Consider the following 121,896-nt stretch of genomic DNA (forward strand, 5'->3'; position numbering starts at 1 on the left):
TTGGAGTGTTTTTGTGTAAATAAATAAATTAAAGTGGAACGGCAAGAGCTCTTTTCTACTACATGTGGCAACACATTCTAAGAACCTGAGTCAGTCAGGCAAGCTGCATGTTGTCGCAGACAAGTCATGTGATCCACTTATGAACCAGAGGAGCACAGCCCTTTGCATTTTTGTCTTTCTGCTCATGTGCACATTTTTATGTCTTCTGCAAAAGATGAAACATGTTTACTCACCATGTTGAGGCACAAGTTTACTTTTACATTTGAGTTAGTGCTGTTTTGTGAAACCTTTGCACGATATTCTTAAGGCATCTTGAAAGAAGTGTTTCCCCAAACTTTCCCTTGGCCCAGTAAAACAGGGCCCTTTGTACTGCCAAGCACTTGTAACTGATTATATGTACACTCACCGACTGTGACTCGGGTGGTAGAGCGGGTCATCTACCAATTGGAAGGTCGGTGGTTCTGCCTTTGAAACAATTCATTTTTCATGGCACAGATTCAACAATGTGCTGGAAAGATTCCACAGAGGTTTGATCCATATTGAGACAATACTCTCACACATCTGCTGCAGGCTTATTAGCTGTACATTCACGATGCTAATCTTTCGTTCCACCACATTCCAAGGGTGCTCTATCAGATTGAGATCTGGCATATATGGAGGCCATTGGACTACAGTGAACTCATTTTAAAGAAAGCGGTTTAGATGATCTGAGCTTTGTGACACCGTGCATTATCCAGCTGTGAGCAGCCATTAAGAAGATGCCTAGTTTGTGGTCATTAAGCAAGGGAAATGGTCAGCATTTAAACGATGCTCAGTTGATACTATTGGGCCCAAAGTGTGCCAAGAAAATATCCCCCACACCATCCATGTTTCATATTTCCGAAACTGAGACTCATCAGACCAGGAAACCTTTTTACAGTCTTCCATGTCCAGTTTTGGTGAGCTTATATGAATTGTAGCCTCAGTTTCCTATTCTTAGCTAACAGCAGCTAGGGGGGTTGGATCCTATCCTAGCTGTCTTAGGATGAGAGGCAGGGCACACCCTAAACAGGTCGCCAGTCTGTCACAGGGAAACACATAGAGACAAACATCTCACTTTCACACAATCACCAGTTAACCTAACCCCACTAACTGCATATCTTTGGACTGTAGGAAGAGGTCAGCATACCTGGATAGAAACCACGCAAACACGGGGAGAACATGCAAACTCTTTACAGAAAGACCTTGGCCTTGGTCTGATGGTGAAATTGACCTTCTTCTTGCTGTGAAGCAACCGTGCTAACCACTGCTCTTACCAAAATTTTTCTGTCTGAAATAAGCAAGACATTTTCACCCAGAGAGCCGTCACTCACTGAAAACAGCAAACAGTAGAGAGTGAACTCAACATCAAAGGTTTGAAGGATCACGCAATATGACTAAAGCTGATGATCACAGAATTGTTTCCATTGCAAGGAAAAAGCACTTCACAACATCTAGCAAAGTCAGGAACAAAGCCTACAAACAAAAGACTTAATTTAAACACACAGGGTGGTCCTAAAGTTGAGAGCAAAGTTGAAACTTGAGAACACCAGGTTCAGATCAGACGTCATATTTAGAACGATGAAGAGTGTTAAGATGTAAAAGAGGAGATGACTATCTAAAGCACACCACATCCTTTGCCAAACACGGTTGAAGTTGCGTAATAGCTTGATGGCTGATGGATGGTAGAACTGAGTCTGCAGTGGTTACTAACGATGTGGTTGCAGATAGAAGCAGCAGCATGAATTCAGAAGGTTGTATAGCTTCGATTCAGTCCAGTGCTGCAAAACAGATTCATTTCATTGACCTGACCTCAGTCCAGCTAACCGTGCTTTCACATGAAGAAGAAAATGTAAAAGCAGAGACCCACAAACAAATGTCTACTGAAGGCAGCCACAGTAAAGGCCTTGCAAGACATCTCGAGGGAGACTTCTGGTGAAGTTTGGGGTTTCCAAACTTGCAGATTTTCCCATTTTTAGTGACTTCAGTTTATCCAATTAGTTTGGGGCCTGTAATTCATAAACAATTAACGTAATACTTGTGTCAAAGCTGTTGATTGTTCAAAGCTGTTCAAAGTCTGTACTTTAATCGCAAAGTTTTCACAAAACACTTGTCATGTTTTTAGAGGAAATATGCTCCGTTTGCATGTAAGGGGCATGTGTGTCCTAGCGTGGGGGTGGGGATTTACAAATATTCAGCACACAACTTCTACCCTACATGTACGGTTTCCTCCCCCACACCCATATTGAGTAAGAACTGCCTCGGTCTTCCCGTTAATGACATTAAAAGAGCTCAGGCTTGGAAATCAATTACAAGGGAAGTCATTGGGACATCAAGGTTCTACCAAAATTGATGCCAGATGACAATAAACAAGTCCATATGAGATTTACGGACACGCAAACACCCAGCCACGATCCAGACCTGAACACATTGCACAAGACCCCACATGGTTCTGTCAAAAACACACAGACACACTCGCTAATGCATTCTCCTGCTTACACGCAACTAGCTCTCGTGCTCTGCTTTGTGTTGCACATGGTTTGCTTGTGGGAGGTGATCTGCTGTTTCAGCACATACACACACACACACACACGCCACACTGGCTGAAAAGGTCTACACCCTCCTCGATAAATCTCTCTCAAGCATGTCTGCTGTCTTTGCCAGGTTGTTGTCTTGGGATCGACACAACCTTTCCTTTTTCCGCCTCTTCCTCCATCCTGTTCTAAATAGAGCTCCTCTTTTCTTTCTGTTTTTCCTGCTTGGACATTTTTAGCAACACAGGGCTCGTTTTCAAGTAACCTTTTGGCCTTGCTTTTGCATTACCTGATGATACCTAAACGGCACTGGCACATAGCATGTAGCCCAGAAAAGCCAAACCAAAGTTCATATTTCATATTTCTCTAGCCTTGTCTTTGAAAAAGTAATTACAGCTTGGCGTTTTCCATACAAAAAAGGACACAACAGTGAGGTAACACTAAACATCTGCACAAAAGATTTAGGATCATTAATTTTTCAAATATCACCAATCAAAACCACACGATGATACCCTGAAGACCAGTGCCAGGGCTAGAAAACCAACAAAAAATGTTTAAAGGAGGGGAAACAAAGCAGTTACGAGCAAAAAACAGTAGTTGGAACTTTTTGGATGTATGTAAATTCCAATGGAAATGTACACACTCTCAAATATAGCAAAGTTTTTGATAGAAATGTTTGAATTTCTTCCTTCATTACACAGAAACAGAAAGCCTATTTTTCAGGAGGAGACTCTAAATGTTGGAGGCAATGTGGGGATCAGGAGGCTAACCGCTGGAATATGGAATATTTTGGGGATGTCCGGTGATGAGGTCCGTTTGGACGTACTAAAGAAACAGTCTTAATACTGCTCTGCCCTCAGTTTCCACTTCATTCTTAGGAAATGTAGATTTTCAGACAAGATGACCACATTAATATATATTTAGTATTCTGATGTATCTGTTGTGCAGGGTTCCTTCCTGAGCCCCGCACAACTGAAGAGTGGATTTAAACAGTAAGTGATATTTATACTTAGGAAAGGATTTCTTTCTAACCTACTGGAGCGATGGGTGAATGACTTCATTTATTGATGTGTTCTCCTTTTTTAGCTTTTGTTTGATAGATTGAATGAATAAATTACAGGTGGGGGCAGAGAAAGAGAAGGGGGAAGACATGCGGCAAAGGGCCGCGGGTCGGATTTGAACCCGGGCCGGCCGCTCTCAGCCATGTGGGCGCCCACTCAACACGCTGACCTAAACCAGTGCCCCGATGTGTTCATGTTATCGCTCTCAAATTGTATAAAGTTCCCATAATCTAGTAAAAATCTATCAGTGGTGGAAGGTAAAACATTGTACTAGTTCTGCTACTTGCCTTGTAAACATAAACAAGGGTTGATCTCATGTCTCAAACAACTTTATTCACATGTAGCCCACTGAGATTAAAAATGTCCCCTTTCTGTAAAGTGCACATGACCAGCTTGTGACAAGAGCATGAGTGACGGTGATTTCAATGCACTAAATCAAAAGTTAAACAGCTGACAACCACTGATGATTTCACATGAAGTCCTCTTTCGTGCTGTCCTGTTGAAAGTTTTAGGAATATTTGGTGAATTAATTCAGTGCTACGTTACCACCAGACACATGGTTATGCATATCGTTTCTAATGGATACCAGGATATCTATATTGATATGGTAATGTGTTAGGCACAAAAGAATGTTGGGTTGTTTGATAGAAATGAAAATCATCAAGTTACAGAAGGCTGAACCACATCAGCACATGTTCCTAATTAGACAACGGATGGTGTCCTGGGGGAGCTCCGCCCAGATCTGGATAAGAGCGCCAATAAGCTCCAGGACAGTCTGAGGTGCCTCGGAAGAAACAAAGCATAATGTCCCAGAGATGCTCTGGGACCAAGGGTCCAAGGGTTTCATCCCAATACGTAATGGCAGGAGTGCTGTTACTTAGCCTATAGAAGTCTGCATGTCCCTCAATAGATATGTTTCCCCAGACAATCAATTACAAACTGGTCAAACTGGTCAAACTGGTCGTCCTGAACGATGTTAGGCAATAAAATGTTCTCCATGGTGTCTCCAGACTCTTTCACACCTGTCACAGGGGTGAAAAGCACAGGATGCCAATGGTGAACCTCCAGATAAAGACTTCCACCATGAGCATTTATCCTACATTAAAGCAATTTCTAAGTACAGAAGTTCTATTTTTCACTATCCTCTACAGAAAGTTCTCCTTTTTCCCCAATGTGTCCACAGTATGAAATTTCCACAGGAAATTTTCTGTGAATTCACAAAAGCTTCCTGTTTTAAGTCCAAAAAGTCACACTGACAGATTTCTTTCATTAACTCCAGCAGCGTTTTTACTGTTGTCATGTATAAAAACATACTGTTGAAACCTCTTTTTCTTATGTTAAGATATTGCAGGGGTTAAATGCATGGTTACATTTCTTTACACTGTGTGAAAGGGGAGTTTCACTGTTACGGCCCCAAAATACAAAATTAGTTAAACAGCCCCGGTTTAGACTATAATAAACACAATACTGTGGCTGAAATCCACACTTTATCTGCAAAACAGTTTATACCTCATCAAAAACTGTATGAAAAGCACAAAACATCCAATCAGCTCGCCCTCCCTCTGGATTCCCAGCTCTCCATATCCTAAAAGATTACCACTCTGAGATTGGTTGCTTTTTATTGGTTACCGGCACAGAATTGCTATTATCACTGCAGAGCCAAGAGATCTTACAGGATATGTGCGATAATCACATTTTCCCACAATTTCAATCAGCTGTGAATGAATCTTATTGCTGAATTTGTGAGACAAGCCCTGTTTTCTTGCCACTGTTTAATGTCCACTTACCAGGAAATTTGCTGTAAAACATAACTCATAGTGCAATAACACAAAATTTCAACCATTAAATTTAATATCATACTGCTCTGGCCTGCTGGTAACCTTGGCCTGCTCTGTGTTACACCCTAATATTAGAGATTTGTTAGAGTTTGCACACTGTCAAACAGGTGCGGAAGAAACAGACGGCAATCGGCATCCTTTTCTCTACGACTACGGCATACCCAGCCTCCGGCCAGCTGCCTCTGACACTGGGAGGAAATAAGGAAATGGAGGAGCCCAATACAGCTAACTGGAAACTGTGAGTGCTGGAACAACCACACACTGGACAAACATTGTGAAATGCAACCCGGCTAATAAGGAAAGCAGATTGAACATGCTGAAGAAACATGTCTGTACCATTTCTCCCATCCTAACCAACCACAAAGTGGGTCACTGGTGTAAACAGGAAGGGGTAGTCAATTTCCTTGCCATGTGTCTTCTGTCTCTGTCTTTGTGCAGTCTTTCTTTTAGTTCCTTTTTATCTTTTCCCTTCTTTATTCTCATCTTATTTTCATTATAAGATTGTTTGTACTTTTGATAGTCCCTCTGGAGCACCAAAAAACTTAATGCAGTGATCCTAAGTGCAAACAATTGATCTTCAGCTATACGTTCGCCTAGTCTACTCCTAAACAGCAGAAGACATTCTGACACTCTTTAGTCAGTTTCGGACATTAAGCCAGAAACATACACTTAACCTGTTAGCCCACTAGTGTACGTGGAGGTTTCTGTGCTCATTATAACTGTACAAAACAGAGGCTTGAGGTAATGGTAAAGGTACCATTTTTTTACTTGAATACTTTTTTATTAGATGAAGTGAGAGGTCAAAGGAAATAAGGTGAAAGGGAGCATGATCTGTGCCTAACGTGCTCATGCAAAGTTCAAGGCGGGATGCTAATCCAAAGACTGTATAAAAAAGCGCTACTAAAAGCCTCATTTTGAGGCCTCAAGGTTTTGCAGATATGAAACATGAACGTAGACCTGTGACATCATCCAGTGGTTTTGTACTCCATATTTTGAAGGGTTTCAAAAACCAGAAATTTAAACACTTCTACTTTCAAAGAGCTCGAGTGCTATGTTTTTAGCTAACCCTAGCATGTAACACTAGCAATATATGGATGTAGCGGTCGACATCCATATATTGTATGGGTGCGACACACACACTGCAACACACACCTGCTAATTAGTGTTAACTAACAGCAATTCCTGGAATTTCACTCACCAAAACTAAAGCACCAACTTCCTGGACCAATATCACAAACACAAGCGAGAGTTCCAGCTCAATTATAAAGGTGAGGCCTAGCAGACACTGCAAGTCAAAGTAGTCAATCAAAGTGGCCAGCACACAAATGTTAAGCCTTGGTAAGCATTAAAAAGGTGAGCTCTTAAAAAAATCCCATCCTGTATGGTTTTTAAGAAGTAGAAATTAGCACCAAATACTTTGGGGGCCTTTTTAGGGTGTTCTTTTGGAGCCAGCCTCAAGTGGTCATCAGAGGAACTGCAGTTTTTTTGTCACTTCCACTTTGGCCTAATTTGCAATTATAGATTTGAGACTGAGTAAATATACAACAACATGCATATGACTTCCCATACGGTAAAAAAAATGTATTTTGAAATATATTTTGAAATACATTTCAAAATATATTTCAAAATACAATTGAACATTAATTAACATTAATTAATATATTTTACCCTTCATATACACTCGCAGGCCCAGGCTGCTAGAGGCTCGATCCCATGATCCCATTTCTTCTTCTTCACTCACCTCTATTCACTCTCTATGTGTTTATACACCACTCTGCGTGTAATCATTAGTTATTATTAATCTCTGGCTCTCTTTCACAGTGTGCATTTTGTCCTGTTGGAACAAATGAAAAAAAAACTGAATTGAAACTGATCAACAAAGTAATTGAGAAAGATCAAAAATAATAAACTAATTCACAAAGGAAGAAAAAAAATCAGAGGAACTCAGCTGTCTTGGTTGCAAAGATTGACTGAGGTTTACACAGCTTTAATATTTTGAGCCTTTGCTACTACAATACATCAGATGTGACAGACACATCCACCCTTAAAGCTCACTACACTCCACGTGATCTTTTACAGTTCACCTGCTACTTTAGTTTATATCAGGGGTGTCAAACATAAGGCCCAGGTGCCAAAATCAGCTCAGCAGAGACTACAATGTGGCCCACTGAAAAGCTTTGCTTTTATTATTATTATTATTATTATTATTATTATTAATGTGAAAGAGGGCATAGAATTTAAACTTTTAACTGTTTCTGTCGTACGTTTCATAGGTTTTTCTATTGATAAATTATGCCAGAAACGTTTCTGCAAATGTTCTACTATAGAAAAAACATTATGAACAAGCTACCTGAACTTGTGTAATTTTACACATTGCAGTTGTTTTTCTTATATGAAGATATCTCGGGTATTATGATGTAAAATTAGCTTCACATCCCTGGTTTTTATCTGCCGCCTGAGTAGTGTCCTTGCCCACTCTGTCAATCACTCTGACGCTCCGCTCTCATTGGCTGACATGCCCCACCGCCAGCCAAACAGGGTGGATACCAAAAACGCGCAGGTTGGCGGAAGGAACGACCAAAAAGCTCCAAGCTGCTCGTTTAGTAGAACGAGTTGGAACAAACGAGGGAGCGGCTGCCGCGCCCTGTGTACGCCTCCTGGGACTGAGAGTTACTGCGCACAGGTAACAAGTGCTAAGCCCACCGGAAGCGAAACAAAAGTTCGAGTAAAGGTGACGCAGAAGACCGAGCGTATTTAACTTTGTGGGACTCAAAAGTAAAAAGTGGACTTGAGCCTCGATAGAAACAGAAAAAAAACATATCATAGTAGTTTTTTCGGCCGTCTGTTTTTGTGGGGTTTTTCCTTTTTTTCACTTTTGCTTTGTGAGCTGGGGAGGAGTTCTCAGGTGCGAAAACAAGCAAAGATCTAACCTGGATAACTATACCTGCTGGAGGCGTTCACAGACGACTAAAGGTGAGTTCAAACTCGTCTCCCGCTCCACATTCACACTTCTTCTGTATTTAAAAAAAAAAAAAAAAAAAAATCAGCGGAGGGCGACGAGTTTGAAATGCGCGCCCGGGGAGAAGAGAAATGTTTGTACGGTGCTTCATTGTTTCCTCCCTGAGGTCGCGACTCCCGTGAGCGTGCGGAGGTATCTGCGCGGAAGTCTGGAGCTCATTACCTTACGGAGAAGCAACCGTTCCCTTTTTTCTTTTTAATGCAGCTAAGCAGTTTTGCCACGCTTACTACGAGGGCAGTGTTAACTTTCTTCCAAAGTAAAACAACCATTTTCTTCCCTCTGCCTTTATTTTCCCGGATGTCTACACAGCACACTGTACATGCAAATAGAAAAGGAAAAAAAACGCCAGTTATCCTGAACGCATATTTACAGCACAGGTGTCGCCTACAGAAAAACAGCCCTGCAATAAAGTTAAACTGTTCCGTCTGTGGACACAGTGTTACAGCGTGTTCACTTCACAGAGTTAGTGTCGAGTTTACAGTAAGTCCCAAAAAGCGAAAGCAGCAAATCTGCATATGAAAAGCTTGAACATGCAGATTTTTATACGGGGGAAAAAATAATAAGACTAATGCCACTTGTGACAAATCATATTGTTGCTTCCACGCATTTTCTTTAGCTCAGTGTAGTTCACTTTAGGACCAGAGTATTGAGACAAAGTAAAACTGTGTCTGTGCCTCTTCTTCATAAACCACCATAAAGTTAACATCTCTGGTCTGCTTATTTTCTGATCCATCGCTCATTTGTACACTCTAACAAGATGTCAGAAAGTATTAAACCTTTGTTTTTTTTTCGTGTTTAGTTTGATTAAGTTATTTTGGAGGGAGGGCTGTTCACATTATTCAATTCAGAGGTATAGAAAAAGCACTGATTTGCTTTTGTACTGAGTTTGAACGGCTGTGTCAGTGTTCATATGAAAGACGTGACAGGACAAACCTTAATTTGTGAATGTTAAATGGACTGGTTCTTGTGTAGTGCTTTTCTACTCTACTCAAGCACTCTAAGCGCTTTATTACGCCTGGACTGTCAGCTGAGGTGAAATGCTAATGATCACTGCATCGAAAGCATGTTTTTCACAAGTAAAAAAAAAAAACACCAAAAGAAACAAACCTATTGAATCCCAGTCTTAAACATGCAGTAAACACACACCACCTCAAACTTATATATACATTTTAAATGACATTCCTGACCCAGTCTCCAGGGTTACTCATTTCACTATTTATGCATATCAGCAGCAGTGCATGTCCTCCGTCTTTATTACAAGATAAGATAAAAATAAGATTACAGGAAAATGCTAATTATGGGAATGAAGATTCAAAGAAAAACAAGGGTTAAAGGGGAGGGGGAGGGGGGGGGGGGGTAAAAAAAACCAACTTAAGTTTTAAAAGTGAAACAAAGACCGGATCAGTCATATGAGGAGAAACGAGCAGTTGTGTGCGTGTGTCTGGGTGATTAAAGGGCTAAAGGTAATCTCCATACAGGTGACACATGGTGAGTGGTGTCAATACTTCACAGTAGAAGAGAGGGGGTCCTGTGGAGAGAAGTACAATCTCAGTTTTACCTGGAATCAGAGGTCACAAACACAATCAATTGTGTCTGCCTACACCGTCGTATTGGTTTCAGCTATTGTGGGAGGTGCATGCATTTCCTAGTACTGTTTCCTATTCTAAAGAAAGGCTGGCTGAAGTCAATAAGCTAAGACTCTTTCTTTAGGGAGAAAGAGAGCAACACTGAGGGGAGGAGGGAGAAAAGGCCTTGGGTGTGGCTCCCCTGGTAATGACCAGTTTCCATTCAAACCGGTGTTTACTGATCCCGTCGAGTCCTTTCACGCACAAACACAGACACACGATGCATGAAAACGCACAGGCTGCATACATGCATGCAGTCTGGTAGAACACACACACACATACACACACACACACACACACACACACACACACACAGTGGTCAAGTTTAGAGGAATGCGCAAAAGTCTTAATTAGGCGTGCAGGAAATGCTATAATTGAATGTTAGCTGGTGGTGACAGACGGTTGGTCTTTGTTCTGATGCAAGCTGGTTTGTTGTCGTGAACTTGTGTGTTCAGGTCACAAGTATCAGTTGTAAACCCACTAAGACAACAGAAAATGTGGGAAGGGGAAACTGCTAAATGTATGTGTGAATGGAGGGGGAGGGTATGAGACTGTAACCCACAACTTCCTTACATCAGCTTCTTTCTTCTTTTCACATGTCAAGTATTTGTTTAGCATACGTACTTGTATGCCTAACGATTTTTGTGTTCAGAACTGTAGCTGCTGTTACAGCTTAAGCTCGACTTAAGCTGACCAAGTTTCACTTTTGGTCTTTAGATTGAGCCTGTAATAATACTTTATTTTTGTAGTGTTTATCATTTTTATAATGGTATTATCTTTATGTAGTAGTAATAATAATAATAATAATAAAAATTTCAACATAAAGTGCATTTTTATTTTCTTAAAAAATAAGGCAGAAACATAAAAGGTTATTTGACCAGCTTCACCTTTAAACTCTGAGTAACCTTAGCCAGCATTCTTTTGTAAATTAAGTAAAACAGTGTGATCATCAAACACTTTAGTGCAAAAAATAACAAACTCATTGAACTCACAATACCTCCATGCTTATTTATTGTCTGTCTCTTTCAGCCAGTTATTTAGACAAACTAGCCTGTTCACATTTTCAGAGCTCAAGGCAGATCTCTTTTTTGTTACTATGTATTTTGCAAGTGAGAACAGTCTCTCACATGGGACAGAAGTGGCAGGACTAACCAAATACTTGTACAGGACAGACATCTGTGGGTAGGTCCCTGCTCGACTGGACCACCACTACAGCGGGCAGTCTGTCTCGCTGATGGTGGATTCTGCTCTGTACAAACTCAGAGCCCTCTTACACAGGGCTCATCTAAATCAGTAGCACACTTTCTAACCACCTGTCTTTTACCCCTGATACTAGTCTACAGTCCAGAGAATTTGTAAGTTTGTCTGATGTTGACTTAATAATTTTGGTCCTGAAGCCAGTCATTTCATCAAGTTTGGCCTGCCAACAACTTTTGTTGGTACTCAAACTCTAACAGCTCCCACAGTTTCTGTGCTCGCTGCAACATGTGTTGCATTTAGATGGTACCATAAAGTTAAAGTGCTTCAGTGGCATGCAAACTCTGTTTGCACAAAACCACGCTTTTATCAAGGCTTCTGTCAGATAGACTGTAGAAATGAAATTTGCCTTCGTTCAGTCCTAGCAACACGCTTTCTTCTGATTCTTCTGTTTTTTTTGTAGCTGTATCACTGTATCACTGTAATCAGTATACCAGGAAATCATGCATCAACAAAAGTTCCCCTTTGCTTGAAATGCAAAGTGAGATTAAATATGTTAATTTTTTCACACAATGTTTTTTTTCAAATTAATCACAATTAATGCATTAAATTCCCACCCCTAATTTTTACATTCTTGAACATTCATCCAGAAGTTTGACATAAAAGGACAAAAGTAGTCATGTGTGAATAAGTACCATTACTGAGTATATATTTTAAAATGTTTTTTTAAAAAAAAGCCTTAATGACCACATGGGACAATATGTATTCCCTGACCGGTTGCCAAGTAGTTGCTGGAGGTTGCTGGCTAACAGTAGGAACAAGAACCTTCTTGTTATTGCTTTGATCATTAGCCGACTGCAGTGTTCACCTTTACACCACGTTCCAAATTATTATGCAAATTGTGTTTAAGTGTCATAAAGATTAAATACGTTGTTGTTCAAATAAACCCATGGATGGAATTATGTCTCAGAGCTCTTTGGATGATTGAAATCAATCTCGGACAACTATGATAATTAGTTTGCCAGGTGAGCCCAATTAAAGGAAAAACTACTAAAGAAGGATGTTCCACATTATTAAGCAGACCACCATTTTCAAGCAATATAGGAAAGAAAAAGGATCTCTCTGCTGCTGAAAAAGGTGAAATAGTTGAATGCCTTGGACACGTAATGAAAACCTTAGATATTTCACAAAAACTTAAGTGTGATCACTATAATGTTCAGAGATTTGTGGCTGAGTCAGAGCACACATGGGTTCGTGCAGATAAAGGGACAATGATGAAGGTTTCTGCCAGACAAATACGTCAGATTAAGTAACTAAAAGGCCATTACAAAGCAGCAAACACATATTTGAAGCTGCTGGTGCCTCTGGAGCCCTGCAAACATCAAGGTGTAGGATCCTCCAGAGACTTGCAGTTGTGCATAAACCTTATATTTGGCCACCCCTAACCAATGCTCACAAGCTGAAACAGCTGCAGTGGGCCCCGAACTACAAGAAGACTAATTTTCAAACAGTCTTCTACACTGATGAGTGCAGTGCAACCCTGGATGGTCCAGATGGATGCAGTGGTGGATGGTTGGTGGACGGCCACCATGTCTCAACAAGGCTGCAACGTCAGCAAGGAGGTGGTGGAGTCATGTTTTGAGCCGGAATCACGGGGAGAGAGCTGGTCGGCCCCTTTAGGGTCCCTGAAGGTGTGAAAATGACCTCTGCAAAGTATGTGTAGTTTCTGACTGACCACCTTCTTCCATGGTAGAAAGAGAAGAACTGTGCCTTCTGCAACAAAACCATCTTCATGCAAGACAATGCACCATCTTATGCTACAAGGAATACCTCTGCATCATTGGCTGCTATTGGCATAAAAAGAGAGAAGCTCATGGTGTGGCCCCCAGTCTTCCCTGAACTCAACCCTATTGAGAACCTTTGGAGCATCCTCAAAAACAATTTGAGTGTGGGAGGCAGTTCACATCCAAACAGCAGAGGCTATTCTGACATCCTGCAAAGACATTCAAGTAGAAACTTTCCAAAAACTTACAAGTTCCATGGATGCAAGAATTGTAAAACTGCTATCAAATAAGGGGTCCTATGTTAATATGTAACTTGACCTGTTAAGATGTTTTTGATTGAAATAGTTTTTGATTTCAGTAAAATTGATCTACTAATGCTGCAAATTCAACAAATGACCATTTTTAATTCTCTACAACCTATAAAATGTTTCAAAACTCTGTGTGCGTAATAATTTGGAACAGTACATTTTAAGTTTTTTATTTTTGAAAAACGTACTGTTTTCATTGGCAGGTTTGTTGAGTAACATTTGAATTGTACTCTAATGGTTGATGACTCAAAAATTATGCCGACTGTCATTTGAATCAACATTTAGGAGAAACCGAGAAAAATACAAAGCGAGTTTGAGTTAGTGAGCTATGTTGAACTTAAAGTCAGTTTTGTGTCATGAACGTGACTCTCTCTTTATCTGCCTAAATCGCCATGGTAACGCATACTTCCCAACAGGTTATGTCCAGAGTTTCAGTTGAAATTGTCTGGAAGCACCACGCTTTCACTCCTTATTTTATAGTGGAATATAGATCCTTTGCTCGGAGAATACGTTTTATATCTGTATGGTGTTAAGCTGTTACCGTCACAAATAAAGCCCAGCTGTAAAGTTTAAAAAGGGGAAACTGCATCCTGTCGTCAATGGGATTTGCATGTATTCAGCTGGTGATGCAAAAAGTGTCTAAAAGCTAAAGCCTTTGTCACATGTCCGTTATTGGACTGCGGGATAGTAACACTTACTGTTTAAATGTATTCTGTTTGATGTTTCAGCGCTCTAATGTGCAGTCAGCAGCTTATGAAACAACCAGCACTGAGCATGCATGCTACAGTAAAAGTACCAGTTTTAAAAAGTTTATATTTTTAACAAATCTAAGTAATATTTTGCAGCATTAACTTCCTGTCTTACAAGATATGACAGTGTTGCAGTTTCCAGTAAATTTCACCATTTCTATTATCACCATTTTCCCCATCATCATCTGATAACTTTTTTTAAAAATTTGAACACGCAGACTGTCTGAAGAGGAAATCCCAGCTTATAAGATGAAGTTGATGTTGATATCCGCCGTTGCATGTTATCTCCAACCAGGGTTTTAGACTTTGCTGAGCCAGCTAACGTTGTGTTGAGCTAACCTTTATGTACCCGTCTACAACCTAGACCAGAGTTGCTGCAACAGATTTAGTATTATTTCTCAATTTGTGTGAGTAGCAAGCTCTTATTAGTGCATCAGTTTGATATTTTGGGAAATGACACAAAAAGTCTGGCCATTAAATTGTCCTACATACAAAAGTGTTAAATCTTATTTTTACACTTTACATCAGATGAGACAACAAGATTTGTTGGTGAGCATTAGCAGTGTGCCTTTAGCTTCACTTTTACAGTACAGAAGTTATATCAACTTAGTGGTATTTTTTTTTTAACAGTTACCTAATTCTGAAAATGCTGTCAGTTTCCTTTTAGGCAGCAAGTCTTTATTTTTATTATTTGTCTACCAGATATTCACTCTCGCCAACTTGAGGCAGACTATTCAGTAACTTCTTACTGACTAGTCACTTACTTTGTGTGTGCTCTGTATAACCTTGGTCACATAGCAGCATGTCTGTTGTGCCTAAAACGGTGCAGAAAATGCGATGAGCACTTCAGTTGTGGCACATCCTGTGACAGCAGCTGCTTAGTGCAGCTCAAGATGCACTTTGCACTGAAGCTTTGTGGTTTTGTGCCTTTTTGAAATAGGAAAATACAAATTCGCAGAACTGTCAGCCGTAGTGGTTGAAGGTGCCTTCTGAAATCAATGTATGTTTGCAGGTCAAACTTAAATGGCAGTTGGACATCTAATTATGACTTAAGAGCTCATCTTTTTATTCATATCTTTGGCTCAATGCACATGTAAACATTTCGTTATCATTTGCAGACTAATGTTGGGCTTTTTACAAACAGAGTTGGCCAGTGTGATTATGCATTTAGAATAAGGAGTGGACTTGTCCACTTAGTACAATGGGTAAAATTAAAGTATGACTTTAAAACACAAATCCAACAACGAGAACTTTTTTTTAAAGCTGCAGCTGCTGGCCTTATGTAGTCGAGGTAGTATTGCATTCATAAGGGGAATAGCATCCTTCTCACCTTCCTGTTGCTCGCCACAAATTTGTGATGTTGTTCGGTGAGTTTCAGACACATTCCCATGCACATCACTGTCACTACTTTTAACCATTTGGATCCTTCCACATTCTGTCACCACGGGGATAGAATGTGGAAGGGCTTTTTTTTCTTTTTCTTTTTTAATTTCCTCACTTGTTTTAATTTGTTGCCTCGATCAAAAATCGAACCCTCTTTCCTGCAGTGGTCTCATCCATCACTTCATTTCCAACCTGTGGAAGTTTGCACTCCCGCTGCATTTCTCACATTTTTAATTTGGCATTTCTTTCCACACATCCTTGGTAGGAGAGCGGGTCACTAAGGGTGTGTGTGTGTGTGTGTGGTGCGTGTTTGGATTAAGATTGAGTTACATAGCTGGATTGTGTAATTGTGAGGTGTGTCTCTTCTGCAGGGAGCAGCTCTGCTGTTTCCATTGTTGGGAGAGTTGAACTTGGAACTGACGGCACTGCAGTGTTGTCGTGCAGTGCTGCGTTTCACAGGAGAGTGGAGACTGCGAGGTTGTGCTGCTGACTCAACAATAAGAGCACACTGTGCAGCATGTGCAAGTTTACCATAAATAGGGGATTAAAGTCAGTCAGATTAAAGCTGTGTTTTGATCTGGGCTGTGTTTGGTTTCAGTTACAATCATTTAAAGCCTTGCCTGTTCTTGTTGTGACATGTCAGATAGGAGTTACTCAGTCGTAGTATATGAACGTAGTGTATAACGTTGCTTTTCTTACAAATCAAGGTTTTCTGGCTTGTACAGGGCAAAGTTACTTACGATGTGATTCTGTGGTAAATGTATAGATCCTTATTTCTATTTTTTGCCAAAAAAAGCTAATAACCTTTCGTTGGGGCTTCAAACCTTAACCTTAAAGCTTACCTGCTGGAGACAGCTCAGTAGCTAAGGATGCGTTAGATAAGTTGATTAATCAGATAGTTGATGCAAGAAATGTCACTCACGTATTTCAACGATGCTGATTAAACGTGCACGTAGTCTGAGATGTTCTGAACAACAACAAAAAAATGATGTGACTCGCTTCCAGCAATTCTCTGATAATGTAAATTGATTTCAGTTTAATTGAACAGGCAAATAGTTGCTGTGCACTCAAACATATTTTCTGCAGCGCGACACTGAAGCATCAGAGGACTGAAAGGGGAGGTGACCTGTTTATCCACAGCTTGCGTGGGGGCAAATCTTGCATACTGCTTTATCTTTGTTGGCTGGGTCAACTTTATTATCGCAGCTTAGCCCTGTTTGGGAACGGCGTTATCATTCTAGGATTATAAAATAAGTGTGTGTTCGGAAACTGCCCTCTGAGTGCATGCTTTGTAGTGCATTGTAATAAGTCATGTCAGCATGTCTGCATTAGTTTAACAGGAAGAAGAGCCTCTGTATTTTTGATAATATTGGAAAGTCACATGTCAGGACAATCTATTTAGATGCTGCCTTCAGTACATAGGTTTGATGAAGGTTAGTGGCGTTAATAAAGGGCTCATTTATATTGGTGCAAAGTCAGTTTGAACTTGCTGCCCTACCTTTTCACTGTGAAAGAATATAACGGTAAAAAGCAGGATGTTTTCTTTTCTTTAAACGCTCAGTAGGGGTGTTTAGTTTATTTAGGTGATTTTAATGAATTAGTTATTGATACCTTTCCATTCCATATTAGGTATCACGTTTTGTTTGGCCACTAGATACAAAAAGCTTTTCTGGAGATTTAACCCCAACCTGGGGGGGGGGGGAATCCAGTGCTTTTACCGCTATAGTGCTGTATATCTATGTACAAGGGTGACTAGAAATGGTTTGTTCGCACTTGTGTTTGACTCTGTTAAGACAGCGCACATGCATAGATGTTCTGACTGTAATTTGAGCTTGACCCGTGATGGACAGCAGCACCGGGATAAGCTACAAGAGACAAAAGCCACAGCTATTTTGCATGATAAACATTATATTTGTCACTGTTTTCCAGTAATAGTCTGATTTATAGCTATAGTAAAATGCCCCTGTTAAAATCGATGATGCAGTACATCTATAATTATGTCCTTTGGGCAGAGCAGACCAAGGTAAAGTAGTTTGGCCATAATGCACAGCACCACATTTGGATAAAAACCAAACATGTATTTGCTCAAACGTGGTGGTGGTGGAGTTGTGTTGATTTTTTTTTTTTTTTGGCACCTTGCAGTTCCTGAGTTGACCACGTACTCATCAGTATACCAAAGTATTCTAGAGCCAAATGTGAGGTCATATGACAGCCAACACTGAGTGATGCAATAGCACAATGATCCCAAGCACAGCCGGTTACTTTTGTTGGAAAAGGAAAAAAGAATCAAGGTGTCGCAATGGTTCAGTCAAAGTCCAGAACTCAACCTGACCGGGAGAGATCGGAAATGACTGCCTGCAAGCTGCAATGAACTGAAACAACCATGTAAAGAAATTCCTACACTGTGATGTGAGAAACTAATAAAGTAAAATGGCAAATCATGACTTTAAGTTATAAGGTCTACTTAGTATTTACCTCATCTTTAGACCTGGTAAAGACTTGGTTATTTTGTCATCCGAATATTGCTTTACTTCCTTTTTACCTTAATCTTGTCAAACTATATTATTTTAAATGTTTATTCTCTAAATGCTAAAAATTGTAAGTTAAATATTTGCTATGTCTTTGTTGTATATCATTAGTGGCTTTCACTATCACCAGTTTCTGTAGTTTGTTAATAAATGCTTATCACTGATTTTGAAGTGTTATGCATAATTTAATGTTTGCTCAAACTTACTACTTTTTCTCCAGAATGTAGATGTGCATCCAGCATCCAGAGAAGTCCCCAGGCTCTCAGACGTCTGGATAACTCCCGTCCTCACCTGCACAGCTAATGGCATGCCGATCTCCAAACCTCCAAATGTGGCGAGTGTCAGTGGTGCCCTAATCCTCCTCCTTCTACTCTGCGTCTGCAACACCACCCTACTCTTTCTACTCATCAACGTTTTTCTCATCCCACACCCCGCTCACGCCTCAGGATGGGTAACATAACCGGTACCTGCCATGACAATGAGACCATTGACTTTTTCTACAACAACAGTGGAAAAGCCATTAATACTAAATGGAAAAAGCGTGACGTTCTTATTGTCACGCTGGGCTTGATTGTTTGCTTCATTGTCATTTTTTCCAACTTTCTGGTAGTAGCGGCCATTTTCAAAAACAGACGGTTTCACTTTCCCATCTACTACTTGTTGGGTAATATGGCTTTGGCAGACCTTTTTGCAGGTAAATGTTTTTCCATTTATTTTTGTAAAACCATTTGTGAAATAACTTAAGTTCACAGAAAACCCTTCACAAAGAGAAAGTAGAGCAAAATAGAAACACATTCTCACAGTTGTTTCCATTGAAAAGCAACAGTGATCTCTTAAACAGTCAGGCAACCTTTTGAGTTTGATTTAATAGTACTCCTGACTATTTCTAAGTTTGTACTGATCACAGCGATAGCGTGTTACTGCGATGAGTCTCTGACATCCTCATATTTCATGTAAAGACATTCCAAAGGTTGTCCTGCTCTGGTAACAACAATAGACTCGACTCAGAATGTAACAGTGTAAATAGTTTACCTCTGTTTAAAAGATCTCCTCACTTTCCTCCTCCTAGGTTTTGCATATCTCCACATGATGTTTCATACTGGTCCCTGGACTATAAAGCTATCACCGAACCAGTGGTTTACTCGTCAGGGGTTGATAAATACCAGCCTGACAGCCTCGGTCCTCAACCTCCTATTCGTGGCTGTGGAGCGCCACCAGACTATCTTCAATGTCCAGCTACACAGCAGCATGAGCACTCGGCGTGTTTTCATAATCATGCTGTTAATTTGGCTGGTGGCAGTAATCATGGGCCTCGTTCCCCAAATGGGTTGGAACTGCACGTGCCATCTAAGTGAATGCTCCACCATGGCACCGCTGTACCACCGCAGCTTCCTGATATTCTGGGCCGTTCTTAACTTGATGACCTTCTCCATCATGGTGGCCGTATATACCCGGATCTTTCTCTATGTGAGGCACAAGGGCAGGCAGATGTCACAGCACACTTCGACGACAAGACAGAGAGAAACCATGATGAACCTGATGAAGACAGTCTCCTTGATCCTGGGTAAGGGAGTGCACACAATACATATAGTTATACAATACATAGTTATGTTTGGGAGATAACTTTGCATTTTTAGCTTCATTTAAAAACATCACGCTAACAGAAAAGCTTTTGAAGAACCCAAAGTGATGATAAAGCGTGTGCCGACCTCAGCACGGCAGCCAGGCCGGTTCCTGTTACCTGTTCACTGCTTTTGAACAGGTAAAAAAAGCAGCGATGAGCAGTCGGGCTGCATCCTCCATTTCTACCTGTTCATGTTTCTACAGTAGAATCACCATGGAGATCACTTTAAAATATCTTTGAACTGGTTTTCAGATTTTCTTTGTGTTGCTTATTTTGTGAAAACACTAAAAGAAAGCTCTTACATGTGTGCTCATTAGGACAGGGATTTGTGTCAGTGCATTGCACTGTAGCCTAAGGTTTGTATTGTTAACTGGTAATTATGAGATAATGCATTATGGACTAACATGAAAATAATAATAACAAGTATTAGACTGCTCTCTGGCAAGTAATTACCGTAATATATATTGTAGAGTGTCTACCTTACAATATGAAATGAAACGCCTTGAAGGTGACTGTTGTTGAGATTTGGCGCTATATAAATACATTGAATTACTTTTGAGAAAAGTGTGTGTGTGTGTGTGTGTGTGTTGAACATTTGTTGTGAAGGACTCACAACCAACCAAAACATTCCAAACGATGTGATGCTAATTCACTCCCGATATAAAAAATCTCTGTGTGCAACGGACGAGGCTGAAAATCACTGACCTTAACTCAGTCACAGTGTAGACACCAGTCTGTCCTCTGCTTCACTCAACACACTGACATACTTGAAGCAGCAACTTGGAGTGAGCATTCAAACTATTTCCGGATGAGAACCACGGCTTCAGATTTGGAGGTGTAGATTCTCATCCTGATCACTTTGCAATCAACTGCAAACTATCACAGTGCAAGCTGAAGGTCACCACCTGATGGCCAACAGAACAGCATCTGTGAAAGGCAGAGATGAGATCCTGAGACAACCCTCTAACCATGGCTGTGCCTGGAAATTCTATTGATGATAAAAAATTATGAAGTGTACATAATTATAAGTGACTAAGTGATCGCAGTGCAAACCATTGCCATCTACTGAATTCTACTGAAAGTTTAGTTGCAGAAAGTTGCAGAGGATAAAGTTTCCCGGGAAACGTTTATCTTGATCAAACACAGCCAGCCTTCTCGGCCCGTGCAGGCTCGTCTCTTTTCTTGTCTGTTCCTGTAAAAGTGGGCTTTACACACACATTACCTCCTCTCTTCCTGGTACTGATTTCTTCTTATTTTCTAATCTAGTCTTTCTCCTTTGCTGCTCTACTCTCACTGTCTCATTCTGATTTATTTTGGTTTCAATTAAATTCCTCCAAATTTACCCCTCCCCCCCCTCCCCCAAAAAAACAAAACGAAAAAAAACCCCACAAGTGTTTGTCCCGTCACTCAGCAGCCAGGATTCAGTTTCTCTGGCATGTAAGGAAGTTGAGGAAAAGCCAGAGCATGTCCTGACAGGGAGCTGCATAGTTTTGTTAGCAGAAAACTGCTTGTTTCTGCCTACATGACACTGCTGACAATTTGTACCTGCGAGCAACATCATCAAGACAGTGAGGACATTTCCTCATTTTATCATTCTGAGACACACATAAAGCCACTATGCACCTGAGTGTGTGGTCTCACATCCTTTAACTGTTTTTGCAGCTGGTAGTTTTGCATATATTAGTGCTGAGCATGCTACCAAAGTCTGCAGATATTATACAGAACAGACTACTGAACTGGCTAATCTGTGTGTGTGTGTTCCCTCATATGCTTCCCCCTACCCTTAGAAATTAACAGAGTTGTAAAGAATTTCTTTCTCCCCCCTGACTCTAGGCTGCTTTGTGGTCTGCTGGACACCCGCACTGGTTGTGCTGCTGCTCGATGGTCTGAACTGTGACAAGAATTTGGTGCTAGTCCCCGAGAAATACTGTCTGGTGCTGGCAGAGTGCAACTCCTTCGTCAACCCCATCATCTACTGCTTCAGGGACCAAGACATGAGGAGGACCTTCAAGGAGATCCTGTGCTGCAACTGGTCTCAGAGGCACAAGAACAAAGGCTTCTCTGAAGTTAAATTTCACACCGTGGAGCAAGAGGTACTGTCCGAGAGCAATGGAATCGATGACAGCAATCACAATCAAAACAAGCACATGCTCTAAGGACTGTCTATGATTTTTAGACCACTTGGTATCATGCTGACTGTAGTCAGATGATCTGTCCATCTAAATATTTTGAGAGAGATGTGCGACAGCAGCATAGCTGAATGTGGCTCGTTGTTGTTTTTTTGTTTTATCTATCTATCTATATATCCATTAGGGGTGCAACGATACACAAAATTTTTCGCTTCGATACTTTGGTGTCACGGTTAGATATTTTTTCGATACAAAAAAATGTTCATGCCTTTTTAATTTGTCATTTATTAAAATTATAAATATCAAACGTACAGTTTTTAAATTTAATGTTGCTGAAACAAAGTAATAAAAAAATAAATCTCTCTGATCGAGAAATCACTCATCTTTGGAAAAGAGAGTTTATTACAGAGAAATGTCTCTTTCCAAAATAAAAGCTATACTATACGCTTCTTCTCGGCTATATTCTCAGCAGCATATTAAACATATCAGGTCCCCATGAGGAGAATCATGTGCTAACGGCTGTCTAAATGACTCGGGTAAAGTTTGTAGCATGCTTGTTGTTTTTATCTGCTTCCACTTGTCTTTGCACTAGGATGATGTCGGCGTAAATGTGCAGTCATATTCGTTGTGTTCCCACTAGTGCTGTCAGCGTTAATCTCGTTGAAATGACGTTAACACCACAACACGGCAAATCTCCGTTAACGAGCTACCGCGGATCGTCCCGTGCGTGGGGCTGGACAGCGTCAACACGTTAACGAGCAAACTGCGCTAACGCAGTAGTTCCCACTCATGTAATTGAGCATTGCGTGGCACATCCAACATACTGTTTTACTTTTGTCCATGACGGGCTTACCTTCAGGGTCATACATCACATGAAAACCAAGATAGTTCCAAACGCCAGATCTGAATGAGGGTGGGGGAGGCTCAGTTTGCCATGTTGCAACGAGCTTAGCTTCTGTCTTGCTAGCTTGCGCTGCGCTCAGTGGATCTGCGCTCGACAGTGCAGCCTAGGCGGAGTAGTCGAACGCAGATCCACTGAGCTCTCAACACAGACAGCATCGTCAGAAGAAAAGTTGTTAAAATAAATTTAAAATTTTGTATTGTTCAATACATATGTGTACCGAACCGAAAGCACTGTATCGAACGGTTCAATATTGATACGAGTATCGTTGCACCCCTAATATCCATATATATAGATAGATAGATATTTGTTGTTTAATTTCCTGAATGTCATGCCTGCAAAACGTCCAGTTTGTGCCAGGTATTCAGTCTATATACACACAGTTTACACACTGCATCCAGTAGTTTCATCCATCTGTCAGTGAGACCTGGCAAATCTGCAACATGCGACACAAATCAGGGAAGAGCAGACACGGCTAGTCTTTGCACAGGCAGGCTGATCAGTTAGGTGTCCGATGTTTTTGTTTGTTTTTATTTTTATTGTCACTTCAGTGCTTCTTACTGCAAAGAGCTGAAAAGACTCGTTAATTAATTACTTATAAGTAAAATGTTGCAGAACCTCTCAACATCTCCCTCCAGTTAAAATTGAACAACAGGTTAGAAGCAGTTTGATCAGAGCCAGCTGCATAAAACTGTAAATGCAGCGTGCAGGGACAGTCTGTAAAGTGCTTCACATTACTGTCTCCACTCAGTTATACTGAGAACTTGGGTTGCGGAAAGATAACTTTTTAATTATTATTAGTATTATTGTTGTTGTGGCTTACTTTTCCTTTTTTTTTGGTGCATATTTTGGGGAAGTTTCTATTAGGAAAAACCACGTATCTTCACTGTAGTGCTCACTTCCCCAGTCAAAGCCTTTGTGCTGGGTTTTTTTTTCTCTTCATATATTCAGCTGAGAGCTTGTCTATGGTTGTATTATGTGAAAATTGTATTAGTCTTTAGATGTGCACCAGAAGTCGCAAGCACGGCGTTAATGTGCACCTTGCATACTTGTGAGTTATTGTGTTCTTCTTGTCTGTCTGAGCGATTGTAAACAAATGTGCTTTTTGCTTTTTTGTTGCGCTGCAGTATCAGAGTGTTGACTGGTCCAAGAGATGGTTTAGTTCATGGTGATTGGTCGCATCACAGCATTTATTGAGGCGTAAACAAACACTGCACTTGTAGAATTTCTTTTAGTAAGGTTTTAGTGTGAAAAAAGTTTTAGTGTGAAAAAACACATGCAGAGAAAACCTCCAACAGAGGTCCAAAACACAGAACTCATTCAACACAGTGACTTTGTGTCAAATGTTCCATAACTTAAACTTTGATATTCTACAATGTTTTTTTTTTTTTTTTTTTTTAAATCTAGGATCTGTTGGTTGTGTGCTTCCTTCTTTCAGTTCTTGTTTCTCACACTTTAATCCTGCCACTAAATTCCCTGTGCGGATTTGTGGCAGACAGTGTCAGAGTCAGTAATGTGGAAACTGGTAAAGCAAATGGCCTTCTGTTTAACATTTAGTTTCTGTTCAGCTCACAGCTGCAGACTCGTCACCATCATTCAGAAATCTCCCACTTCTTTTGTGTGTCCGCTTTGCACCTGGCCAAATCAGACTAAACTATGATTTATGTGGGGTCTTGTTTGCGACTGCTTTGCATTAACCTTTAGTTTCACTGTGTCAAATGTAAGCCGACTTTGGTATTAAATCTGAAAACATGCGACATCTAAACCCATGCTCGAACGTGTACCGCACGTGTTGAGAGAGTACACACTGCTGTGTGATGCTGTGGATGGAGGAGGTCAAGAGCTGAAGAGTTGACAAGTGGGTAAAAAGAAAGAGGCACACAGCCAAAGAGCGATGAAAGTGTTGGAATGCGAGCTAAAGACAGAAACAACAGGGCTGCAAAAATGTTGAGTTTGTTCATTGTTCAGTTGACTCCACGAAATGTTGGAAAAACTAAAGATTTACCTAAATAGCTACACAGTGCTGTAGGCAGTTTTTCTGTGTAAAAACAAAATTCAAAAATTAAGACGCAAACATAATTCGCAAATTGACACTTAAAGTATTTTGTGAAGGGGAAAAAAGGAAAAAACAACTCTGTCACTGTAAATGAGATACATACTTTGTTGCCTGATTTGAGATATGAGTTGACCCTTTTTTTTTATTCAAAACATTTCATTTGTTCTACAGACAGGCACAATTAAACCCAACATTTAGCTTCATCATTATTAGGATTTTTATGCGTGATATCTGTTTGTAGACTTATATAATTGTATGTAATTATACATGTATATTGTATATTGAGGTAGGATCAAATGAGTTTACCTTTAAGTCTGTTTGTACCAACCCTTTCTTTGTCTCATTATTGTTTAAAGTGTATTTTGTTGTTATATTAGTCATGTTCAAAATAATCATTCAGTGAAAAAAAAATACAATAAAATAAAGTATTTTGTAAATAGCCACTTTATTAGCCACTTAGCATGCTAATTAACTGCCACCAGTAGGGACATTACTGTATATGCTTTCCTGTGTGTCAGTAGTGAAATAAGCGTCTTTGACTGGATGTCTTATAGGAGCGCCTAAAATTATTTTAATAATTGTTGATCATGCTGAAATTCTGTCTCAACATCTGTTAAACATGGACACTAAAAGAAAATTGAAAAATAAAACAGGCAAACATGTAATCTGATAGATTTTAAGTTGCTACGATGCTTTTAGACAGACTTTCAGGCTATTGGTTCAATTAACTGCACAGCAGGTCATGCTAGTTGTTAGATTATTCCATTCAAAAGTCCACCAACACAGCTTTTTTTTTTTTTTCCAATCTTTGCGGACTTACTGTCTTGGAATTGGCGTCAAGTGTCCATTTGAAGAACTGCAGTTTTTGGCACTTCGGCACTGACTTTATTTTTGCGTCGCAAAGTTTGTTGCTTAGTAAGAAACTCCTCTCATTTAGGTTTCTGATTTGCCGTCGTTAATATTTAAATGGTAAATGGTAAATATTTAAGCTCGATATCTCAAACTTAAAAGCTTAGAATTACGGTTTGAACCTTCAGTTCTGTCTTAACCTGTTCAAAATTTGGTTGCTAGTAGCGCGAGGTGTTGCAGCAACAAAATGTGTATGCGCAAAACATCTGTGTTCACACTGTGTCCCATCATTCATGCAGAATAAAGGCCACAAATATAATTCCATGCATATGCACTTTTATCCAGCCACCAAATTTCCCAGGCCAACTTTTTAACCTAAGGTCAAGGAGTGACCTTCACATAGCTCCTCAAAATCCCAATCAATAAGGTTAAATCACCTCTCTGCCCTGTGCTATAAGCAGATTTGGGAATTACCCAAATGCCTGGAATTATCCTGTTGCCTGAAGCAACTATTACTCTAGTTTATGCTGACCGTAACATTTGTGTCCTGTGTGCACTTCATTAATCCATGTGTTTTGTAGCTTGTGTACGCTCATGTTGTGGTAGTGTTTAAACCAGTCCAGATGTGTGTTGGTGGTTAGCGGGTCATGCTTCTTGCCACATTTCCTCTGACTCGTTACTCTGGCATGTGTGTTCAAAGAATACATTCTCGGTAGAGAGGAAGTGCTGCAAGGAGTGTGTTATCTTGTTAGTGTGCACATGCATACTTGAGTGAGAAATAATTCACAGAAACATTGTCTTTGGTTTTTTTGGGGGGGGGGGACATAAAGATCAAAGAGAGGCATTTGGGCCACTGAAAGGAAGCTGCATCTTTAATAGAGCGTGTTAACTGTAACCGCTCTCAAAGAGCATAGCATTGTGTGTGTTTATACATATATATCCTAATTATACCTCTTGTCATTTAGATTTCAATTAAATCAAAGTTTTAACCGATTGTTATATTATAGGCGTACTTTTTTTTTTTTTTGTCCCTTGGTGTTGTTCCAGCGATTCAGGAAGTTTTTTTACGTGACTTTTGGGCTTTTTTGTTTTGTTTTAAATTTTGTACGACTAATAAGAATAAATGCACCATCTGTGTACATCTGCAATTTGTTTGGTCGTGTGTGTCTGTTGCTTTGCGGTAACTGCTGAAATTTGCAATTTAGAAACATGGCAGGTCGCGTGGAAACGCTCCTTTGGGTATGAACATGAAATTCATCTCTTTCTAACTGCTTGTTTGTTTGTGGGTTTTATTTTTTATTTTTTGCTAGTTTTCATATGACTAACCCACCTACCTCCCCCCTCTCTATTTTTCACATTCTCCCTGTTGCATCTAATCCCTATTTCTTATCATTGTCATGATTTTTTTTGTTAATAATTTTTAAACCTTTCACCCTCCTGGTCCTTTGACCTCATTTTCAGCTTTTGTCTCACACTCTTATCTGTTTCTCCACCTTTGTCTCTAGAATGGTAAGTCTCGTATCCCCAAGGCGAAAGAGAGGAGCAACGGGGCGCCTCTCATCCGTGCCAGCTCAGAGGACATCCCTGCAAGTCCGGTTAACTGAGACCAGCTGAGAAATTTCGAGGCATGCACACATACATATCTAAGTGAACTTATCTGTGTATGTACACAAAAATGAGCCTTGAGCTGGTTCTTCAAGGATTATGTAGATTTTTTTTTCTTTCTTTTTTTTTTTATATATATATATATAAAGGGTTTTACCTCTGCTGTGGGTTTACTGTTTCTGCAGCTACTGGTAGAAGAGATACACTCTTTGGCTGGAAGCTGCATAACAGCAGCTTGATCTTCTCATTTAAACACAAGCCCGCCATCAACACCTCCCCTGCACAGACCCGTACACATTGTTGGGATCACTTGGACAACACGGGAGACACACGTGAGAGTTTCCTGTTGAGACATGAGTGACTCGGCAGTTTTTTGTTTTGTTTTTTTGTTGTTGTTTTTTTCCCTCAGGGACAACAGTGATGGAAGAGCAACACCTGGAAAGCTACACAGCAGACCGTGGAGTAAATGTGTGAAAATGTGCAATCATAAAGAATGCGCTCTGTGCTTTAGTTTGTTGGCTACTCTTAGCTTAAGTTAATGTGATCCAAGTTGTTACCACTAGTGCACTAAGTCCTCCTTAATAAATTTCGGGGTGTTTATTTAATTGCATGAACAGAAAGGTTTTTGTGATATAGAGCCTAGGTGTGTGTGTGTGAATAAAATACTAGAAACACGACTTTTATAATGTGGATTGATTTAAAAAGTAAACAGTAAAGTCCTGGAGGATGGATTTTATTGGCCTGTTATTTTGAGTAAACAGTCAGCTGTTGTGTATGCAGATATAGTTTCAGACAGGGGCCCGATGGCCACTCTAAGGGCATTAATAAGTAGTTTAGTAACATTAAAGTTATAGATTAATCAGATTTGATATTTTTAAACTAGTTCAAAGATTTAAATCGATTTTAGGGGGTTTCTTACACTTTTTGTCCAATCAGCAGCACCTTTTTTTTTTTTTTTTTCTTGCCAACATTTGTAGATGGTGTTCCTGTCATAAATGTTATATGGATTGTTTTTTCAAGTAACTTAAAGAAGTCCAGACGCTTTTCTTTGCAAGCTCCTTTACTATATGGATTGTTGTTGTTGTTGTTTTTAAATCCCTGTTATTGCCTGTTATGACGCACAATTTTCATTTTCTTTTATTCGTCAAAATGAGCGCCGTGCCTTGTAAATCTACAGCCAGTGAAAAATGTGGTTACAAATGTTGCGTTTCTTTTTAATATACAGCCAAGGTGATATAAGAATGAGATGCAAGTTGTTGTTTTTATTTTGTTTTTTTTCCCACTCGCTGCTTGTGTTTGCATAATGTAAATTGTCTCTGCTCAGTGGAAACAATGTTTGTCATAGAAATATACAACTTAAATTTGCAATGACATTGTAATGGTTAAAATTGTAACAGTATTCAGTAGTAATTTATGGGGGGGATGAAGCCCATCATTTGTCAGCAGAATGATAATCCACAAATGTTTTTATTGCTGAGTAAAGTGAGTAAAGCTTTCAAGTAAAATATTGCAGCTGATTAATATTGATTTTGGGAGAAACTGACATGTTTAAAAGAAGAACCGTTGATGGCTGTAACACGTTTTCTGCCATTATAATCTGCTCTCTGAGTGATGCCATTAAAAACGTGTATCTTCCTGACTGTCCTGTGGCCTGTTTACAGAGTTGTCACGTCTTCCTGCCAGATTGGAGGCGGTTGTTATCTGTTTGCAGCTGGACGAATGGATCGTATGATCTCATTGAGTTTCTTTTTAGGCACCTTTGCCTCACGTGTTGGATCATTTGCCTTATTTTTCTCAGATAGAGGAACAGTGTCTGTCTGACTGGTAATGTCTTTCTTCTCATCCTTGGAAAGTTTCTTTTTTATTTTCTCTCCAACTCTTTCCAGCCCCCCTTTGTCCTTCTCCTTCCTTCCCGGTGAACCAGTTTGACTCGTCTCTTTCTTTGTGTAATCCATCGAGAGTCTTTTCAGCAATGTCGGCACTTTCTTGTTTGCTGTCGGTGACGATTTCTTCTTGGAATGCTTGTCCTTCCTCGACTTTTTCACACTCAGTTTGTCCAGCGACAGAGCGTTCTTCTTGCGTTTCTTATGAGGCAGCACCCTCTTCAGTTGACTCCAGGTCTTTTTCAGAGGTGATTTCTTCTTCTTCTTCGGCCAAAAGATGGTTGATTTTGAGGAGGAGCCACCCATTGCTGACTTGCAGGAAGAAGTAAAATGTGATCAGCAAACACACAAGTTGTTCAGGCAGCTTTTTACAACAGTTTAACACAGCTATAAGTATACCTCGTATATAATACCTAATCAATTTGAAAGCTAGATTTTAAGATAGTTTAAATAAAAACTCCTAACGTGTAACTGTGTCTTGATGCATGCGCAGTCATCCAGGTAAGAATGTGTAACTATATTTGGAGTTTTGGGATAAGCAAAATTTGAAAACTGAAAATGTCAGCAGGGTCATTCCAAGCTGATGGTGGTTAAATGTATTTCAGTGTTAGGTCTTAGAAAAAGGCTGTATTTGATTATTACCTACTCATCTAGTTAATTTGATTATTTTATAGAGTTTAGTTCTCAGTCAAGGAGAAAGTTAATTAATGATGGTGATCTAAGGTAAAGACGCCCAACAAGGCTCAACATCCTAGTGGGCTCTGTGCTCACTGCCCAGCACTGTGACAGCTGATTGGCAGTTACCATAAAATACCAGAAGTGGCAGCTCCACCATTGGAGCCAGGTGGAACCTCAGACTGTCCAGGAGCTAAGTGATGCCCTGATCCAGCTGGGCGGAGCATCTGTTGTCTCATTGGGTGCATGCTACAATGTTATAAGGCACGTGTACAAGCATGTGAGGGCAAGACAAATTTCTGAGTTACTGCAAGTAAATTTCAGTAGAGTGGACTAGCCTGCATAGTTTTTCCACTTTGATTTTCACTATCTTTAAATTCAGCCCTCTGTAGTTTCCTTTCCTTCATAACACATGATCCAGTCTGTATCAGTATAGATATCCAGAAGAGTTTTTTATTTATTTATTTTTTACAATTGAGATCTGATGTCTTTAAGTGTTCCTTTAATTTGTTGACCAGTGTAAATATAGATTGGTATTTATATAGGTGTAGATATACAGAAATATAGTGTGCTTTTAAATTTCTAGTTTGGTGATTTATATGAATAGTATGGTCATTTCACAAGCCATATATGGAAATTACCATACTATTCACACCAACTCTCTGGACAAAAATAGATCTTTAGTGTAACGGCCACACCAGAAACCACACATTGAAGATGTGTTGATTACACTTTCCTGTCACATTTACTTAAGGTTAGGTTTAAGGTTTCACTCAAAATGCACATATAAATAGTATCACTGTTCAAACTAATATTACTCCACTCTGGACTATCACTTCAGTCTCTGCTATTTGCAACAATAACTGTCACATATAATAAGTAGCTTTGGTAGTATAAGTACAACACAAAGAGTTATCAAACCTGACAACTTTTATATTTCAAAAGGTAAAAGAAGTATAACAAAGATCAGTTCCTCTTCATACTATATTATCTGATACTAAAACCTCCAGGCAGAAAGCCAGGGTAATGAAGTCTACGTACCGCGAGAGCTCTCCACAGTCAGACCGAACAAATGTTTTGGATGACTTTCCGTGTCGTCTGTGCCGAGTTTAAACCTGAGACTTGCTTATAACGAACATTTACACAACACTTACCCTTATGGAAAGTCTCTTAAGAATCCTCCTGACTGTGACAAAGACTGGGCCTTTTTTCATGTGATCATGCACCAAACACAGACAGAAAAACCTGGAAGAACCAACCTGTTCTGTGACATTCTCCAGAGCTGACTCTGCTTGTGTTTCTGCTATGTCAAAGAGGCATGTCTCCCTCTTAAAAATCTATTATGGACACTTATGAATATGACATGTATGTTTGCTGATTACAGTTTTGCACTTACACAGCTGTCCATTTACATTTAACCGGAGTGCCCTGTGGATCAATGTTGAACTTTGTGCTTTTCTGTTTGGGTTTTTTTTATTTTTGGATGAACTTCAACAACAACTGAGCACAATGTCAGGCACCGCCTCACCCTGGGTCCTGTGTCACAGAAGGTTTGAACTGAAACGAAACTGAAGCTCGCTGATCCAGAAGATAAATCATTCACATTCTCACTCTCTCTTGTTCGGCTCCGTCTTTATCCTCTCTGCTCAGAAATCTCAGAGTCACTTTTAACCTGATTCCTGATGCAGTTTGCAGGTTTCTGAGCATGATGTTTGCTCACACGAGATCCAGCTCCTGCAGTTTCTTACACAGTGCAAAAGCTTTCTAAAACATTCAAGCTTAAACGGTTTTCTTGTGTTTCCTGGATGCCGCAAGAGAAATGCTTCCATAAAACGAAGATTCTTTGAGATTTTGTGTGTTAAGACTTAAGATGTGCTGCAGCATGGCTTTTTTTTAGCAGCACATTGCTGATGTTTTGATTGTCAGGGTGGTTTCCTGTTTCCTGAGTTTGTAACACCTAACACTGGTTATATTCACTAAAATGTTTTGGTTGTCTAAATTCATTTAGTGCCGAGCTGGCAGTTTCAGCACTGCATGTATTTCAGCATTTTCTTCTGTCTGCAGGCAGCTGTTTCATAATTTGTGGTCATGCAAATCTTCAACCTCCAAGGGCCCAACCAGATAAGAGCACCAGACTGTGGTTTTTAGGTTAACTATCACATGGGGGGGAAACATATCAATAACAAGACCATGTAAGGGTCTTAGGGTGACAAATCTATGTAAGGTTACAGGTTCATGGGGGGTGTCAGAGTGCTTCAGTTTGCTTTTATCATAAAATCTTTTGTTTGTTTCTGTAGTTTGTTTCGGTAGGCTATAGTAAAGCTACCCATTTGTGTGACGCTTGGGTAAAATTTGCAAGAATTGCACGCAAACTTTTCACTTTCTCTTTGAGGTTACTGCGTTAGAATACGGTGTGAAAATGAACGTGAATAAGGCTGTAACAGGACACAATGTGGAACAAACGAAGCGCTGTGAGTACTTTCCAGATGCAGTGAGTGATCGTGTTGATGCCTTGCTCAAGGGCGCCGCCGTGTGGAGGAAGGAGGCTGTTACTCGCGTTTATGCCGAGTCTACAGGTTGAAAAGTGGCGTCGGGTAATTCCGTCAATGTGCTCTTGTGAACCGGAGCGGAGGTTTGTTAGTGCTGTTTGTGCTGCTGCGGAGAGCATCGCCGATCTGAGGAACATCCTCATTGGCTGATTTGTGACGTTTAGGGGGGCGTGGAGCCGGCTTGGTGGCACCAGTGTGACATTTATTTTTTAAAAGAAACAAATCTGTCAGCAGACCACGTTTCTATTATCAACCCTCTGTTTGGGATAACCGATTTATCATCATTCATTTGTTTGTCTTCAGTCTAAATCGCAGAGCCCTCCTCCGTTTCCCCTCCTCCCCCGCCTCCTTCTCCATCCCTCCTCCTCACATTTCCCCGGTGCTGCTGCTGCTGCTGCTGCTGCTGCCTCCGTGTCTTCGGTGCGGTACACCGCAGCCATGGTGGACTCTCCCAGCGCGATGAAGAAGACCTTCTCGGTGCCGGAGATCAAACCGCTGGACCAGTACGACTTCAATCGAGCCAAGATCTGCGCCAGCGTTCGGTGGCTGCTGTCGAAATCCTACGGCTCTGCAGGTACCCTCCAGCCTCTACCCACAGCTGAGGCGCATCTTGGGTGGGGCGCTTAATAATTTATCCCGCTGTATCCCGCTCCATATGCAGCTCCGAGTCCGTCTAACCCCGCTATCTGCCTTCAAGGGAAAGCCCTTCTCCGCGTCATCCATCATTATCATCCTCTGCCCCGACGATGCTCGTGGTTAACCTGCGCCAGCGTCTCCCCCCCTCTATCGGGTGTGCAGTTTCCACAGCGCGTGCAGGTTATCATATTAGCTAATTATTTGACGTGAGCACGAGGCTTGTCAGAAGGAATCTCCTCAGTGGTGCGTGATGCGTGGAGGAACCGGACAACAAAGCCTTTGTCGGAGCCGGGCTCAGTCAGGCCTGTGGAGAGATTTGTAACGACAAGCAAATTTATTTTTTTTATTTATTTATTTTGTGGATTTGGAAAATGTGTATGTATAGCTCATGCTCTAAATGGGTCAAGACCGCATAATATTTGTGTCAGTGTTACGCACGCACGGTGTGGTGAAGGTGACACAGTGGGGCTGCTAAGACAATGGATGGCTTTCTTGCACCACACGCATTCATTCCCTGAAGAAGTTCTGAATAAACCCGGCACAAGTGCCACCTCCTCCCTGCATTAACAGGCCAAAGAATGCAGAGGGTTTCTGAATGCTGTAAGCAGGTGTAGGTGCAGCATCCTGCTGCGTTAAACCACCTCTCATGAAGTCCACGTTGTTTAGATTTTGGTCACACTGTGGAAGAAATGTTAGGTCAGCTTTGGTCTTTGTGCACTTTATGCCTGCTCTGTATCGGGTGACATCATGCTGCGTTGCTGGGTCTGCAATCAGCGGTTTTGTCATTTGATCAGACCGACCGACCAAAACACAACCTTATTTGATTCTGAAGCAGTACAGCATCCTGCCAGCTGCTATTGCTCTGGTTAGTGCTGTGGCTACCTCCGGCCTCCTTTTAGCATGACAAATGTGACATGACCCAATCTCACATAATGTGCATGTGGGAAGGTTCAGACTGTGCTGGCTAAGGCAGTGATGTCACACAGCAGGCTAACTAAGCAGTAGTAAACCTGCGCATGTAATAGTCCAGGTTATCTGCTGCAGTAATGGCTTTAGACAGAATTTCATATCACATTTGTGTCTGGCCTCCCCGTCAGTGCAGGACAGCAGAGAGGAGGAGAGATGAGCTGCAAGCCTCTCAGCAGGGAGGCTTCATTGTTATCCGTCAACTGGAAAATGTCCACTGGGGTGTCTTGTCGAATTTTTAATGGAAGCCCCGAAGAAAATGGCACTAATAAAGCCCCACATGAGATTCATGCACCGGTCACAGTCCTCACACTGATGAGGTTTATTATTCCACCCAAACAGTGGACAGGAACGCAGAGAGCTGTTATCTAATGATTGTGTCACTTTAAAACAAACAGAGACATTATGAAACCAGTTGTTTTTTCTTGGTATCATGTGGTTTCCAAGTCAAGTTAGGTAATAGTCTTCTAGTAAAGACTCCGTGACCTTTAACCTTTATTTAACCAGGAAATGGCCTCACTGAGAGTTAAGATCTCTTTGGCAGGATTGTCCTGTCTGAGCAGGAGTCACGCATCATCAATAAAATATTTCTAACTCACGAGAAGTGACAAACTGAGAGTCACCACATGCGTATGTGTTCACATCAGTTTTAGCTCTGTTTTTGGTCTACACCAACTAGAACTGAACCACCTTCTGATTTAGCAACCATTCAACTTTTTCAGATCCAAAATAATGTTGACTTAAATTTATGTCCTGAAAGAGCTGGCATTCATTGGTTTCCCTGGTAGTAAGGAAATCATCGATTTCAGCACATGTAACCCTGAAATGATGAGTGGACTTTAACTCAACATGAATTTAAGGAACCATTTGAATTCAAGCACATTAGTACCTTCTCTCAGTTTTCAAGCTTATATGTTACAAATTCCCATTTTAACTGGTGGAATATTCTGCTTTTCTTTGACAGAACAGGATGTTTTTCATGTTCTGGGATAATGGTTGCACAAGGAGACAATCTGAAGAGTCTGAGATTGGCTCTGGAAATCTATCCTGGACATTGTTCATTGTTTTTAGAATGATTAGCAGGTCAATCCATGGAGAAAATAATCCATATCTGCTTCCCTAAACATGTGTTTGCACTGTGGTAGAAAGATTTAAATGGATAGCTCCACAGTCCTGTTTGTTATGTTCCCAGATACACTTTGTGTAACGTTAAATGCTTTAGCCGATTCCTACTCTGCAGTCCAGTCTCATTGCCTCAGCTGTGATTGGGACAAATGGCCACTTTCCATTTTCATCGTTCCCATAGTGACCGCAGTCCTGTTTCCTCCCAGCTCTCTTTACAGAGTCTGAAAGGCAAAGGGGTCCAACCCCAAAAACAGTGCGCCTGTGTCAGACTGCACTGCAGTGTGTGCTCAGTGTAATCGATGTGCTCGTCAAATCTTTTGTCTCCTCTCCTCAGAGAAATGGGCCACAGCATAGGAAGGAGGAGTTTCAGTTACATAAGTAAGACTTACGACAGTGGAGAGTAGTTGTGGTGCTCATTGTGGGTCACTCTGAAAATGTGTGTGGACGGATCAAGAAGTGAGGGGGTAGAAAATAATGGCAGAGACTTAAAGAGATCAGGGACTGACTGCAGAGTGAACGGAAGGCACGCGAGCTCTGAGAGTTCCTTCAAATCTACTCCAGTCTTCCAGATCATGCCAAGTTGGAATATGGGTCAGTCAGGGAATTGTGTGTTTTTGTGGTCACAGTGTGTATGTGTCTATGAACTGACCAACTCCTAGCCAACAGTACATGTTCACAAACACACACTCTCTTGTCTGGGTAACCTAGCTGAGCTGTACATGAAGATGATGACATTATTGCCTCCTGCAGTCAGATTCTGTAGCTTTCAGTCACAGATTTCCATTGTGGGAATACGTCTTCAGTGTGTTCCATAAGTTATTTATATTTTTCCACAGTTTATGTGACAAGGCTGGCTGTAAACAGTCTGGGTGACTGCTGCAGCCTCTTTTTTCTTTTCTTTTTTTTTTTACATTGGGCAGTGTTTTCATAAAGCCTTTCTCTGCATCAGAATTCCAGCTGGCAGTTTTTACCGTTCCCAGAGCACAGCACAGGAAAGCTCAGTGTTTTCTCCTCATATATATCGGCTCACATGCACCCAAGAGATGTAGCTCTTGTATAAAGTGGACAAGTTCTTATTCTCAATGATCTCGGCTTGGAGATAATAGATGAGTGTACAGCTTGCACCTTTTAGTGAGCGTCCTTTGAATATCTAAACACAGTTGTATCTTTTGCATCTAGCATCGTTTCTTTAAGCATAAGCATTGTTGCAGATCAGGTACACCCTTTCATGGAAACGGTATTCCCTGTTGGCTGTGGCCTCTTTCAGCAGGATAAAGGATCTGTTGACAACAACATGGTGCCAGATACCACAGCACACCTTTAGTGGTCCATGCCTCAAAAGGCCGGGGCTGTTTTTCCAGCAAAAGGGGAACAACACCCTATTGGACACGTGGTCATGATGTAATGCCTGATCGGTGTGTAAAGAAGAGCTAGAAGTTGGTGCTTTAATCTCAAACCTCTTTTTCAAAAGCTGCTACTGGTCAAACTGACAGTTAAAAATATTTCATAAAGAATTTTTCTCTTTACCTTTGCATGCTAGCAACATCCATTGAGCTAATATGCTAATTGTAAGAAGATTTAAGGTCAGATTTACTGAACAGGTCAAAATAGCGTGGAAGTCAAATCTCAAATAAGTTTTTTTCTATGCTTTTTAACTACCTTTCATACTCCAGTGGATGTATCAGCAAAGAACTTCGGGTTAGTATCTTGCCCAAGGATATTTGGCATGCAGACTGAAGGGAGCCAGGGATCGAACTACTAACCTTCCAATGAGCAGATGACCTGCTCTACCTCCTTAGCTACAGCTACCCTGTAATAGGTGTGATTCAGTGTTAAATATCTGTACAATTAAGAATAATCTGCTTGATTTAAATATTCCCCTCTCTATATTTTGTGCCTTGAAAGAGTAACTTCCAGAATCACAAATGCGACAGGGTCAGTTGCAAAAAGCTCTACGTTCCCACCTCATGTATTCTTGTCACTGTGCTCTCTTAGTAAATTCCAACAAAAACCAAGTGTGTTAGTAAATCTGGCCTGTGAAGTGAGCTCTGACCACCATGTGAATGAGAGCGAGGCAAGTGATCCACTATGGTGACCCCTAAAGAGAGCAGCCAACAGGAGAAGACCTGTTGGCTGCTAATATTTGCTAATATGGACTCTTCTTCCAAAAACCAAAGTGAGAATGTCCTTTTCTTTTCAGAGAACGTTCCGGTGGAGTTGCGTGATCCGCTCTATAAGGACCAGTATGAACAAGAGCACCTCAAGCCGGCTGTCTCCAAGCTGCTTCTCTCCCCGGAGATCTATTGCAGAGCTCAGGCACTGCTTGCCCAGGCACATGGGGTCTCTCAGCCAGCATCGCAGGGGTCTCCAGCTGATAACTCTGCCCTCCTGCAGTTCCTCATTAAGAAAGGTTTCGCTCCGAAGGTCCAGGATGCCGATGTCACAGAGGAGGACCTTAGCAGTAGCCCTATTAAAACGGTGTGTGTATTTGTATGATGGCGTATTTTCTACTTTAAATTCAACCTGCAAGTGGTCGAATGCTTTCAGCATCTCAGGTAGCATTTGAATAGTCACTTAAATGCAATTTAAAAATATTTTTATAGGAGGTTTCCAATGTAAGATTGGATCATTTACAGGAAGGAAAAGAGGAAGGCCAGACAATAGCCAGGGAGGGCGGTAGGAAACAACAGAAGGAAGGATAGGAGGAGAGAAGCAAATCTAAAGAAAAGAAGGAAACAATAAAGAAACCATCGAAACCAATACATTACAGAAATGCCGAAAATAGAAGTGCTTTACCACGATCTTCAGACTGGCCTTTCCAACTGTGCCAACATTTCAGTCTCAGTCATACCAGCTACTCAGGTGCTTAAATGGTCCTTCTTCTCCCTGATTGGTGCAGAAAGCCCACCTCGCCCTTATTGACTCGCTGATGTCACTGGCTACCAAAGAGACGGTGGGCCAGGTGAAAATGGCGGTGGAGGCGGAGCAGATGGGTGTTGGAGCGCCGTGGGAGAATGGACTGCTCTTCTGGGTCAACAGGGTGAGAACACAACATCGGTGATTTCTGCTGGTCTCAGCAGATTCAACTTCTGTCCCAGTTCATGGTTTTTATTGATTTAAAGCCTTAGATTAAGTTATCACACATAACACAACATCACTGACAGGACTAGTCATGAGAATCTGAAAGCTGAAATACCACAGACTCTGCATTGTCTCCAGTGGCAACCTGAGGTTAGCTCCAAAAGCGAATCAGTCCACACCGACTGTTAAAATGTCCAGCTTTACAACAAAAATAAACACGTTTACAACCTGATACAAAGAAGTGTTGGTCTTTGTAGCAGAGAAGACATAAAAAAACCTCACTAGATGAAATTGTTTTGAGATTCAAAGTTATGCAGTTATGCTGTCAAGAGACGGACATAACTACTATGATGACAACCACTGGTTTCTACTGGTTTAAAGCATCAGTATTTCCACAATCACAGAATGGTGTTTTGATTCTGGGCGTTACAAGAGAGGGGAGGATCTGACTGTGAAACCACATATTTATTGGATTACAACGTGTCAATCACATGTTGTTAGGCAGTGAAAGTATCTTGGATAATTGTTGTTTCTGAATCGTGGAATGAACGAATCTTGTAAAATGGGCAGACTTGTTCACAGTCCATGATGTACCCCATCTCTCACGCCATGACAGCTGGGATAGTGAAACTTGCTAATTAAGCCAAAGAAATTATCATTATAATTTCATTATCAGCTAATGCAGGAGTGTCAAACTCAAATACACAATGGGCCAAAATTCAAAACTGGATCAAAGTCGCGGGCTAACATTAATATTCATTGAAAAAAAATCTTCCTCCAAATATAACAAGGAATCTTTTCTTATGGACTCAAACAAGCTTTGCTGAAAAACTGAATATGGAACAAGCAAAGCTTAATACTAAACAATATATATAACTTATATAAACGTGTATATATAACTTAATATTGCACACATGCAAAATCAAAATTCCAATTAAATAACACATCAGTGGAATTCATTTCTTAAATAAATAATGTATTTGCAGCCTTCTGAATTAAATTTTATCATTTTATCATTTATCAAATTTTCATCATATTCTCCCACCTGTCCAGAAAGCTCCTGTTTTCTGCCTTTCTTTTTTTCCATTTTGGGATAGGTAGCATGGCAGTATTTGCATGGTTGCTATGACTATGGCCAACAGAGGAGAGGATGCTAATGGGTCCTGTCATGACTGTCGTGCCAAAACACCAACAGAGCATTCTGGGAATTGTAGTATTAGCAGTACATGCACTGTATAATACTGGCAGGCCAGCTCTAATAGTAATTTTGTATGGCCTCGCGGGCCAAATGTAATTAGGCTGCAGGCCAAATTTGGCCCGCGGGCCAGAGTTTGACACCTATGAGCTAATGCTAGCATGTTAGCTAGCATTGGGTAAGAAACATTTTATTTCTTGTGATAAAACATTGTAACTTTGAAATCGTGTGAGTTCTACTGTAATAGTGTTTGTCTTACATTTGCAGTTGAACCAGAAGCTAAGAGAAAGCACAGAAGAAGAAGAGCCGCCCAAGTCACAGAATTGCACAGACTTGCAGCCTGTTCAGGACTCGGTAAAATACCGCCAACAAACACATAAATACTCACATGCTTGATGACTTGTAATAAAGCATGTATGTGCCTCATTGCTATGTTGCTGCAGCTTCAAACATTGACCTTGCCCTGCTTCTGTTTTCTCCCCTCGGTTTGTCTCTGTCACTCCTTGATCTCTGGCAGTGTCAGTCCACCCGGTGGTACTGGAAACTAGTCCCCGTAAGTGTACTCTACTCTTCTCTGTTGTCCTCTTTGTCTGTCCATCTGCTACGGCTGACATTATTGTGCCTGCTGGAAATGCCCACACATACCTTTTACCTGTCTCCTCATAAAAAGTGTCCAGTAGACTTATCTTAATACCAGCTGACCGATCTGTTGCCCCATTATGTTCCGAAACTCCTTATTATTGTCAACTGATGCTGTTTTGGACCCTGGGTGTTTCTGACGTTGTTACATTCAGTCATCAGTTTCATCTCAAAATGAGCCAGATTTTTAATGGCGAGGTGGAGGAGGAGTTGTTGAAGAAGGAGGCGACAGAGGTGAAGTGACCTTTATTAAGTGGTTATTAAAAGACATCTGTGCTCCCTTTGTTTGTCCCCTTCCTCTCCTCCTCCTCCATCGCTCTGTCCTCTCCCCCCTGAGCAGACGTTTTTTGGTGTGGTGGTTCCCATGATGAGCGGCCCCCTTGTCATTTATGCTTGTTTCCCTCTCTCTGCCATCCCCCATCCAGCATGCTATCGCTTTTTGTTTGAAGGAGTCGGGGAATAAGCCGCCAGTGGTAACGTATAACACCTCGCTCTTCTCTCACCCTCTCCCCCCACCCCCGCTTCCCGTACCATTGCACTCGACTGACCGACAAACCGACCAATCACCACACCTCACCTACCACGCTGTCGACCAGTGACTGACCGTACAGCTGACTGCGAGCTAACCACCACTCCAACCTCGAGGCTGGATGGATCACTTTAAAACTCATTAGCCTTTAACACAACTTCTCCATAGTTATCGTTGTGTGTTACAGAGCCTTGTTATAGGAGGCACGGCGCCACTGTGTGCTACCCTTTGAAGCTGAACGCGCCTTCTTTGTCCTGCTCCAACAAGGCTGTGGAACAGTCAGCTTACGTTACAGATGCCTTGTTTTTGGGTTTGTTTATCTCATGTGGACGTCAAAGACTGATGCGGCGTCTGAGCTGCGAGACTCACCTTTTCTTTTTCTTTTTTTACTTTTTTCATTTAATCAATGCCAATTAGAAGCAAAGGCTCACAGTGTCATCAGTGCCCATTACCACTGCATGGACACCGAAAAACAAACATCCTCCTTTTCACGTCTTTCTTTCAGTCTTTTTTGTTTGCAATGTCCCTTTTTAACTGTTGCACTGCACCTTCTGGTTGCTGTGTCTATATGTGTACAAACATGAGGCATCCTTGGTCTTGTGCTTTGTTTCTATGGGCTTTTCTTCTCTTTGCAGTTTTTCCTGGCGTTTGGCTGGCTTCACACTTTAAGTCAATGCTTTTGTTTCTTGTCTGACGGAAACACAACGCTGGCTGATTTTATATTTCCTTTGCTACTTCTGAGTCTCTCTCTGAATCCCTTTAAAAACAACCCGTTTCCCTGCCTTTATGCTCTTAGTCTCACTTATTTTTTCTTCTTGCAAAACTTTCTTTTTCCCCCCTATGTCAATTTTCTTCTCCTTCCCTCTCTTTTTTTATCCAGATCCGCTATAGGAAGGACAAAGTGCAGTCTAAGTTGACTCCCACTTTCCCTCTGGTTTCTGCGGTCAAAGATCTGTCTAATGGCTGCGCAATAGCTGCTGTGCTGCACTATTACTGCCCCAGCTTGCTGCCTCTAGAGGGTACACGTTAACTCCGACACTAACACACATGCATAGATGTGCATAGACGTACAGATAGGATGATGAAATATTTATGTTTAGTCAATGTGCGCTTCAAAATACTCGACAGCTTAAGTGATAGGGCTGTAATTTAAAATACAATTTCCTGTAAATGTTGCTTGTTAATGCATTTCGTCTAACTTTTAGTACATCAGTATAGTCACAAAACGTAATAGTGCCTCTCATGTTCTCTATTTAGATTTTGCTTTTAAAAAAGGGTTTAAAAAGCATCTTTTATCTTGATTTGAAGCAAATATATTTAATGTTCTCTTTGACAAACATCTGGAAGCAGCATTGTTCCATTGTTTTTCATTGTTTACTCCTTCCAGATGTGTGTCTGAAGGATACCATGTCAGTAGCTGACTCTCTCTACAACCTGCAGCTGATCAAAGAGTTCTGTGAGAGCAGCTTGCAGAGCTGCTGCCCCCTTGCTGTGGAGGATATGCTCTACGCGCCACTGACTCTGCATGTAAGCGTCACAGTCTCTGACATTAAACTGTTGTTAGTTAACAGAGAAACTTTGTATGGGTGTTTACTCCTAACTTAATCCTTTCTATAGGCTGAAAAATGTTTGTGGTCTGAATGTAAACCAGTTGGTTTCAATTTAAACCACTAGAGGGCAACAGAAGCCAGCTTTTAGAGCGAAAAGGTATAACATTATGACCACTGACAGGTGAAGTGAATTAAACCGATCGTCTCTTCATCATGGCGTGAGTTGGTGGGATATACTAGAGAGGAAGTAAAGACTTTGGCTTCAAAGTTAATGGGTTAGCAAGAGAAAAATGGGCAAGGGTACAGATTTGAGCGAAGGGCTAAATTGTGATGGCTGCATGATTGGGCCATAGCGTCTGCTAAACTTTAAAAAGGGTTTAAAAAGCATCTAAACTCGTGTTGGGTGTTTCTAGTCTGCAGTGATCAGTATCTGTCAAAATGTAGTCCGAGGGAGGAAAAGTGGTGAACCAGCAACAGGGTCATGGGCGGCCAAGGCCACCTGATGCATGTGAAGAGTGAAGGCTGGTCTGTGTGGTCTGATCCAACAGACGAACTATTGTAGGTCAGGTGGTAGAGTGGATCACCTACTAACCGGAAGGTTGTTGGTTCGATCTGCTACAGTCTGCATGCCAAATATCAGATAGAGTAGAAAAGCACTATATTAGAACCAGTCCATTACGAAATTGCCAAATAAGTTTCTGCTGGTTCTGATAGAAAGGTGTCAGAGTACAGAGTACAGAGTTCATCACAGTTTGTTGTGTATGCGGCTGCATAGCTGCAGACCAGTCAGGGTTGCTGTCCACCACTGAGAGCACCAACAATGAACACATGAACATCAGAACTGGACCAACGGTAGAATATGGCTTGGTCTGATGAATCATGTTTTCTTTTATATCAAGTGGATGACGGTGTGTGAGGGAAGAAGCCAAGCCGGCAGAGGCAATGTGATGCTTTGAGCAACGTTCTGCTGGGAAACCTTTGGTCCTGACATCCATGTGGATGTTACTTTGACTCGTACCAGGTACCTAAGCATTGTAGCATGACATTACCTGATGGCTATTGCCACTTAATATGCCCTGCCACAAAAATGATTCAGGAATGGCTGGAGGCACACAGCAGTGAGTTTGAGGTGTTGACTTGGCCTCCAAATTCCCCAGATCTCAGTCCAAACAAGCTCCTGTGGGATGTGCTGGACAAACAAGTCTGATCCATGGAGGCACATTGCAACTTACATGACTTAAAGGATCTGTTGCTAACATCTTGGTGCAGATACCACAGCTTCAGGGGCCTAGTAGAGTCCATGCCTCAACAGGTCAGGGCTGTTTTGGCAGCAAAGCGGAACAACACCATACTGGCCAGGTGGTCATAATGTTATGTCTGAAAGGTCTATCTTATAGTTATAGTAATATAGTTATCTTGAATCTGAGGCGTGACATTAAAGTAATGTATTCAGTGCTGATGCTGTCTTCATAATGTCCATATGTAACGCTAACACACTCTTTTCCTCAGCTTAACATCATGAGCTTCATAGCAGAGCTGCTGGAGTGGTTTGAGATCAAGAAACCTGATTTTGTCCAGCCCGTACAGCCCATTGACCTCACAGGTTTGTGACTTCACCACGTTAATAAGAACTTCTTTGCTTTACTGGCTTTGTGCACATTTGTTCACTGACTATAACACTGCATTCTGTACCTTTCAGATGTCTCAGGGTTAACTGACTGTATTAGTCCTGTCACTGGTAACAGCAACAGGTACCAGCATGCCACACATACAAGTACATATACAAAAAGTGGTTAGAAATATTATACAAAAAAAGACCAGTCACTAAACCCAAATTACTACAGGGTAACATAACTGAAATAAATCTGAATACAGTCAAACAGGACCTAATCAAGCCAAGGGGAAGAGTTTTAGAGAACTAAAAATCAACATGCGTACAGCAGTTGAGTCAAACAGATGGGCCACAGACAAAAATTGGCTGTGTTGTGTAACACTGTTGTCCCTTTTCAGCGGTTCTCCTTCTTTCATCTTTAAACAACCATTTGTACCCATCTCCTCTCCAGTTTCACCAGGTAACAGTTACTGGGCACGCATCTTTTATGCCTATTGCTATTTTGCATTTGCGTGCAATTAGCCGTTGTGTGAGACTTATGAGTTATTTTCTTTGCAGAAAACAAAAGCTGGACAAAGAAACAAATCAGGTAGATATCCTTAAACCCTTTATGTGGTTTCTATCGTAAGTGTTGTGTTGCTCTCATATTTTATCTTAATTTTTTTAATCTTCTTACTTTGGCTTCCGTGGACCCTGCTTTTCCATACTTGTTGGTGCAACTCATCCATTTATCCATCATTCCGTTGTCACCCACCTCTCTGCAGTCGTCCTCTGTCAGCAGTGACTTTCAGCATCCCATTTGGCCTGGACAGTGATGTTGACATTGTCATGGGAAACCCAATAGATTCTGTCTTTCGCTCCGTCAGCACTGACAGCCTCGCCACCGCCATCCCGGCAATGACGTCCCCGATGACATCAGCAGGGATGACTCGTGTCCCGTACAGCCCTCCGGAGGATCTCAGCCACCTGGTCAGCGCTTCAGCCCCATCGCAGCGCTCTTCCTGGGGTCCATATGCACACACTGCACAAATGGGAGAGCTGCCGACCATTGAGGAGGCGATGCAGGTCGTCCATAGACCGGGCAGCAAAGACCAGAAGAAGGGAAGGGTACCTGAGAAAGGTGGGAAAGGAGCTTTGGCAGACAGGCCAGAGCCCAGGTTACGTCCTGAAGGAGCTCCAGCAGGTTTCTTTCTGCACTCGCCTGAAGAGGATAATCCCCAGCTCAGCAGCTCTGCTCCGTGTCGCTCCGGAATCCTCTACCGGCCAGTTGGAGGAGAAGTGGGCGGCAATGAAAGGCAAGGAAGGAGAGAAAGCCGGGAGAGGTCAGGACGTTCTGATATGTCACGTGATGACGACTCTGTACTGCGAGATGGCAGCGTTGACTCCTCGGAAGCATCGGACGATATGCCCAGAAACGCCCCGGGTAACATACGACCCAGTAGCGGTCGTCAGGGAAACCACAGCACCAGCAACAGTCCACGCATGACGAGCTTTGCTGAGCGACGAGACAACCGAAGAAGACACCCTTCTGCTCCTGGGGAAGAGTCGGCTTCTGCTCAGACCCCAACAACCCCAGCAACTCCAAACACACCCTCCACCCCAGCAGGTGCAGTAGGGCGCCAGGACAGCCCAGGTCCCAGAGGTCCGGAACCTGGCTCGGAGGCCTGGGAACTGGGAGTTCGTCTTGAGGAAAAACGCAAAAGCATCGAAGCTCAAAAAAGACGTATCGAAGCTATTTTTGCCAAGCACAGGCAGCGGCTTGGAAAAACCGCTTTCCTTCAACTGAAAAGAGAGCAAGGAGAAGGAGGGGGTGAGGCAGCGGATGATAGTCTGACCCTTGATGAGCGTCTCACTCGCATGGAGGAACAACTGAAACAGGAGGAGGAGAAAGAAAAGAAAGATGGCGAGAAGGAGAAAGAAAAGCCATCTGTTTCCAATCCTCCGCGGTTAGAGAAACAGGTCACATTCTCTATTGAAAGTAAGAAAGGATCAGAGAAAGAAAAAGGATCAGAGAAAGAAAAAGGAACAGAGAAAGTGGGGGAAGCCGTTTTAGTGGAATACAACGAGGTGGTGCAGAAACTCAGTGAGGCTCTGCAGTCGCTACAGAAGGACATGCAGAAACTTACCGAGCAGCAACAGCAACTTATGAGCAACCAAAGACCCAAAAATATGCTCAGAACAACTCCAAAATCAACAACTAGAAATAATACCAAAACACCACCCAAAACCCCTCCTCACACTCCAACAAAAACACCACCAAGAACTCCGACAAAAACCCCAACCAGGACTACCAGTAAAGCTTGGGTGATTCCTGCTGGTCCCAATGCTCCATCTGCTTCTTCCCCATCACGCCGGTCTCATCTTCTTTCCTCTTCCACATCACCAAAAACTATTATATCTTCCTCCTGCCCAGCTTCTCGCACTAAGAGTCAGTCCACTCCCCGCAGCCCCAAACACCATCCACGTATCCAACACCAGCCTCACCCACGGCCTTCCGAACTTAAATTCCCTCCGCTCAATCGCGTCTTGACACCGACCCAAACTGTGGACACACTCCCACACCTGCGGCGCGTGTCGCCCAGCAAGTGTCAGGTACAGACCTCTTCTTCCTTCCGTATCGGTGGACCCCGGACTCCCCAGGAGTCTCCCCAGGCTACCCAGCAGCCACAGGCCGCTGAGAGCACCTCGGACACAGGCTCAAGTGAAACACCCACCCAATTTAGCCTGGAGTTGGAGCAGGAAGACACAGGGGTCATTGGAGGGTTGCCGCAACCCAGGCAAGATCGTCTAAGAGCTGCTGGAGGGAGCAGCTCTGGTGCTCCTTCTGAGTGCTCATTTGAAAGTGAGACTTTGTCCATGTCTGCTGCATACAGCACAGGAGGTGAAGGAGGAAGAGCCGCAGGTGCGGGAAAGCAATGCAGCCTGATTGAAGTATCATTATCATCTCTTGGGGGACCAGAGGGGGGAAGCGATGAACCAACTGATGAGGGGCAGGAGTTCTCCTCCGATTCCATGAGCGACCACACAGAATCCGCTGTGGAACCTGCAGAACTACTCCCTGCCGAACCTTTGGATCCAATAGAGCGACTAAATTTGGCAATAGAAGACAGTGATGCGCCAAAAGAACAAATTGGATCGAAAGGCGGACATGCAAGAGAGGCGGAGATGTTAGAACCAGGTGAAGAGCAGAACGAAGTGGGAGCCAAAGGAGGAATTGGATTTTTTTTCAAGGTGAGTTCTTGCAAAAGATAATGGAGAAGGAAAAGTGTATTTTGGATGCACATGAATTACATGCTTCGTTGTTTGTAGGAGGAGGTTCACAGTGAAGGGGAGATGGCTCAGCGTAGAGCGGTACTGTTAGAACGACAGCAGAAGAGAACAGAGGAACTAAAGAAGAGGAGACAGTGGAATGAGCAAGAAAGGGAAATCAGGTAGTGCTTCTATAAATTTGTGAAAGCAACTATACAAAGTAAATCCCCACAGATTTGCTTTTCTTGAATTTGTTGATTAACAAGTCCAAATTCGAGCTGCACGTGTGTACAATTAACTTAATTTGTTTGGTTGGGTTTAGACTAGCATCCTCAGAAAAAAAAGCAGCATCACCTTCCAGCACACCACCTGCAGCTACAACCTCACCTTCTCCTACACCTCCGGCTACTCCAGCTCGCCGTGGAGATTTTACACGGGGGGAGTACGCATGGCGGCAACAACTCAGACTCATGGAGGACCTGGACAAAGTTCTTAAGCAAAAATCGACTAACCAAGGACGAACTCCCACTAAGAAAAGCCGCTCCCGGCCTCGCAGCATGACCAGAGAGGAAACGCAGCTATCTCTGAGTCCCGCCAAGGGAGCGACTGGTAAAGCCAAAATAGTTTCGAAAAAAGTATTTCTACATTATTTGAATGACTGCACTATTTTTATGTTCTACCATTTGCTTCCCCAGGTACTAAGTTGACCAGAGTCTATTCTCACTCCTCACTCAACCTGGCAGCCACAGACGAACGAGGAAACAATGGTGGTGACCCCACGAAGAGACTCCGCAGGTACACTGCTGCATTGTCAGGTCGCAGCAGCACAAGCATAGCTTAAGAAATTGCAGCATTGGTTAGTTGTCCAGGTGTTTGCATCCGAGTGAAATATCAGAAATTCCAGTGGTAAAGTTAGAAAGTCAGAAAAAATAGGATTTGTTTTGGTTCTTATTAATTAAATATTGATACCTACCTTTGAGTTATTTTCCCAAAAATTTAACTTACTAACTCAAAATTTTGAAAAAAGAAAATTCTGGTTATGGATTGCAGATTTATTTATAGTTTTTCAATAATTTAGTTTGTTTCTATCCTCTATGTTCAATACATTGCTCCAATTCATCATAAAGTAGCCGGCATGCTAGAAAATATACTACCTGTACTTCCTGATGTTGGCAAATCTGTTGACATCAATAATGCAACAATTTGTTGTTTCTTCACAAGCGTCTTATAGGGTAGTTTGTCAACACAGTGAGATTTTAAATACAGTACCAACATTCATATTGATACTAACGATATTTGGATCAATCTGCCTACCTCACTATTATGATGTCATAATGCGACCAGGGCACTCTTGGTTTCTCTGCAGCACCCGCCCTGATTCACCTTCAGGTTGTGTAACACCAAGCAGACTGACAAATGGAGAGAAGGACTCGGAGAGTGGTTCAAATGGAACTTCACCTGCCCCAGAATACTCAGGTACAACGTTAAGCAGGTCCAACGCGATCACTCGGTTCCTTTGTACTTGTAAGCAATAGCCAAGTGCTTTCAGCTGTCGTTGGTCTGCAAAAACCAGCGTGTCTGTTTTTTTTTTTACATTTCAGGTCCAAAACTCTTCAAGGAACCAAGTTTCAAGTCCAATAAATTCATCATTCACAACGCGCTCTCTCGCTGCTGCCTCGCAGGGAAGGTCAACGAGTCTCAAAAAAACAAGATTGTTGAGGTAGAGGACTCATTTCACTTCACTTTTAATCAACCTCATTGTGAATTCTGCTATTTCTGTAACTGTAGGCACCATATTTATTGCCATATTTATTAAAATCACCCAGGGACCAATAATCCTTCACGTCCTTTTTTGAAGCATAAACATTGTGCTGTTTTTTACATTTTACTTTACTAACACAAACATTTTCATTATGGTGATCTGGTTTTGAAGCCTTAACAAAATAAATCTGCTTTTCATTCACATATAGAGAGTAGAATAACATAATTATCTCCTGAAGCTGAATATCAGTAGCTCAGTGACTTACTGGTGTTGCTGCACTGAGGTGATTAGAAATGACACTGTATTAATTCTGTTTGTGGTGGCAGGCCATAAATAATGCATTTTAAAGGTAGGAGCGAGGGCCATATAAAATCTGACCGATGTCTGTGATCAGCCCCCGGGCCAGACTTTAGACATGCCTGGTGTAGACCATACTCAGATGCAACATATGCTTACTGCATCTTTTATTCATGTTTTTCCAAATTCAGGAAATGGAGAAGAGTCCTGCCAACCACTTCCTCATCCTCTTCCGCGATTCCAGCTGCCAGTTTCGAGGCGTTTACACCGTGAACCCTGACACCCAGGAGCTTGTGCGATTGGCTGGGGTGGGCCCACGGACGGTTAGCTCCATTCAGGTGGAGTCCATCTACAAATACAGCTCAGACAGGAAGCAATTTAGTGCCATCCCCTCTAAAACGATGGGCATGAGCGTGGACGCCTTCACCATCCCCAGCCATCTCTGGCAAGGAGGAGGAGCGGGAGGTGGAGGAAGCAGGAGAGCAAGTGTTACTAAGAAGGCTATCACTTCCAAGTGAGATCCAGTACACACAGTGGCACATGGATGATGAAAACACTCTAAATACACTGTAATTACAGTCAAACTGTAGTGAAACACGAAAAACATACGTGCACACTGACAGGCCTGTAAAAACACCTCACCTCTGTTGGCCTCAGATTTTACAAGAAATTGAAAAAAAGAAATTGGAGCGATTTGTACTCCCCTTCATGTGCACGAAAGTGTCAACAGCACAACTTTGAGACAGGAACAGCACATTGAAACAGAGGAAGGTTTTGTAATTACTCAAGGATTAGTTACTTTTAAAAAGTCTCCTTACGTACACTTTCATTGTTTGCAAATACAAACATGTTTTTTTTCTTTTGAAAGAAAATAGTTGTTTCCTGAAAAACTTCATGAAATTAATGATTGCTAGCCAGTCCTCCCCTTAAGTAAAACATCAGTTTTTTACACAAAGCCAAACGACAGAGAAAATGCCTTCACGTCAGAGTGTCTGACGGGACCTTCGTCGTCTACGACGTTAATTCTACCAGTAACTCTTAGTAGGTGGATAAATCACATTTGTTTTGCAAGATGAAAGATAGCCATAACCATGTGATACATATAGTAGAGGCGAACTTTTTCTTTTGGACATCTGTAAATGTGTAGCGGTTCTCAGAGATGATTACCACAGCATGAATGGTTATTTACTGTATGTGGTATAAGCTTATTTCAAAATAAGATCACAGTGGAAACTTGTGGTTTTGATGAAACTATATTGATGGTATGTGAGCATTAGATGCCAATTTAAACAACTTTTGTATACTTGGACTTATCAAATGTTAAGAATGACGTGTCATAAACAAGCTTACATCTAGAAGTACCTGAATTGTTGTGCTCTTGGGAAGAGATTGATACAGACTGGAGCTCCAAGTGTTGCCATCTTTGTATTCCCTAATGAATCTTTCATTAAAAAAAGAAAGTCTTTCACATTTGTGAAACTAACAATAAACTGGAGACCATTTTGCAATTAGATCACATCAGCTGCCACACATTCTGACACCCAACGCATAAAGAAATGCATAAAGTCTAAATAACAATAAAAAAATGAAATTGCTTACAAATCGTGGGTTGCATTGCATAAGCTCATCAGTAAATTATGCTCTTTGAACTGTGTTGGAAGCAAAATATTTTCTAGGTTGATGGAGACCTTGAGCTTCTCAACAGTTCAGAGCCTCTATGTCATATTTTCTGTTCTTTTCTATTCTTTTCTATTCTTTCTTTATTTTTTGTTTCATAATGTGGCAGGTCTGGACTGCAGGCAGGCCAGCTAAGCCACCTGAACTTCTACTGTGGAGCCATGCTTTATTAATGCAATCAGACCACTCTTTGACTGAGAAACTCTAAGATCTTTCTTGAAAATGGGGAAAAGGTCTGTATATATCATTCAGCTTTAATGGCGCCCACACAGATGCGTCCCATTTCTTTTGTTAAAAATAAATAAATCTGTTCCTAGTATCAATTTAAAAATAAACTTTTTTTAAACCCCATTTTAAATATTTGATATTTAATGAAATATAAGGTTTGAATAATTTTAATTTGGATCATTGCATGGAACGGTTTAAGTTTTTGGAAAAATCGGGTGTATATATATATATATATATGTGTACACCGGATAGATGTGGTATATGGGGAATTACAAATAAATCACCAATTAAAAACAATAGTGTAAGGCCAGTGGCCAGACCACACCACACTTCATTTTCCTTGTCCCTCCATAGTTAACACAATTACATGGACATTAGAAGGTAGAAACCTGGTCAGTGACTCAAGGAAACGACTGAACACTGCGAGAATGAACATAGCAGACCAATTTTGCTACATAGCAAAGAAACAACAGTGAAACACACTATTTGCAAGATGACACCGTTGCTTTAAATATTTACCTGCTGTTCATAATATTAAAGAAGGAACTCGTGTCTTGTTTTATGACCTGAGAAGGACAAGTGAATTACCTTTTGCTTTGTCATCTTCAAAGATGGCCAGCAGTCATTTCATTATAATGACACACCTTCTGCAGTAGAAACTTCCCATTGCAGCAAAAAAGGAAAATCTCTATACAGTTGATGAATGTTACAGGGCAGTATGTTTAAGCACCAAACCTAAAAAGATTCATTAGGGATTCAAAAGCATTTGTTAAGGTGAAGTCAGATTGGACTGAATGTTACTGAAACGGTTCTCTGCTCTTGGTTGAGTGCACACAGTGAAACTGGTCTCTTTCAAACCAGCATACATGTATGAAATAACAAACTGGATTAAACTCCACTGATCAAACTTTTCATTGTTGTCGTTTCTCACACTTACAGCATGTGACCTCATCTTATTGAGAAGACAAGATAATTTTATATAACTTACCTAAAGTCTCTTATTGGCTCTTTTAGAGCCTCGCTATTGGCTAGGCCAGGCATTAGCAACCTTCAGCTTCAAAAGCGCTGTTGAGCTCCTTCCAAATGAAGGGAGAAAAAGAGCAGCAATCTCAGGTAACAAGGATGTTACATGTAATTAGGACAGGATAGATTAATGTATGTACATGTATTAATGACACATAGTAAATGTATAAATAGGCTTACGGTTACGGTACAGTGGCTCGTGAGCCGCAGGTTGCCAACCTCAGTGCTAGGCTTTGACGTGGGAATCACCAAACACCCCATGGTACGATATTATCACAATACATCGCTAACGATATAATACTATTCTCATTCATTCATAAAATTCTCATTCACTGCTTATTTTCCTCCACAAATATTGACAAAGTTGCTACAGGGCTGCAGGTGCGCTCCAGCCTTGCTTTCATATAGGTTTTGATTAGTGATGGGCAGAGATGGGCAGTAACGCGTTACTTGTAACGCGTTACTGTAATCCGATTACTTTTTTCAAGTAACGAGTAAAGTAAGGGATTACTATTGCAAAAACGGTAATTAGATTACCGTTACTTTCCCGTAGGAACGCTGCGTTACTGCGTTACTAAAATCGTGATTTTCTTGCGAGAATGTCTCATGACAGTGACATAAGCGAGTGCAACGTGTGTGACAACAGCTGTGTGCAGATCAACAATGGATCATATATCGAGTGCGGGAGAGAGTATGAGCGTGCAGCGTTTAAAGCGTGGAAGTACTGACCTTATTTTGAGTTTGATTCCGTAAAAAGTGACAAAAACATTAGTGTCCGTTGTGCGTGGGAAGAAAACTTCTTTTTACAGCGAAAAAAAACCCCTAAACTTCCAAGCAAGCAACGAGTGCGCTACGACGTAATAGGAAACTCAGAAAGAAACTGCCGTATCCTTCCACTGACCGCTGCGGCACACCTGCACCAGGATAACCCTCCGCCTACCCTAGTCCTGCTTTACAGGTGAAAATAGAGCAAAAGGACCGCTAGTCTTTGACTTTGTTTATTTTCTGCTGTGTTTTACTTGCATCTGAAAGAGTGAGTGTAAACACACACACACACACACACACACATATATATATATATATATATATATATATATATACACATATATATATATATATGTATGTATGTGCTGGAATGTGCAGAAAATAGGTTTAAATGTTAAACTAATTTCTTCCAGTCAGAGAATGGTGCATATAATTAAAATTAAAAAGTAATCAGTAATTAATTACTGATTACTTTTTTCAAGTAACTTGACCAACACTGGTGATGGGTAGATGAGGCCTCGTGAAGCGTTTCAGCACATTCCCCAAACTGTATCGATACTGTGTCGACACAGTGTTGCTGTTTTGCTCCATACTGACACCTGCTGGACATTAAATATCATTGCAGGCAACTTACTTGAGACTCACAGCAGACACTGATTCAATGACCTAGTCATACGTGTATACACTGTAAGGTATTGTATTTTCCATGGAATCATTTTATATCTTTTATGTTTCAAATATTGTAGACATCTGGGGTGGCTGTAGCTCAGGTCATCTATTGATCGGAAGGTTGTTGGTTCAATTCCTGGCTTCCCCTAGTCTGCATGCCAAATATCCTTGGGCAAGATACTAACCCAAATTGCATCCATCGGAGTATGAATGTGTGTGATGAAGCACTTAGAAAAATGTGCTTGTGCGAATGGGTGTGAATGGGTGAATGCACAAGTTGTGTAAAGTGCTTTGAGTGCACAGATGAGTAGAAAAGCGCTATATAAGAACCACTCCATTTACCATCTTTAAAATATATTGTGAATGACATTAAGTGAAAATTAAAAGGAAAGCATTGTGAATATAATATTACCCATTTAAATGTAATTGACTCAGAGTTTATTATAAATTTCTATCCAGAAAAATAATTTCATCCATTGTTTTTGCATTTAGTCTATTGCGTTTTTTTTTTTGACACCATTTCCCCAGCTTTGAAAAACTTACAGGCACAGATGAAGCTGGGGTACACAAAAGCTGTAAAGCCAGGTGGAAAAGGTTCTGATAAGGTGTCTTCCTATTCCCCCAGTACGTTAAAGGATCCTCTGATCTTGGAATGTTTCTCTCCGACACTCTCCACAATACTAAGGGGTTGGCAGTCCTTAATAATAAAATTCAGGACTGTCTGGCCCAGAACAGTCTTCCTAGATGCTTGATTTCAAAATAATAAAACACATATTAATAAAACAAAATGATGATGAAGCTGTTCAGTGTCAATATAGGCCTACCTGTGTTCATTGTCATGTTTGGCTCTGTAATGCCTAAACACTGAGGAGGTGTTCTGATAGATTACACTGAAACAAAGACAGACAAACAGTTACCTTATTTCCAGATAAAAGATCAAAATGATCCCACACAGCAGAAACATTTCTTTTTCTTTCGGGCTCCATTTTGTTATGGAGAGATGTGTATTTTTTTTTTAATCTTTGCAGTAATTTTGTGTTATTCTGGTAGCGACTCATTCCGTTGACGGATGCGGAACCTTTTAAACAGTTTGGCGCGTTGCCAATGAGCGATACAGCGGCTGTATCGATCACGTGACTTTTTCTTAAAGCGACGCATGCACCGATACAGGCATCGCTAGGTGAGCTTGATACAAGCGTCGGTGCGTCAGTGTTGCTGGACCCATCACTAGTTTTGACACATTTCTCCTGGTTGCAAGGGAGATGTCGTTCCATGTGAATAGAACCAGAATACATGTGGGAGACCATTTGGGTCATTCCCCTTCAGTTGCGTTCACTGACAAATGAATAAAAGGAAAATTGAACATTTTAGTCAGTGAAGTCCATCAGCAACAAAATGAGTCCAACATGAGTTCATGTTTATTTTATTGCATCTTCATCAGAAACAGAGTGTGTATATATTGTGTATATATACAGCATGTAGCTCGGAGATGCATCAATAGAGGATGTAATTCATTAACATGTCAATTTTATTGCGTTGGTTTGATCAACTGGGATTCTTTGAGATCTTTGGAGCAGTCTTACTGCAGTTGGTTGAAACTATAGGTCACACTTAAGCAGACGGTTTGCGAAGCAGTGCCACTGCTGGGCTAAAAGCTAAACGGAGAGAACCCACACAGACATGGCTACAGCAACGTGGTTGTGGAGTGATTTTCTAGAGAAAATATGACTAATCAAGATTTTACATGAGGGCAGACTGAACTTCTTAATTTCTACACAGTGCTAAATTACATTAAATATAACAATTTCCTTTACAGATAAACACAGTTTTAACTTTCAGTATTTCTTACCAAGACGTTTACATCCTTGATGGCTGAAACACTGATCTCCTACTCCCTAAAACACCCACAAAGCTAAATAGCTGCTTACGTTAACATAATGATAGTGACTTTCTTCTTTACTGATAAAGATGTGGCATATTATTATTATTAGCCGTTACCACTCTTGTTGTATCACCCTTGCTTACAGTACCATGTACCATATGGAGATTACCAGAAACACACTAACTGGCCACTTCAGTAGTTCCACCTTGTCAGAACCAAGATTGCTCAGAGAGTTTGAGACGTAGCACTGCTCTACAGCAACCCCTAGTGGTGAGAAACACTTCTGACCACTTTAAAGTAACAGAATATACAAAACATTTCTTATTTTTGGTCAAGTTTAGCAGGGAAAGTAATTTTAAAGGTTTTGAAACATTAATCGAAAAACTAAAGGCCAGAGCCAAGGAGTCCAGTTTTACTTTCAACAATCATACTGTTCTGGTATAAATGTTGAAATTTGATTACTCTATTAATTCCCATAACATACTGGTTAAATGTATTGCAAAGGAAAGGTATTTTTGGTAAATATTTAATTGCACATATCTAAGTTTGGAGCTGACAAATCATATGGCTGCAGTTTTGGGGGTTCTTCTGGGCCAACATACTGGAAAGAAAAGTGAAATACAAAGTCATAATCTGGGAACTGTTTGTATTATTAGTTAGTGTCTAAGATTGCAAGAAAGATCCCAATGAAAATGCAAAATGAATATGTTGCTACATACATCACGAAAGTGATGAAGAAGTTGAACGCATAAACTTTTAGAAAGTTGCACCCAGGCAGTAAATATTAAGAACTTCAGTGTGAAACTGAGCATTGAGATAATTAAGTCTGGCCTATTAATTCGTTCCAGCATTTCATCTATCAACCAGCACAATAACTCAGATTACTAACCTTCTAACTAATACATAGATTTCACTTAAATCTACGCTGGAGCGGTGGGATAAGATTGGAATGACAAAGTGGAAGTGCACGTGATCAGTGATTCAAGAAGCTGCAGGTGCAAAGTTGCGATAGAACACACAGTTAAACACTCGGTGCCATAAGTAGGGGTATAGTGAGAAAAGGAGGAAAAGGAGAGAAACAGCAGGTCCGTCTGTCACACGCAGACTCAAGCACCTCCACTGTTTGCTTTTTGTTTAGATTACATAGAAATATATCTGGAAAAGCTGCTTGAATCACATCTGACTGCTGCTAATGAGCATCGTTTGGCTCGACCACAGGCTCAGTGTCGGCCGGTGTCTCCTCGGGGCTGGTAGCCACGCTGTTCGACAGAGTGGTGCCAGACTGGGGCTCCAGCGACGGGCTCGCAGAGGTGGGATCGGAGGAGTTGGACGTCGGTTCCAGCAGGATCTGGGTGGACGTTTGGGGATTGCTGAATGCAGCTTGAGCAGGCAGATCAGATGGAGAACTGGGTGGAGTGTTTGATGGGGACAGAGTGGGTGTGTCAGAGGGCAGCTGTGAGGTGGAGTTGGACGTGGCGTTTGAGGACAGGTCGGAGTGAGTGAGTGAGGGGGAATCAGAATCAGAGAGGCTGTCTGGGAGAGGCTCGAAGGGGAAGTCTGTGGGCGAGTTGGTGGGAGTCGGACGGGGTGTGTGCGCAGGCGTCGGCTCGTGTGGATCTGAGCAAACTGGCTCGCCCTCGGCCATGTACCACACCTCGTTGTGCCTGTTCAACAGCTTCAAGGGGCTACGCACAAGAAACGAAGAAGAGACATGAACATTAGAGTTGGAAGTAGGCGACAATGCCTTGTGCAGCAGTACAAGTCCAGATAATACTGTTTAATGAGTGCACAACATGGACTAGAGCAAAAAGAACCACATGATGACACAGTCATGAGGGATTCCCTCAAAGAAAATTAGAAATGAGACATGCGTAGCACCTGTCGTAGCCGACTCCGTAGTGATAGCTGTGGTTGTACGAAGCTCGAACTCTGGTTAGCTCTTTGGTCAGCAGGTGGGCGTGAAGCCTGGAGGTGACCGACAGCATCCAGCCTCCGTAACTCCTCACGTACACGTCCATCTCTGGCATCTCAGTGAAATACAGCTGTGCGATGGATGCAGAGAAGAATCCAGTACAGTGAAATACATGTGGAAAACAAAGTGGAAGGGCAGCAGAGTAGCTTTAGAGCAGCGGTCCCCAACCTTTTTTGCACCACGGACCGGTTTATGCCCGACAATATTTTAATGGACCAGCCTTTAAGGTGTTGCGGATAAATACAACAAAATAAAACTAAAAAAAAAAGAAAATTTATTCATAACACAAGTGAAAAGACCCAGGAAAACCGAGTTAGCGATCAAAATGATAACAAAATAACGCTGAAAACCGATAAAAACCCTGAAAACTATACATTTCACACCTGAGCCTCAACTCTCGCGGCCCGGTACCAAATGACTCACGGACCGGTACCGGTCTGAGGCCCGGGAGTTGGGGACCGCTGCTTTAGAGTAATAGAAACTCTTACGCTTATATACAATTTGATCTTTTTATTTGTGGGATCAACTAGAGAAATTTTGCATGATACACTGTTCAAAATAATTGTTACACTGGGCCTTATAAAGCCTCCCGTGTCCTCAAGAGCTGTGGAACTGAGACGACCATCTGCTGTCACTGACAGCACACAGAGTCGATAGTTTAAAAATAAACTGCTTGAAACAAGTGTGTTGATCATTGTAACGTTATACACACTACCTGGAAGCTTTAGTAGGTACACCTTGCTTATACTGCGCCCCAATTCTTTGCGGCACAGAAATATCCCCCACACTTAACCACCACCCTAAACCACTGACACAGGGGGGGATGGATCCATGTGTTCGTGTTTTTTACAACAAACATCTGAATGTTACAGCAGAAATCGAGACTCATCAGATCGGAGATCAGATCAGTGTCCGTTTGTTAGCTGACAGGAATGGCACTTCAGGTGTGGTCTTGTGTTGCTATAGCGCATCTGCTTCAAGATCCAGTGTGACGTACATTCAGAGATGCTCTTCTGAAAACCTTGATTGTAACGAGCGGTTGTTTAAGTTACTGTTGCCTTCCTGTCAGCTTGAAGTAGTCTGGCTCACTTAAATTCGGATGCCGTCTCTACATGCTTACACACATGAGTTCCTGCCATGTGATTGGCCGATTCGTCTGTTAAGAATCAGAAAACAGAGAGCACTGGTGCCTTGCTGACTCAGCACTATGCATTTCTATTCTGCTGAGTGAGAGCAGCAGCAGGGCCAGTCGCACTAAGTACCGTGCACCCGTCAATGATCTCTATTGATCTGAAAGCTGAAAATCACTGATTGAATTACACAGTTACCGGCAGGATAAAGAGCGTTTGACCTCAGTAGAGGCAAGGGCAATTCGAGGGCTCACCTTGTCATTAGTGGGTGCTGGAGGGTTGTCCTGATAGGCTGACGGCAGTGGGAAGTTGAGCGTGTAGATAGCAGGCTCCCACATCTTGGTCTTCTCTGGGATCTTGACCAGGACAGGAGCGGTCATGTCCATCTGGACACCTGAATGACCACCGTCATCATCATTCCAAACACTGATGCACTTCATCAAAGCTCAATTTGACCTTCTGTATGTCGACTTCTTACCTCCTTCGTTGCTTCCGGTAATATACTGGAAGAGTCTCCTGAAAGCCATGGCCGCACCCACTCCCATGAAATAGGCTTCAGCATCTGTTGACACCCAGCGAGTGGGGCTGTAGTGCCGCACCTGGACACGAACGCGCACAAGCACACAGTATGTGAGAAATACGAGCTTGACGAGTCGGAAACGCGTGTTGCACTGCTGGCTGCTGAGAGCTTTCACTCACTTCATACTCATCCGTTTTGCAGATCAGCTCATATTCCAGACATTCCTTTGACTCTGTGCAGTAGCTGCTGTTGGTACTGGGTCTGCAACAAGAAGACTGTTTAATTACATTAATTGTCCCGCAGCGCTACATTGTCAGAAAAAGTCAGGTTCATAAAGAAACTGGGGATGAATTCAGCTGACTTGTGTCTACTATGAAGCTCCATAAACATTCAATGTACAGGGTGGGCCATTTATATGGATACACCGTAATAACATGGGAATGGTTGGTGATATTAAAGTCCTGTTTGTGGCACATTAGTATATGTGAGGGGGCAAACTCCTCAAGATGGGTGGTGACCATGGTGGCCATTTAGAAGTCGGCCATCTTGGATACAGTTTGTGTTTTTTTTTCCAATAGGAAGAGGGCCATGTGACAAATCAAACTTATTGGTAATGTCACAAGAAAAACAATGGTGTGCTTGGTTTCAACGTAACTTTATTCTTTCATGAGTTATTTACAAGCTTCTCTTTGTTCACAACCATTGACATGTCGAAGAGGTTAACACGTGAGGAGCGGATCGAAATTGTAGTGATATTTATTTTGCCGAGTGCTGATATCTGGTGAACGCAGTAACCGGGTCATTGCAGCAGATTTCAATGCAAGACACCCTACGAGACCACCCATCTCCCATGCTACAGTTAGCACACTGCTTGCTAAGTGTCGTGAAACTGGTTCAGTGTTGGATTTGCCAAAATGTGGACGCAAGAAAACTGTCACTAATGAAGAAACATCAGTGGCTGTCCTAGCTTCATTCAGCAAGAGCCCACAGCGTAGCACTCGCCGCATGTCACTGGAGAGTGGCATTAGTCGAACATCCCTTCGGCAGATATTAGCTACTCACAAATGGCACCCTTACAAACTCCAGCTACTGCAGCATCTCAACGAGGATAACCCAGATCGGTGCACAGAATTTGCAGAATGGGCAAAACAAAAATTGGAACAAACCCTCAGTTCACGCAGAAGATTTTGTTCAGTGATGAGGCAAACTTTTATGTGAGTGGTGAAGTTAACAAACAAAACCATCGCTATTGGTCTGACACTAACCCACATTGGATGGATCCCTCCAAGACTGTTGGAACAACAAAAGTGATGGTTTGGTGTGGTATATGGGGTACAACGATAGTGGGTCCATTCTTCATCAATGGAAACCTCAAGGCCACTGGATATCTGAAATTGCTACATGTTGATGTGTTTCCCTCTTCATGCACTGAAGCTGGCACGTTCCCTGAGTTTTTCCAGCAAGATGGTGCACCACCACATTATGGGTGCCAGGTTCGAGCATTTCTAGATGAACAGTTTCCTGGAAAGTGGATTGGTCGTTGTGGGCCAGTTGAATGGCCCCCAAGGTCTCCCAATCTGACCCCCTTAGACTTTTATCTTTGGGGTCATCTGAAGGCAATTGTCTATGGTGTGAAGATACGAGATGTGCAGCACCTGAAACTACGGATACTGGATGCCTGTGCTGGCATTTCTCCTGCGGTGTTGCTATCAGTGTGTGAAGAGTGGGAGAAGAGGGTTGCATTGACAATCCAACACAATGGGCAGCACATTGAACACATTTTATAAGTGGTCAGAAACTTGTAAATAACTCATAAAAGAATAAAGTTTCCTCCTTGAGAGGACACACACCTCCACTTTAAAGCCATGTTTGAAAACCATAGCGTGTAACTGAAACTGGAACATTTCAGTGCTATCATAGGTTTGTAATGCCATCTGCATGAAGCGTTCCACCTACCCAACACTGCCTTCAGCTGAGACCACAAGGGCCAGAATAGCAAAGATTGAGATGAAAGCCCTGTGGGAGGACACACAAGGCAATGATGTTTGCAAATGATTTACGTAACAAAGAGGAAAAAAATCTCATGAGTATCAAAGAATCATTTGATGGGAAACAACTAAGAGAACTGTCTGTGTACAAGTTAAAAGAGTGATGAAGAAAGACAAACAGCATTAATGATTTTGTAGCGAAAGGATGTTGTGTGGGTAGAATAACTCTACAGTTTCTCTAAATAATCAAAGGACTGCTGTTCTAAAATGAAAGACAATGATAACGACAGAATTTTTTTTTATTTTTTTAAAGGCGCTAGACTGTAGAAATCGGAGTTTGCCTGCTGTGCTGCATCCCGGCGTGTTTGCACTGCGGAGGTGAAACAGGACACGTTTTCCTGCCTCAGTGCGACGCAATCAGGGAGAGAGCGAAGGAATCTGCTGCATCATCAGGCTGGGTCTTTTCTAAATCAATCCAAAGGCATTTCGAGGTCAAGGAAGAACCGAGATCGGCAGCTCATCGCATCCCGCTGTGATCACAACCTGTTCAGATCCTAATTTTATTCCAACTTTACAAAAAAGGCATTAAAGAGGAAGGGCGTTTCACAGATACAGGTGATGTAGTAACGGGGCGGACTGTGATCTTCATTGTTTATTATTATTATTATTATTATTATTGTTAACACTGATGTATTAGAGCAGCTTGAAAATGCATTTTCCTGCAGCCGATAAACGATGACGCAAACAAATTAACTTTACCTGTGCGCAACGCCGCAAAAACTCCTGCAAAATAACAGTCAACTACTATCACAAACATCACCATCACCGGACGGTTTCTTAAACTAGAAGATACTCGAGATGATACTTACATGGTCGCGACCCCGCGTGCTTCTATAAGTGTCCTTTCCACCTGCCAGGGGAGCGCAGGGAGGCGCGGTGTGAGGAGACTGCAGTCTGCTGCTGGATGCACTGCGGAGTGACTGCAGTGAGCACCGGCGTCTGCCTGCAGCTCGCAGAACGGAGGGGCGGAGCAGCCTCGAGACTTCCAACTGTATCCAATACCGGACAGAGGAAACCCCGCCCCTCCCGTTTCTGTTTTTTTTTTCCGCTTCGAAATTTTCCATTAGTAATGAATCACTGCCTGCTGTGCAAGCAAGGGTTAAAGTGAGGATGGAGATCCCACATGTATACTGCTCTACAGCAAGGCTGACAAACTTAAGGCCCGGGGCCCAGAATCTTCTGGCAAAGACTCCAATCCGGCCCACTCGGCTTTTGGAAAATATATATACACTGGCATGCTAGATTTTGTACTTTTAATTTTATTCACATTAGCTTTACAGCTTTGCCTACAGATGACCACATCCCCCATTGACAATGACAGGAAACAGTGCTTATAGTGGTTTTTTATTTTTCCAATTTACACTATATATTTTTTAAACATTAGGCCAACAGTAACAAAAAAATGAACAGGACATCTTTACACTGACAGAAAGGGCGTTTGACTGGTCCGGCCCACTGCTCCCAGAGTGTGCTCCACATTAAATGATTGCCATTCTTGCTGTACAAAATGTTGCTGCTAAAAAATGTAATTGTGTGTACATACTAAGCTGAAGGTGATATAATTCCTTGGGTTGCTTCATTTATAAAATAATGTACTAGTTTACATTTAGATTATTAACTAGTTTGTTTTACATGGATGGGTTCATTTTTGCAACTTTGCCCAAGAAATCTGCTTAACTTAGGTAATTTCCCACTGCAGGAACTCTTCGAACGAACCTCAGGAGGAAGTCAGAGAGCAGGGTCTGCTGTTTAACACGTGTTTAGTTCTAATTTTGCTCTAAAGGGAAAAAAATGTTACCAAGTTAAGAAAAAGAAGGTATTCCTAACTTGCATTGATTTTCCCCTTCATTGAGATCTAATGTGTTTTCAAAGTGTTCCCTCACATTTTCAGGCATTTAGGTGCATTTAGGCATGAAAGCATCGTCGAGATGACCTGCTGAAAGTCCAACAAAGCATTGAACTCTTTGGACCCCTTGGTGGCAACTGAGCATCAGTTAAACACCACAGCCTACCTGAGTACTGTTGCTGACCAGGTCAATACCTTTCTGACCAGATGGTATGCATCTTCTGATTGCTGTTTCCAGCAGGATAATACAAAATGTCACAAAGCTCAGATCATCTCAAACATTTTTCTTGAACATGAAGTCACTGTACTTAAAGAACTACATGATGTGAAGCACGAGAGTACCATAAATCACCTTTAAAGTTGTGGCAGATGTAATTTCAATAAACAGATGGGCAGGAAAGGTTTGGCGGCTGTCATGCAAAACCTGCTCAGTAGTTACTTTACATATCATGTAAATGAAGAAACAGCAGGTCAGACCCTCAACATGTTGTAAGCATCACAATCAGCTGACTCATGCAGAGTACTACTGTGTGTGTGCAGACAGCAGCTGAATGTGTGGGCCTCTGAAGGAGCTCTGTCAAGTCGGTGCCCCTTTACCAGGCACAGGAGGAGCCAAAGCTCGGGGCAAATGTGTCTCCTTCCTATGCAGGTTCCCCACTTTTCTTCATGCCTGGAGCACAATTCTTTTCCCATCTTGATTATTTTATTGCAAGCTATGCAGTTTAATAGAACCACAAAAATGACAGATACATAACAGTGTAATCTGAGAACTTTGCAGAACTTTATTGTGACAGCTGATACAGACACCAAACAGCCCTCTGTAACAATTAAAAAAAATGTTTTCACTGAAACTAAAGTGAACTTCACCCACTGCTAAATCCTTCCCTCCAAGGTACTGGAGTCATCCCTGCACCGGAGTGATTGGTGTAAAATCTCAGTAGTCTTTCCTCATCGCCACACCTGTTTGTCTATCCAAAAAGAGGAAAAAAAATCTGATTGAACCCGAACTGTCTAAAGCCCTGCACAAAGCCTCTCTGCACTGCTCAGCAAAGTGTTATGTGCCTCCTTTTGTGTCAGCAGTCTTATTTACAAATGGCCATCCACCCAGTTTGGCTGCACACACATTGCTGATCTTTTCAAAACCTAATATCAAACCAATAATTCATAAAATAAGCTTCACATCAAGAGCAAAAAGGTAAAACCAAAAGCAGGCAAATTCAAAAATGATCAGTTAGGTCACTTCTCTGCCCAGTTGGCACAGCAATGCCAAACGAGAGATGGGGGGAGGGGTTGTAAAGAACAAGGCCGTCATTGAAAACGCAGAGGGCAAACTTCTCTGCCTATTTTAGAGAAAAAAAAAACCTGTTCATCTGCCTACATCTTCACATGTCACCATATTGGCTGTATTCACAGAGGTGTACTGGACTTGTCCTCAAACCACTAAAGCACTAAATTACAGCAGCAGTCCGAGTGACGGGCTGGGAGGAACGCTTAAGTCTCCAACATCAACAATAATACTGAAATATAACATTTCAATATGTAATAAGTCAATCTATATTGAAATATACAACTTCTTGTTAACCATATATTTCAATATACAAATCATACATGTAAGAGGAAAAGAAAAAAAAAACATACGGTACTGTGTGGTGATAAAGTGGGATTTTTCTGACCCGTGAACAATGGGAATGAAACACGAGATGGATGCTTAAATTTGAAATATACTGATTAGCCTTTTACCTGAGTATGGGCTATTGTCACTGGGGTGGGGAGGTGGGGGTAGCCAAATCCTGTGTCGTCTCACTTTCACTCGCACACAAAACACACTCTGCACAGGAATAGTTACAGCTAAGAGGCTCGCAGAAGTACCGTTTTAAATAGCTGCTATAAACACACTCAAAAGCAAGTGTCTAAAAAATTATCTTTGGAGGGGGTGAGAGAAATGAAACATACAGAACATCAGACCTCCTTTCCATATCTCCACCCGTCCATGTGGTTGTATCTCCCCGAAACCTCTCAGTTTTTAGGTGGAGCATTTAAGGGAAACAGAGAGCGTCCAATAAGTTAGTCCTTTTCTTTTTTTTTTTCTTTTGCATAGCCAGACAGTGGGCACAACCACTGCAACCACAGAAAGAGTTTCAATAGGAGAGCTGTCACTGGAAGTGGGGAGCCTTGGTCCGTGTGTGTGTGTGTACCCCTTTCTGTCAGCTGGCCTCGGGATGTTTAGTTGGCCGCTCCCAAAGATGCAGCTTCCTGCTCACAAGGTGGACTCTTTCTGGCGATCGCGTCCGTTGGACGTCTTCTTGACTTTGGAAATGCCCTCGAGTGCGCCTGACTCAGTCACTCTGGACACAAACAGAAGAGCAGCAGCACTTTTAATGGCAAACACTTTCTCAACCTTCAGCTTAGTTCAGTCGTAATTATTAAATCTTATGGAAATCACAGAAAAACAAACATTTAGCCACACATTACCCACACGAGCCTCCTCCTTATGTGATGGGACTAAATAGACAGTCAGCACTACTAGAATTGTTTCAGCTCAACAAATCAAATCAACAAATCAACTACTATCACTCATAAAGTAATGTTTTCTTCTACCAATTTCCTTTAATATTCATTTATGATCACACGCACACATGCTATGCTATATCATAGTGTTTTCACTTTGTGTTAATAAGGACAAAAACAACAAATCTCAATAAAAGACTCATGAGGAGATTTGGCTACTTCAACCATACTTTGAAGACATGCTACTTTCTATAACTTCTCCAAGTATAAATGAATCAGGTAGAGTAAGAACTCAGTAACAGGATAAGTTATTTAAATGCCAGGTGTGGGCTCATACAGACGTGTCACGCTTACACTTCATCATTCTCGACGTCGTCCTCGTCCTGGGGAAGCTGGAGATAGGGGTTATTGGATGCTGGGCGAAACTTGTAGCCCGTCAACACAAAGAAGATGAGAGTCGACACCTCCACCAGAAACTGAAGAAGAAACAGTGCGTTTAATAACAGACAGGAGAAAGTGTCTTAACACTGTCCACAACATCCGGAAAATTTCTTTGCAAACAAATAAGTAGCACAGGGCCTTTTTAACATATGCGCTGTTTCACATTCTTCAGGCAACGCTAATATCCCATCATGCCTCAGAGGGGAATACAGTGCTCCTTATCAACTGTAATGAAGTAATAAAGGGCTTTAAATAAGTAATGTGCTGGCAGATTTATACCAGCTCACATCAGGCAAGTATTGCCAGTAATCGTTGATTCAGAGAGCACAGACTGTCCTCGACTTTTTACAAACAACTGCTGTAGCTGCACCGTCATCGTCTTACCTCATAGCACCACTGCCACTGGAAAGGCATAGTGAATTTGAGCAGAATGGCTATGATCCTTGTAAAGTAGATGTAACACACGATCTAAAATGACAGAAAACATTTCAGTAAGAACTCTTTAAATTTGCACGGTTAAACAAAAAAAACAAAAAAATATCAATCACACTAAAATCTTCCTTTTCCTCAGGATTAATTTTGCTTTGCTAAAAAACATTGTCAGAGGCAAGTTCAGTGTAACTGGTAAATCTGTTACTGGTCCGATTGTTCAGATGAATGGAGGGTAGGAGGGGGGCCTTCTTACCATCACATAATAATGGCGGAAGAGCTTGAGCTTCTCCAAATTCATGGCAGCTGAAAGAAACATGCACCAAGTTAAACACAGAACAAAACCTCTCCACCTATTAAAGCCCTGTAGTTGCAGCAGGACTCACCTTTGCCATCGGTGCTAGAAGCCTCTTGTAGGTGACGGATTGACCTTTAAACACAGAGACGTGTTATACAATGAATCTGTTATTTGGGGCAAACTTGCATGCATACACCATGTAACACAAAGTTCATTTCGAATTACAAGAAACTACTTATCTCTTGTTTTATAACTTCAAACTGAAAATTTTCATGACTGTTTGATCAAGTAGGCAGGGCTGGACGGCAATGCTTTTGGTCCCGTCCCAGTTGAATTAATCTGGCGTTCTACTCTATCAAACATGCTCCACTTTCCCATACTGATCCTCTTATCTCAGAAATCTTAGTAACTTTAAACACTAGCCCCCAAAACTAATTTGGGACTAAAATGTAATTCAATAACAGATATCACACTGACCACACAACAGGGAAAAGGATGGCTCCACAGCAGATAAGGTCCACCAGAAAGAGGATCTCCTTCCACACATAGTACTCGCTGGAGCCCTCCTCTGTAGACTCGATGATGATGTAGGCGACGTTAGCCAGGACCTGCAGCACGACCGGCGAGCCATCAAAGCAAATACACATAAAAATCACCCAAACACCATTTGATTTGCTGCTCACCTGCAGAGGAATGACGATCATGAAGATCTTCTTCTCCTTGTCGGACAGGATGTATTTCACGAAAGCCCAGCCGGTACCAATCAGCGCCAGTGTGATGAACAGGAGCGCCCCCTTTAGCCTGGGAAGGATACAAACATTTTGTGTGTGTAATACAAATCAAATACAACCTAGGCTAAGACGCCGATTCTGCTGAGGTTCTGCTTACAGGTGTGTTATATAATACATGACGGCCCAGCCCTCAATAGGATGCCCCTCAGTGTTGATGAAGTAATAGTTGATCTGAGAGAGACGGGGACAGGGTCAGAATTCAGTGAGTCTCTTTTTATGAGAGGATTCAAACTCAGACTGTGCTGTGGTGGTGATGCACTTACACTGTGGAAAACCAGTGACGTGGACTTTGTGAAGGCTAGCGCTGCCATCAGCCAGTGGATCTTGAACACACTGTAACTGCAAACAAACACAGAAGAGATGTTTAAACATTGCAGGAAATGCTTTTATTCCTACTGCTTAAGGTTCATCCAAATAATTAGTTATGATGTAAATTTTAGTCAAGCAATTGAAAATGTTGGGCAAATGCTTTGGGGCAGGATACCGTGTGACCTCAGCGGCTCAGTTTTGTTAGTCTTTTTTTATTTTTTTGGAATGCAAACCTGTTAGCTCAGCTCGAGCCATGTCAGCACAGAAAGCGTTTCAGCCATCTTTAATAAATCCAGCAGTTCATGGGATTGCATGTTTTTATTCTGTAACTCAATTTTCCTTCTTTCTTCCGTATTTTCTGGGCTATGAGCACTTCCAGAGCAACAGTAAGCCACAGCAGAACACTGTGTCAGAGCTATAGCTGCCAAGTTGGCTAAAGGACAACACGTTTTAGTAAATCACTGTAAACCTGCTTTATGTTCCTTTAGTGGGAAGGCTGCAGCATCTATGGGCATGTCTGTAGAGTCCTGCGGGGCACTAATGGGATCTAGAGGAAGGCCAGTGGTAGCTAGTGCTCTTTCACTGTCATGATTGGAGCAAATACTTCAGATATCTTCTTAAAAAAATGTATTTAGGCTGCGTTGTAAAGTATGATGTGTCAAAGCAGCCAAAGTCTTTTTTTTTTTAAACTTTATAAACTAAAAGTTCCTTGTAGTGAGTGTGAAGTACTTGAAGTTACTCAACAACCACTGTAAAACAGTGACTGTGTCACAGTCTTCCACTGAGGTGTGAACAGGATCCTATGCTTAATGATCTAATTAGTGCCAATTAGCAAATATTGTCATGCTTCATGTTAGAGTGATTATAACAATAAACACTACAAACTGTGTTCACTTCACTATGGCGTCATATGAGCCAGTGGCCCTAACCGTAGTCTTCCATCATACACTTTGTAGCAAGAGCTTCCCAGATTATGCAAGTGATTTTCTTTTTGTTTAATTTCCGATCCTGCAAAACAGTGTGGTTCACTATTACTTCATTGTGCCCGTGTACCTGTGCTTCATGAGATTGTACACCCAGACCAGAGCAGCAATGAAGAAAACTCCAGCCATATAAAGATAAAGGCGAGGCAGAGGGATTTCCGCTGCAGAGAGGTAGCCATGGGGATTCTTCTCCGTCACTTCCACCTGTGATGCACGCAACATGGTAAGCAGACACACGCATGTGAGTGTGCATTTTATAAACTCAAAAATACTCAACTCACTGCAAACGAGTAGGGCTTGTTAAATCCCGGATCGCTGTTTCGACAGTAGTGGAACTTCAAGCTGTACAGGCCCTCCGCCTCTGAGCCAAACCGCATGCGGAACTGTTGAGAGAAAGAGAAAACACTTCCTGTCAGAGACAATCCTGCCCTTAAACATGCCTGAGCATACTGGCTAAGGAGGATTTTCTTACACTGAAGCTGTAGGCGCTGCCGTTTTTATCCAAATCTAAAGTCACATGGTGGCGACTGCTTAGCTAAAATGAAATACAGCGTAGAAATTAATTTTGGGATTAAATCACACTAAAAATAGACCAAAATAACAAAAAACAAGAAAAACATACATTGAATGTCCCTGTCACGTTAACAAGTTCAGCTTTTGGGTTCTGCACAGCCTGCTCTGGTTTCTTGTCATCGCTCCGTTTGTCCGCTAGTTCTTGGTGCTCCGCTGACTTATCCTGATTTTTTGATTGTTGTTCTGATGCACGTTTGACTTTCTCCTGATCTACAGAGCACAAGTGCAGATACCAGGCACAAAGATAGAAATTTAGTTTATTCCGAGCATTCTATACACAGGTGGATGTTTTCAAGAAAACAAAAACAAAGGCAAAGTCTAATGAAAACAAAGGACAGTATAATAGCAAAGCCTCTTTCCACTAGTACCTACTTGACTCGGCTTAGGCTTGTAGTACCTGGTACTTTTTTTAGTGCCTACTCAGCCGGGGTTCCACACAAATCAGAGTTGATCCAAAAATTATGTTAACAGACTGCATAACACCGATTGGTTAGTCAGTGATGTCAGTATTTGAGTCGTGAGAGCGTCTTGTTCACAAAAATCAACACTGTGGTCCCAGACTGTGACAAAAAGCCACACGCTGAACAGTAGCTATACAAATTGCTTCGACGCCCGCCATTGTTGTGGCGTTCGTGCCACATATAAATGACATAACAGCACTTTCAGCCACGTTGTTATGAAGATCCCACGCACATTGGTTGACACTCGACTGTAATGGCAAATGACCAAAACAGAGTCGAGTCGAGCAGAGTAAGTACTAGTGGGAAAGAGCTACAAGTGCATTTGATGAAAATCCTTACACTGTGTAAAATATATAAGAGACTATATGAAATTATGACATATTATGTAAATACCATAAACAAACACCTGCTCCTTTATCACAAAAACAGAAGAACCTTGATGAATACATCTGAGTTACTCTTCTCTTTATCAAATAATAATAAAGACAAGCCTTCAATAGAACACTTTAAATAGAATTGTTTTGGGGTGGGATAGAAATTCAAAGTGTAGTTTGTTTAAATGATGCCACTGAAGGAAGCAAAATCCAAATTTTGGTATTTGTGTGGTCAACACTAACCTTTATCTGCTTCAACCTTTTCCTTCGCCATCAGTATGTTGTCTTGTTTACCCACAGCAATCACATTGACGCTACACAAACACAAACAGTTAGCCTCCAAACACTGAGCTGCCGACGGCACTGTAACAAACATTTCTGAATACTGGTGCTGAAACATCCACACCTTTGTTTCTTGATATTAATGAGAAAACGAATGAGAGGCTCGTCATTGGTCGAATTTTGAGTGAGCAGACATGTCTTCAACTCCTCTGCCTAGAAGGGGAAACGTCACACAAACACACACACTCAACACCTGCATTCATAATAACAAAAGTTTCATAAGTGCATTTCAACAAAAGGTCGTCCTTGTCCTACATGATTGCACAACTGATTTTGAAAGGTCTGAAAATAATGATGTACAATGTTGACAAATATTTATGATGATGTACTTACTGTGTAGGACAAGACTCCATTAACACGCGATCTGGACAGGCTGAACCCAACCTTAAGAAAGTGGGATTACGTTAATCAGTAGGGTTAAAAGCAGCTGATTCAAATCTCTATTTATTTTATAACACATATATTTTATCACACTAACTCAATCTGTAAGTTTTTACTGTCAAATCAGCTCTTAAAACATGACACTTGACACCATCGCAAACACAAGACCAAAGGTTGATGAGCTCACTGCTGCTGCTTCATGACTTTTGTGTCAGGTTAGCCCAACTCACTGTTGTTTCAAGCACTCCACTACATTACTTCAGTGGTCACACTGCTTACAGTGCACTCGAATGTTTAACAACAACTGTCTAGGAAACAGAGGCTTATTAAAGGCAATGTTCATGCATACTTTCATTGTATGTTTTTTCCCTGTATTTAAAAAACCCCAAAACAAACAAAACAAAAACAACAAAAAATGTCAGTGACGTAGTAGCTCATCTGACCCATGAATAGTCACAATTAACAAGCTGTTCCCCACAAAACAGCACATTTTGTTGAGACCTTGCAGCTGAGTAATTCAGGTGAAGACCCATAAGATGATCGTTGTGTGATGGTTTGATTAAATCCTGATCTATACTGTAGGAGAAGTGGCCGTTCTAATGAAATGTGAATAACTGGATGGATTTCATTTATGTTTTAGCTCATTAGTCCTTCAGTCTGATGAATTATTGGGGAAGAAAGAACTTAAAAAAAAACAAAAAAAAAAGAAGCAAACAAACAAACAAAAAAAACCCTGATCGCCATTAGCCAGCATGAGCATGTATACAAACAGTTATAACACTACTTACCCATCTTTGTTCATACTATTAGGTAAAATCTGCAGATTTTCCTGATAATGTGCCACTTGTAAAATAAATAAATAAAATGTGAAAAAAGCTCAGATTGAATCCTTTTGTTTTAAATGAACTATTAGCCTGATAACTGATTCTGAGACCAATTTTGTTGTCTGTTTATTTTGTTTCTATTCATTATTTTTGCTTCTGTACCAAGATAAATAGAAATCTTTGCTAAAAAGATGTTCTGGGCTGTGAGGTCAGTCTCCTGATAATGAATATGCAAATTCTCATAACCACTGATCTTTGACCTTCATGAGTGGTGCTAGTTTCAGTCATTGTGCAAATGTACTGTTTATAAAGTTGGGAAACCTGGAATCAGCTGACACTGAAGACATCACTTGGATGAGTGACGAAACAGTTTTCCCAGTGAAAACGCTACATCCAGATGAACAGAATTAATCTTTTAGGTAAACCTAACAAACACTTTACACACTGTATAAAATATACAAAAATAGAAGAAAATATTGCCACATTACATAGAGAAACCACAAAATAACAACACAAATATGTTAGCTGGGCCAAAAATACTTCATTAACTCTGTCTGCAGCCTAATCGAGTCAAGATATTAATACTTTAACAAGCAGTTAACAAACATATAGTTACATTTTTTTCCCTTCAAAGCCTCAGTGTTAAAAAAATAAATTAAAAAAAAAAAATCTGTTGATGATTATAATTTCCTGTCCATTTACACAAAATGGACAGCGACTGTGGGTTTAATTATAGATCTGCTACAGTGAACCTGTTTATTAAAACCCAAGACGCTGTACAATTATTAACAAAAACTAAAAATTCCACAGATAAAGTAACGCAAACTCAGAGCCTTCATTTCCAATCACGCATTAATTTTGAGTCTCTGTCCAAAAGGCATATTTTGAGTGAAAACCAGTGAATTTGTTCTTTATTTGGGTCTTCTGCTTGGATTAAGAGTCAGTAAGAAATTGAGCAAGTTACACCAACCTTAGTGAATTTGTGCTCAAAAAAAATAAGCGTACCACTGTACAGGTATACAGTTTGAACATGAATATGGCATAAACTATTAAAGATAAAAGCTTGAGATTGTCACTGGTAATTTCTATCATGAAAATTAACCAGGATCTGTAATTTGGGATAGATACATAAAAACAACAACAACAACCACTCTGTATTGACTAGTTAAATATGAAAACAACAACAACAACAACAATAAAATTGCATTGGTCAAGTAGAGAGCCATATTTGAGAGACACAATTAAAAAAAATAAAATCACATTGCAACAGACAACTAGTCCTCATTTCTCAATGATATATAGTTGTATTTTACAATAATGCAAAACAAAAGACGTGGAATGCTTTTTAACGTGAAATTCTTAGTAACAAAAATGAAGAAAATGTTCTTTTCATTCAACTTTTGTTTTAGTTTGACCACATATGATAAGTTTTATGGGTCTTTACAGGACTGCTAGTTGTTTTTATTATTTTTTTCATATTCAAAGTCAAACAACTGTTGATGCACCTGTCCCGAATTACAGATGTGGATTTACATTTATGGAGAGGCTGGAGAACATTTTGACATAGTTGTATTCATAAGTGGCCTCAGATTTAAAGGTTTTATGCAAACAAATGATGAATAGAAATGGAATGACCCATTTGTAATAGATGTGCCAGTTCATATTAATATATAAAACCGTACATCTAACGGTACTGCCTGGTACAACATTACATCTAGCTTGAATTTGTTCCTGCTTTATTATTATTATTATTATTATTATTATTATTATTAGTTTCTTTCTTTTTGTAATTCAATTCTATCGTTTTGAAGAACACAATGCCACCTGTTGAAAAGAAAGGTAAATGAACCACCGCATATAACCAAACACACACACACACACGACTTACTGGGTACTTGCTGAAGTCCACTTGAGTGTCCGGGACTCGCAGTGAATACAGGTGGACATCCAGAGTTCCGTTAGCGTAGAAGCCAAAGTCGTTGAGGTCGATGGTGTGGCGAATTTCATTCTGGTTGTAAGAACAAACAAGTAGAGCTCAGCTGTTGGGGTTCAGTCAGTAAACATGTTTCCTAAGACTCAGATTTAAGAAGCTTTGGTAGCTTTTCTCGTGCGCCCATAACAAAACCCAACGCGACATTATGTTTGGACCGTCCTCTGCCATTAAGAGTTAATTACAACATACGAATTGGGTAGTAAGACGCTCGACGGGAGCAGAGGAAAACAACACACCGTTAGCTCCCGACCTAGCGCTGTCATAATTTGTCGCCTTACCTTCAATGTAAGCTTGTGTATTCTTGCTTCGCACCCAGGCAGAAGTAATATGAATAAAAATCCAGCCACAAAGCAGACTCTGTGCGCCACCGCCATCACCGACTCGCTAGCGGTAACTAGCTGCTAATAGTAGGAAGCGTCAATCCTTCCAGATGACTAAATAACAAGCTAGATAGCAGACTTGAATGTAAACCAGGTCAAATGCGAGAGTTTGAATCTTTCAGCTTAGCTTCCCGGCTCTTAAACGGCGTCGTTTACTATCAAACTACAACCATGTATCTTGTTTTCGAATTCCTTTCTGCTGTCATCGCTTAATGTAACAGCTAGCTTGTAGGCGTCACGATCTGACTTCCTGGTCTGGTGTCAAGAACAAAACGTTGATTAAGGTGCGGACAAGAGCGTCAGCTGCTGCGGGCTAACACCCGCTACAGTGCCACAGCCACGATATAGACACCGGAGCAATGTGGGCTTTAGAACTGCCCACCCGTACAACCCGCTTTTCTGTACTAATTTTGTGTCAGTTAAACGATAAATGTCGTTCAAGGATCTGACTACACCTTATAAGAGTTGTCCTAGATTTTGATCACGTGGTTCAGCCCTGACACTAAGCTTCCGGCTAAAAGGAGTTCACGTGATTAGAATGACCCTCCACGTCGGATACAGTCTCTCTGTGTTTGCGTTGCGGAGATGAACTTTTGACACGTGGAGCTTTTATTGTTTCAGACATTCAAACTACGATTTTACGTTTTGTTGTCTCACTCAACAAATGCTCTATATTCCCTGTACACGTTATTTGTATTGTCCACAAATCGCGATTATTATTCAAACAAGATCATTTTTATAGGCCTAAATTAAGGTGCGCCTCCTAACACCACATGTGGGCAGTCAGCAACAGCTAATCTAGTTTTGTTTTCATCTTATAATGGCATACAGTTTAATTCTTTATGGGCGTCATTTGTTATGTACGGAGCCCCTCTGATGACATGGTCCAAAAATAAATAAATTGTGGCCACAAAATACTACTTCGTGCCGTCGAAATAGTATAACGTGCCCACGAAATACTTATTTGTGGCCACGAGGAAAAAAAAGTCACTAAGGGGGTCTGAAAACTCGTTAAATATAGCGACAAAGAACAAGTTGTAACAAGTCATTGTGGAAAGAAAGTATACCCTCTATCAGTTCCAAGGAATCTTTCCTGGCAACCCTTACAAATGAGTCATACTTGTTCAGTCATGAACTTTGCTGTCCTGAGTTAGCATGTTAAATGTTAGAGCTTTTTCTTTGGGGGGGGGGGGGGGTTGCAGTTTTTCCTCAACATTGCTCAGTCTGACTGTTGGGGGATTTTCTGGGACTTCCAGTCATGAGAAGCTTTGCAGCTGTCTTGAATATTTTTTTCACCCGGGAATAAACTTTCTCACTGTAATATGATGAGTTTCAAATTATTTGGAAATAACTAATAACCCTTTAAAGATTGATGGATAGAGGCTGCTAAGATGTCCAGATATATTTTTAATATATCCTGATATTTAAAATTGTGAAAATGAATGAGGGTGTAATTTCTTTTTCACACAACAGTAAATCTACAACAACTGACTAAACAACTGATGTATTATCACCATTATAGTTGAACTTGTATGTGAGTGCTTTTAGTTGTTGCTGTTGTTTGGCTGGAGTCTACACCAGGGGTGGGGGGAATGGTTTTCTTTCTCTTTGGCCTCCACACACTTCATCAAGCTGTCTGACTGCAGCAAACCTCTCACCACAGACTGCTGACTGGTGTGTGTGCACATGTTGCTGTGTGCAGAGCAGCACTTGGACAAGACGTAAACAGTGGATCAAGAAAAACTGGTGTAAATGGCTGTAAAAAAATATATTTATTTTTTTAATTAAAGTCGGTCAAATTATTTTAAAAGATAATCAAATTACAATGTAAAAAGAATTTAATAATATACAATCAGTTATCTATATTACTGAACCATTGTACCTGCTCAGGCCCAAGCACCAGAATGACATGGGTAGCAAAGAGCCGATGAGCACCGAGCTGCTAAAGAGCCAGATGTGTACCTCAGGAGTTGGTGTAGACCAGGGGTGGGGAACTCCAGGCCTCAAGGCCCAGTGTCCTGCAGGTTTTAGATGTGTCCTTGATCCAAAAAGCTGATTTAAATGGCTAAATTACCTCCTCAGTATATCTTGAAGTTCTCCAGAGGCCTGGTAATGAACTAATCATTTGATTCATATGTGTTAACCCAGAGTGATATCTAAAACCGGCAGGACACTGGGCCTTGAGGCCTGGAGTTCCCCACCCCTGGTCTACACCAACTCCTGAGGTACACATCTGGCTCTTTAGCAGCTCGGTGCTCATCGGCTCTTTGCTACCCGTGTCATTCTGGTGCTTGGGCCTGAGCAGGTACAATGGTTCAGTAATATAGATAACTGATTGCATATTATTAAATTCTTTTTACATTGTAATTTGATTATCTTTTAAAATAATTTGACCGACTTTAATTAAAAAAATAAATATATTTTTTTACAGCCATTTACACCAGTTTTTCTTGATCCACTGTTTATGTCTTGTCCAAGTGCTGCTCTGCACACAGCAACATGTGCACACACACCAGTCAGCAGTCTGTGATGAGAGGTTTGCTGCAGTCAGACAGCTTGATGAAGTGTGTGGAGGCCAAAGAGAAAGAAAACCATTTCCTGGATGGTGATATGTGAACAGGAGAGATCAGAAAATCTATAGAGATGCTCGATAGAGACTTGCTGATTATCACAGTTTTAATTCCTCTGGGAGAAGTAAGGGTAATATTTGATATTCCTATTTCTGTAACAATCCCACTTATGGAAATACACAAAATTACGATAAAGCACGTGCTGACCACAGAGTGAAACTTCCCACAAGAATGATGCATGGAATTTTCTATTGATTCTATTGATGTCAGTAGATTGGGGATTGTGGTCAACAGATTTATTTTCAATTCAAGTACCTAATCGTAGCCTCAGTGATTATATAGGACAAACATGTCTTAGTCAGCCAAGAGTAATTAAAAACATTACATTTACACTGTAACCCATGGCAACCAAGGTTTGAGGTGAGGAGGAAGAGGATGATATTTTATTATGACGCCGGTGGTGTTGTCGCTTTTTATTTCCCTGGGGAACTCCTCGTCTTACAATAAAACAAAGGTATGATCCTTCATATCTTGAGTCCAATGGCACAGACATGAATTTAAATGGAACAACTTCTCTTCTTCTCCACCTTTGGGCTGCAACATATGTATCCGGTCTTCAGCTACAGATGAAATCCGACTAGTCAGAAGGAAGATGTCCGTCTCGGCCACCATATACAAAGGAAACACGCCGGCTTCCACAAACCGGCGCACACTCTTATGTATTTTTAATAGATTGATTGTAAGTTTATGTGAGTGCATCAGTTTGTTGGAAGATGTAATCACTATGTATGTCTATGAGTACAAGAAGTGGATGACACAGAAACATCAAAAACACAGCTCCTGCTGACCTCAGATGAAAGTACGAGCAACTCCTGACACGTTTACATACACAGCTTAACAGGCCTGATTTAATCTGAACATTTCAGAGTTTGTTGAAACAGCAAAGCACAGGTGGACATTTGTACGTGTTACAACAGATAAATCACAGGAATAAAGATTAAAATGAATAGTGGCTCAATACCATTCAGGCTTTATTTTCAGGGTTCTGGGATATAACTCATGCTGTTTCATGATAAAGGAGGATAAAGAACCCTAAATGACCCTGTGTGTTTGTTATACAGTCGACTCCCGGTAGTCGTGGTGATTTGGGACCACAACTGCCGCGAATACTTGAAAACCCCTCTAAAAACGCTTATAAATTCCTATTTTAATAGTTCAAACACCAAATATATCTTAAGCTAAAACACTTTGTATGATTTCAAAGTCATCTTACAATATTGGCCTTAAAATATTTGGCTTACAGCTACGCGTGAACACTCCTACAACTGTAAGAGTGTTCACAAATATCTGACGGGGGTCGACTGTATTACCATCGGTAATTAGTTGTTACTATTGCCAGAACAATTATGTCAAGCAATATGTCTGTAAAAGTAGCCTGTTGGTAGCAAAAAAAACATGAATATGCCCGTATGTGTCTCTCTTTGTTACTCCCTCCCGGGATTTACTTTTTTAAATCAGACTTTAATGACTGCAAATTGTAAACAGAGTACACTCGTGGTTCTGGAGTATATTCTTTACATGGCATCATATGTAGCTGTAACAATTACTGGCATCATTAGAAGACCTTACGTATGCTGGGCATTTCTGTGTTGAAAGGAACATGTGATTGCACTGTGTAAGCTATATGAAAACATCCAGCAGATGGACTGCGTGAGAAGATCCCCATCTATCACAGGGCTGACACTCGGCCTTATTCAGAATCACCAGTTAACATTAATTTCATTTCATGTAAAGGAAAGAAATAATTACAAACTATGTTGTGCCCTCCGCTTTAATCTCTATTGAGATTAGTTTTTGTAGAAGTTTACATTCATAGGTGCGGTACTGCTACCGGTGATCGTGGGGGCAAAAATCACTCCTCCATGCTGAGCCAAAATCGCGGCTCCAGCGGAAGGATTTAAAGTAGAGGATCCAGAGGATGCAGCTGCTCTGCCCTCTACAGCTGAAAGGACAAAGAAGCAGAGAATCAGTGGTAATGTCTGCACAGAGGCAGACCACAAACAGATTGTCAGTTACAGGTGAGTTTAAGAAACTCTGCATTCACCGTACCTTCAAACTTGACCTCTAAGTCGTCTGCGATGTTGTTGACATTCATTTTCCTCAGGATCGCAACAGAGACTTTCACAGCCATCGCTTCATCGTAGCTGTCTATCATACAACTCACAGTGTCCATACGGTCTTGGCCCTCGAGTTTGCTCTTTGGAATTGGTTTGCAGCTGTCCACCATCTTCATGGCGAGGTACCACTTAAATGTTTTATAGTTTTCATTAGTCAGGTCTTGCAGTTTTTCCAAGAGCAACTCTGGGACCAGCATGTCTGCTCACTGAACAGACGAGAGAGAGAGAGAAAATGAGCTCTGTTTCTTTTAAATAAATACTTCTTTCATTCCTTTATGGGCTTAGTTGATCAGAAAATTCATGTCTGTAACTATCTGTCTATTTTAAACTGATCTATAGAACAACAATAAGGCATTTAAGTGTCACTGCCCCCATTATCATTAATAAGAGTCTCCCACCCCATGCATGTAAATGTTGCTGAACTGCAGAGCTCCTTCAGTGACAGACTGCTGCATCCTAGATGCACGAAGGAGCGTTTCCACAGGTCCTTCCTCCCTGCAACTGTTAGACTGTACAATCAGAATTGCTCACAACAAACATAGATGTTTACATCTGCGCTGTAACTGCAATAAGTTAATTAACCGATTCGCACTACAACCTGGTTTGCCTCTTACCTGTAGTTATTTTTATTTAATTTAATAACTGTAAATTAAATAAAATTTACAGTTTGTATATAGTAACCACTGTCCTTCATGTAAATATGTAAGAAAAAATTGTGTATGTTTCTGTTCAGTGTCCTGTGTACTGTTTGTTTGTATATGTGTCTTTTTGGCTGCTGTTACAACCAAATTTCCCCTTGTGGGACAATTAAAGGATTATTCTATTCTATTTTATTCTATTCTATTCTAATAGGAATACTTAAAAGTGTTGTGCAGTTAACTCCTCGGTTAATGCTTGCTTAGCTTAGAATATTGAACTTTTAAATATTATAAAGAAAAAACATGTGAGTGTAAGTTTTCTGGTGTAAATCTTCTGTATTTTTAAGGTTCTGTGAACACAACAGAGACTACTACAATAAGTCCACCAAGAAAATCCTTTGCAAATGATGTGAGCATGGAATAAAACATTTATTTATTATGTTGTTGTTGTTGTTTTTAAATATGATTTTTACTTTCTGCTTTTATTCAAAGGATGTTTTGAAAAAGTCTACGAGGAACCAAATTTGTGCTCAACAGTGTGATCACATTTTTATATGTATGCTATATGCTAGCCCCAAAGCCTCTGGCTCTCTTCCAGTGTCTCCTCGGTCCTCTCTTCCTCCCGCCAACCAGTTGCATCAGGTGACTTCTCCTCCCTCAACATGGGCTCAAATGAATGTAATAAACCTGAAGGACTAGTTTAAAACACTGAAGCTAGTCGTGCAGTAGTTTCATTTTTCGTCGCTGTGTTTAGTGGGATCGCAGACAACGAGGAAGTAAATCAGCGTCACCACGTCAATGAATTAATAGCAGTGCTAATACAACTTCTAAAACCTGCTAATGAACCACATCTGGATCTGGATCATACATCGGTCACACATATGCTCTTCATGTCTGCTTTCGTTCACATTTACATTTTATTTACACGCCGCAGTTTCTAATGGATGCAGATAGACGGACTCTGCGATAAAAAAAAAGGGGGGGGGGGGGCGCTGAAGTCTCACTTACTGGATTACTTCTTATCCATCTGTGCCCCTTTAACACGCACATAAACCAAATATATCTAAAACTACATCTGATGTAGAGCTGCACGCAGACAGACCGAAAGTAAACAACAAGAAAGTCAAGTTCACGTCTCCGTCATCCTTTCTAACTCCTCCTGTTTCCTTTTGTATCGCAGCGCACAGACGTTATTAAACCTCCAAAGATGTGCATTTTAACTTTGGGGAACTTTATGAATCAAAGAACTTACCTCGTCACTGACCGCCGATATAGCACCAAGCAAAGGATGTAAAGAAAATGGCGCAAACGAGTGCTTTCGGCTTCAAACCCTCTACCGGGAAAGTTCTGCGAAACCTACAGGACTACGTCAGGAGTGATTACTCAACACGTAGTGAACGCATTATGACTTATGAGATAATGTGTGCACAGCCGTACTTGGTCAAGATACAACTAGTTTATATATAATCCCGTTGTGTTTATACGTCTTATGTCTATAGTCACATAAACGGAACATTTTGTCCTCGTGATTCTGCAGGTAAAAAACAGCAGCTGTACAGATGTGCCAGAGCGACTGAGGGGTTGGCTGTAGTGATGGGATTTCAGGCTCTTTTTAGAGAACCGGCTCTTTCGGTTCGACTCACTAAAAAGAACAGGCTCTTTCGGCTCGGCTCACTAAAAAGAACCGGCTCTTTCGGCTCGGCTCACTAAAAAGAACCGGCTCTTTCGGCTCGGCTCACTAAAAAGAACCGGCTCTTTCAGCTCGGCTCACTAAAAAGAACCGGCTCTTTCGGCTCCGAACCGGCTCTTCAGGTTATTTTGTTGCTTTAATTAATTTATTATTAACAATAATATAAAATTATGCACAAAAGGAATTACTAATGTAAAAAAAATGTGGTTTTAGGGGCTGCGGTGGCCCCTAGAGACAAAGCATGTTCAAACTCCAAAACATATTTCTAGCGTTAACTGAACTTCAAAACAGAGCTACCTAGATCACTTAAATTACACAATTGAAAGCATATGTGTATTGTTTGTGTATTTATACATAAGCACTCATATATATATTCAAATAATTTAAAAACAATGTTCATTTACCTGTTATTACCCCACACCAAATCCGGTCGTTGGTACTTGCTGGCTTGTGTAGCCCCATGGCTTGCGATAAGGAGCCGGCTCGCAATAAGGAGCCAGCTCGCGATAAGGAGCCAGCTCGCGATAAGGAGCCGGCTCGCGTCGTTCACGTCAAAGATGTGGATCTAAGAGCCATTTCGTTCACGACCGACACAGCACTAGTTGGCTGGTACATTGTAGTGATGTGTCAGTCGCAGAAATATAGAAATATGTTTTGGAGTTTGTTCATGTTTTGGAATTTGTACATGCTTTGTCTCTAGGGGCCACCGCATATATTTATATATAAACATATATAAATAAAACCACATTTTTTTTTACATTAGTAATTCCTTTTGTGCATAATTTTATATTATTGTTAATAATAAATTAATTAAAGCAACAAAACAACCTGAAGAGTCGGTTCGGAGCCAAAGAGCCGGCTCTTTTTAGTGAGCCAAACCGAAAGAGCCGGTTCTCTAACAAGAGCCGGAAATCCTATCACTAGTACATTGTCTGTCACTGCCACAGAGGGCAGGTCACGTGTGTGGAATACAGTCGATGCCACACATGAGACTGGACAGTCTGCTCATTTTGCAGTGGTCAGTTTGTGGAACACGCACAAAGTATTTTATCATTTTCATGGATCGGGCGTGTTGTTGTTTCATAAAAAGATCACACAATAATAATAATAATAATAATAATAATAATAATAATAATAATAATAATGAATTAAAACAGAAAATATAAAAGAATGACAAAATATGATTAGAGACACATCTTCAATAAATAGTATCTGGGTCAAAGTGTGCAAATACTCCACATAGGAAATTATCACAACTTTTTTTTTCTTCAGTCAGACTTAAAACATGCATAATAATATTAGCCTATAGCGTTATGTGTTATTTGTGTAAAAACCTCTATTTCTTTATTTTAGTCATTAAATCTGTTATAATACAAGTGGTGTGTCTGCCAGACTCTCTCTCCTTAAGGTACCTTTCCCCCATTTATGTTCCAGGGATGTACCTTTCATTGGTGTGGATTTAACAGGCATTCTTCACATTTGTGATTTGTGTTTACTGTTATTTTGTGTTGTTGCTGACATCCACCTGGATGATCATAAAGCTTACTACTACCTCTTGCAGCACTTACGTGGAGGTATATACAGTACCGATGGATAATTACCAAGGTAATGAGTAATTTGGGCTAGTATCAGAAGATTAAGAACGACGCTTAGAGCTCTGGTACATGAATGGCAGAGAAACCAGACAAACACAGTTGTGTGGCTTAAAAGTACTTTACTGATGTTAAGCCTTCAAGAAATCAACACAGGGTTACAACAGGTTTTAACAGAACTTATGAAAATGTATAAGTAATGTCTAAAATGTTCCCCCAAAGTAGCAAAAAAATTGAATAAAAATAAAACTGTGCCACTTTGATGAGGAGCTCTTTTTGTGATACTGTTGCCATCTCTCCCAGGATGAATCCCTGAGTAGTGAAAGAGCATATCAGTTGTTTAACATGTTACTCTCTTCCTTGTAGGCTGCTGTGTTTTATTTTAATTTTTGAAATCACACCACATGAACATATATCCTCTAGTATGTTATGCACTTTCACATATCATATAAATAAACACAGTGGGCCACCATTACCAAAATATGCCATTGTCAGTCCAGCCCTGAACCTAGATGATCCAGAATACAATAAGACTTAAAATGGAGAGCAGTTCAGAGTCAGTTCAATATTAATGGAGTTCGTTTCTGTTATCACATGTTTACACTGACTTGCTTACTATCGCCCAGGTTACCTGTTGGAAAATCTTGCACAAAGGGAGTGTTTGCCTTTTAAAAGATGTAGGGAGCATCTAGTCACAGTCATGGAACGTGGAAATGTTCTCAGTTGTTTGTGTTGTATATTGTATGTTTGTGTCTTTAGCTTGAAAAAAAATTAAATGTTATACTTTTTAAAATCACTGTTCATCCGCTTCCTCTTCTCCTTTTCAGGGTTGCAGGGGTCGATGGAGCCTATCCCAGCTGTCTTAGGGCGAGAGGCCCAACCCCGGTCTACCCCACGCTTTCTCTCTCAAACACGCTCCTGGGAGGAGCATATTTAAAAGACCACACAAACTTGATTTACCGGCATGCAATTTCCTGCAAATTATACTAAATTTAACCCTGTGAAAGAATGCTTTGTTTTGTAACTGATGCGGTTTTGATAATCTTGCGTCGGTTTAGCTGTAATCAGTGGGGGAAATGTTATCAGAAGGAGTGCATAATTGGCTCTGCCCCGGTTTCACCCTGCGTGTTTAGAGCCGTGCGTAATTCTGGTCAGTGTATGAATCAGTGGAACCGAGACAATGAAGCCTGTAATGCAGACTATAAAAACAAAAACAACGAGCTCAAAGACCCCAAAACCAAAAAACTGTTGAGTCAGTGACAAGTTTTGTGGAATTTCCTATATTAACGATATGCTTCAGCATAAAAGCTGTGCTTATGAGTGAAAGAGAGCCGCTATTATTGACATTAAGACATAAATAAGTGAACTATGGAGACGCACACACATACATATACTGATACTGATAAGCACTCACTGACGCATCACCCTCCCTATCCAACGCCACCTCCAACGCTTACCTGCCCCATGATGTGGACATCGGGTCAGCTCGAGGCGCAGTCGAAGATTGCAGCGGTCCCAGATCAGATGTACACACTGGAACACTTTCCCATGTTGCTTGTCTGTGTTTATTGTGTTATGGTGTGTTGATACCTGTGCATTCCTGTATTATCCTTTTGTGTTGCACATTTTGATGTTTTTTTTTCCTCGCTACCTGGCCTGACCTGTCTCCCCAATGTGATGTTTGTATTGTATGTACGGTCGGCAAGGTCTGTCATCTCGGTTGTGGGCAAAAGACCTGCAACTGACAAATAAAGGCTATCTCATCTCATCTCACCTCATCTCAAATAGGAGTCATATATAGATTACATGGTGGAAGAAAAAAAGGGGAAAAAACAATCAGATGTCGTTAGCTGATTGAAGCTGTGCTTTTTTTCCCCCCAATGTAACACACCAATGGATGATTATTTTTATTCTCAAAAGCTCTGTATCAGTGCATTGCTATGTAACTACTCTCTCTTTCTCTCTCTCTCTCTCTCTCTCACACACACACACACACACACACACACACACACACATTCTTGCCCTCCACGTTGCAACACTACACTTCATTTTTCTTAGTAGTAATACAATGGCACTTTTTTTGCCCCCCCCCCCCCCCCCCCACCCCCACCCCCACCCCACCCCACCCCGTTTGGTCGGATTCGTGCGTGTGCGCATGCGCGTTCAGGGGTGCTCGGCGCATGCGCGTTCAGGTGTGAAAAACACACCCTCTGGGCGGTAACGACTCCTCCTAGTGGGATGGCTTAGGTTATATAGGTATAAAAGTGATCCTTTCACATTCTAAGACCATCACAGCCACGGCCTAAGGAGCACACACACATCGCGCTAAGGACCCCACCGACTCATTGACCTAAGGAGCACAGAATACCATCTGTATCAACCATGACACCCAGCCAGGACATCGCCCATGCCACAGGCGTTCTAGGTATGTCTACAGGAGTATGCAGCCGGGGTCCTCAACGTAAAAAGCAACGCAGTGAAAACGCCGTAGATGGGACTGTATTTAAGTTAGAATATCGCGGCGCTGAAGGGTATGTGTATACCATTAAATATACCGAAGGGACAGTTGTGCTTGGTGTAGATTGTGGCGAGGGATTGTTTTGGGGGGAACCCCAAAGCATCTCTACCAAAAACTGGAAGCTCTTCCGGACCGTAGTGTGTGCGGACCTGGACAATGTGGGCTTCCCAGAGGTGCTGTATGTTTCCCAGTGGAACAGTGCATCAGGCCCTGAGCTTTACAGGGTTGAGGCTGATCGTTTCAATCGCAGCCCTGAAGACTTTATTTTTCTCAGTGTATGTGATGACAGGGATAGTCTTATTGCTTCCAGAGGGGTTGAAAACTGGAGGTTAAATCCTTACCCTCTAAACCTTGAAGAGCGCACAAGATGGTTTAAGGACTTGTTTTTTATACAGTGGTGCGACTGGAGAGGTTTGTCGCGTCTGTTTAGCCAGATTGACGACGCGATCAAGAGGGACAGACTCAACACTGCGTACGAGAGTATTAGAAAACGCCTTGTTTTTGACGATCTGGCGAGTTGTCCGAAGACTGGTTTGCCTGCTACCCTGTGCAAACCTAAAATCATAAGGCCTTCCGACAACTAAACAATAAACTGGTAGGTTTAATGTGCGGGGTGTGTGTGGGGTTGCGTGTGTATCTATGTGACAAATTAAGAGCTTGTGGTTTTCATTTTACAGAGAATGACACGCCGTCGTGGGACCTGTCAGAGTCACCATCAATAGGGCTGCTAATCCCGACCCCCCAGACTCCACCACCCTCACCATCATGCTCGCAGGACCCCCTCATATCAGACCTGTGGGAGGAAACTGTAATCGACATCAAACTCGCAACTCTCCACCTGTTGATGTTGGCGCTGAATGAGTTTCTACAAGAGACATGTTACGGATGCCAAACAGGCCACCCCAGTCAGGTGCAACACAGCTGCTTGCAGGAATTGTCTGAGTATTTCTTCGACACCTACTATGACGATGTGATGATAAGGCTCAAGACTGACCGATTCATCCCAGCCATCCGGCTGTTTGTACGCTCAAACACCACAGATGGGACTGGAACACAAATCCGCAGAGTTGCAGAACACCTCATGTGTGAACTGAGATCAGAGCGAAATATAGTATGCGCCATTAATGACAACATTGTGGACCTGCTAGAAGCAAGTACTTGCGCCCGACGTGTTAAACCTGCCATGCTCCGCATGATTGGAAACTACTGGGGTGGGAGACACCTGGTTTAATGTGTGGTGTTCAAGTATCCATTGTCTGTGATTGTGTCTGTGTGAAAATTAAATAAAAAGACGTGTTAACACTAACTTCTTAGTCATTTGTGGTTTGCACAGTCATGGAAAGCACATTGCATAAAATATATCATGATCCAGCCCATCCTGCGGGGTTGGCCAGTTTAAATAAGCTACGTATAGCGGCAGGGGAGGCATCAGGTGTAACACCTCCAATATCTCAGGTCAAACATTATTTAGAACAAGACGACACTTACACACTCCATAAACCTGTGAGGATCCATTTCCCCAGAAATAGAGTATTGGTGACAGGGATCGACAAACAGTTTCAAGCCGATCTGGTTGACATGTGTGAATATGTGGCAGATAATGATAATGTGAGATATCTGCTAACATGTATAGATGTATTCTCAAAATACGCATGGGTTAGATGCCTAACAAACAAGACAGCGAATGTTGTATCAGCTGCTTTTGAGGATATACTTAGTGAGGGTAGGATCCCTGTGAAACTACAAACAGATGAAGGCAAAGAGTTTTATAATACAACCTTTAAACAGCTAATGAAGCGATATAATATCAAGCATTTCTCAACAGCTAGCGAGGTTAAATGCAGTATTGTCGAGAGATTCAATCGTAGCTTCAAGGGTAGAATGTGGAAGTACTTAACATCAGCCAACTCCCGGAGATATGTAGATGTCATACCAGATCTCACACAAGCATATAACAATGCTTATCACAGATCTATCCAAATGGCTCCGGCAGAGGTGAATAAGGATAATGAGAAGTTGGTCTTTAACGCGCTGTACAAAACGAGGCCTCAGAGGGAACTGCGCTTTAAATTTAATATTGGCGACACTGTACAAATATCAAAACTGAGAGGAAAGTTTCGAAAAGGATACGAGCAGACCTACACCGATGAGATTTTCACAGTCAAGGAACGTATAGGGAGACAGCCCCCAGTGTACAGACTAGCGGATCTAGCAGGAGAGGTATTGAAAGGGTCATTTTATGAGCCTGAGATACAACGTGTGGTTGTTGATGAAAACAAAACATTTAAAATTGAAAACATATTGGCTAGAAAAAAAGTGGGTCGGAAAAAGCATGTGCTAGTGAAATGGCTAGGATGGCCCGACAGCTTTAATTTGTGGATTCCAGAAAAAGACATCGTTGAGGCGTAATTAACTCAGATGACGCAGCTCTACACACATTCATTTAACACTGAGCATAGACTGAGAAAGCATGAATAAAAAGAACAACAACAATGCAGGCTTCTATGTAAGCCTCTTCTCGAATGCTTCGGCGCATGTTTACCCGGGTAATAAGATATCTAATTTTAGAACAAAGTTAGCAAAACCTATTGTTTTGGATCAGCCGTATGAGGTTGCTGTTATAGAGATACAGTACCCACGCATATGGATGTCTTTTCCACAATCAGATTCGCAAGTGGAAATTCATGACCCAGTCAAAGATGGAACCATCGCCGTAACCATGATCGAACTGTCTGTGGGTCATTATGCATCTGTGGAACAGATAATAAAAGAATTTAATTTTAAATGTCAGCAGTACCAAACCACTGGAGACCTTAAAATGCAATACAACACAGTTACTAACCATGCCTGTGTTATGGGACCTAGGGGCACTATTCTCACATTTAGAGGGAGACTGGCGGAAATCCTAGGATTCGAAACAGGAGAGCCGTTTGTACTTCATTATAAAAACACATATGCCCCGCACCCCGCAGACATATACGGGGGAAAATATAACATCTTTATTTATGCAGATATCGTTGATTACCAGCTTGTGGGTGACGCCCACGCGAGGCTATTAAGAGCTATAAATATCACGGACGATGACCGCCGCCTGCCTATTCTACAATTTGACAGCCCACACTACACACCTGTGTCAAAGACACTGATCGACGACATAGAAATTGATTTGAAAGACGATCGAAATCAACACATACCCTTTTTATACGGCAAGGTGTTTGTCAAGTTACACTTCCGACCGATAACCCACCATTTTTGAAAAAAAAAAGGATGGCCGTCTACAACACTGATGACTCAAAATATGTAAAATACTACTTATCACAGGCTGGTGGAGAGCTCGGAGGGTATGTTGGGACCAGTACGCAATATGGGTCAGGGCTGGGTGGGTTGTTCCGCAGCTTGTTTAGATTTGCTGTACCACTGTTTAAAAAAGGAGTTAGCATAGTCAAACCACACCTAAAAACAGCCGCATCGGGCATAGTGTCTGATGTCATAACCAACATAACCAGACCCTCAACCACTAAGCAGGACGGTAGCGGATTGTATGTGTATACGCCCAGACCATCTAAGACCCCACCCCCAGGGCAGCCGTTGTCTAAAAAGCGTAAAACCACAAAACCTAGCAGGAGAGCTAGCAAACGGACACCGCCACGCAGAGTGAAAAGACCCAGAACCAGTCGTTCAAAAACTGCAGCGTTTGACATATTCTAAATGGCACTGTTACACAGTCATTCTGGAGAATGTGTAAAAACAGAGCTGGACCTGTTTACTGTTCCCTACACACAGACTAGCATTGAGAAAAGTACATTTATCGAAATCCCACCTGTATCTGCAATCACTGATGGAGGGCCGATCGAGTTTTACATCTCATCGTCCGGTGAAGATTACCTGGATCTAAATGACTCATATATCTACACACGTGTGAGAATCACAAACGCTGATGGCTCAAACCTGGCTAGGGACGCTAATGTAGGATTTATTAATTATCCTGGATGCAGCATATTTAGTCAAGTTGATGTTAATTTGGGAGACCGGCTCATTAGTCAATCATCCAACACATATCCATACAGAGGTGTGATAGAATGTCTTATCAATTATAATAAGGACACTTTAGACACACAGTTCAGCACCGGGTTATTCTGTAAGGATACATCATCACACATGAATGACACATCTATAGAAGGAGAGAACCAGGGCCTGGTGACCAGAGGTGGCTACACAGCAAATAGCAGTATTGTTGAATTGATTGCACCAGTACATGCAGACCTGTTTTTTCAAGAAAAACTGTTACTTAATGGAATCGACCTGTCACTGAAATTTGTGCGCTCTAAAGACGAATTTGCTCTCATGACAGCGGATGCCAATGCATACAGAGTTAAAATTGTCTCAGCCAGTCTCTTTGTCAAGAAAGTTAGTGTATCACCGACCGTCAGACTTGCACACAGCAAGGCACTGCACCATGCAAACGCAAAATACACGGTAGACAGAGTGTCTTTAAAGACCTTCTCCATACCTGCAGGGGCTAGAATATCAACAAATGACAATTTATTTATGGGTAGGATACCTAAATTTGTGATCATTGCATTTATAGACAATGAAGCATACACTGGCTCATACCAGCGTAATCCATTTCATTTTGAAAACTGCGATATAGAATTTATGTCTTTATATGCTGATAGTCAGGCTTATCCTGCTAAACCATTCCAGCCAAATTTCCAGAGAAAACACTATACCAGAGAATTTTACCAGCTGATACAAACCACAGGAAGACATTTAAAGGACAGATCCTTAGCTATTACGCGTGCGGACTTTGGTAACGGCTACACTTTATTCTGTTTCAATCTGGAAGCTGACGAAGGACATTCAGGGAATGTGTCGTTAATTAAAACTGGGAACGTGAGATTGGAAACCCGTTTCAGAAATCCACTACCCCGTACAGTGAACCTCTTGTGTTATTCGGTGTTTGATTCGGTCATTGAAATATCTAACATGAGACAGGTGCTCTTGGACTACTATTGAGACAAAAACGGTCATGAACACTATAGAACTATCAGCCGTGATCGGCAGCATTATCAATAAAAACACACATTTCCTAGGCGTGTTAGCCTATGATCAGCTAACCACTGAACGCCTTCAAAGACTCCCTGCTATGGGTATTGTAAACACCCACCCTTCTACGATGCCCGGGGAACATTGGCTTGCTGTTTATATTTCGAGAGACAGACACGGTTATTTTTTTGATAGTTTTGGTCACTCGTTAGACAGTTTTCCCCCAGCAATAAAGATGTTTCTTCTAAAAAACTGTTCCACTGTTTTATATTCAGGAAAACAAGTGCAGAACGACTTCTCCATCACATGCGGTCAACATTGTGTATTTTTTTTATATCATGTGCAAAATGGTGTATCCTATGAGCGTCTGCTTAACATGTATGGGTCTGATTTAATTTGTAATGATGCTATGGTGTGTCGATTTGTCAACAACATACAACCTGTTGCTGTATGCAGTGATTACGTGTGTGTGCAATGCGGATACTGACATGTACTAATGAGAATAATAAAAACAACATGAGAGCATGATAATCGAGTCAATGGTATTTATTATCAAATCTCGTATATAAATATATAGATTCACAACATACATTGTTTAAACATAAATAAAAGAAATCAAACATTAACCAGTAATAAAAGAAAAACATATATTTAACAGTAATAAAGACATAATATATTTAACAGCAATAAAATAAAACAAAACAAAACAAAAACAATTTAGCAGCAATAAGTGAAAAAAAAACATTACAGTAGAAAAACACCAAACAGCAAATATTTTTAGCAGAAAAACAATTTCAGGTGCAATAAGAAAAAACCTGAATTCAAAAATCCAACCACTCTACAGGACCCCCCTTTAATTTGTTTTTTTTATTCTTTATTTTTTTTAGTGTACTATGTCGCAGCGGTCCGCCAGGGGTGATCTTTTTTGGTGTGTGTTTTAAAAAACCAGGGTCTTCAGACAGTGTGTGATCGGTTTTATACATGGCGATGGTCTTACGTATGCCTGTGTTAGATATGGCTGATAACGGTACGTTTAAATCTGAGACAGCTTTTAAAAACTCTGTCCAGCCGATAGGTCTCAAACCCTCAGAGGGTGTGTGTGTGGTTGTGACGCCTTTAATTAGATCATAAATGTGTGAACCAGGGATGGTGTGTTTATCAACAACAATTTCGCCTTTGTCGTTGTAAGAGATCAAGTGTGGCGAACGGCTCACCGCTGATAGAATAAGTTCTGCATTCCTCCTACTCCTTTTAGGTATGTGTGTTAAAACATTCTCCGCAACAAGATCCCTCACCCCTGCATCACCATGAACAGGCGATGTGTCCGCCGACTGGGGTTGCACATCCCTGTTAAATTGTTCAGGTAATGATAAAGACAATACATTCTTTTCACGGGCACCTTGTCTCACAAGGGTAAGGTATCTTTGGAGAATATCGCTGTATTTTTTAGCCTTCTCATACACATCTATGTCAGAATCTTGTAACACTTGTAACATCTCCTTGTCCAACTCGTTCTGAGACTGTTGTCTGATGCTGCCTGTTTGCTGCTGCTGCTGCTGCTGCTGTTGCTTTATTAAGTCCAACTGGTGTTGGGGTACCAAAAACATCTTTTGCACATGTTCCATTTTCACCTGTTTGCTATCAGACTGGTTATGAAAGGGATTGCAGCCCCTAATAGCGGTAGTAAAAACCCTCCAGATTGGTTGATTGTCTTTCTCTTTTTCAAAGTTTTTATTTTTTTGTCTGCAATCAGTCTGATTATTGATTTTTTCTTTTTCAGCTGTCTGTACTGCTGATTGGTCAGTGGAATGTTACCATGCAATACATTAAAGGCTATCTCACACAGCGCATTGATAAAATCTAAGTTTGAATTACTAATAATAACTCTGCGTAGAGTAGGAGGAGCCCTGTATATCATCTCCAACAGAGACAGATTCCTCCGCATGCGTGATGACATCCTTTCACCTCTTTGCTGATTTTTGTTTTGGAATGTAAACAACCGGACGCTCTGATAGTAAATTTGTTCTGAGTCTTAAATAGTCCGGGGTCTTAGCTTTATAGTCTATTAAAAGATACCCGTATGTTGTGGATGTGGCATCATTAAATGCTTCTATAAAATATTTAGTATTACCCGGAAACATTTGCCTACCTAAAAGCATAACCTGATATTTATCTCTCGGATTTTTAAACAATATTAGGTAGTTAGTGTTCAAGGAAATGGTTCTACTGGATTTTCCTTGAATAAACAAATTCTGAACCAGATATATACAACTCAAATTCCTATGATGCACATACTTTGTGAACACATTTTGTACTTCTAAATTGTTAGCTGCATCGTTCATTACATCGTCTATAATTAACAAATTGTTCTTTTCTGCAGGAAGAAGGGTGTCATCAGCAAGAGATTCGGGTATACCGTTAACAAAGTTTATGTCTCTTATCTTAAGAAGCTGGTCATATAATGGCTGCCAGCATGAGTATATATATACAATATTGTCAATGCTGCATGATATAATCCTGGAAGAATTTTCAATTATGCTTTTAACAAAAAAAGTCTTGCCGCAGTTACTGGGACCGCTGACCACCATACTGAACGGGTGCTGCAACCGCGCGTCAAACCCCTGTTCTAATTTAAAATCCATAAGGTACGGTTGTATAGTCTGGGAGCACACGGCGCTTATTGTAAACAACTTTAACTTTTTTCACAATGGTTTTATTCTTCAAATGAAGTTTCTTTTTATCGCGTCTGATGCTATCAGACACGGCAACTAGGTGTGCGTCTGATGTCTGATTGGTTACAAACTTGTGGACTAAACCTTTCAAGGATTCGTGGGTGACAACTTTTGAGTTTAGTGCGTTCAGTGTCACGCCTTTACATTTGACCTGGGTCTTGCCCAGCGATGTGTGATACGCGTAGCATTTTGGCCCACCATAAACAAATTCCGCTATGTAATCCTCCACACCACCCTCTCCACAGTCTAATTCGCTTGTGAGATCCCCCAGAAACGGACCTAGAGGAGGCATCCACTCGCCAGGGCGTGCCGTGAAAATGACACTGTCCGTGTCACAATACAGCACGCGCTGCTGCAAGTTGTCTAGCAAATCATACAGCATGAGTCTGGCGTGTGCAGTGGTCATGGCCCCGACAAAGACATTAACGTCCTTCACACGGGAAGCTCTACCATCAGCATGCCGCCACTGCACCATTGCGACGTCGTCAGAGATGAAACAAAACTGACGCACGTCGTACTGGTCGCTAAACATTAGTTGGCTAAATCTGGAAGGGTCTGTAATGAGCTCTGATGATGCCATATTTGACCTCATGCTGAAACGACCCCATAACGAGTTTAGCAACAGCTTGTTACAGTTACGAACAGCTTTATTTACACAAATCTTGGATGGGTCTAGCATTATTCCCTCCTTCTCATAATACTCGTCTATGTACTTCTTCTGTTCGTCAGGTGTCTTGACGTGTTCAGGATACCCCGAGGCCTCCTGTTTGAGTTTTAGGAAGGCTTTCACATAATCTTTAAACAATGTGTCGGTCTTATTGGGGAAATGCCACACCTCATCAATAGCAAGAACCTTGTATCCCTTCTCAACAGCTTTTTCAAGCTCAAATGAGACCCAAGTGCCTTTCAAGACCCGCTCACTGTCCCTGTGCCCACATGCAGTATGCTGGTTTTGGTCTTCAGCACACATGCTGCAGAGTGGAAACATCAGTTTTCCGTGGCACCTGTAGGGAAGGACGGGGTGAAAAAGACCCTTAGGGGGGAGCACTGTGCATTTAACAAAGCCGAAATAATTTTCTAGCTTGTCAAAGTTGGTGTAAATGACTTGAGGGTGTCCTACAGGATAGTCTTTTTTAGACTGTACTGTGGGATAGAGACTGGTGAAGTCGTAGTAAAATATTTTTTCATCACAACCAGCCTTGTGGTACAGCTTTATAGCATTTGTGCGACCTCCAAAAAGGGCGTCTCGGGGATTCATGCGTTCTGGCTTTCTGTATGTGTGCATGAAAGCCGCAACTGCAGGGTCTGTCTGCTTCAAGGCAGCCCATTCACATTCCCACATCACTATTACGCTCACACTGTGTTGTGATCTCAGTGAATCAACTTTGTCACAAAACATACGATGCAGCAGTCCATAGGATGCTTTGCTGACAGGATTAACTTCACTCTCGGGGTAACATTTGACACAGCCGTGGTGAAAACATCCCGCAAATTCATAAGCTGTATTACTTGTGGGGTCAAAACCGTCCACAAAATACGGTCCAACCCTCTGTTCGCCTCCTCTGAGAGCATGTTTTACCACTTTGTTGGTGGTGTGGGACACGTATTGAAGCCATTCGATAGAGACGTTAGAAAACGTCTTATTCTGCTCAACGTATGCCCCGTCATACGTGAGAGCGAGCGTGTCTCTAGGCAGAAACAGTGTTTTATACACACCCATACTAAATGCAGCCAAGGTGGTATACATGAATGGATCAACTTGTGTACAACCCAGTAACGTGTCACGATAAATGCTGCATGCTTTACGCAGGACATCAACATCATTAACACAGTAACGCCTAAGTTCAGCCTGAAAATCAAAGGGATTCTGTGAGGCAACCTGGTACCATTCCATGAATCGCACCTTATTGCTTTCAGACATGTGCTCATAGCCGTAGAAGGAGGGGTCTGGGTACGGGCCCACATAATGCTCATTATCCCTCGTATTAAACCTGTGTGGGAAATGGCCCTTCTGCAGGTCTTGAAAACCTAAAGCAGAGGGTATTTTGGCAAGGCCCATGGGCAAAAAGCTGAACGAATCAATCCATCGCTGGTCATAGTCCCTGTCATACATTAAAATCACACGGCTGCCGCTCATTATGACACTAGGTGTTATGCACTGTCTGACAAAGTACTCGAGGAGTATGTAGTTGTCAAAGCCAGATGCATTATGTGCTATGAAAGTGTACCCACGAAACCTTGGGCGTCTGTAATGTTGCACAAACGCCTCCACACACTTTAATGTGTTAAATGTGAACTTATTGCCCTTCAGATCAGACGCACACACAAAGTTAGCCTCGTGTTTACCGTTGTGGTACCTAGTCTCGAAATCATATAAAATGTATTTATCGCTAGGCTTCTGTTTTTCAACAGGCTGTATGAAACACTGATGGTCGGAGTCTCCGGGTAATTTAGGCTCGCGGCAGTGCTCGCATCTAGGCTGGGCACATCTGTGTGGCGATTTCTTGGATTCTCTATATGTGGTGCCACAGTGCATGCAATGTTTCATATTATCACAGGGGATCATGTTATGTTTTAATTCAGGTAATTTGTGTTGCTGGTAACAGTGTTGTGATTTGCAGATGCGGTTACAGTCGCTGCATTTCACTGTGGGACCCCTGTGGTGTTGACAGAGTGTATAACATGTGTTACATCTATGTTTACAGCTATGGTGTAATGCTGTATTATATGTACTGTAACAGAAATTACACACATAGGATGCACCAAGAAAAGCGGTTGGGTTTAAAATCATGTGGTAATGTTGATTATGGAGATACATCATCAACGTGTTTGTGTTTGGCTCTTCATGTGTGAAAAAACATTCCAGACGTTTACGCCCTTCTGTGTGGTAATAGATTACAATCTTAATGTTGAAGCGCTTTTCAAATTTACTGACGTCGGTGAATGATACTTGCTGTGTGTCGCATAGACCTACTTCAGCATGCATCCGTTTAGCTGTAGCGAGTTTTTCTAGCTCAGAGGCTGATGAGTTTAATGAATGTGCTATACATAGGGAGAAGCACAAATTGTTGTGTGTGTTGTTTGGTGTGTATAAATGTCTGCCTTTCTTTGAGAGAATCTCATCATAAGGGATTTGTGCCAGTCTTAAGCGAGCCCCACCACTACTGTTCTGAGCTACCGTGACAATAAACTCTAATTCATCATCACCGATAGATTCATCATTACTCTGCATAACTTGTGCAATTCGATCGAGAAACAGCTCTGGATCATACCGATCATCAGCGTTTAAAACAGCCTGAACATCTGAAGCCAGCGAGGGGCCACGCAGGACCACGTTTAGAACACTGCCCTGTTGAGATCCAGCCACAGCTCGGTCTACCACATTGGCTAAGCACTCGCGCACTCGCTCAGGTACTTGTTCTGGATGATCAAGACTTATACCCCTAAAATCAAGGCGCTCACGCAATTCGCGAGCATTAAAATTAGGTATCTCTCTAATGTGTGGCTGGGAGCGCCTGCCAGATCCAGATTGCACAACGGGCTCAATCACAATAGTATCACTTTGTGAGAAATTTACAATGACTGAGGGTGTATGTGGTGTTGCAGCGGCGCCCGGACACGCATGTGTGTCTGTAGTACTAGTAGAAGCGGTAACAGACTCAATAACAGCAGCAGCAGCAATACGGTTAGCATCAGTAACAACATTGGTCCGAGCAACACCTGATGTACTATCACTATTATTAACAACAACAATAGCCCCATCATCAATAGCAGGCGTAGGAACAGTCTGACAAGGATGTGTATCAGATGAGGCTGATGCAGGCACACTATTAAGTCTAGCTATAATATCGTCTAATTTGTTATCTGTTTCTTCAACCCACTGCATAAAAGTCTCTAAGTCAAAACATCTAACAGGAGTGGAGGTTCCGTTATTATGCTTAAATAATTTATTTGGAGGGTCCATGGTCTGGATTTTAAAAGTCAGGGTCTTGAAATTTTGCTGCAGATGATGTCTAATGTACTACACACTTTTTTTATGAATTTGATAAACTGTTGGTTTTGTATCTGTGCTTCTTGGTGGTATTGATTGAGTCTAGCTTCAATCAAACATAATTTATCAACTAATGCAGCTATATGACTCTGTTCAACAGGTTGAGCGTCTGAAACCTTCATGTAAGCATCATATGCCGCTGATATTTGAGAGTCTGTTATACCGTCGTCTACAAAATCTACGTGTGAATCAATGCTATTTCTGACACATTCTGGTGGGGTGGGTATATGAACAAGATCGAAATCTGATATACTGTATTCAAAAACATCAGAGAAATCACGAGGCAAGCACTCACTCGGGGGTGTTGCAGGACCGCTGATGAAGATCGTTTCTGACTCTCCACTGTTGCACAAAGCTCCAGCTTTTTGTTGTTCTGGGAGGTCGATACTGTTTAAACATTCCAAAAACGTCTGGAGTACGGTGTCCTGATCATTATGAGGAGGGGTACTGTGCTGCAGTCTGTGAAGATAGATATGTGTTAAAACATTTATACATGTACCCATTTCAAACAGAATAAGCGTGTCTCCCTCTCTATCTCTTTTTATCTAATTTATATATACCTATGCTTACCTTGTAGTGTGTGGTATTCCTGACGGCCCTGGTTCTCCGCACATAAGGTTCTCTGGCGTGGGTCTGTATGTGTAAAACGGACGGTTTTAGAACATTTGGAATTGTTTAAACCCATTTGCTGTTTTTTTTAAAATACACAATTATACACCCCCGTTGTATACATACCTTTTGTAAGGATGGGCTCTGTGGTCACGGTGTCTGAATGTTTTCCTGCTCAGTTTGTTAACCCTGGAACAAATCAAAGAAAAACTCTGTCATTATATAATTTAAAAGAATCGCAAGCTTAAAACATACATACGATTAAAAATCGCGTAATTCTGTACACACCTTGTGCCTGTTAGAGACGTTGATCCATCTGTGAAAGCCCCCGTTTCTAAAGAAAAGGGTGCTGTGCCGTTCTCCCGAACTCCTAAAAATCAAGCTTTTGTTTTAGGAAAAAGATAGTTTGAATATCCTATAATATGTTAACATAACACTTTTAAAAATACAATAATAGGTTTTGTTTTACTTACCGTTTAAGATGTCCATGTTATAAAGAACGATGATAGTTTTGATGATCTCAAAGAAAGTGGTGTTGTTGTCGCGACGAATGCAGAGTTCACCCTGAGCCTAGCATAGGTCTCACTTAAATACCTTCTCCAGGAACAATGCCAGTACACAACTGTTTCACACCTTAAGGTTCACACTCCCTTGCTACTTCCCAGAGTTCTCGAAGAGACAAAAGACACATGCTCTGGAGGTCCTGTTTCCTGCCCAAAAACCTTACTACACCCCCCCTACCTTTATAAAATTAGTCTAGCCTCAGTACACAACTGTTTCACACCTTAAGGTTAACACTCCCTTGCTACTTCCCAGAGTTCTCGAAGAGACAAAAGACATCTGCTCTGGAGGTCCTGTTTCCCACCAATAGGCGGCTTTGCCTTAGTTCAACATTGCGAAATCCCGATTTTTAAATAAAATGATCGCATCAACCCTGGAAAGAAACCCAGTATATGTGTGAAAAACTAGTTAAATTAAAACTAGGGGGATTGATTAAATAAAACGCTTGTGAACATGCCGTCATTACCCATTCAGAAGAAATTCCCACTTGTGCCGTTTTTAAAATAAATTGCATGCATCGCACCAAGCTGAGATAATGTCAGATTTATAAAATTAGTCTAGCCTCAGTACACAACTGTTTCACACCTTAAGGTTCACACTCCCTTGCTACTTCCCAGAGTTCTCGAAGAGACAAAAGACATCTGCTCTGGAGGTCCTGTTTCCCACCAATAGGCGGCTTTGCCTTAGTTCAACATTGCGAAATCCCGATTTTTAAATAAAATGATCGCATCAACCCTGGAAAGAAACCCAGTATATGTGTGAAAAACCACTTAAATTAAAACTAGTGGTTTGATTAAATAAAACGCTTGTGAACATGCCGTCATTACCCATTCAGAAGAAATTCCCACTTGTGCCGTTTTTAAAATAAATTGCATGCATCGCACCAAGCTGAGATAATGTCAGATTTATAAAATTAGTCTACCCTGAGTACACAACTGTTTCACACCTTAAGGTTAACACTCCCTTGCTACTTCCCAGAGTTCTCGAAGAGACAAAAGACTTCTGCTCTGGAGGTCCTGTTTCCCACCAATAGGCGGCTTTGCCTTAGTTCAACATTGCGAAATCCCGATTTTTAAATAAAATGATGGCATCAACCCTGGAAAGAAACCCAGTATATGTGTGAAAAACTAGTTAAATTAAAACTAGGGGGATTGATTAAATAAAACGCTTGTGAACATACCGTCATTACCCATTCAGAAGAAATTCCCACTTGTGCCGTTTTTAAAATAAATTGCATGCATCGCACCAAGCTGAGATAATGTCAGATTTATAAAATTAGTCTACCCTGAGTACACAACTGTTTCACACCTTAAGGTTAACACTCCCTTGCTACTTCCCAGAGTTCTCGAAGAGACAAAAGACTTCTGCTCTGGAGGTCCTGTTTCCCACCAATAGGCGGCTTTGCCTTAGTTCAACATTGCGAAATCCCGATTTTTAAATAAAATGATGGCATCAACCCTGGAAAGAAACCCAGTATATGTGTGAAAAACTAGTTAAATTAAAACTAGGGGGATTGATTAAATAAAACGCTTGTGAACATACCGTCATTACCCATTCAGAAGAAATTCCCACTTGTGCCGTTTTTAAAATAAATTGCATGCATCGCACCAAGCTGAGATAATGTCAGATTTATAAAATTAGTCTACCCTGAGTACACAACTGTTTCACACCTTAAGGTTAACACTCCCTTGCTACTTCCCAGAGTTCTCGAAGAGACAAAAGACTTCTGCTCTGGAGGTCCTGTTTCCTGCCCAACAACCTTACTACCATTTGTCTAGGTGAGAAGGGGTGGGAGGTGTGGGGTGGGGGTGTGGGGGGGGGGTGGGGGGAGGGGGTGGGGGGGGGGGGTGGGTGGGGGGTGTGGGGGGGGGGGGGGGGGCAAAAAAAGTGCCATTGTATTACTACTTTTCTTGACCCTCCCTTCCTTCCTCTCTTCATATACCAACAGAGAACGCCCATGGTGGGTTTCAGAGGCCAGAGCAAAGGAACTCCCTCGTCATCAACTTCAGACACACAGAAGCAAAGCAAATACACCCCCCCCACACCCACACGTGCACTCACTCACACACACATACACACACACACATACACACACTCACACACCCCACAGTTCCACATAAACTAAAAGAACCCACTGCTACCTCATAAGTCTCAGGCTGTGGCACCGTCAGCATCGATCAGCTGTTAACGTGACATAGAAGAAGGATGGCTTCTCCTGGATGGGCCGTCGCGCTCATGCTGTTTCAGCTCTTCCACTCAGGTGAGTGAACTGATGACTGAGTGGGTGCAGTGGGCAGCTCTGATGAGAAGAACCTGTTCAGTGTAGAAGCCAATTGGGCGATAGAAGCAGATAAGGTTAAAAAGTAAGGTTAAAGAGTGTGACAAGAGAGATAACTGGGACTGATGATGAGTGGGCAGAGTGTGGTGGCTGCGCTTGTAAGAACCCCTGAGGCAAATTGATTCGTAGTTAAAAATGACATGTGATCACTTTTCTGAGGGTAAAGTTACTTTTTTTTACTCTGCTAACCTAATCCACGTGTTTCAGCTCAGGTTTTTCCAAAATTGTAGGAAACTATTTAACTTTAAAAAAATGTAATATGTTGTTAGAGAGGATTCAAAGTGGTTACACATGATCATATCAAACATGAGACATTTGAAAACATAACACAAAACATTATCTACACATGTAAAGCTCCATTCTGCATCAGAAGAAATTTGAATTTGTGATTCTTAGACAGACTTAGCTGACAGTACTTCCCATTCACATTTTGAACGCAGGCTTTTCCTTAAAGATTTCCATCCCATCTTTGGGGATGCTTCCATTCCCAAAGATCTGCAAATCAGGAAAAAAAAAGACGTCATTTATCCTTCAGGTTTTGAGACTTGTGATCCTGGTTTGGTCAGGAGACTCTCTGTAAGCTAACCCAGCTGGCAGTTGTACTGCATTGTTCACGTTGCAGAGTGGCACATGGGAAACACAACTATAAATTTTGACAGCCGGCACGCCTACTGCCAGTGAGATCATCTGATAGGCAGGAGAACAACCCCAGGACTCGATGGAACAATGGTCAATTGAAAAGAGGAGCGAGTTCTTACGATTTGGGCAGGGTGTCCTTCCTTCCTCAGAGGAACACACTGGGTGTATTCAGCATGTTATGAAACAATAGTTCACAATAGATCAGCTAAAATGAGCATTATTTCATGAGATGGCAAAATTTAATTGACCCTTGCATGTATTGTGTTAAGACTGAGAAAAAAAAAATTACTCATGACATCATGTGGGTTACAGTGCCAGGACAAACATAGGAGGAGACCCATCCTTTTATTCATGTTTTTATTTATAGTATTGGGTTTAACATCACAGGTACTCAGTGTGTTAGGTCTACATGTACAGTATCCTCCTTAATGTTCTGTTTTTCCATCTTATGGCATTGTCTCCACCATGTTTTACAGATGATGTAATGTGTTTCATTTCATAAGCCGTTTACTGTTATGGCACGGTATGGATCCATACCGCTAACTGACTGCTGATAAAAGCAGCAGGATGAATCCTGAAGCGTAAAGGGCTCTCTGCCCAAGTTCAGCCAAATTTTATAAGACAGTGCTTCACAGCGTAAATAGATAATGACTCAAAGCATACCGCAACTCCCAGCAGAGCAGCTTTTCAGTGACTGAAAATGAAACTGAATGCAGAGAGACACACAAATGGGGTGCGAGTGGTTGCAGAAATGGCCTGGCAAAGCATCTCAAGGGAGGGAACACAGTAATTGTCCATGGGTTCGAAAATCCAGGGAGTGATTAAAGGATTTTCCTCCAAGTATTAAGAACAGTTTCTTTAAATACATTTAAAAATCCATTGTGGTGGTCTACAGAGGCAAAATAATAAATAAATAAACATTTTTTAAAAAAGTAAATTTAAAAAATCACTTTCTGCAGTGTTTTTGTAGCTACTTTCACTTTCAGAAGGTGGAGACAAAAAGCTCACAATGAATTTTTAACAGTTTTTTTTTTTTTTACAAGCACAATGGATGAACCCCAAAAAGTTGATTCTGTTCATCTGGACGTAGCGTTTTCAGTGGGAGAAATGTTTGTCCCTCATTCAGTCTCAACTGAAGAAGTTGCTAGTGTTTCTCCCACTGAAAACTCTACATCCAGATGAACAGAATCAACATTTTGGGATTTCCTTACCTGGATGATTGAGCCTGCACGAAACATTTTATAGTATTTTGAGGTTTTCTTCCAGTTTATTAAAAAAAAGTACACGTAACACAAGGTTTTACAGTATTGCTGCCCCACAGATTGAACTTAGACAGAAAGGTACAACATGCAGTCTAAAGTTGCATAAGCTGACATTCGTAAGGAAAGCTTTAGCAACTAAAGACTTGGATTATTATAGTAAAGCGAGGAAAATTAGATCTTTTTTTATTTCTTAGTTAAAACCTGTTCTGTGGATTTCTGAGAAAAATAAAAGTGCAAAAGGATTTTGCACAGACCTTAAAGATACAGTACACAGTGTTTACTTTCATGACTTATGTCTTGCTCTTTCTCCCACTCCCTTAACCTCAGGTACTTCATACGCTGTTTTCACTAACTCACCATCTCTTCCACCAGAAATCGCACTTCCCTTTCCAAATGTCAGCCTTGTCGCTTCTCCCATCGCACCTGGAGAATCAACACAAAGTGTCCTCTGCCCTCTAAAGATATCACCCTCCACTGTGGTGGTCAGGTATGGCAAAAAGAATGAGTGATTATTTCAGGCTGACATAGGTGGTCAGTGATAAGAGTCTGTGTGCACTAACTTGCTGTTCACTCATCTGTGCAGTTTAAAGCCTTTTTGGACAGTAAAATGATAGCTTGGTGTCACTCAGACATGGTGACCTTGTGGTATTTCATTGTTCAGAAAGGTTCACGAGGTTTTGACCTTGCAGTCCTGTTATGTTGAGCTTCTGAAATCTATGATGCAAAGATCAGCACTCTGATTTTTATCTTGGATCAATTTCGAACTATTAAATATTTCAGTTGCTGTCATGACTTTTACTTGACTTTTATTGAAATGTAAGAGGCAACATCAAGAAACAGTCACCAAATTAACAGAATCATCTGCGTGTCTGAGGGAATTAATTGCGTATCTCCTTTTACAGGTTTGGAGATCCAGTCAAAGCGAACTGCTCCATACAAAGAATGGGGTATTTTGGCATTGGTTGGGAAGTCCCACTGGTAGGTTAATCAGTGTTTGATTATACACAGTGTTTTATATGTTGAGAACCAAACAACACCCACTAACTAAACTAAATATAAGGCTTATATCCTCACTTTGCAGTTTTATATAAGAGAGCTATATATTTTCATCACACAGTCTTCACAACTTCATAACCAATGCAAAGAGAGTTATGCTAAGTGTGAAGTGTATTGGGAAATAAAGAAAGCGCACTGCAGATGCAATATTTGCTTTGAAGGCGTTGACTGAGAAGTATTGAGAAGGTCAGGAGTTGCACTGTCTTTGTGGATCTAAAGGACATGATAGGGTGCCAAGATAGGAACTGTGGTACTGCCTGAAGAAGTCAGGAATGGCAGAAGATGCAAGGATGGTGCCGGACATGTATGAGGACAGCGAGACATTGGTGAGGTGTGAGTACATCAGGGATCGGCTGTGAGACACTTCTTGTTGACAGTAGTGATCGACAGTCTGACAGATGAGGCCAGGCTGGAGTCTGCATGGACTATGATGCTCACTAATGAAATTGTGATCAGTAGTGAGAGTATGGAGTAGGTGGAAAAGAACCTGGAGACGTGGAGGTATGCTCAGAGGAGAAGAGGAATGAAAGTACAACTAAAACAGGATAGATGTGTAAATCAGAGGAAGGCAGATGAAAAGGTTACCATGGAAGCAGCAGAAGTGGTGAAGGTAAATTCAATTCAATATTATTTATATAGGAAAAACTTTTTAACGAGAAGAAACCCGTGGAAGAACCGTGCCCACGGAGGGGCAGGCAATTGTTGAGATTGGTTGGGGGTGAAGAGAAGGACACAGGGCAAAAAGACACTGTGGGAGAGAGCATAATTTCAGCATAATTGTCAATAAGGAAAGTCTTAAGAGTAAACTTAAAAGTAAAGAGGGAATCTGTCTCCTAAATTCAAACTAGGAACTGGTTCCACCAAAGAGGAGCCCGAAAGCTGGAGACTGTCTCCCATTTTACTTTTTAATACTCTAGGAACCACAAGTGAACTCAGTCTGACTGTGAAGTGATCTGATGGGATGATACAGTACTAGAAATTCTTAAAAGACATATTTTAGAATGATGATTTTGAATCTGATTCTGGATTTAACAGGGAGCCAATGAAGAGAAGACAATATAGAAGAAATATGTACTCTCTTACTAGTCTATGCCAGTATTCTTGCTGCAGCATTTCACCTCAAGTAAAGGCATTTCAGGGAGTTTTTAAGGCATCCTTATAATAATGAATTACCATCATCGAGCCTAGATGTAATAAATGCATGAACTAGTTTTGGGGGTCCACATAGCGGGGCACCTACATTGTTCTGTGTAAAAACGTGATTGCCCCCTAAACCTAATAACTGGTTGGGCAACCCTAAGCAGCAACAACTGCAATCAAACATTTGTGATCACTGGCAATGAGTCTTTTACAGCACTGTGGAGGAATTTTGGCACACTTGTCTTTGCAGAATTGTTGTAATTCAGCCAAAATCGAGGTTCTTCAAGCATGAATGACCTTTTTAAGGTCATGCCACAGCATCTTAATCTGATTCAGGTCAGGACTCCAAAGCAGTCCTGCTCTTTTTCTTAAGTTAGAGGTGGACTTGCTGGTGTGTTTTGGATCACTGTCTTTCTGCAAAAACCAAGTGCTCTTCAGCTTGAGGGCACAAACAGAAGGCTGGATATTCTCCTTCAAGATGTTTTGGTAGATTCATGGTTCCATTTACCAGAGCGAGTCTCCCAGATCCCCAGGCAACAAAGCAGCACTGGACCATCACATTACTGCCACAACGTTTTACTGTTGGTATGTCGTTCCTTTTCTGAAATGCTGTGTTACTTTTATGCCACAAGTAATGGGACACACCCCAGTCTGACCATTTTTCAAGGCTTGGGGATCATCACGATGTTTTCTGGAAAACTGAACTAAGCCTTTATGTTCCTTTTGCTCAGCAGTGGTTTTCATCTTGGAACCATTTGGGGACATTTTTGCCCAGTCTCTACCTTATGGTGAAGTCATGAACACTGACCTTAACTTAAGAGAGGCCTACCATTCTTTGTTCCGGGGTGTTTTGTGACCTTTTGGATGAGTCGTTGCTGAGGTCCTGGGGTAACTTTGTTCGGCCAGTGAAAGTTCACCACTGTTCCATGTTTTCGCCATTTGTGGATAATGTCTTTCACTGTGGCTCGCTGGAGTCCCATAGCTTTAGAAATGGCTTTATAACCTTATCCAGACTGAGATCTGAGTTACATCGTTTCTCATTTGTACCCGAATTTCCTTCGATCGCAGCATGATTTCAAGGTTTTGAGGACTTTTTGGTCTACTGCCTATTTAAGAGATTTGATCGAGGACAGGTGTGGCAGTAATCAGACCTGTGTGTGGCTACAGAAGTTGAACTCCGCTTTTCAAAGACGTGATACACCACAGTTAATTTCCCCTTAATAATAAACACCATTTAGAAACAGCATTTTGTTTACTTGTTAATATTGAAATTAGTTTAATGGGCTGAAACATTTGAGTGTGACACACACACACACACACACACTATCCATTGTGTTTATTGTTCATTGCCTTCACTTGAGGGAAAAAAAGAAAAGAAAAATCTGAATAGCTTTGTGATTTGTTACCCTTTGCCACTCCAGAACCGTCCTAACTTTACATCACAAGGTTTTCTGGTCTGGAGTGTTGAGAAGATGACTGACTGGACCATCAAGCCTGTGTGTTTTGCCCTATCTGAACAGGGAGGACAGTGTTACAGTAAACTCACCCTAATAGTCTACAGTAAGTCAACAGCATTATCCTTCTGACATGCATGAAGCACTTTACAAGCTGATATGCCAACCCCTCTCCACAGAGCCTCCAGACAGAGTATCCATCACATTTCTAAATCACAATGAGTCACTGTTTGAGAGTGATCAGTATACTCTACAGTGCCACGTTACAGAGGTTGCGCCTGCTGAAAACGTCCTCGTGACCTTCTACAGAGGGGAGAAAATGCTGGCTCAGATGCACTCTAATACATCCAGTGAGAAGAAACCAGTTACTCAGAGCTTCACTCTGAACATCGTATCCAGTAAGGAAGACACTGAAGCTCAGTACTGGTGTGACGCCAAACTTGAGCTGGGACCTGAAGGACCACAGCACCTTCCAGTGATGGCATCACAAAGACTCTGTAAGTGAAACCAGTGATCTGCGCTACGAATTTTTGGAATTTATGTGGATTCTGTTTTTTAATTTCCCCTTTAGTTCTTTTTCCCTTCTCCACATCTTTAGGATCCCTCTTTGCTTTTTCTGTAAGGCCAAAAGGGTGGATGCAAGCTATTTGCTTCAAACACTGCAGCATCCATTTAAAACACGTACATTTTGAGCTCCAGTTCTGCCACTTGGAGCTTTCCCAGCATCACTGAACAACTGCTTACCCAGGCTACGTTTAATGTGCATATGGTTATCAAAGCTTAAAACAGCATAACAGCTCTGTAGGTATAACCTGATCTGCTCAGTGCGCGGGATGCAATATTATGGTAAAGCCCCAACAGCATTTCCAAAATTGCTTTTTACATGGGAGTGACAACTGTGCAGAAAATACAGCAAAGAACATATCAACAGAGTTCAGGTGTGGATAATCCTAATATTTATTTACTTATTGACTGTGGGAAATGACCACCAGAGCTTCTGCCATAGTCACAATATATGCACTGTTAATAACATATGACTGAAGACTTTCTGCTCTACGAACCAGTTTAACACTCAAGAGGCATTTTAATGAGGCAATATAAAGCTGTTATGTGTAATGTTTCCTTATGCAATTTCAAGAATCACATATTCAAACTACTTCAAATGAAACTGCACTCTTTGTTCTCCAGTCATATACCTGTCAGCTGTAAAGTGTTACATACAACTGCTTAAACCATATTTTTCTTCTTACTAGAAAAGTGAAGAAACAGAGTTTCCTTGGTTAGATGAAATGTATTACGTGTCTTTTCTTCCACTGATTGTTTTTTCTTCTTGTTTCAGTTGCACCACAGCTTAGCTGTCCTGTAAAACTTAAGGTGACAGAGGGCGAGAGATTCCCATGTGAGGTGACAGGAAACCCTCAGCCATCAGTGACCTGGTTCAGAAATGGGCAGATAGTTGCCCCACCCTCTCATTTAAATAAAAAGGATGCTGGAAATTACACAATCCAAGCTAAAGGATTATTTCCAAAAAACTTCACAGTGGAAGTGAAAATCCTTTCTGCCAGAGGTAGGGCTGTCTGCATTACTACTAAGCACAATTAATGCTCCCTGTTAACATTTCTACTTTCATTGATCCAAATCATCCTTCCTGGAGTTTGAGAAATCTTTTGTTCTGATATATGATCATGTAAATTCATGAGAAGAATCCTAAACCGAAGGTTTGGAGTAATCTTGTGCTGAAAACGGTCTCTTCTGCTTTCCAGGAACTGCAAACAGCTGTTGTGGACATTCCTTGCTGCTTGTTCTTCTTACCCAGATGATAACTCACGTGTAAAACCTTAAAAGCTCCTCTTTCCATGTTACTTGGATAAAAGTGCTCCTGCTGTAGAAAATGCAGAGAAATGTTCATTGCTGTGTCACTTCTTGTGTCCTCAAGGCTCAGCTTTGAATGTGAATGTCTTTATGTGCATTTCAAAGACAGTGGAGTCTCACTAAAAGCAGATGATGCTCTCTAGTTGTTCTTTTTAATCGTTTTGTTGCTGAACTTCTGTCCAGGTACATGTTCTTATGTAACTAAGCTGTCTTTGTAATCTGCCCAAAAGGCAAAGTTCACATCTTCCAGACTGAAAGCTTCTCTAGAAAGAAATTCACATTTTAGTCCTTAGTCACTTAGTGTTCATGGGTATGTGAAAGCAGTATGATTTAATTAAAAACAATTTACTTTTCAAGAGCTGAAACTGGAAATAAGGTGAGACAGTCCAGCAAAGGATTCCAGAAAGATATCTGGTTGTCATATTTTCTTTAGAACATCACAATGGTGTTTCATTACTATTTGATATCTGAAGAAATGCCGAGTTATGCCCCCATCCTGCCATGTAAAGAATCCAAGAGTTTTTGGAAGGATTTTCTTTGGATTTGGAAAACTGGATCAATGTGTTGATGTGGGTGAGGGTAAAAAAACATAAAATAAATCCTTGGGCATAATGCATGTGTCAACTCACTGTCCAAGTGTCCTGCTCCACCCCCTTTTGGAAACTGTCTGGGTTAGCTGTCAAACCAAAGGCTGCACCCAAAGGGTACAAGAGGCTAACTGTCTAACAGCCTGCTCTTTAGTTGGGTAACTTTAGACTTCCTCATCGTCCTTTAGGCTTGTTGAGACATTTTATTTTTACATCCTTATTCACAGCTCCTGCATTACTCCTTGCAATACTTTCATTGCACAATAAATTTCAGCTTAAATAAGCTAATTAGGCAGTTGAACCTTTTGTTGTTTGGACTCATTTGTTACTAAAACCTTCAGTTGCTGTACAAAATGTTAAGAAAATAAAGCACCAAATAAACACCTATGACATGCTCTCTTTATTATGTATTAAGTGAAAGTGTGTAGTTTAAGACATTAACTTGGTTGATTTTAGTATAAGAACTACTCCATTAGAACCTCATCATGTGCCCAGTTCATCTTCAAGGATTCTGCTCCATCTAAAAAGAAAAACGTTTTATCTACTTGACAAAATGTTGATTGTAAAGCTTTTAGTTTGACATTGAAACTTATTGGAATACTTAAAGCATCTTGCAGCAATTAATGTGTTGTGTTTGATAAAAACGTAAACTACTAAACCATGATGTCACACACTGGTTTGGTCCCACAATGAAGTTTTTGCTGCCATTGTCGTGTCGAAACCATTAGCTAACACACATCCTGGATAATCCTCTCACTCTTAGCAGACAGAATGCAGGTTTCAGGATTTTGGAGCCAATTTTGAACCTTGGAGCAACAGCCATCTTTTATTTTGTCTAAATATGAGATTTGAATTTGAAATTAATTTTGTTTCCAGGACAAACATGTCCCTTCGGTTGTTGATTTTTGTCATTTTGAGCATTTCTGGTAATTTTAGTTCAGTTCTATAAAACTGCTATCCAATTAATTCCCTAAATCATTGGAGTGTCCCCTTTTCGTCCCCTTTTATTAAGACAGAAAGAAAACTGAACATGAGGAGCACTACTCTAAATTCAGAGTTGTTGTAATGTTAGAGCAAAAAGAAAATATACAACTTACTGCATGTCTTTGTTGAAGGTTGTCATTTTGTAGCACCATTACCTTCAGAGACTCTCTGCACCTGAACAGCATCTGCATGTTTGGTGCCTCCAACCTGAAGCATCTGAGGCAAAATGTCACCACATGTACTCTGTGCTGGGAAACCAACTGGGCTGGACTGAGGAGGAGGAGGGAGGAGGGGAGAACTCTGTGTCTCCGAAAAGCTCCAGTGATGAACAAAACACTTGGTTTTTGCAGCTTTTGCTAGGAGCTCCTGGAGCCCTGGGAGGTGTTGCTCCTGAGCCAGGGCTTGTTCAGCAAGGAGATCCAGGAGGGAATGAGTGGGAGTCTCATCAACTTGAGATTTCTCAGACTCTGCATTTGAGGTGGCTCTGACATTCAGATCCACTTTTTTGACCTCGCCCTTCTTCATGGCAGCACCCTCGTGAACAGAACTGAGTATATTGGAGCCTTCAGTGAAGGCAGAAGCTGCTCCTCTGGACATTTCTGTCAGTGGTGAATTTCCCCGATCGTCATTACAGTCATCTGAGAATGAACATGACTGCTTCTTCTCACACTTGGCCTTCTTCGTTCTAAACATGTGAAACAATGCTTGCATTTTTGGTAAATAACTTTAAACATTTTATGTAGAAATTCATACAAGTAACAACATTTAATTCCGCACATCGCTGCACTCACAGTAATGACGAGAGATCTAACAATTTCCTGCTCTCCTTCATCAGAACCCTGAGAGAGAAAAAAGACATTTAAGTGGTAACATGTGTATAGTTAAAAGTATGAAAATAAAGTTTCAGCACTGAAACTGCACCATTATAGTTTACCTAGATTGCATCCACCCTTTTGGCCAAAGCGGTTTGACCTCATTGTCAAGAAAGATCTTGAGATGCTCTTCAACCTCCTGTTCCCCCTTCCTTTCCTTTTTATAATTGTCTGCTTTTGCTTTCAGCACTTGGCCCAAACACTCTCTAAATGACAGAACAGGTCAAAGTGTCCGTTTTCATGGACTAAAGCACAGTTTTAAAAGATCTTACTGAAATAAAGCATGTTAACACGTGATTGATCTTTACAGCTTACCTGATCTCCTCATTCCACTTGAACACTTTCTTAGGACCTGCTTTTCTCCCAGTTTTCTCCTCATCATTGTCCTCTGTTGCTCTTTAGATAAACAGAAAATGCCATTGTCAAAGAGGGCTAGGGATGGTCCCAGTAGTCCAATTCTCTTTGCAAGCACCTGCACAGCCAACATGCTAATGCTAAGCTAGCCCAGAAGCCAGAGTGCTGTTAAAGCTGAGTAAATGCTGATCCCAGCCTAGCAGTTGCATGTACATGCTGTAGAGTAATGTTCATGTCGCATCTGCCTTTTTGAAATTGTACAATTTGGTTGTGTCAGCCATCAGCCTTTTGTGGCAGAGGGGTAACAAGTTCAAAGTTAAAGAAAAGATTGTAATATTTAAATACAGCCACAACTGTGGCAAAGAATGGGAGATGAGACAACGTGGTAAGTAGGAAAGGAGATTTTATTTTGTTAAATAAAATTATAGACACTAGTAGCTGATAGTCTCACCTCCATTTTCCAAGAATAAATGAACTTACTTTGAAGTCTTGACTTGTTCATATGCCTGACATTCTTCATTGAAACATGAAATCTGCTCAGGCATAGATCTTCCAATGGCATCTTTAAGTTTCTGCATGGGATCTTCCACCCCAGGGAGCTCCCCCTTATCAAGAGCACATATAAGAAGCAGGTCACACAAGTATAAATAATTTACAACTCTGTAATAGAAATGCAGCTGAACACATGAGCACACTCACCACTTGTGCGATTAGCAGTTTCTTTACACGTTTGAGAAGCGTATCTCTGCTACAGGGCAGGAAAGACGACAGGTGTGTGTACACCTTGGAGCGCAGTGACCCACTCTGCTCCCGACACTGTAACTCAATGCTGTGCCAAAACACCAAGAGCAGAAACATGCATTTAAACACCACACTCAATGGTTTTACATTTAAATATGTTCACTTGGGAAAACTCACTCTAGCAGGATTGAGTTGATATCTGGACTGAAGAACTTGAGTTTTGACTCTCCCTCTGATATCTTGGCTGCCTAAAAATCAGTGTAAACATTGTTCATTAAACTGCAATCAGTTTGTCATCCTATACAGTGTGCACAGGCATTTCCTTTCAGCAGAAATACATAACATCTCACCGCTGTGAGTTTTCTAATGCTGTCTTTCAGCGCTGGGGGAAGTCCCTCTGGCAGCGGGGCGCTCTGTGATGTAGAACTGGAATCTGACACAAGCTGGGTTTGCTCTGGTTCACATTTCTCCAGAAAATTATTCTTTGAATTTGAAGTTCGGGTTTTGGAATCAGAAAAGGTGTCGAGCTGCACGGGATCATCCGTTTTGCTTTGGATCAGCTGCATCTCTAATGCTGGTTGAGGAAGTGATTTAGGCGATGAGATCTCTTCACTGACTTCTAACAGAGAGTCCAGATCAATATCAAAATCTACTGTGCTGGCTGCTTGAATAAGAGCGTGGTCATTGGTTGAACCAATTAAACTGAGAAGAGGGTCAGTTAGCCCCATGCCTCCACCCCCACCTGCATCTGCAGGAAACAGAGGGGTTGCTGTTGCACCCAGATTTGCAGCTGCCTTGTCCCTCGCTCTCTTCTGTCTCTCTCTCTCCTTTTCTTTTTGAAACTTTTTCAGCATGCTGGTGACGCTCAGAGTCCTAACAGCCTTTTTCTTCTTTTTGATCTCAATCTCATCAGTCTGCCCAATTTCAGACAAAGAGCTACAAAACAAGAAAATTACAAGGGAATAATTTAGTGTTGTTAAGTCAGCTTTACAGCATCAGTATCTAACTTTGGTCAGCCTCACCTTGACTTATGATCCATGTTGCTTTTTATCTCTCCATCTGCTCTGCACAGCTTCTTCCCTGGCTTCTCCTGATCATTATTCAGTTTACGTTTCTGGGAAATTGTTCAAAGGTATTGAAAACAACTCAAAAACGTTATAAAGAACCAAAATGTTGGTGCAAAAAAAAAAAAAGTTTGGGTACGAGGATCAATAAAAAAATTTCCTTTTAAATCTATTTAGCAGATTTGCCAAAATATCCAGCGCAGCCAGTCATGTACTCTTACTGCTTACTTTTGTCATCTCAAGCGTTTCCTCTTCGGCTGTGAGGTCATCGTCTTCGGTGTCAGAGGCCTGGCGGAACTGCAGCACGCCCGAATTCACATAGAACCCACCAAATTTGGTGGTGATGGAGCATGGCACGAACTCGTCATACTAAAAGCAGTATGTAATACAATTACAGAAACTACTGAGGGACTGTATAACCACAAGCAGTACACATGATGCCTGTTGAGAGCTTTCACGTGCAGCAGCGAGCTAATGCTTAAGCAGAAACAACATTTACTCAGTGGTGAGTGAGGTTATTGTCATAATCTATAAATCAAACCGTCTTTTTGTGCAGCACAGCAGGCAAAGACGAGTTTATACCAGCTGTGAGAAATTTCAAAAGGTGTTCTAACACCGACTCACAGCCTCAGAGTTGTCAATGAAAGAATCCTCGTCATCATAACCAAATCCGATGTCGATCAAGTCCTGGATGCGGTCCTTTTTTTTCTTAGGTTTGGCACCCTGTATTGAGAGGAAGCATAACATTACTGCACCATTTACAAATGTTTATCATAGTGATCGCTACCTTTTGTTCACACATCAATTTAATGTTATAGGTTAATAAGGTAATTGTTTTTTAAAAAACAAAAGGAGTAACAGGCTGCTTTCGGAGGCACCACCTGTGTCACCACAAGTGAACATAATTTATTAAGCCTTAATATATGAACGTTCTCTTTATCACATTGTATTCTTACCTGCAGTTTCTGAACAGTATAGATGACCAAACAGTCATTATTGGCTGTTATTTGTCAAGTGCCTATTTAAACACACCTTGTTTCACAAGAGTTTCAGAAAACCTGATCAAAAGAGATTCTCAGGTTATCGTGTCCAGGCTGACTTCTGGGCCAACCAGCCGCAGACAAGCACCCATCAACCCTCACAACCCCCCCCCCCCCCCCCCCCCCCCAAAAAAAAACCCCAAACAAAATCTGTTTACATGTTTACAAGAGTAAAAGGCTACTCACATATTTTTCTTCCAACTTCCTTGCAATGGCAGCAACTTCATCGTTCTCCCTCTTTTCTTCCTTCTCTAGTCTGCTCAGTGGTCCTTCAACTTTTGACTGACTTATCTGAAACCCATCAAATGCCATGCCAACCATTGTTTTACAGGAAACTGAACACATGTCTGGCTCCAATGCAACCAGCATGTTTATTAGTTTTTCATGAGATTAACAAATCAAGTCATTCAGAACAGCAATTTACTCCCACTGTGAGTGTTACTTAAGCAGATCTTTGTCCCACTTTGACTATTATCTAACTTTTAAACCCAGCTCTGGCTTTAAAAAGTTATTTTCAAAAGTGGTTTAAAAAAACTAAGTAAAGGCTGCTACTGAATTAGCAATGCAGTTCAAACTGAATTAAAACTGAACTGCTTTTTATGTGTGTAATACCTTAAATGGTTTACAAATTCATGTGGTTAGCCAAAAGCCTAAAATATATTTAGCCTTCTTAACCTAGACTAACTACAGTCACGGGTCTGTTTGTATCTTAACTGGTTACAGGTTAGGAGGGTGGACGTCGTGACTTAATCCCACCTTGTCATCAACAAGCTGCCTGTAGCTGAACTCCGGGAAGCTCCGCTCGTCGGGCTCAAATAATGTGAGGACGAGCCGGACTGTTTCAGTGTCAGCGGGTCGGTCTGAGCGGGATTCTTCCATCTGCGGAAGCCCTGACGGACACCTGTGGGTCGAAGGCGAGTTAGAAGAGGGCGCATCACTGCTGAGAGTAAACAGCTGAACTCTCCGGGGTTCAGCCATCCCAGCGACAGCACACCGGAGTCAGTGGTTTGGTTTGAACTGAGGAGACGGGCAAAGACAGTTTAATTAAACTCAAACTGCGGCAGGTGTGCGCGCACGTGCCCGGCTGTGTTACCTTGGCAACCAATCCCGTTTGTTTAAAACGAGGTTTATTTCTTTAAAGATGGTCCGTCTTCTCCGTTTCTCACGCATAAAACTCTCCCAGAACCAGGTGGAAGAAGAAAGTGTTGAAAGAGAAACAGGATTCTGGAAAAACGTCTGTAAAGCTTTGGGAGTGCCAAGTACTGCCTCTGTGTTATCATAAGTATCCATCCATTTTCTTCCGCTTATCTATCAGTGGCGCCTCCAGATTTTTTTCATAAGGGTGGCCTATATAGGGACCACTAAAAATATTGGGGATTGCGCACAAAAAACAGAATTTCCAGTTTTATTATGCTGTTGTCAAATATAGGTTGCTTGAAAAATATTGCAAAAAAAGAGAGACGTTGCTATTAAAGTTGATATCACTGAAAATAGGTACATATGAAAACCAAATAAGATTTTGAAATCCATAATAATGTGTTTTAAACAGGAATAAATAATTATAAGTTAATGTTAATGTTTCATCTCTCTTGTGCTCACGTTTATTCGAATTATTACCAACATAGGACAGTTTTACCAGGATGGGCCATTAGGGGGAGGGCAGCAAATTTTCGGAGGGGCTGACCATTCTAATAAAAAATGTAGGTAATTTATTCATGCTGTTCCACAAGAGTTTTTAGTTATTTGGTTTGTGCATGCCAACAAGCACATGTCTCAAAGCAGATTTATGTAACAGTTAATATAAATAACATGAAAAACTTTTTTTCAGTAGTTCTATTTGCAGAAGAGGAAGATTGTCTGAGTATGGCCCCTGCTGCTTCTTATCTGGTTTTGCAACACCTGAAAATCTCTGACCTTGTGTTTACACTTTACAAAAAGTCCAAAGATTCTTGAACACAGAAGAAATCTTTGACATTATTTTCGGCCCAGGAAGGTTTGGCTTTTGTGATCCACACTCCAGGCAACCAGACGGACTGACCTGGGCCCAGATGGTACTGGTACAGCTGTTGGGTTTCTTTTCACACATTTGGATGATCTTATAACAAAACTTAACAAAATGTTCACTAAAGTTAGGCACCAGTCGAGATGCTCATTTTGAACTGACGCCTGTGCTTTTTCAGCATCCAGATGAGCTTAAGCAAAGCACTCTGCCACATGTAAATTCTCCTGCCTAAGCAGTCGCACTGACTGCTTAGGCAGGAGGGTTGTATTTCTCCTGTCAAAAGGGACACATCTCAGGTTTAAGTGCAGATAAACTTCAGCATGACAGTCTGCTAGAGGTAGCTTCTCATAACCAAATAACCAAAAAACAGAAACAAAGATTTCTAAGGAAAAACGTAAGAACTTTGACATTGGAAACAAAATTGAGAATTACCATATGCTAAAAAAAAAATCACAACAGAGAAAGAGATATGGCAGTGGGATTTGCGAGAGTTTAAAATTCATATCAACAAGTTCATTATCATCAAGACAGAAGTTTCCAACAAAAACAAACGCCATACATCACAAACCGATACCAACAGGACATCGGCTTTAAGCAAAAGCAGAGGTTCGTTCGAAGAGTCTTAAAAGGCTTATATCACCACTCATTATGCAAAGGATGCTGCATTTACATTTAAACAACGAATAAGACAAACAATGTGTAACAAATGCAAACGACTGAGTAACACCATGCAGACTGCAATAGACATTAGCCAAAAGTATACAGAAGAAGATGCAAAATAGACACCAAAAGGACAGTTTCAATCACAAATAAAAAGTGGGCTTACCAGCCCTAACCCTTAGGACAAACTTTTGCCTTATGGGAAAGTTTATTAGTTTGCCATAATAAATGCCAACATTCAGAACAGTGCATGCTTCCAGATAACAGAAAGAGAGGGTGGATCTGTTACACTTGCCAAAGACAGCTTAAAATGGTAATACGTCTCCCCTAGCAATAGCTAATAATTTACAGCTTACAGATATTCCAAATGAACTGTGCGACCTGAACATGTTAGAGAGGCATCTCATTGCCAAGTGCATAGCATTTGCCAAAGTAATCCCAACAAAAGAGCTGTTCATGGCAATGTTGTCTGTGTGCTCGCTGAGGTACAAGAAGTAGTGAAGTTACCAAGACTGTAACATAATCGCTCATAACTTGAGATCCATTTCTCAAAGGGCATCAGCTGTTTCAGGCTGTGACATGGAATCAGCTCCTCATAAGCTTGTGAGGACTTTGCTTAAACACCATCCAAAGTATGAGGACGTAACAATCAGAGATACACCTGACTTATGCGACCCAACTTAAACAGTGATGAAGGTTGAGACTCTGATGGATAGAGATGATTACTTTAAGGAAAATTTTAACGGGAATTGACAGGTTTGAGACTGAGGCACTTTGTGATGCTGAAAGTGATCCTGAAATTGCTGAAAGAGCCTCAATCAAATAATTGAGGCTCTGCCAACTATAAAAATCTTCCCTTGTGCCCGACTGTTTAACAGGGGTCAATAAATTACGTCAATAAATTAGGAGGCAAAGATGTGAATTACACATTTCTGGACCTCAAACCTGTTAAAGAACACTGGTTTCCTCCATCTTCAGTAGTGAAATGCTTGCACTGTATGACCATTACACATTTATCTGATTTACTGCGAACTGCCTCAATTGATCATATGCACGTTTTCTGCATTAGACTTTTTAGACCTCTCTAAAAAAGTTAGACCTCTTCAGCAGCTGAAAATCTGCACACAGTGACCGAGAGAGGACACGCTGAGACCAGATAATCCTTTTGAGCTGCACTCCGTCTCCAGGTACCTTAAAAAGAATAAAATGAGCAGTGTGCCACTCTGTGAAACATTTATTATATGCTCAAGTTTTCATATTTCTGTCTTTTAACTCCACTCCACATTAGCAAATGAGTATGTTTGATTAAGGTTTGATCAGCATGTTAATGAATGTAACATGACATTTCTCACCATTTGATGTAAAATATATATTTGCATTATCCATTCTTTGCATACCAATTCTCTATCTAGTATTGACTTCTGAGAAACAGAAATTTCTGATTCCGCTAATCAAAGCTATGCAGAGTCGTGTCGACTGAAGTGGAGCACATAGTGATTCTGCATGGACTCAGCATTAGCTGAGATGAACCTAGGCACTGCGTAAGTGCATAAAAAGCCTTAGCTATGACGATGGCTTATGCACACATTTATCTCACCACTCAGTGACTGTTAAATTCAGTGAAAATGTCATGGTGTTGAATGTTAACTTCCCCTTGTTTTGTGCACTGCTGTTTAACAGGAAGTGAAGCCCTTTCTATAGCTTGCACACACATCATTGCATGTTATATATTTCAGATCAATACTCAGTAAGTGCATTTTTTCCCTTCCCGTCTTCAAATGTCTCAAATCGTTTATTCCATGTACATTATGTAAATGTATTTACTTTCTTTTGGATTTCTGTGCATCTGTGAATATTGTACTTTTCAGTCTTATTGAGTTAAATCTATGTTCTGGCATAAGTAAAGCTAAACAAGCAGAGACAAAATTGTATCAAAATAAAACAGCTAGTGTAGCACAGTAACTGACATAAACCTAGACATAGGGGAACTGACAAAAAAAATAAATACATTTAAGGAGGTCTAATGGCTAATATTCACATTGGCACTTTTTGACCCAATTCCAATTAATGTCTCTGCATTAGAAGGAATCACCAACATTTCCTCAGTCTTTCAGAAAAGTTCATTACACTCACAGTGGTGTTTTTCACCTATGTTCTTGCTTTTTCTTTGATGAGTTCAAATTCAAAAAAGATTAAAAAAAAAATAAATTAAATTAAAAACAAAGTATTAAACTCCTGTTTAAAACCTCATTTAGAAACATTTTCAAACTCAGAATTAAAAAGAAATATTAAAAATCTTTTAAAATGTAATTTAAAAAGAAAAATTGGAATCCAGGAATCGGATTCAAAAATCAGTCTGACTTTTGCTTTCCATTTCTTTGTCCTGTTAGCTGTTGGATTAATTATTGGATTATCTTCTCCATTCAGCACATCCGAGACTCTTTTGGTATTGGAGAAAAAGGAATGCAAATTAGGCTAGTGTCACAGTACGGGGCAGCACACTGTATGAGTTTGCGAAGAGGACCCAAAATGCAGGCAAAATGGAACGTAGAACAAAACGAGAATTAACAAAAATATGGCTGATACACGAAGTAATACATAAGGAAAACAAAGATGAGCATAAATAATAACCTAACCTGGCGAAACTAAAAAATAAACATGAAAAAAACCCTCAACATGAAACTTCGCCTGGATGCAACAAAACCTGAAACATGACAAGAACAACAGACAACCTGACAAAGACTGAATGAGAAAACACAGACAAAATACACACAGAAGGCTAATGAGGGGAGTGGGAACACATGGGGAAACAGCTGACACTTATCTGACATAAGGAGACAAAGGAAGCAAAGCCACTACACTGACATAGGACACAGACCTTCAAAATAAAACAGGAAACATGAGACGCAGACATGACAATACAAACTTGATAACATAAGACAGCATGAAACACATAAAGAGTGAGGAAAACTTAAATACAGGGGAAGAGAACACAAGGGGAATCTAATAAACAAATAAACTTCGCTAACCAACATCAAAATAAACGAAATGTAACTTTAACATGAAGACACATTGGCTGTGTAAAAAAAAAGCTAAAGGGCTAAAGACACACACCTTTGATGCTGCGAGGCAAAATATCAATTTTTCACACATAGAAATGCAGAAACTAAGAAAAAACAAAAGTTTACACCCTAGCAGGAGTTCTTCCACAAGCTCTACTTCTAGTGATTCAAATTAACAAGTTGAAAAAACAGTGTGATGACAGAGCAGCTCAAAGAAAAAGCGACATTTACTAAAATATAAGGATATTATCAGCCTTGCTGTACCCTTTATTAGTTCAGTCTAATGTGTATTATGAGGATTCATTTGACCCAGTGCAGGAAGAAAGCGAACGTGAAGAAAAGAGAGCTCAGCTTTTACATGATGTCTAACTGTAACTGATGAAAGAACTAACAAAAAACAAACTGCCAGGAAATTCAGAATCTCCAGGAAACTTTTTAAAAATCACGTAATTCAGGTCAAATCTATTATCTATTATATATTTATGACTTTATATTTCATGACTTTTCCTAAAATTGGCTTATTTATCAAAAAGTGAATTTTGGGTTATGTAGGACTTAAAAAAAGGCAAAGATATTATGATCACTTCAGGCAGATGTGGCAGATGTGGATGAGATGATAACTTCAATGTTAAAATGAGTAGTCATCTATTGTGATGCCGCTCTTTTTTAATGTTCTTTACGTTATCCAAAATACCTTTTTAGCTTTTTGTAATTTTCTTCTGCAATTATTAAATTACTGAGATTTGTTAGATGTTGTATTATTTGTTGTAATCTCTGTTTATTAGTTTATTTTTCTTTAATCTGTAATTAAATTACTTATAAAACTAGTAAAATCCCCAAAAATTAGTCTTAAATCTTTTTTTGTCAAATTGTACTTAAAATGTACAAATTTTTAAATATCTTTGCCATCAGCACAATTGTTCCAGGACAGGGTCACAATAACTCCTCCCTTTGGCTCCAGCGGTTTTGGAATTCCAGTTCCAAAAAGAAGAGTAACTATTTATGAAGCAGGAATTAGTCTATACTAACGGGGTTGCACACAAGCCTAAAAATGATCAAAGTTTTCGATCCCTGTTGTGCACAATTGCAGTTAATTTTTTTGTGCACAATAAAAGTACAGTTGTTAGGCAGTAAATATCTTTTCTGGTATTTAATAAAAATCTACTGAAACATACTTTCGGTCATGTGCTGTCTGTCAGTCAGCTGATCCACAGATCTTAACCATGAATATTTGATCCCCAGTGAAGTGACTGCCTTTGGTGTTTGGACTGAATAGTCTTTGATGAGAGAAGGAACATAGAGCGCTGCCAGCTTTACGGAGACAAAATAGTCACATGAGGAGCTGCACTGCAACTTTTTCACTACACGAGGGCGCTGGAGATCTACAAGGCTGAGCATGGCTCACTATTACAGCCAAAACTGAAACAGCCTATTTCAGGAGGCCCGGACTTATTCAACATTATGAACTTTGGTGAAATGAAATCAGCAGACTCTTCTTTTAAGCCTTTGTTTGTGCCAGGACAATCAATCAACATACGCTCAGTTTATAAAAGATTACAAACATTAATATGTATTTGCAGATTATGATCACATGTTTAAGGTGAAGCCCTGACTGCAGTGTGTTTGTTAAAGTGTGGCTTTTGGACTATTAAAAAACAATAACAGAAAAACTCAGCTACATTTGTAGATTTGCGTGTAACTCCTGGACTCCTTCATGCAGCCTGCACACGGCCTGCAAGGAATTGACTCTGACAATTACAATAATGAGATAATTGCGATCTGTCACCATACATTCAGCGTTAGCGTATCACAAAATAACCAATGCAAGAGTGATATTCCTTCCACTCACCACACAAGTCTGATCTGCATAACACACACAGCACCCCACTTTGTAATTATAAATGAATTTCACGGTGTGAGGCTTTTAATGCAAATAATGTGGATCTTCTCACCAACAGGACTCTGTGTGTGTGTGTGTGTGTGTGTGTGTGTGTGTGTGTGTGTTTGGGAGTATGTGTGTATCAGATTGTGGCCAAGCTTTGTTTGACTAGCTTTCCCTCTAAAACGAGTTAATGGGATGGAAGTTATTTGCTACCCTGAGCTGACGATCCGGGGTCGAACAGAAGGGTTGAATTAAAAAAAAAAACAGAAAAGAAAAAACGCATCAATAATTGTGCAGAAGACAATGAACTAAACACACCAAATCAGGACAAAGAAAGACAGATGGAGACGGCAGGGGTATAGCCTTGGTTTCCGTGTGTTTGTGTGTGTGTGTTTGTGTGTGTGCGGTTAGTGACAGGGACCCCATCAGTGCAGGATCAGAGTGGGGAAATTGGAGGACAATGTTGGAAGAAGGGGGGTGTGAGGGGTTTGTGGGATAATTTAAACCGATTGGGGAGGCGGTGTCCCAGAGGTGCATAATTTACTCATTCATTAACTAGACCAAACAAGAGCCAATATTAATTAACTCGTTGCTCGTGGCGAGGCGCCCCGAGAAGCGCGTGCTTTGTTGTCAAATGACCACATAGGAAGTGAAGGCTTTAAAATGAGACAGGCCGCAGGGTGAAGATGCTTTTAATTTGAAATGTGACAAATAATCAAGGGCATTTGTTCTTAAATGAACTTTGGTGAATGTACTTATGTGCACACATTTTTTTTTTGTTAATTTTAGACTCTGCACTTCCAACACATTTTTCAATTTTTTTAATCTTGTATTATTATTATTATTATTGGAGATAAAGATGTTTCACAAAAAAAGATATGATTGGATCTATGAAGTGAT

The 121,896-nt window shown here is 41.1% G+C and overlaps 9 protein-coding genes across 13 annotated transcripts; 4 read left to right on the forward strand and 5 right to left on the reverse strand.

Annotated features, from left to right (window-relative positions):
* The first annotated feature begins 8,064 nt into the window (after positions 1-8,064).
* LOC102779505 (lysophosphatidic acid receptor 2-like) lies at positions 8,065-28,836 on the forward strand. 2 transcript variants are annotated; one of them, XM_087841573.1, is made up of 6 exons: positions 8,065-8,424; positions 18,265-18,738; positions 19,114-19,608; positions 21,502-21,761; positions 27,109-27,228; positions 27,394-28,835. In XM_087841573.1, the coding sequence occupies exons 2-5, from the start codon at positions 18,492-18,494 to the stop codon at positions 27,205-27,207; spliced, it is 1,101 nt and encodes a 366-aa protein (XP_087697699.1). In that variant the 5' UTR covers positions 8,065-8,424; positions 18,265-18,491; the 3' UTR covers positions 27,208-27,228; positions 27,394-28,835. The 2 variants fall into 2 exon arrangements, with proteins under 2 accessions (XP_087697699.1, XP_006804447.2); XM_006804384.3 differs by having other exon boundaries at positions 27,109-28,836.
* A 3,714-nt stretch (positions 28,837-32,550) lies between these two features.
* LOC102779216 (calmodulin-regulated spectrin-associated protein 3-like) lies at positions 32,551-51,768 on the forward strand. 3 transcript variants are annotated; one of them, XM_087841574.1, is made up of 19 exons: positions 32,551-32,889; positions 37,243-37,520; positions 37,942-38,082; positions 39,586-39,672; positions 39,836-39,871; positions 40,383-40,430; positions 41,367-41,505; positions 41,874-42,013; positions 43,546-43,639; positions 43,736-43,787; positions 44,047-44,108; positions 44,207-44,237; positions 44,413-46,879; positions 46,958-47,079; positions 47,220-47,506; positions 47,593-47,692; positions 48,264-48,373; positions 48,499-48,617; positions 49,148-51,768. In XM_087841574.1, exons 1-19 carry the CDS (start codon positions 32,754-32,756, stop codon positions 49,472-49,474), a joined length of 4,776 nt encoding a protein of 1,591 aa, XP_087697700.1. In that variant the 5' UTR covers positions 32,551-32,753; the 3' UTR covers positions 49,475-51,768. The 3 variants fall into 3 exon arrangements, with proteins under 3 accessions (XP_087697700.1, XP_087697703.1, XP_087697701.1); XM_087841577.1 differs by having other exon boundaries at positions 44,515-46,879; XM_087841575.1 differs by lacking the exon at positions 40,383-40,430 and having other exon boundaries at positions 32,552-32,889.
* A 2,946-nt stretch (positions 51,769-54,714) lies between these two features.
* Positions 54,715-61,818, reverse strand: soul5l (heme-binding protein soul5, like). Its single transcript, XM_087841578.1, has 7 exons — positions 61,680-61,818; positions 60,779-60,838; positions 59,002-59,083; positions 58,781-58,901; positions 58,557-58,696; positions 57,079-57,242; positions 54,715-56,885 (listed from the first exon to the last, which is right to left on the reverse strand). Coding segments are annotated over exons 1-7 (1,065 nt in total). The 5' UTR covers positions 61,682-61,818; the 3' UTR covers positions 54,715-56,389.
* A 1,660-nt stretch (positions 61,819-63,478) lies between these two features.
* Positions 63,479-74,291, reverse strand: gpr108 (G protein-coupled receptor 108). The gene is made up of 18 exons (XM_006804361.3): positions 73,702-74,291; positions 73,319-73,438; positions 70,559-70,609; positions 70,290-70,378; positions 70,127-70,197; positions 69,098-69,258; positions 68,948-69,010; positions 68,757-68,858; positions 68,546-68,679; positions 67,447-67,522; positions 67,281-67,354; positions 67,076-67,193; positions 66,870-67,000; positions 66,481-66,524; positions 66,351-66,400; positions 66,050-66,133; positions 65,579-65,700; positions 63,479-65,061 (listed from the first exon to the last, which is right to left on the reverse strand). The coding sequence occupies exons 1-18, from the start codon at positions 73,795-73,797 to the stop codon at positions 64,974-64,976; spliced, it is 1,674 nt and encodes a 557-aa protein (XP_006804424.1). The 5' UTR covers positions 73,798-74,291; the 3' UTR covers positions 63,479-64,973.
* A 2,962-nt stretch (positions 74,292-77,253) lies between these two features.
* LOC148102473 (caspase b-like) lies at positions 77,254-80,697 on the reverse strand. The gene is made up of 3 exons (XM_087842488.1): positions 80,441-80,697; positions 78,483-78,756; positions 77,254-78,375 (listed from the first exon to the last, which is right to left on the reverse strand). Exons 2-3 carry the CDS (start codon positions 78,745-78,747, stop codon positions 78,221-78,223), a joined length of 420 nt encoding a protein of 139 aa, XP_087698614.1. The 5' UTR covers positions 78,748-78,756; positions 80,441-80,697; the 3' UTR covers positions 77,254-78,220.
* A 3,962-nt stretch (positions 80,698-84,659) lies between these two features.
* LOC148102474 (uncharacterized) lies at positions 84,660-87,067 on the forward strand. Of its 2 annotated transcripts, none has more exons than XM_087842491.1 (2): positions 84,660-84,895; positions 85,666-87,067. In XM_087842491.1, the coding sequence occupies exons 1-2, from the start codon at positions 84,853-84,855 to the stop codon at positions 86,217-86,219; spliced, it is 597 nt and encodes a 198-aa protein (XP_087698617.1). In that variant the 5' UTR covers positions 84,660-84,852; the 3' UTR covers positions 86,220-87,067. The 2 variants fall into 2 exon arrangements, with proteins under 2 accessions (XP_087698617.1, XP_087698615.1); XM_087842489.1 differs by having other exon boundaries at positions 84,660-85,583; positions 85,666-85,719.
* Positions 87,068-96,590: 9,523 nt separating this feature from the next.
* Positions 96,591-97,915, reverse strand: LOC148102475 (uncharacterized). The gene is made up of 5 exons (XM_087842401.1): positions 97,900-97,915; positions 97,715-97,796; positions 97,553-97,615; positions 97,388-97,450; positions 96,591-97,276 (listed from the first exon to the last, which is right to left on the reverse strand). The coding sequence occupies exons 1-5, from the start codon at positions 97,913-97,915 to the stop codon at positions 96,748-96,750; spliced, it is 753 nt and encodes a 250-aa protein (XP_087698527.1). The 3' UTR covers positions 96,591-96,747.
* A 2,212-nt stretch (positions 97,916-100,127) lies between these two features.
* On the forward strand, positions 100,128-108,722 carry LOC102795411 (hemicentin-1-like). The gene is made up of 7 exons (XM_006804357.3): positions 100,128-100,247; positions 102,599-102,713; positions 103,129-103,204; positions 105,844-105,982; positions 106,056-106,373; positions 107,216-107,443; positions 107,640-108,722. The coding sequence occupies exons 1-7, from the start codon at positions 100,193-100,195 to the stop codon at positions 107,708-107,710; spliced, it is 1,002 nt and encodes a 333-aa protein (XP_006804420.1). The 5' UTR covers positions 100,128-100,192; the 3' UTR covers positions 107,711-108,722.
* A 5-nt stretch (positions 108,723-108,727) lies between these two features.
* Positions 108,728-114,439, reverse strand: ubn1 (ubinuclein 1). Its single transcript, XM_006804359.2, has 14 exons — positions 114,147-114,439; positions 113,577-113,681; positions 112,975-113,073; positions 112,579-112,719; positions 112,309-112,400; positions 111,637-112,222; positions 111,464-111,534; positions 111,245-111,374; positions 111,026-111,150; positions 110,507-110,587; positions 110,254-110,397; positions 110,111-110,158; positions 109,433-110,004; positions 108,728-108,855 (listed from the first exon to the last, which is right to left on the reverse strand). Exons 1-13 carry the CDS (start codon positions 114,366-114,368, stop codon positions 109,455-109,457), a joined length of 2,394 nt encoding a protein of 797 aa, XP_006804422.2. The 5' UTR covers positions 114,369-114,439; the 3' UTR covers positions 108,728-108,855; positions 109,433-109,454.
* Positions 114,440-121,896: the final 7,457 nt, after the last annotated feature.

Source organism: Neolamprologus brichardi, chromosome 6, assembly GCF_056152115.1.
Source record: "Neolamprologus brichardi isolate AB-2024 chromosome 6, ASM5615211v1, whole genome shotgun sequence".
NCBI lineage: Eukaryota > Metazoa > Chordata > Actinopteri > Cichliformes > Cichlidae > Neolamprologus > Neolamprologus brichardi.

Bases quoted from the DNA above. Each gene is read 5' to 3' on its own strand.
- ubn1 (XM_006804359.2), bottom strand. From the start codon at position 114,368: ATGGCTGAACCCCGGAGAGTTCAGCTGTTTACTCTCAGCAGTGATGCG. The intron at 111,535-111,636 runs GTGAGATGTTAT...ACTGATTTTTAG, and splicing joins GCATTAGAAAACTCACAGCG to GCAGCCAAGATATCAGAGGG. The intron at 111,375-111,463 runs GTGAGTTTTCCC...GTTTTGGCACAG, and splicing joins ATCAACTCAATCCTGCTAGA to CATTGAGTTACAGTGTCGGG.
- LOC148102473 (XM_087842488.1), bottom strand. From the start codon at position 78,747: ATGCTGGTCCCAGAGTTGCTCTTGGAAAAACTGCAAGACCTGACTAAT. The intron at 78,376-78,482 runs GTACGGTGAATG...TTGTCCTTTCAG, and splicing joins CTTAGAGGTCAAGTTTGAAG to CTGTAGAGGGCAGAGCAGCT.
- gpr108 (XM_006804361.3), bottom strand. From the start codon at position 73,797: ATGGCGGTGGCGCACAGAGTCTGCTTTGTGGCTGGATTTTTATTCATA. The intron at 70,198-70,289 runs GTGTGGATGTTT...GTGTTTGTGTAG, and splicing joins ATTAATATCAAGAAACAAAG to CGTCAATGTGATTGCTGTGG. The intron at 66,401-66,480 runs GTGAGTCCTGCT...TGTTTCTTTCAG, and splicing joins TTCTAGCACCGATGGCAAAG to CTGCCATGAATTTGGAGAAG.
- LOC102779216 (XM_087841574.1), top strand. From the start codon at position 32,754: ATGGTGGACTCTCCCAGCGCGATGAAGAAGACCTTCTCGGTGCCGGAG. The intron at 42,014-43,545 runs GTAAGCGTCACA...TCTTTTCCTCAG, and splicing joins ACGCGCCACTGACTCTGCAT to CTTAACATCATGAGCTTCAT. The intron at 47,507-47,592 runs GTAAAGCCAAAA...TTGCTTCCCCAG, and splicing joins TCCCGCCAAGGGAGCGACTG to GTACTAAGTTGACCAGAGTC.
- LOC102779505 (XM_006804384.3), top strand. From the start codon at position 18,492: ATGGGTAACATAACCGGTACCTGCCATGACAATGAGACCATTGACTTT. The intron at 19,609-21,501 runs GTAAGGGAGTGC...CCCTGACTCTAG, and splicing joins GACAGTCTCCTTGATCCTGG to GCTGCTTTGTGGTCTGCTGG. The intron at 21,762-27,108 runs GTACTGTCCGAG...CTTTGTCTCTAG, and splicing joins TTCACACCGTGGAGCAAGAG to AATGGTAAGTCTCGTATCCC.
- LOC148102474 (XM_087842489.1), top strand. From the start codon at position 84,853: ATGACACCCAGCCAGGACATCGCCCATGCCACAGGCGTTCTAGGTATG.
- LOC148102475 (XM_087842401.1), bottom strand. The intron at 97,616-97,714 runs GTGTGTACAGAA...GATTTGTTCCAG, and splicing joins ACGTCTCTAACAGGCACAAG to GGTTAACAAACTGAGCAGGA. The intron at 97,451-97,552 runs GTATGTATACAA...TTACACATACAG, and splicing joins AGAGCCCATCCTTACAAAAG to ACCCACGCCAGAGAACCTTA.
- soul5l (XM_087841578.1), bottom strand. The intron at 57,243-58,556 runs GTGAGCCCTCGA...TCCATCGCACAG, and splicing joins CAGCACCCACTAATGACAAG to CTGTATTTCACTGAGATGCC. The intron at 56,886-57,078 runs GTGCTACGCATG...TCTTGTGCGTAG, and splicing joins TACGGAGTCGGCTACGACAG to CCCCTTGAAGCTGTTGAACA.
- LOC102795411 (XM_006804357.3), top strand. From the start codon at position 100,193: ATGGCTTCTCCTGGATGGGCCGTCGCGCTCATGCTGTTTCAGCTCTTC. The intron at 105,983-106,055 runs GTAAGTCAACAG...CCCTCTCCACAG, and splicing joins ACTCACCCTAATAGTCTACA to AGCCTCCAGACAGAGTATCC. The intron at 107,444-107,639 runs GTAGGGCTGTCT...TCTGCTTTCCAG, and splicing joins GAAAATCCTTTCTGCCAGAG to GAACTGCAAACAGCTGTTGT.